We start from the raw sequence: 141,002 nt of genomic DNA on the forward strand, positions 1-141,002 counted from the left end.
CACAAATGTCCAGGACAGCATTGGTCATAATAGCAAAGTGATTTAATACAACAGATATAATTACTGATATGGTAACTCCATGAGGAAAGGGATTTTTGCCCATTTTGTTTACTACTGTATATTCTAAAACAGTAATTCAGCTTCTAAAACAGTACCTAGAGCATGGTAGGTAACTCCATAAGTATTCGTTAAATGAATATACAGCTGATAAGGAATGATCTTTGAAATATAGTTTTGATTAAAATAACACCAGGATGCTGAGTAATGCAACTAATATGTGTATATGTTTGTGTATGATGAATAGATGTCTCTGGGACATAGGGTGACCAACTATCCTAATTTGCCTGGGGCTGAGGGGTTTCCCAGGATGTGAGGCTTTCAGTGCTAAAGCTGGGAAAGTCCCAGGCAGAGCAGGATGAGTTGATTACCCTACTGGAAGGATTCCAGAGAATCTAGTACAAGTGGCTATTATCAGGAAGTGAAACTGAGGGCCTGGGGCCTAGGTTCTGGGCCTGGAGCAAGACTTACTTGTCATTCTCTTCCCTATCAAGTTCATGCATTACTTTTTAAGTAAAAAAATAAACAATGGTGTATTAGGTCCTGTGGGAGAATAGTTGAGATGAATTAGACATGACCTCAAATCAAGAAACCCTGAGTCCCCTCAACCTCAGGTCACATTTAAAATTTATTACTATGCTTATCTAAAGTAGGAAGAATTTACACCATTATGCATTTCTACATTTATTAATTTATGGGTAGATAATTTCATCCAGTTCTTCAAGATTGCCAAACTGGGGACTTCCCTGGTGGTGCAGTGGTTAAGAAACCGCCTGCCAATGCAGGGGACACAGGTTCGATCCCTGGTCCAGGAAGATCCCACATGGCGCGGAGCAACTCAGCCCGTGCGCCACAACTACTGAGCCTGCGCTCTAGAGCCCACGAGCCACAACTACTGAGCCCACGTGCCACAACTACTGAAGCCCGCGAACCCTAGAGCCTGTACTCCGCAACGAGAAGCCACCACAATGAGAAGACCCTGCACCGCAACGAAGAGTAGCCCCCGCTTGCCGCAACTAGAGAAAGCCCGTGCGCAGCGACGAAGACCCAAAAGTAAATAAAATTAAATCTTAAAAAAAAAAAAAAAAAAAGATTGCCAAACTGGTAAGAGAGCCAGGAGGAATTCCCATCTGCACCACTAGGGGGCGCAGGAGTATCTCACAGGCTCACCTGGCCTGGCTCAACTAGGTGATCATGGCTTCCCTTGTTCTTTACAGTTCCTTAAATGTTTACTGCCCCTACCTCTATGGCTTACTGTACTTAGCATGGAAGTAAAAAACAAAATGAAAAAAAAAAAGACTGGGGGAAAAAAAGGGACATAGTCTCAGATTGCAAGGAGTTTTAACATGAGTGACATTGGCATGTAAATATCTATTTAGGGACTTCCCTGGTAGCACGGTGGTTAAGAATCCACCTGCCAATGCAGGGGACATGGGTTCGAGCCTTGGTCCGGGAAGATCCCACATGCTGCGGAGCAACTAAGCCCGTGCGCCACAACTACTGGGCCTGCGCTCTAGAGCCCGCGTGCCACAACTACTGAAGCCTGTGCTCCTAGAACACGTGCTCTGCAACAAAAGAAGCCACTGAAATGAGAAGCCCGTGCACCACAACGAAGAGTAGCCCCCGCTCACCACAACTAGAGAAAGCCCGTGCACAGCAACGAAGACCCAACGCAGCCAAAAACAAATAAATAAGTAAATTAATAATAAATAAATAAATGTCTATTTAACCAATAACTTCTAGGTGTCAGGTATCCTGATAGGTGTTGGAATTATGGCAGAGAATGATTTGGATATAAACAGGGAAGACACGGGGGATGACCACGTAAAAAGGCTGCTTCCAGAAAATTGCAGTTCATCAGTCACTCTGCCAGCTCATTGCTTTTGCACAGCATTTTACAATTTGTATTATATCAAGGGTCAGCAAGATCCGATAAGAACTAAAACTGAAAAATGGATATTATGGTTGCTCCTGGTAATGTCTAATCTACTTTCTGTCCTTTGGTTGTTGTTTTTTTTTTTTTTTTTTGGCTGCGTTGGGTCTTTGTTGCTGTGCGCTGGCTTTCTCTAGTTGCGGCAAGCAGGGACTACTCTTCATTGTGGTGCGCAGGCTTATTGCGGTGGTTTCTCTTGTTGCAGAGCACGGGCTATAGGTGCACGGGCTTCAGTAATTGCAGCGCATGGGCTCAATAGTTGCGGCACATGGACTCTAGAGCGTGGGCTCAGTAGCTGTTGTGCATGGGCTTAGTTGCTCTGCAGCATGTGGGATCTTCCCAGACCAGGGATTGAACCCATGTCCCCTGCAATGGCAGGCAGACTCCCAACCACTGTGCCACCAGGGAAGTCCCTGTCTCTGAATTTGCCTATAATAGGCATTTCATGTAAATGCAATCACATAATATTTGTCCTTTTGTGACTGGCTTCTTTCACTTAGCATAATGTTTTCAAGGTTAATCCATGGTGTAGCATGTGTCTAAACTTCATTCCTTTTTATGGCTGAATAATATTCCATTGTGTGGATATACCATATTTTGTATATCCACTCATCTGTTGATGGACACTTGGGTTGTTTTCACCTTTTGGCTATTGTGAATAATACTGCTATGAATATTGGTGTACAATATTCTGCTCAAGTCCGTGTTTTCAATTATTTTGGGTATATACCTAGGACAAGAATTGCTAGGTCACATGGTAATTCTTTTTAACTTCTCAAGAACTACCAAACTGTTTTCCACAGCAGCTGCACCATTTTTCATTCCAACCAGCAAGGTACAACTTTTGCAGTTTCTCCACATCCTTGCCAACAGTTGTTATTATTCTTTTCTTTTTTTTTTAAATTATAGCCATCCTAGGGGCTTCCCTGGTGGCGCAGTGGTTGAGAGTCCGCCTGCCGATGCAGGGGACACGGGCTCGTGCCCCGGTCCGGGAAGATCCCACATGCCGCGGAGTGGCTGGGCCCGTGAGCCATGGCCGCTGAGCCTGCGCGTCCGGAGCCTGTGCTCCACCACGGGAGAGGCCGCAGCAGAGTGAGAGGCCCGCGTACCGCAAAAAAAATAAATAAATAAATAAATTATAGCCATCCTAGTAGGTGTGAAGTTGTATCTCATTGTGGTTTTGATTTGCATTCCCTAATGGCTAATGATGTTGAGTGTCTTTTCACGTGCTTATTGTCCATTTGTCTGTCTTCTTTGGAGAAATATCTATTCCAAATATCTATTCCAGTCTTTTGTCCATTTTAAAATTGGGTTATCTTTTTTTTTTTTGTCCACGCCCTGCATCATGTGGGATCTTAGTTCCCCAACCAGGGATCAAACCTGTGCCCCCTGCAGTGGAAGCTCGGAGTCTTAACCACTGGACCGCGAGGGAAGTCCCTAAATTGAGTTGTCTTTTTGTTGTTGAATTGTAGGAGTTCTTTTTTTCTTTTTAGGGGTTCTTTATATATTCTGGATATTGTAAATTCTACTCTTCTGAGCAGCATAAATGCAAGGTGCCCAGGATTGAGCAGAATGACATCAAGCACAACCACGTTGCCCAAACATCTGAGGCCTACTGTACACCCCAGCCTAGCAAGCCCCATGAGTCTGAGTCAAAAATAATCCTAGCTAGCTTGTGTTGAACTATCACTCCGCACTGGCACCTGTATTAGCTCATTCAATCCTTGGGGGTAGTTAGTTCTATTAACCCCATTTTGCTGATAAGGAAACTGAGGCCCAGCGAGGTAACTAGCTTGTCCAAAGTCACATATAGTTGGAAAGTGGCAGAACTGGGTTCTGAACTCAGGCCTTTTGGCTTCTTTTCACAAGTCCCATCATTCTTTTGGCACTTCCTTACTTTCCGGCTCAATAAGATGTGCCAGCCTCACATTGTAATTTCCCTGCCCCAGCTCGGACAATCAGTTGTTTCTCCAAGGCTTGGTTCACTTTAGTGGAGAATGGTATTTAGAAAGCAAGATATGGGTGGTCAGTGCTTATTGCTACAGCATGTCATTTCTTTCTTTCTTTCTTTTTTTCTTTTTTGCCGTACCGCGTGGCTTGTGGGATCTTAGCTCCCCAACCAGGGATGGAACCTGTGCCCCTGCAGTGGGACCAGGGAGTCCTAATCACTGGACCGCCAGGGAATTCCCCCCTCCCCCCCCTTTTTTTTCTAACAGTGGTGTCATTTCTCATAGGCTCACTCAGTAGACAGAACTAGGAACTATATCTACATATAGTGTTTATAATTGCAAAATTTCACTTAAAAATCTGGACTTTTAGCTCCTCTTCAGAAACCTGAATATCTGATCATGATCAGCTGGGAAATTGGCAACAATCAGCTGGAGGATGGTAGGGGTTCAATAATTTTCATTTTCTCACTCAAGTATTTATTTATTTATTTTATTTTATTTTATTTTATTTATTTTTTATTTTTTTTTAAAACTTTTTTTTTTTTCCCCAGCAGATGTTGGGGATAGGAGTTTATTATTATTATTATTATTTTTTTTTTTTTTTTGCTGTGTTGGGTCTTCGTTTCTGTGCGAGGGCTATCTCTAGTTGTGGCAAGCGGGGGCCACTCTTCATCGCGGTGCGCGGGCCTCTCACTATCACGGCCTCTCGTTGCGGAGCACTGGCTCCAGATGCGCAGGCTCAGTAGTTGTGGCTCACGGGCCTAGTTGCTCCGTGGCATGTGGGATTCTCCCAGACCAGGGCGCGAACTCGTGTCCCCTGCATTAGCAGGCAGATTCTCAACCACTGCGCCACCAGGGAAGCCCCCATTTTTTATTTTTTATTTTTATTTTTTGTGGTACGCGGGCTTCTCACTGCCGTGGCCTCTCCCGTTGCGGAGCACGGGCTCCGGACGCGCAGGCTCAGCGGCCATGGCGCACGGACCCAGCCGCTCCGCGGCATGTGGGATCTTCCCGGACCGGGGCACGAGCCCGTGTCCCCTGCATCGGCAGGCGGACTCTCCACCACTGCGCCACCAGGGAAGCCCGAAAGTATTTATTGAATGCCTACTGTGAGCCAGGTACTATGTTGTATTACATTACTACTAATTTCTGGTACTATATAGTACGAGATGATAGTGCTCTAGTACTAGTTATACCTATACCTTATATGCTTGTAGGCAGTTGAGTTTCAATTGCCAGTCCTTACTTTTTATTGCTTTCTTCCCTCCAGCTGGAAGGAAAGCTGGACATGCGTACATGTCCAAGTCACTCAAACCTCCTCATTGAGGCTGTCCCCAATTTGCCGTCTCAGATGTCACTTCTCCATCCTCTAAGCTCTCTATCCCTCTCATAACACTCGCCACCTTCGATCCTGAATCACTAGTTTTTAGTTCATCCTACTCCTAATTTATTAATGTTCTCTCTTTTTAAAAATAGTTATTTATTTTATTTGGCTGTGCCAGGTCTTAGTTGCAGCAGGCGGGCTCCTTAGTTGTGGCATGCAAACTCTTAGTTGCGGCATGCATGTGGGATCTAGTTCCCTGACCAGGGATTGAACCCGGGCCCCCTGCATTGGGACTGTGGAGACTTAACCACTGTGCCAGCAGGGAAGTCCCTTAATATTCTCTTTCTGATAAGGAGGCTGTATGCTCCTTGAGGGCAAGGACTGTATCTGTCTTGCTTATGTCTGTCTCTGCCCCTTAAATCGAACATCAATCCTGGCACATTGTAGGCATTCAATGAAAATTTCAGTTGGAAACAAATGTTCTCTAATGAGTGTGCTACTAGTAGTAGTGTAGTAGGGCAGGTAATAGTAATATAATTGTGAGCAAAACAGGTATACTAGTTTTGTCCTCACAGAGCTAACTGACTTCTAGGGGAGAAAGATATTAATAAAAATCATATAATATGTATTTGTAGAATGATGTAAAAAACATGATCTGTATTTGCATTATTGTCCACAGTTGGCTTAATACATATACATACATACATACGCACCCTTAGAAAATATATAGTATCAGTTGAAGTTTTGTTTTTCATTTCAGGGTATGTCTCTCTTTTTTCCTTCTAAAATATGTCTTGCAGAGTTATGTAGGTTTACATTATCCTTTTTAAGTGATACATAGTAGTCATTATACTGGGCTACACCATTCCCTTGATGGACATTTAGAATGTTTCTGGGTTTTGTTTTTGCATTACAAACAATGATGCAACAGGTCTCTTTGTGCACTTATGCTTTTTCTCTGGTAGATTACAAGAAATCAAATTGATGGGTCATAGGCTTGCTTTTTTTTTTCATTTTTTGCTCTACACGTCTGTGTCATTAGAATTCATGCATTACTTCTGTGATTTAAAAAAAACACTAAAAAATAGATAGAAGTAGGTAGATGGTTCATGTTGTTGGCTTTTAGAAAGTAGAGGTGCCTAATCATTGTTACATGACTGTTACATAATCTGCTAATCATTATGTAATAAAATCTGAAAAGGATGCTCCTGTGATTCCATGTCACCAAGCAGAGAACTCTCAGACCCCCAGCCCTGTCTAAAAGATGAGAAACATGGCTCCCTTCACAGACTTTGGTATTTTTCTGATATGAAATGTCACCGAGAATCAATGGCCAGGGTTTCCTACCGGTAAAGCCTTCTTTAAAATCTGTTTTCTTTTTTGCTGTCACAGAACCACAGAGCTGGAAGGGACTTATTAGCAGCCTCATGCAGTCTTATAACAGTTTCCAAAGGACAGTTCTGAGTTGTTGCAAAGGCAGAGGGTTTGGGTAGGACAGTTTTTCTCAGCTGGAATTCCTGTAAACACCATCACCTTACAGGTGATTAAGACAGAAGCTTAAACATGAGCTGATAACAGCTGAAGTATAGGAAGACCTTAAGTGATGCTCAGACAGCAACAGCTAAATATAGTAATTGCTGCTGTTTGAATAGCTGGTTGCTGGTTCTCCAAATGCTCTCCCATGTATTATGTCATTGACTCCTGAGACAAGACCCACTGACTTTACCTGGGGACCCCAAGGCTGAGAGAGAATCCTGCAATCAAGCAACACCTGTTGGGCACCTCCTGATCATGTACAGAGCTCACAGGAAACACAGAAATAAGAAGCTCCAGGGCTTCCCTGGTGGCGCAGTGGTTGAGAGTCCGCCTGCCGATGCAGGGGACACGGGTTCATGCCCCGGTCCGGGAAGATCCCACATGCTGCAGAGCAGCTAGGCCCGTGAGCCATGGCCACTGAGCCTGCGTGTCCGGAGCCTGTGCTCCGCAACGAGAGAGGCCACAACAGTGAGAGACCCGCGTACCGCAAAAAAAAAAAAGAAAAGAAAAACAAAGTGTATTTAGATTATTACTATAAGCCAACTACTGTAATAAGCTGTTTCCATACTCACTTCATTCTCACATGAATCTCAGGAGGCGGTATATTATTGCATTTTACGGGTGAAAAAGCTGAGGCTCAGAGAAGTTAAGTAACTAGCCTAAGGTCATGCAGCTGGTAAGTGGCAAAGGCAAAGCTGGAACCCTCACTAAACACAGCTTGTAACATCAACAGTCCTCTCAAGTCTGGATTCAGGCTCAAGTGATACTGGGCACCTCACTTGCTCTTTTTAAGCCTCTGGTATTTCCACCTGTAAAATGGGGGTGAGGGATCCAATTGTCAGCTTCTGGTCAGGCGCAGTCGGGAGCTCAGCTCGCAGATCATCTCGACAAGGGGAGGAGGAGGCCGCGGGTCGCTCAGTCTGAGATCGCAGCTCCGAGCTACCATCTCCAGACTACAGACCGGTTCCCATGACAACCCGGCCAGCCGCCATCCTGTGACTGAGGGCGTGCGTCACTTCCGGCCCGTTTATTTCCGGGTCCCAGTCCCAGCAGTGGCAGCGGGCCTTTAGGCCCCAAAGCGGGACTCCGCGGTCTCTCTGCTCACTCTTCTGCCTCCCGCTTCTTCCTCCGCCGCCGGCGAGCAACGGCTTCACCCCAGCCCAGGGCGTAGCCTCGGCCGGGCCTCCCTTTGGACCCGCCTCCGAGAGACGTCACTTCCTGGTTGAGTGTTTCCGGGTCGCCGCGGCCCCGGGCTACTGGTGTCTGTCCCCTGCAGCCGGCCGGAGCTGCGAGAGCCCAGCCGGGCCTGGCTCCGGCGGCGGCCGCGGCTCCTTCTTGCTCCCCTCGGCCGGGGCGTCCTCGGCGGCAGTGCCGGGGTGAGTGCGGGGCGGCCGCGGGCGGAAAAGGCCTCTGGGGCTTTCCCCGGCGGAGGGGGGGGGCCCGGTTCGGCGGGGCTCTGCCGGCCCGGGAGCGGGGTCCCTTTGCGGCCTGCGGGGGCGACGGGCGGGCCCGTCTTTTCGGCGCTCCGGGGGCCCATTTAATTCTCAGGATCCCCACTCCCCTAGAGTGGCTCAGGGCAGCTCAGGAGGAACACCCCCTCTACAGCGACTAACACGGCAGGAGCACACCCCGATTCCACCGTGAGGCAGTTACCGCGCAGTGGTCCCCAGCTCACGCTCTGGCGGCATACTGGGGTTTGTACTCACTGTGTGACCTTGGGCAAGTCACTTCGTCTCTGAGCCTCAGTTGCCTGGTCAGTTAAATGGGGAGTGAACCTGCCTATTAGGGCCGTGGTGGGGATGAAGTGAGATGCATGCGAAGCACAGTCTCTGGCATACAGCAGGCGTCCAGTAAATGATAGCTGCTGTTAATTCATTCACGGACCTGTGGGGAGGGCCCGAGTTTGGGACCAGGGTGTTTTTCACAACTGATGTCGCACTCAGAGGTTGTTGGAATTATCAAGCTGGGAATAGCAGTCGCCAGCTTCTGTCCCCTGCAGGGAGGGGAACCTCCTTGCTTCAGAGTCCCTCTGCGAGTCGCAGCTGCCACTGGGGAAGCCCAATTTCAGCATCGCTGAGGTTATTTTCAGAGGTTTGGAAACCCTCTCTCTGAATCTCTCTGGAACTGGGTTGGGGTGTGGGTACCCTTTGGCGCTTCACAGCCAGTGGAAGGTTGCCTAGGATGTGTCTCAGGGGCCGCGGGCTGGGGATGAATGCAGAGAAGTGGGGTGCGGAGGTGGAGGGGGTTGTTCTGCGCTCCCCTTGCTGCTGTTTGGAGGCCAGGGAAACTCTGAGCCGCTTGAAGCTAGACCAGGGATACATAAACCTGTGGACTGGGGCGATGCCGGGCCCAAAATAGCTTCTGTCTGTGCAGGGAGGGGGCGCCTTCAAATGCTGCTTGGGGAATGTTTCTGCTTGAATGGGCCAGCTGAGGTAAAGCCAAGCTCATGCTTTGCCATCCAGAATCATTTCAATTCCGTTTAGTGAGGTTTTAAACAGATATAGCTTTCCTTTGAGATGTTTAAAAAACAGTAATTAAAAAGCCACCACCTCCCTGACTGCAATCTCTCTCTCTTCATTGCTTTGCTTTTCAAAGGGGGCCCAGATGATGGGTGCAGGAAGTGCTGACTAGGCCTGTTGGCTCTGGGCACCCGTCTGATTCTGTTAGGGACGTTCACGGTGCCATTTTTTTTTTTCTTTCCGCCACACTGGCACGTCTTGGCGTTCCAATCCTTGGGTTGCTTGGAGAAATTAACGGCTTCTGTCACCGGGCTGTCTTGGTCTCCTGTAACCACGCTGTTTTTGCAGAGAGTGTGTTTTTTGTTGTTTTTGCAGAGTGCTAGGAATAAATTGCTGGCTCTATGCTCAGAAGAGACACCAGCTACAATGCAGCCTGTATTCTCAGGAATGAATTCAGGAGGGATGATGTCAGCTGCTCTACCACTGGCCCGGCTCTGGTCGCCTCTCCTCTTGGCCCTTGAGCTTACGTCATAAATAGATTTGTGGCTCTTCCAGCCCCATTCTATGTGAGAAGATGTGAATTTTGCTAATACAGGAATTTTTAGAACTCAACTCTGCTGGCCCTGCCATAGTGCGTTGAGCCCTGACTTAGTTGAGCCCTTTCAAGAAGAGCTGTCCAGCAGCAGGACAGCTTTGCCTAAAAGCAGCACAGCTCAGAGCTTGAGTCAGGGTTTTGGCCTCAGACCTAGGTTCAGATCTCAGAGCCACTTCTTCCTAGCCTTGTGACTTAGGGCAAGCGGCTTGGCCCCTCTGAGCCTCAGTTTTTTCTTTTTTTAACCCTGGGGTTGTCGTGTGGATTTCATTGATTTTCACGGAGCACTTAGCAAAGGGCCCTTATATACTAATCCCTTGGTGAATGGTACTAACGGTAACAATAAATGAGTGAGATAAATGAGAAAAAGCACAGGCTGCAGGGCGGGTCAACCCAAGTTCAGATTCCAGCTCTGACCCATTCATGCGGTGTTGGGCAGGTTGTTTAATGGCTGAGCCTTGGTTTTCTTCCTCGTAGACTTGTGAGGATTAAACTGGGTGATGCAGTTAAAGTGGAAAGCCCAATGCTTAGCACATAGTAGGACTTCAATAATTGTTAGTTTCATTCTCTCCTTGCCTTAATTATCTTTTACCATTCATTTTCTTTCACCTGTTTCCTCACCTACCTAGGTTGGTTCAAGATTTTTCTTAGATGGGTTTCCTATCCTTGACTTTGGGACTTTGAATACCAACTGGGCTATTTGGATCCCTTTTCCTTGTTTATCTGCCAGCCATAAACAAGGGTGTGGACTGTGGTGTGATTACAGAGCAGCAGATGCTGAGCTTGAGCGAGGCTGACTTTGTTTAAAAAAAAAAAATCAGTCTCTATTGGCTGAAGGCTGACTTCCTTGGAGAAAAATCACAGCAGTGTTTTGGAGACTTGATGTCCCTCTGTTTAAATTGTTCTCAGGTGTACTAAAAAACCATCCCTGGGGCCAGAGGCTGGATGAAAGCTTCTTTTGGATAAATAAAAAATGGTATATGTATATGGTTTTTTTTTAGCAAGGACAGTGATGTCTTCTCTCAGGTTGTAATACAATTTTATTTTTTAAGAGAACATACATGCTTTGATACTGGGCAGTAAGCCCTTTCAAGTAGAATTCAGGGCAGAGCTTTATCTTCTCAACTTCTGTTCCCTGCTGTCCCCTACACACGCCACATTCCCCCCACTGCACCCAGCCTAGGGCCTGGCATAGGGTAGGTGCTGCATACTTGTTGAGCTCAGGAATCATGGGGTGGTGGGAGGTACACAGGTTTCAAGTCATAAGGCCAGTGGAATCTGGGATCCACCTTTTCCTAACACTGAGCTATAGAGAGCACGTCATGTCATGGAGCCTCGGTTTCTTCTCGCTCCCGCTGGTCTCCCAGAATTCTGGGGAGAGCTAAATGAGAAAGTAAAGCATCATTTCGCCTGTTTTATCAAACACCTACTGTGTGCCAGGAGCTGTGTTAGGCATCATGGTGAACAAAACAGACACTGTCCTTGCCTTTGTGGAGCTTACTGGGTATTGGCGGGAGACAAAGAAAGGAAGCTAGTAAATGAATAAAGTTGGTAATTTCAAATGGTGATTACCCCAGGGTAACGCAATAATGAGGGCCAGGGCAAGTGGGATTTACTGAGCTGAGGTTGTCAGGGAGAGCCTCGGAGAGATGACATTTGAGCTGAGACCTGAATGATGAGAGTGAGCCAGCGACAGGAGGAATCAAAGGAAGAACATGCAGAAGGAACAACATGTGCAGAGGTCCTGAGGTAGGGACTTCCCTGGTGGTGCAGTGGTTGAGAATCCACTTGCCAATGCAGGGGACACGGGTTCGAGCCCTGGTCTGGGAAGATCCCACATGCCGCAGAGCAACTAAGCCCGTGCGCCACAACTACTGAGCCTGCGCTCTAGAGCCCGCGAGCCACAACTTCTGAGCCCACGTGCCACAACTACTGAAGCCCACGCGCCTAGAGCCCGAGCTCTGCAACAAGAGAAGCCACCGCGATGAGAAAACCGCACAACGCAATGAAGAGTAGCCCCCGCTCGCTGCAACTAGAGGAAGCTCACGCGCAGCAACGAAGACCCAACAACGAAGACCCAATGCAGCCAAAAATAAATGAATTAAAAAAAAAAAAGGGTTACCTGGCCTTTAAAAAAAAAAAGGGTCTTGAGGTAGAAATGGGCTTGATGTGTTTGAGGAGCAGACAGAAGGGTCCTTGTGGGTGGACCTTAAGAGGGAAGGGAAGGACTGCTCTGAGGACCACAGAGACGTTGGTCAGGAGGTAAAATTTGATCCCACATGGATTTGTTTGCCTTGTGTGCTCCTCAGGCCTATTTGTTCTATTTGTTCCTGAAGCCTTGGGCTTCCTTGGCAGGGCAGTGGGTGGGAGAAGGTGACCTCTCTGTGTCCCTAATTCTCCTGCATGTCTTACCCCTCACCCCACAGTTAAGACCCCTGGGTGTCTCCCCAAAACTGTGGAGAAGCCAGAGGAGTGGCTCATTGAGACATGGGTGATTTTATTGACTTCCTGATAGTTGCCAGGCTTGTAGGCCCTTAGAACTTCTGAGCTGAACTCAGATTTGCTAAAGGACTCCACAGGTCCGTCCCATCCCACTGCGGCTTCTTTTTGGTCCCTCATCATTTCCCACAGCCAGCAGGACCCCACCCTTCACTCAGGCAGCAGGTGTTTATGAAGCACATAACCTGCTCTGGCACTGTGACCCTTACTGAGTCATTTGGTCGCAATCCCTGCACCCATGAGCTTGTGGTCAGGAAAGGTAGGACAGGCAAGTGTGAAAATGCATGTCCACCCCCCAGTCAGAGATTTTTGCATCACTCTGATCTTACAAGCATCCTTGTAGCACCTTCAGACACCAGAACTGTCTGCTTGTGTGTATCAAGGGCTTACTTTGAACTGGCATTCTGAAGAGCTTTCTGTACTGATTGCATATAATCCTTCCACCAACTTTGGACGGTAAGTGCTATTATTAACCCCCTTTTTCAGATGAGAAAACTGAGGCCCAGGTTGAGTAGTTAGCCCAAGTAACCTAGAAAAGCAGATCCAGGGTTCACACCCAGGCAGTCCAGCTTTGCAATCTGTTTGTAACCCCGATGCTGTGTTGCCTCACCTGGCCTGGCAGGTCCCTCCATGAATCCAGATTTGCTCCCAGCATCGTTACACCAAGAATACTGATGGATCTGTACATGTTCTACTAACAAGTGGCCAAGGAGACAGCAAGAGTGTATAAATCCTGTGTGTCCCAGCTCAGAATGTCCTTTCCTCTCCCAACAGCGGACTGTAAAAGTCGGATATGGAATTCCCTGGCGGTCCATGGTTAGGATTCCACGCTTCCACTGCAGGGGGCATGGGTTCGATCCCTGGTCTGGGAATTAAGATCCCACATGTGGCGCGGCCCAAAAAAACAGACAAACAAAAAAACCAAAGACGGATAAAGGCACTCTCCAGGACTCAGCAGCCAAAGGGGTCTTTTTAAAAAAAATTGCACATATGATCGTGTCCCTCTCCCCCTTGCTTTGAACTGTTCAAGGGCTTCACTTGGCTCTTTGAATAAAATGTACAGCTCTTTGAGACCTTGGGGTCAGGATCCTGCTTATGCCGGCAGCTTCATCTCCTGTGACTCCCCTCCTCTCTCTGCTTCAGCCACACTAGCCTTCTTTGTGTTCACATGCCAGGCTCCTTCCCGCCTCAGGAAAGCGGGGTGTGGTGGTTAAGGGGACGGACTTGGGAGCCAGCCTGCCTGGGCTCTGATCTCAGCTCTGCTTCTCAATAGTCCTGTAACTTTGGGCAAGTTTCTTGATGTCTCCATGTCTCAGTTTTCACATTTGTAAAATGGGGATAACAACAGTGCCTATCTCCTAGAGTTGTTTAAGAAGACGGAATGAGTTAGTCCATGTAAGCACCTGGCATGTAGTAAGTGCTGATAGTGTTAGCTCAGGGCCTTCCTCCCTGTCGACGCCTCATCCTTTGGGTCTAACCGTCGCTTTCTCAGGGGCTTTTTAACCATCCCCCATCCCCTTGAAACCAGGTTAGGTGCCCCAATCATATTTTTCATTTGTGAGCTCAGCAAAGTCAAGGACCTTATCTGTCTTGTTTCCACGACAACATGGTGTACCTCTTCACTAAATGTGTTGAATGAGCAGAAAGGGCCAGGGGCTGGTGGTGCCCGGTGTAGCTCAGGACAGCTCTGTGTTTCGTTCGGCCTCAGCAGCTACAGGCTGGGACGCGGACCATTTCAAGGAGTGACGTGCTGCTTATTCTTCCTCTTGCAGAACACTCTGCTGGTCCAGGCAGGCGACATGCCAGTGCTTTTAGCGATGTCCCTGCCTCTGACTCAGAAGCCATGGAGGAGATAAGGTAGCCCCCGTCCCTGGATCGGATCGGATGGGGAAGCCCAGTTCAATGGATGCCAAATACAAGGATGACTTATTTCGGAAGTACGTGCAGTTCCATGAAGGCAAAGTGGACCCCACCCCCAGCAAGCAGCGGCCTGGCAGTGATGAGTCCCTGCGGGTGGCAGCCTCGACCCTGCTCAGCCTGCACAAGGTGGATCCCTTTTATAGATTCCGGCTGATCCAGTTCTATGAGGTGGTGGAGAGCTCCCTGCGCTCCCTGAGCTCCTCCAGTCTGCGGGCTCTGCACTGTGCCTTCAGTGTGCTCGAAACGGTGGGTGTCAACCTTTTCCTCTACCCGTGGAAGAAGGAATTCAGAAGCATCAAGGTAAGGTCTGGGGACGGGCTCTCCACACTGGTCTCCCTTCTCCCTTCTCGCCCCTTCCAGTGCATCCGGAGAGGGTTTGTGCCCATCTAATCAACATCCTTCCTCTGCTCGCGGGGCCCCCCGGGTTCCCCACTGCCTTTGAGATAACAACCAGAACTGCCCCCGTGGCTGCCCACCTGGCCCCTCTGCCTGGTGTCATCTCTTAACGGGCTCCCCACCCCTGGCAGCTCACATCGGAAACTGAGGTTGGAAAGGTGGGCAGTACCCGGTCGTGCAGGGCCTTGGAGCCCAGGGCAGAGGGCTGGAGTTTATTCTAAGGGGGCTGGGGAAGCAGGCAGTGCCGGGATCAGGTTTACATTGGAAAAGAATCCTCCTGGTTGCTGTACGGGAGAGAGATTGTAGAGGGGCAGGAGTCGGCTGGGGAGGCCATTAGGAGGCTGCTGCAGGTGTCCGCGCAAGCGGAGGAAAGCAGAGAGCAGGGAGAAGGATGAACTCGAGACAGAATTCTGAATCATTCCGAAGGCAGTGACGGCCCAGGAGAGTTTCCACCAAGTCAGGCTCAGCCTAACATACGCTTCAAACCTTTGCAGAAATGCCAGGAAGGAATATTCTCATTGCTCGTGGGTGTTGTGCCTCTAATCCGATCCCCTTTCTTCACCCATGTTTGCCCTGCTCTTCCTCAAGCAGAGCCACTGCACCCCATGTAGAAAGCTAGTGGCTTTGTTCCCTCCGCTGAAGAAAGGAGCGCTGTGTCACTTCCCTCAGACCCGTGCGCGGAGCTGTTGGGAAGCATTAGCCTCTGCCTTCCGCGGTGAGACGCTGCCGTGGAGATCACGCCCCCTTCCTCTCCCTGCGTGTTCCGGTTCAGGCTTGATGGGATGCGCTCTGATGGAGGCGCCGTTCGTTGTGTGCCTCAGAGAGAAAAACCCGCCTCTCTTTTTCTACCCCCTTCCTTCCCCTAGACCTACACGGGCCCCTTTGTTTATTACGTCAAGTCCACATTACTGGAAGAGGACATCCGAGCCATCCTGAATTACATGGGCTACGTGCCCGAGCTGGGGACTGCGTACAAGCTCAAAGAGCTGGTAGAGACCCTCCAAGTGAAGATGGTCTCCTTTGAACTCTTTCTGGCCAAGGTGGAGTGTGAACAGATGCTGGAAATCCACTCCCAAGTCAAGGACAAAGGCTACTCTGAGCTGGACGTGGTGAGCGAGCGCAAGAGCAGCGCGGAGGACGTGCGAGGCTGCTCAGATGCCCTGCGGCGGCGGGCCGAGGGCCGGGAGCACCTGACAACCTCCATGGCCCGCGTGGTGCTCCAGAAGTCGGCCAGCGAGCGGGCAGCCAAGGACTACTACAAGCCCCGTGTGACCAAGCCCTCAAGGTCGGTGGACACCTATGACAATTACTGGGAGAGCCGGAAGCCGCCCCTGAAGACCTCGTTGAGCCTGCGGAAGGAGCCTGTGGCATCAGACTTGGGGGACGACCTCAAGGACGAGATCATCCGCCCGTCGCCCTCGCTCCTGACCATGTCCAGCTCCCCCCACGGCAGCCCGGATGACCTGCCATCCTCCTCCCCCAACAATGGCCTTGGCTTGCTGCGTGGCACGTACTTCTCCGCTCAGGAGGATGTGGATCTGTACACAGACTCGGAGCCCAGGGCCACGTACCGGAGGCAGGATGCCCTGCGGCCAGATGTCTGGCTGGTCAGAAGTGACGCCCACCCCATCTACCACAAGCGCTCGCCCCCCGCCAAAGAGTCCGCCCTCTCCAAGTGCCAAAACTGCGGTCTGTCCTGCAGCTCCTCCCTCTGCCAGCACTGCGACAGCCTGCTCGCCTGCTCCCCGGCCTCCAAGCCCGGCGGCTTCCCCAGCAAGGCCTCCGCCCACGACAGCCTGGCCCACGGGTCATCTCTGCGGGAGAAGTACGCAGGCCAGACGCAGGGCCTCGACCGGCCGCCGCACCTCCACTCGAAATCGAAGCCCTCCCTTGCAGCCACCTCCCGCTGTGGCTTCTGTGACCGCCCGGGGGCCGCCAACACCTGCACCCAGTGTTCGAAAGCCTCCTGTGACGCCTGCCTCAGCACCTACCATTACGACCCCTGCTGCAAAAAGAGTGAGCTGCACAAGTTCATGCCCAACAACCAGCTGAGCTACAAGTCCGCCCCGTTCTCCCATCTCGTGTACAGATAGACTCGACCTCGCGCCTCCCTGCTACAAGGGCTACACCGCTGACCTTTCTGGTTTCATGGGGAAGAAATGTTAACGCGTTGATCTCAGAAGCAGAGGCCTGCGCTTCACCACGTGGTTGGGGGGTGTGGATTGTGTGTCCGGCTTCCCCACCTGGGAGTTCCCGTATCGACTCAGATATGTCAGCTGATGGCTGCTTTGCCACCTGCCAAGAGAGACGGGTGGCACTTGCATTCAGATTCATTTTTGCTAATCACTCCCTGGTCCGTTCTTTTGTTTTTGTCTCTCAAAGAGGATTTTTCTGTCTCTGGGACTCTTGCCATGCCGACTGCTCCCACGGCAAAGCCAACTTGGACTGGGAAGGACCCTCCAGGTCCCCTCCAAACGCCCACCTGGAGTGGTGAGCTAGAGGCCTGTTGGCTTGTGAAATGAGCCCTCCTGCCACACCGGGCCTCATCCACTGGCTCATCCCTCCACCACCCTTTCCCAAACACGAGGATCCCCGGCGGCAGCCCCCCCACCCAACTTCCCTGCCTCTCCACGTATTGAAGGTGACCTGAGTCCAGGATTCGCATAATGTCATCCTGTTGCCTTCACAGCTCAGTTCAGCCTTGGGGTTTGTGAAGTTGGCTCTAGCGCTCTGAAGGGTGGACCTTCCACACTGGGACTGACTTTTTCCCCCCTTCCTGTTGTTTGCACATGCCTCTCTTACTCTACTGTAAATAGATATTTTGAGATTTATTTTTAAATAAATATTCAACTTGCTGTGTGTTTCAAAGTGGTTAAAACATTAACGATGTAGCTATTTATAAAAATGCCCCGGGTTCTTTAGTCTTCCAAGGGAGGGGCTCATGCCCTTCCATCTTGTATCCTCCAGTCGCCACAGCCCGAGGGTAGAGTGGAGATTGTAGGGGCAGAGGAGGAACAGAGACGATGTCCCCTGAGTTGGTGGAGAGCCACTGTCTTCCCTACAATAAATTTCTAACACCTACCTCCAGTGTGCACTTAGGGGGGTTAGTCCGGGCCGAGAGGTCTGTGCGCCTGCAGACTGTGACAACCTAGTGACAATTCAGGAACCTCACCCTGTGGATCTCCAGCCTGGTCTTTGCCGCTTGCTGAGCGTGAACCTTGCACTCCAAACTTCTTGAGTCTCGATTCAGAAGGAAAATCGTTTGGGATTCCCACCACCCCTCTCTCTCAGTCCTCTTCTCTTCACCTGTTTCCAGGATTCCTCTGCAACATTTGTGACCTTTTTGCACTAAAAGTGGGCAGGAGCCGGCGTGCGCCCATCAGACAGATGTGTCCTGAGATTCTTAGCTGAGCCTCAGCGCTTCTAAACCCGAAGGCCTCTTAAACTCCTCATGTGAATTGCTGACCCCGGATTTCCTTTTGGGGTGCAGAGCAGGAGTGGGGCAAGAATTTGAAAATAAAACTGCTTCCTTGTGAACTAACAGTATACTTTAGCCATAAGTGTTTGTGATGTACAGAATGTTGTAGGAATTTACATGCAGTGGGTATTCTGATAGAAGGAGGTATTCAGCTCTTGAGCAAATTTAAATCTGGCTGAATCCTGGGGCCACTGTGAATTTGCTGATGTTCTTCCAACTTAGTTGTGTGATTTTAAGGTTTTCAAAATCTATGGCTCTTTTTCTATATATCTAGTAGATCACGTGTAGATAGATACTCAATGTGTATATAAAGCTGAATTTCAACCAACTTTATTACTAAGACCCTCCCATTCTGGGGCATTCATCTCTGATGTTCTTCCTTTTCACGTTTCAGAAGTGTCTGTGCCTGTCCCAGTCCTGAGTTTTCTAGTTTTCCATTTCCAGACTGCTCTAGCACTACACTAACTCTTTTAACCAACCGTGATGCCACGTAACTTACACAGCAGACAAAAATAGGAATAACTAACTTGTCCTGGAAGAGAAAGGCCAGTGTGTGTATCATCACGGAAATACTGTGTTCGTGGACTGGAATAGGAAATGCTATGACCATGCTCCTCCTCGTTGTGTATCTTATTGTATGAGGTTGCTGTGACTGAGATAAATACACGCTAATTTAAAAAAGCAGATGTTTTGCATTTGATTTCTACCAAGAGTTGAAATGTTGAGAGATGATTTAAAAAAATAAATAAAATAAATTGTCTTCCATTGTTAAATGAAGTGTTTGGGGTTTTATGTCCCTCCTCCCTGCTGCTTTGAAGTTTGGGTTGCTTGGGGTTTTTTGTTTTTTTTTTTAAATTTAACTTCAGGAAAAATTTATTTATTTATTTATTTATTTATTTATTTATTTATTTATTTATGGCTGTGTTGGGTCTTCGTTGCTGTGCGTGGGCTTTCTTTAGTTGCGGTGAGTGAGGGCTACTCTTTGCTGCAGTGCGCAGGCTTCTTGTTGCGGTGGCTTTTTTTGTTGCAGAGCACGGGCTCTAGAGCGCAGGCTCAGTAGTTGTGGCACACGGGCCTAGCTGCTCCGTGGCGTGTGGGATCTTCCCGGACCAAGGCTTGAACACGTGTCCCCTGCATTCTTAACCAGGCAGGTGGATTCTTAACCACAGCGCCACCAGGGAGGTCCGGTTGCTTGGTTTTTTTGGTGTTTTTTTGTTTGTTTTTGTTTTTTTTGCTCAAGCCATGTTTAGTTCTTTAGTGACAGGACTCACATTTTTTCCTCCATGAAACTGACAAATAATAACAGCCAGCATTTGAGTGCTTATACTGTGAGCCAGGCATTTTATACGCTGAGACTTTACGTTCGTCATCTCATATAATTGTCTCAATCCTCCTAGAAGATAACATAAATCCTGTTCTGATCCCCATCTAACCAGTGGGGAAACCAAGGTGTTCAGAGTTCAGCCATGTTTCCTAGGAGTGAGACTGCAGACTCCAGGAGAAGTGATTGTTGGTGCTGACTGACAGGAATTAAATAACATTGAAGGGCGTTGTGAAAAAAATTAATCCCGTTTAAAATTTTTTTGATCCGTTTAAATGCCCTAAGGAGGATCCTGGTCACTGTAATGCGAGTTTGTCTTTTAACAAAGAGAAAGCAGGAGTCAGGCTGAGAACCTCTGGCAGAATCTTAGGTTTTCAGTTACCTTCTATTTAGGGCAGGCCATACTACTTTTCCAATGATTGGGGATTACTTTAAAAATCAATTTAAGGTGTTTTTAAAAATGAAACTAATATGACATAACATTGTAAATCAACTCTACTTCAATAAAAATAAATAATAAATAAATAATGAAGGTTGACTTAAAAGCAAAATGTATTGCAAAAATCTTAAGAGTGGTATAAGAGCAGCTGTGGTTTGGGACATCCTGTCTTTATGCACTGGTGGGGTGTCTGTGCCACCATGCTGACCACTCTGCAGGGTTGGACCCCACGAAGCCACTCGGCTGTCGGGGAAGAGACTGAACGGTTTTCTCCATCTCATTCACTGGCTGAGCAAATATCTAGGCCTTGGACCAGACCAAGGCCCAGGTGCTGGGTTTGGTTTTAGTGACAGCATAGGAAATGGCACTGCCATCCTGGCTACCGGGAACAGCAGCTTCCTAGAGATGAACACCCAGCCTGGGAGAGCAAAGGAAGCCAGCCCTCACTCCTGGATCTAAAGCGGAGCAGAGATGCTGAGCAGATTGCTTAATTTGTATATGTAAATGACAAGCATATTTAAACATCCTCAGGCCCACCAGTTGTACAACATTAATATTAGCCTTGCTGCCAGCTCTGTACCCCACACGACATTGCCAATTGGACCCCAATCTCTGCTCACCCTTTCTCCCTTGGTAATAGAAGCCTTGAATTTTACACATCTAGCCATCCAGAATAAAGACTGCCTTTCCCAGCCTCTCCTGCAGCTGGGCATGGTCATACGGTTATGTCTGGTCCCTAGGATGGAAAGATACTGTGTGTGGCTTCTGAGACATGTCCTTCCAAGAAAGAAGCTTGTTCTTCCCACCCTGGCTGCTCTGGCTGGAATGGAGCAGCCATGTGAGACTCTGAGGCAGAGGCCAAGTGAAGGGGGGTGCAGTGAGTAGCTGGAAGAGGCTAGGTCCCTGATGCTTAGGAAGCCACCATCATACCTGGCCTGCCCCACCTACCTTCAGAGTTTTATATGCGAGAAGTAAACTTCTATCTTGCTTAAACCACATTTTTTCCATTTTCTCATTTTAGAAACCTTTTTATTTACAAAAGAAGTGAGACTACTCTAATGATGCCTCATGTACATCGAACGCAGGACTTCAACAGTTCAACGGTTCACAACTTCTGGCCAATCTGACTTTTTTCTGTACCTGTCCATCCACTTCCCCCACTCCTAAGTTTCTTAGAAGCAAATTCCAGACATCTGTTTCACTTGTGAACATTTCAGTACCTGTATCTAAAAGACAAGGACTTTTAAAACAATACCATGATCACATCTAAATTTTTATAACAGTTTCTTAATTGTAACAAATATCCAGTCACTGTTCACAGGTCCAGTCTCTTATAAGTGCATACTTTTAAAACTGTGTGTTTGCGTTGGGGCCCAAATAAGGTCTCACGTTGTTGCAGTGGATAGATCTTTAAATCACATTTATCCTAAAGGCTGTCCCTATAGAAGGACATTTTCCTCTTTCTCTTTTTTTCCCTTGAAATGTATTTGTTGAAGAAATCGGATTGTTTGTCCTTTAGTTTGCCACAGTCTAAATTTTGCTGATTGCAGCCCCTGCTGTTGTTTGTCATGTTCCTCTGTTCTCTCAACCTCCTGAAAATTGGCAGCTGGCTCTTCTTTTTTTTTCCAGTTTCTTACTGTTTGTTTGAACATGTTGTACAAAGTAGAAAAATAAACATTTCTTCTGCAGCTCCATAAATAAAGGGTGAGAGGAAATAACTTAAGGCCTGGTTGGGGCTTAGTGCATAAGTAAGGTCTGGGTCCAGGTTTTCAGATATGCAGGTCTCCACTGGCAACAATTCTCAGGTCCCTTAGGAGGAGGCGGAAGAGGTTGAATGTGACAGAGGCCTCGAGACAGCCTTGGGACTCCTCCTCTGTGGCCTCCTGGAGCCGGCACAGCCAGTGGTGGAGGCGGCCCGGGGCTGGGATTCTGCTGTGGGCCGAGCCAGGATGCAAGCCTGAGGCTCGGAGTGGATGTGACGCAGCGTGTGCAACGGCTGGTCCAGGATGACCCCTGAGGACGAGTCTGCCACAGCACCCAGGACCTTCAGCGTCAGGTCTAACTCCGCCTCCAAGGCCACAGGGTGCTCCCACACCTGCGGCTGCCTCAGGTCCTGGGCCCTGGGGAAGCGGTGAGAGCTGCAGCTCCAGTTTTCAGCGAGAACGACTCTTCTAAGGCCTCCTTGGCTTTCTTGAAGCCCTCCAGCTCCCTTGGCAACAGAGATTGGAACCGGCCCATGTGGCAGCCCTTCCCGGTTGTGGTGGGCTTGGATGTGGGGACAGGGCCTGCTCTGGCCAAGTCCAGCATCACAGTCACCAACACCAGGACCCAAGCTGCAGCCATGGCTAAATCCCAACTGCTTGTTTGGCCCCATAGCTCTGCTTTTAGCCAGGTTCACTGGGCAATCCCAGCTGATGTGTGTAAAGTGAAAAGGCAAATGGAAATAGGAATCTCCACGTTGATGGCAAAGGCACCAGTGTGGGGGTCCAGTCGCCAAACGAGGTGAGCCCGGACCTGTGCCAGGAAGGAAAGAGAGAACTGAAATTCAGTCACAGGAGAGAACTTTGCTTCTGAGAAGTCCCTGTGCCTGGAGAATCTCCAGGTTAGGACTCCCGGGGGCAGCCTTTAGCTCGCTGACTTTGGGGAGCCTCCGAATGAGGCTGAGGCAGGTGGAGGGATGGGAAACTGGCTCGAGGACTCTCACAGTGGGGTAGGGACCTGGCGGGTGTGGGTGAGGCTGCCTGAGTGGCAGAGAAGGGGCATCCCTTGAATGTGCAGAAGTTTTAAAGTTTGCTGTGGTCCCCTTTTCTACCTTTGCTTTTGTTACCTATGCTTTTGGTGTTACATCCAAGAAATTGTTGCCAAATCCAATGTCATGAAACTTCTCTCTGTTTTCTTCTAGGAGCTTTTTAGTTTTAGGTCTTACGTTTGAACCTTTACTCTGTTTTCAGTTTTGTGTATGGTGTAAGATAAGGGTCTAACTTCGTTCTTTTGCATTTGGATATCCAGTTTTCCCAGTACCATTTGAGGAGACTGTCCTTTCCCCATTGAGTGGTCTTGGCATCCTGTTGAAGATCTTTTGACTACGTACGTGAGGGTTTATTTCTGGCCTCTCTATTCTGTTCCATTGGACCATATGTCTATCTTTAAGCCAGTACCACACTATTTTGATTACTGTAGCTTTGTATGTAATGTGTGGGTTTTTTTAAATTTTTATTTATTTATTTATTTATTTTTGGCTGTGTTCGGTCTTCGTTTCTGTGCGAGGGCTTTCTCTGGTTGCGGCGAGCGGGGGCCACTCTTCATTGCGGTGCGCGGGCCTCTCACTGTCGCGGCCTCTCTTGTTGCAGAGCACAGGCTTCAGACGCGCAGGCTCAGTAGTTGTGGCTCATGGGCCTAGTTGCTCCGCGGCATGTGGGATCTTCCCAGACCAGGGCTCGAACCCGTGTCCCCTGCATTGGCAGGCAGATTCTCAACCACTGTGCCATCAGGCAAGCCCTGTATGTAATGTGTTTTGAAATCAGGAATTGTGAGGCCTCCAACGTCATTCTTCTTTTTCAAGATTGTTCTGGCTATTCGGGGTCCCTTGAGATCCCATATAAATTTTAGGATTTTTTTCCCATCTGTGCAAACATGCCATTGGGATTTTGATAGGGATTACATTGAATCAGTAGATTGCTTTGGGTAGTGTGGACATTTTAATGATATTCAGTCTTCTAACTCATGAGTACAGGATGTCTTGCCATTAATTTGTCTCTCCTTTAATTTCTTTCAGCAATGTTTTGTAGTTTTTGGTATACACGTCCTTTACCTCCTTGCTTAAGTTTACTCCTAAATATTTTATTCTTTTTGATGCTATTGTAAGTGGAACTGTTTTCGTAATTTTCTCTTCAGATTGTTCATTATTCATGTATAGAAATGCAACGGATTTTTGTGTATTGATTTTGTATCCTGCAACTTGGCTGAATTCATTTTTTAGTTCTAACAGGTGTGTGTATGTGTGTAATCTTTAGGGTTTTCTACATAAGATCATGTCATCTGAGAACAGATATAATTTCACTTCTTTCCAGTTTGGATGCTATTGATTGATTGATTGATTGATTTATGCTTAATTGCTCTGGCTAAGACTACCAGTACTATGTTTAATAGGAGAGGCAAGAGTGGGCATCATGGCCTCTTCTAAAGGAAAAAATCAGTCTTTCATCACTGAGTATGAAGTTAGCTGTGGTGTATGTGTTTTCATATGTGGCTTTTATTATGTTGAGACAGTTTCCTTCTATTCCTAGTTTGTTGAGTGTTTTTATCATGAAAGTATGTTGAATTTTGTAAAATGCTTTTCATGCATTAATTGAGATGATCTTGTAGTCTTTGTTCTTCATTCCATTAATGTGCTATATCACATGGTAGTTGGCTTTTGAGGCTTGCTCAGGTGTGGGTATGATTTTTTTTGTTGTTGTAAGAATACTTCATAGATGCTATCTTCTTTCATCATGAGGCACATGATGTTGAGTTCTCTCCCTTTGGGATATTAATAGCTGTTAAGGCTGTTACTCAGTACTTAGATCCATTATTTCATCAGAGCATGCAAAATGGAGATATTCCAATTCTAGTCTTCCTTGTTTGGCAACTGGAATACTTCTATAAAAAGAAACTTTTCTGTGGTGGTGTGACTCTATACCTGGGACAAAACTGCATGGAACTAAACACACACACACACACACACACACACACACACACAGGACAGCACGGAAAACTGGTGTAATCTGAACAAGGTCTATGGATTGTACCAATGTCAGTTTCCTGGTTGTGATACTGCTTTATAGTTGTGCAAGATGTTACCCCTGGGAGAAACATGGGCACATGGGACCTTTCTGTACTATTTTTGCAACTTCCTATAAATCTATGAATTAAAAAAAAAGTTAAAGACAAAGAAACTTCCCTCATCTACTATTTGACTACCAGTGATATAGTTTAAGAAAAGCAGGATAGGGACTTCCCTGGTGGTCCAGTGGTGAAGACTCTGTGCTTCCACTGCAGGGGGCACAGGTCCAATCCCTCATCGGGGAACTAAGATCCCGCATGCCGCACGTCCAAAAAAAAGGTGGGGGGATAGATGCTTACTTCTTTGCATTTATTTATGTATGTATGTATGTATGTATGTATGTATGTATTTATTTATTTATTTATGGCTGTGTTGGGTCTTTGCTGCTGCGCGCGCGGGCTTTCTCTAGTTGCGGTGAGCAGGGGCTACTCTTCGTTGCAGTGCGTGGGCTTCTCATTGCGGTGGCTTCTCTTGTTGGGGAGCACGGGCTCTAGGCACATGGGCTCAGTAGTTGTGACTCGCGGGCTCTAGAGCGCAGGCTCAGTAGTTGTGGTGCATGGGCTTATTTGCTCTGCAGCATGTTGGATCTTCCAGCACCAGGGCTTGAACCCGTGTCCCCTGCGTTGGCAGGCGCATTCTTAACCACTGTGCCACCAGGGAAGCCCTCTTTGCCTTTATTTTTACTTAGAATAATGAATTGATGCCTTAGAATTCCCCAGCAGTGACTGATTTTTTAAAAGTATATTATTATGAACTCATTGATTTCCGTATATTTTAAGTATTTCAATCCATTACATTATTACTGTTATTGATGCTCAAATTCCCGTCTTTGTTCAGTCAGAACCTCTTCAAGCTGGCTCCTGAGTCCTGACTTGACCCTGAAACTTCTGATTGCTTCCTCTCTGTTTGGTATGACAAGGGGCTCCATGTTCATCTTTGTACATTTCCTGCCCAACTCCTGGACTCAGACGTTTCTCCAAAGAGCCCTGGGTCCTTTTGCTGTGAAATGACATTTGGATACCAAAGTCCGAGAGCTAAGGGTGCTCACTGCCACTGGGTTGGTCACTGTTTCCAGGTCTTTTCAGTGAGCAGAGCTAGCAATAGGTTTATATCTCTAAGAACACAGACTACGTTGTAAGTTCATACTTAAACTTAAATTAAAATTCAGGACCACAGGATTTTTGCTCAACCTCATTTCTCTTTTATTCCCATGCTGAGGATCCTGGTTCTCAAGGGGTCCAGGGAAGCCACTACTAGTTCTGATTTTGTTGCCATAGCTAGACCTGATCCTGAAAGGAGGGAGTCACCTGGGACAACCCTTGGAGAGCATCTCAGTTACTCACCACAGAGCGGGGAGAAGGATTAAGGCTCAGAGAGCATGAGGAGCCTTTGCAAGTTTGCACATATGATTAACTCCTGGTTGCCCATGGCTCTGTTAGGAAATGAAACATCAGGGATACAAGTGAAGCTAGGGTAGGTGTCATGTGGTTCAAATGCAGTTCCTCACCTTCCTTCCCCTACCCCAGAGGAGCCCTGGATCCTGGGGTTGACTTTTCCAGCCTTTCTTCACACTCTGCTACACTTGGCTGCATCCCTAAGCACTACTGTTTCACAACATCATTTTGCCTGGTTTTATATTTATTTATTCATCTGCGGCTTTCTTTCTCCCCTCCTTTCAGTATTTTGAGATTTATCCATGTTGATATGTTATTCTAGTTTCATTCATTCATCCATCCATCCGTTCTTGCTGCTGTATACTATTCCTTACATTACCGCACCACTGTTTATCCATTCTCCTAGGGGGAAACAGCTCGTTTCCAATAATTTGCTATTACAAATATTCTTGTAGGTGTCTCCTGAGTATGCAGGACTATGTAAGAATTTCTATAGGGCAGTGTGGGCAAACTTTTTCTGTAAATGGTGATAGTGAATATTTTTGGCTTTGGGAGACAAGAGGCAAAATATATATATATATTTATTTATTATATATATTTATATATTATATAGATAATATAGAACAAAGAAAACAAACTTCCACACATTTTTTATTAAAACATTCAAAACTTTATTTATGGACATTAAACTTTGAATTTCATATAATTTTCACGTCATGAAATACTGTTCTTTTGACTTTTTTTTTCAACCATTTGAACACATTAAAATCCCAGGCTCGCTGGTGGTACAGAACAGGAGACAGGCTGGGCTTGGGCCTCAGGCAGTAGTTTGCCTCTCCTCGCTCTCTAGGGCTTAAACCGAGGAGAGGACTCGCTGGATTGAAGGGTCCCAGGCGTCTTTAACTTTACTAGGCACTGCCAGGTGCTCTTCAAAGTGATTCTATCAATTTAGACCCTCACCAGAGCATGATGAGACTTCCTATTTCCCTAGCGCTCTTTTTTTTCCTTCACTTTTTAAAAATCTTTTTAAAATTTATTTTTAAGTTCTTAAAAATTTTATTGAAATATAGTTGATTTGCAATGTTGTGTTGTCTGAGGTGTCCAGCAAAGTGATTCAGTTGTACATACATATATATATGTATATATATTTTAGATTCTTTTCCATTATAGATATACTGAAGATATTGAGTATAGTTCTGTGTGCTATACCGTAGGTTTTTGTTGGTTATGTGTTTTATATATAGTAGCATGTATATTTTACTCCCAGACTCCTAATTTATCACCCCCTTTCCCCTTTTTGGTAACCATAAGTTTGTTTTCTATGTCTGTGAGTCTATTTGTTTTGTAAATAAGTTCATTTGTATCATCCCTAGCCCTCTTGAAATCACATCAGATCTCTCCATTTAATGCATTGCTCCTCTAGTTCTGGTTTCATTTATAATCACATTTTGAAAAGTGAAGATAGCACACTGTATGTTCCTTATTATTGAATGAAAGTTCTTTTTAAAAAAATTTTATTTACTTTTTATACAGCAGGTTCTTATTAGTTATCCATTTTACACATATTAGTGTATATATGTCAATCCCCATCTCCCAATTCATCCCACCACCACCAACCCCCTGCCACTTTTCCCCCTTGGTGTCCATACGTTTGTTCTCTACATCTGTGTCTCTATTTCTGCCTTGCAAACCGGTTCGTCTGTACCATTTTTCTGGATTCCACATATCTGTGTTAATATATGATGTTTGTTTTTCTCTTTCTGACTTACTTCACTCCATATGACAGTCTCTAGATCCATCCACGTCTCTACAAATGACCCAGTTTCGTTCCTTTTTATGGCTAATATTCCATTGTATATATGTACCACATCTTCTTTATCCATTCATCTGTCGATGGGCATTTAGGTTGCTTCCATGACCTGGCTATTGTAAATAGTGCTGCAGTGAACATTGGGGTGCATGTGTCTTTTTGAATTATGGCTTTCTCTCGGTATATACCCAGTAGTGGGATTGCTGGGTCATATGGTAATTCTATTTTTAGTTTTTTAAGGAACCTCCATACTGTTCTCCATAGTGGCTGTATCAATTTACATTCCCACTAACAGTGCAAGAGAGTTCCCTTTTCTCCACACCCTATCCAGCATCTGTTGTTTGTAGATTTTCTGATGATGCCCATTATAACAGGTGTGAGGTGATACCTCATTGTAGTTTTCATTTGTATTTCTCTAATAATTAGTGATGTTGAGCAGCTTTTCACGTGCTCCTTGGCCATCTGTATGTCTTCTGTGGAGAAGTGTCTATTTAGGTCTTCTGCCCATTTTTTGATTGGGTTGTTTGTTTTTCTAATATTGAGCTGCATGAGCTGTTTATATATTTTGGAGATTAATCCTTTGCCATTGATTCATTCGCAAATATTTTCTCCCATTCTGAGGGTTGCCTTTTCATCTTGTTTGTAGTTTCCTTTGCTGTGCAAAAGCTTTGAAGTTTCATTGGGTCCCATTTGTTTATTTTTGTTTTTATTTCCATTACTCTAGGATCAAAAAAGATCTTGCTGTGATTTATGTCAAAGAGTGTTCTTCCTATGTTTTCCTCTAAGAGTTTTATAGTGTCTGGTCTTACATTTAGGTCTTTAATCCATTTTGAGTTTATTTTTGTGTGTGGTGTTAGGGTGTTTCATTCTTTTACATGTAGCTGTCCAGTTTTCCAGTACCACTTACTGAAGAGACTTGTCTTGTCTCTATTGTATATCCTTGCCTCCTTTGTCATAGATTAGTTGACCATAGGTGTGTGGGTTTATCTCTGGGCTTTCTATCCTGTTCCATTGATCTATATTTCTGTTTCTGTGCCAGTACCATATTGTCTTGATTACTGTAGCTTTGTAGTATAGTCTGAAGTCAGGGAGTCTGATTCCTCCAGCTCCATTTTTTCCCCTAAGATCGCTTTGGCTATTCGGGGTCTTTTGTGTCTCCATACAAATTTTAAGATTTTTTTGTTCTAGTTCTGTAAAAAATGCCATTGGTAATTTGATAGGGATTGCATTGAATCTGTAGATTGCTTTGGGTAGTATAGTCATTTTCACAATATTGATTCTTCCAATCCAACAACATGGTGTATCTCTCCATCTGTTTGTGTCATCTTTGATTTCTTTCATCAGTGTCTTATAGTTTTCTGAGTACAGGTCTTTTACCTCCTTAGGTAGGTTTATTTCTAGGTATTTTATTCTTTTTGTTGCAATGGTGAATGGAATTGTTCTCTTAATTTCTCTTTCTGCTCTTTCGTTGTTAATGTATAGGAATGCAAGAGATTTCTGTGCATTAATTTTGTATCCTGCAACTTTACCAAATTCATTGGTTAGCTCTAGTAGTTTTCTGGTGGCATCTTTAGGATTCTCTATGTATAGTATCATGTCATCTGCAAACAGTGACGGTTTTACTTCTTTTCCAATTTGTATTCCTTTTATTTTTCTTCTCTGATTGCCGTGGCTAGGACTTTCAAAACTATGTTGAATAATAGTGGAGAGAGTGGACATCCTTGTCTTGTTCCTCATCTTAGAGGAAATGGTTTGTTTTTCACCATTGAGAATGATGTTTGCTGTGGGTTTGTCATATATGGCCTTTATTATGTTGAGGTAGTTTCCCTGTATGCCCACTTTCTGGAGAGCTTTTATCATAAATGGGTGTTGAATTTTGTTAAAAGCTTTTTCTGCATCTATTGAGATGATCATATGGTTTTTATTCTTCAATTTGTTAATGTGGTGTATCACATTGATTGATTTGCGTACACTGAAGAATACTTGCATCCCTGGGATAAATCCCACTTGATCATGGTGTATGATCTTTTTAATGTGTTGTTGGATTCTGTTTGCGAGTATTTTGTTCAGGATTTTTCATCTATATTCATCAGTGATATTGGTCTGTAATTTTCTTTTTTTGTAGTATCTCTGTCTGGTTTTGGTATCAGGATGATGGTGGCCTCGTAGAATGAGTTTGGGAGTGTTCCTTCCTCTGCAATTTTTTGGAAGAGTTTGAGAAGGATGGGTGTTAGCTCTTCTCTAAATGTTTGATAGAATTCACCTGTGAAGCCATCTGGTCCTGGACTTTTGTTTGTTGGAAGATTTTTAATCACAGTTTCAATTTCATTACTTGTGATTGGTCTGTTCATATTTTGTTTCTTCCTGGTTCAGTCTTGGAAGGTTATACCTTCCTAAGAATTTGTCCATTTCTTCCAGGTTGTCCATTTAATTGGCATAGAGTTGCTTGTAGTAGTCTCTTAGGATGCTTTGTATTTCTGTGGTGTCCGTTGTAACTTCTCCTTTTTCATTTCTAATTTTATTGATTTGAGTCCGCTCCCTCTTTTTCTTGATGAGTCTGGCTCAAGGTTTATCAATTTGTTTATCTTCTCAAAGAACCAGCTTTTAGTTTTATTGATCTTTGCTATTGTTTTCTTTGTTTCTATTTCATTTATTTCTGCTCTGATCTTTATGATTTCTTTCCTTCTACTAACTTTGGGTTTTGTTTGTTCTTCTTTCTCTAGTTCCTTTAGGTGTAAGGTTAGTTTGTTTATTTGAGATTTTTCTTGTTTCTTGAGGTAGGATTGTATTCCTATAAACTTCCCTCTTAGAACTGCTTTTGCTGCATCCCACAGGTTTTAGATTGTTATGTTTTTGTTGTAATTTGTCTCTAGGTATTTTTCGATTTCCTCTTTGATTTCTTCAGTGATCTCTTGGTTATTTAGTAATGTATTATTTAGCTTCCATATGTTTGTATTTTTTATGGTTTTCTTCCCTGTGATTGATTTCTAATCTCATAGCATTGTGGTCAGAAAAGATGCTTGATATGATTTCAGTTTTTCTTAAATTTACCGAGGCTTGATTTGTGACTTAAGGTGTGATCTGTCCTGGAGAATGTTCCGTGTGCACTTGAGAAGAAAGTGTAATCTGCTGTTTTTGGATGGAATGTCCTATAAATATCAATGAAATCCATCTGGTCTATTGTGTCATTTAAAGCTTGTGTGTCCTTATTAATTATCTGTCTGGATGATCTGTCCTTTGGTGTATGTGAGGTGTTAAAGCCCCCCACTATTATTGTGTTACTGTCGATTTCCTCTTCTATAGCTGTTAGCAGCTGCCTTATGTATTGAGGTGCTCCTATGTTGGGTGCACATATATTTATAATTGTTATATCTTCTTCTTGGATTGATCCCTTGATCATTATGTAGTGTCCTTGTCTCTTGTAACATTCTTTATTTTAAAGTCTATTTTATCTGATATGAGTATTGCTTCTCCAGCTTTCTTTTGATTTCCGTTTGCATGGAATATCTTTTTCCATCCCCTCACTTTCAGTCTGTAAGTGTCCCTAGGTCTGAAGTGGGTCTCTTGTAGACAGCATATATATGGGTCTTGTTTTTGTATCCATTCAGCGAGCCTGTGTCTTTTGGTTGGAGCATTTAATCCATTCATGTTTAAGGTAATTATCGATATGTATGTTCCTATTGCCATTTTCTGAATTGTTATGGGTTTGTTTTTGTAGGTCCTTTTCTTCTCTTGTGTTTCCCACTTACAGAAGTTCCTTTAGCATTTGTTGTAGGGCTGATTTTGTGGTGCTGAATTCTCCTAGCTTTTGCTTGTCTGTAAAGCTTTTGATTTCTCCGTCGAATCTGAATGAGATCCTTGCTAGGTAGAATAATCTTGGTTGTAGGTTCTTCCCTTTCATCACTTTAAATATAGCGTGCCACTCCCTTCTGGCTTGTAGAGTTTCTGCTGAGAAATCAGCTGTTAACCTTATGGGAGTTCCCTTGTATGTTACTTGTCGTTTTTCCCTTGTTGCTTTCAATATTTTGTCTTTAATTTTTGTCAGTTTGATTACTGTGTGTCTCAGCATGTTTCTCCTTGGGTTTATCCTGCCTGGGACTCTCTGCGCTTCCTGGACTTGGGTGGCTATTTCCTTTCCCATGTTAGGGAAGTTTTCAACTATAATCTCTTCAAATATTTTCTCAGGTCCTTTCTCTCTCTCTTCTCCTTCTGGGACCCCTATAATGCGAATGGTGTGTTTAATGTTGTCCCAGAGGTCTCTTAGGCTGTCTTCATTTCTTTTCATTCTTTTTTCTTTATTCTGTTCCACGGCAGTGAATTCCACTATTCTGTCTTCCAGGTCACTTATCTGTCCTTCTGCTTCATTTATTCTGCTGTTGATTCCTTCTAGTGTATCTTTCATTTCAGTTATTGTATTGTTCATCTCTGTTTGTTCTTTAATTTTCTAGGTGTTTGTTCTTTAATTCTTCTAGGTGTTTGTTAAACGTTTCTTGCATCTTCTCGATCTTTGACTCCATTCTTTTTCCAAGGTCCTGGATCATCTTCACTATCATTATTCTGAATTCTTTTTCTGGAAGCTTGCCTATCTCCACTTCATTTAGTTGTTTTCTGGGGTTTTATCTTGTTCCTTCATCTGGTACACAGTCCCCTGCCTTTTCACTTTGTTTACCTTTCTGTGAATGTGGTTTTCGTTCCACAGGCTGCAGAATTGTAGTTCTTCTTGCTTCTGCTGTCTGCCCTGTGGTCTGAATAAAAGTTCTTTGTGAAAGAAACAAAATATCTTCAGATGAGATCTTAAAAATTACCCATTATCCTTCCACTCAGAGAGGACCAAAGTTCTCTCAAGCTTCATACCTGTCCTTCCAGATTTTTTCCTATATACACACACATCAATTTAATTTTTGGAGGCTGATGCTATATATGTTGTTTTGGAATCTGCGCGTCTGACTTCATGAAGTTCTTTCAGTTAGGATTATTTTTGTTGTAACATAAAACCCAACCCAAATAGCATCAGCAGCAAGAACACGTATTGTCTCCCGCAGTGAGCTCTGGAGGGAGGTCGGTTCCAGGACTGGTTAATTCACTGGTCCAACAGTGTTGTTAACAACTCAGGGCCTCTGTCTTTCTGCGCAGCAGGTTGGTGAGGCCTTCCCTTGTCTCAGAATTGCTGCAGCAGGTCCGAGAACTGCATCCTCACATAATGGGAGGAAAGGCCAGGCCATGGGAAGAGGGTGCTTCCCTTCTTTGAGTGACTGTTTGAGTGTGAGGAAACAGTCCTGGAAATTCCCTAAGATGTTGCTTCATTCTCCTGCCGGAATTGGGTCAGAGGCCCATTCCTCAGCATTCTCAGGCGAGGGGAGTGGAGTGACCATAAATGGCTTCATCTCCCCTCAGCTCCCCTGGGGGTCGAGTGGAGGTCATGGGGCCCTCAACTTTGTGTGTGACCCTCCCCTGCAGCCTTCTGGCCTCCAAGGAAAATACTTCTTCCCTGGTTTGCGCCTCTTCACCCTGAGTGCTTTTTCTAGACACTGAGAAGGTTGCAATGTGAATGAAAATACCCAGTCCCACGCAGGCTCTGCTCACCTTTACTACCAGGGTTCCATTTCGTCCAGGCTGACACTCTGCTCATTTCCCAGCCTCCCCTGCAGCCATCGGTGGCCTGGGCAGATTCTGTTTTATATTTGCCAGAGGCCCATCACTCCAGTGCCACCTGTCATCCCACCTGCACGGTTTCATTAGGGTGGAGGAATCCTTCTCTGAACCCAGGTCTCTGTCACAGGGGGAAGGGAGCTGAGGGCCATGTGCGCCTCCTACCAGCGCTGCTCCCTGACTGGGTTCCCTGCCTGATGCCAGCAGGCATTGGTTTGGGCGTGCAGTTGGCAGTCCAGGTAGAGGAAGGGTCCAGGATGTGATTTAATCTCCCCCCACCCTTCCTCCTTTGGCCTGGGGGTGGGGATGCATTGCAGGGTGGAGAGGAACTAAGAGCCCCGGTTCTGGCCTCCCTGTCAGGAGGCTCGTGCCTGGGGTCAGGACAGGTTCTTCTGCCTGGTTTTGTTTATATCACATGTATTTTTTGTTTGCACCTGTTACCGTAAGTAGCTTCAGATGCCTTCTGGAAGCACGAGAGAGTATAAACAAACGGAGCCTCCAGACTCCCCACAGATACTACCACCAGCTTCCATCTGACTCGCACGGCCGTGTGGGTTCAGAGCCTGGTTTCAGTCAAAGGCCTACCAGGGGCCAGTCTGCAACCCCAGCAGGGAGGAGGGCGGTTAGCCCAGCAAACCCCAGGGAGGACAAGTCCCTCGCACCTGTGAGGAAGCAGCTGTGGCTGGAGGCTGGGCCCGAGCTGAGCCCTCCTGCTTGGCCTCACGTCCTCCTCACTGAGGGACTGTGTGCTCAGGCCATTCAAGATGGCTGTCTCCTGCTCTCTGCACATCCCCTGCTCGACCAGCCCCTGCTTCCCTCACGTGACTATCCAATCCTCTTCATCATAGGGCTCAATTAGTTCCTGGTAACCGAGCCCACCTGACATCCATCCCCCCTATAAATGGCAGCCTCCTCCTCCCCGATGTGGTGAGGACTGCTGCCGTGTCCTGGTGTCCCGTCCGACGGCTGCTGCACGCCGTGGGGTTTCGCTCCAGGACCGTTTGTTAAGATCCCTCTGTCCAACAAACCGTTCATGTCTCTGTTGCTGTCTCTAGGCTCTTCCTCTGCTCTCAAGGCTGGGCAACTACAAGGCTTGTGGGCCCGCGGGGTCCAGCCCAACAGGGACAGAGGCAGGAACTGGGCCCCAAAGCCCGCACTCCAGCCCACTAAGCACTGCGTTCTGCCAGGCTTCCGGCCGCGAGGGCCGGGCAGGCGTGGACAGAGCGGAGTCTAGGGGGGCGCGGCCCAGCCTTTGCAAAGCCACGGAACACAAACACAGAAAGTGGGTCTGATTCAGCAGCATTCATTTTTATTTCTAAATAAGAATCCAGTGACATTACTGTTTTCCATCCATTTCTGAATTCTTTAAAGAGTCCAGTGAGACGAGGTAGAGGCTCCAGCAGAGCAGCTGCAGGTCCCTCCACCTCCGACCCACCTTCGCCTCCGCAACCCGCAGCCCCACCAAGAAGAGCAGCAAATCATTTCTCAGGCACCAGGACCTAACAGCTGCCTCTCACATCTTACTTGGGGGAGGACAAAAGAACAAGCCTGACCTTCCCAATAGTCCTTATGTCAAAAAGCTGCACTTAAAAAAATCCTTCATTTTTACAAAGAAAATTACTCAAAAGAATACAAGATTCTGATTAATCTTGAGAACAAATCAAGCTTTGCAGGAGCTGTACTGGAGAAAATGCTAAAGCCTTTGGTAGCCATGAACCCCAAGTCAGCCGAGCGAGTGAGGAGCCTTCCCCGGCCCATGGGCCTCCGCGGCTCCTCAGAGCAGTGCTGGGGCCTGGAGAAGTGGCTCTTCCGCGTGGCTGACCAGCTCCTTGGACAGGGGCCCATAGCGCCGACAGGTGACCTTTCTCTTGACCACCGAACTGCACAATCCCCATCGATCCCACGGCCACGGGGCCCGCAGCTGCGCTCCGAGCACTCAGCTCTCTCGCCCTGAAGCCAGGACACTCACGCAGGGCAGCTGGGAAAAGACCAGCTCCTGGGTAGGAAAAGCCACACATTTTTTTCCCTCTGGGATTAGGGACTGTGTCGGCTGGGGTGAGAAAGGGTGAAACGGGGTGGGGGAAATTAGAAAGTCTTCTTTCGTAACATGGGCAATGACGGTGGAAGTCCCTGAACATCTAACTCCATTTGTGTGAGAAATGACAGGAGACTAAGTGGAAGGGAGTGTGGCTGCTTATCCGAAGCCGTCACTCTGACTGTGGTGTTTTCATTTAAAACATATTGCCTGGGGCTTTGGAGACCGGGTTCCTGGTAGAACAACTGCTTAATGATTCTGGCTGCTCTAACAGGAACGTTTCAGATAATTTCCTACCCACCCACCACCCAGCAGGAGAATCACATGCCTGCATTTTGGAGGGAATGGGGAAGGAGCAAAGGATCTTTCCTCTTTTTTTGGCATTTGAAGTCCTAACTGACAGGCAATCATTGCTGTTGAGAGATTCCTCCTCCCACTAGAATCAGGGGTCAGTTCTAAGGCCAGAGCCACCCTAAGCCACGCCCACACCTTCCTGTACCTTCGATGGCCCGGACTTGGCTGAGGAGAAGCCGGTCACCACCCGGCCCCACTCTCACTCTCCCCACTGAAGCAGAAGAGGGATTCTGGCTGTGGCCTCCCTGCTGGGGACTTTGCCACGTGTGTGGACCCCCATGGGAGTGTGGACCTGAGACCCCGGAAGGCCACCTTAGACGAGGGCTTGAAGGAGAAGGCTCCCCACTCACCAGCCTTTCCACACTCCACTGCGCACAGAGGAGTCTGCAGGCAAATCAGGGCCTCCCTAGGCTGACTTGGGGTACTCAGGGGCTGCCAACATTCTGGGCCCCTGGCCTCATGTCAGCCGGGGCCCAGCCAGCATTCCCAGTGTGTGAAAAGAGGCAGCTGGCCAGGGGGAGAGGGTCTGCCCCTGGGCTGAGTGAGCACCAGACGATGGAACTGAGCCACCTTCCGCCTGGCTCTGTTCCGGCTCAGCCCGAACTTGGTCTCTGGGGACCTAGGAAAAGCCAGCTTCTTTTCCTGTGGGGCCTCACACTCCAAGCCTCTGAGCATGGTTATTCCCAGAGGTCCTACAACCACAGGGCTGCAGAACACGTGATGTATTCCAAGTCCAAAATTGTAGGGCCTGCTGCGGAGCGGCTGCTGGGGGAGCCTTGGGGTGGGGCCTTAGTGCTACAGGACGCCCCAGCTCCCCAAGACGGCATGTCTTCAGAGTTCACTGGCTAGCCAACCAGCTTCCCCAAAGGCACGCACTGACCTTACAGCCTTTACCTCCTCCTAAAGTATTACCTTCTCTCTGTGCTATACTTCTCCTGTCCCATGGCCTAGACCTAGAAGAAAACGTGTGTGAAGTTATAGTTATGCTGGATTTTTTTAATCTTCTAGGCATTTATTCCCCCAACAATAAAATTATTAGGAATGCTAAAGGTAGACAGCAGCAATTTTTGATTCTCAGGCAAAGACATCTGAAAAAAGTCCACCAGAAAAATCTCTCGATGGGCTTTGGCCTGTTCAAAGGTGAACAGACAGATGGCTGAGGCACACGGGGCGCCCTCCTCGGCGGGGGAATGCCCTCCCACGCTGCTAAGCCACTACTTGGCCAGCAGAGGGCAGGAGCAGCTCACGGGACGCCCAGGCTGGCGCTGCTCCAGGCCAGGCAAGACTCTCCCCCAGACACCTCCACACAGCCAAGCCTTGGGGACCTCGCCCTGCCCCCGCGTGCTTCTCTACTTACTGTCACTCTCAGGTCTCAGCTAAAAGTGGGAGGACAGGTGGGACCTGGTGACAAAGGGCAGTCTGAACTGAGACGATCCTGTTTTCATTATTTAATCTAAGAACTCACAGCCCCCCTAAATTTTTTTCCGGCAAGCTATTGAGTTTACAATGCAACTTACACCTTGGAGATCAGACTCTGAATTTCAGGGGGAAAAGTCAGTTACTTATGAATTGGAGAATGAGAGAACAATCTGGCCTCTGATCCCTGCCCCCTCCCCTTATGGACAAAGGTCCCCTCCCTTTGACCTCTTCTCTTTTCCACTAAAAAGAAATAGGAAATGACTGAGACTGGAATTATGCATGGCATTAATCTTCCAGTGGGGATATTAGGTCAAGTAAAGTAATCCTATTTGGCTCAAATTATGGGGTTATGGTGGGAGATTACAAAAAGAAATGATCATATTTTTGCTCTATCAAGTACAAATTTACTTTTCATGCATAAAAAGGAAGCCATGTGCCCTCCTGCCCGACTGGATTTACGCTTACACTTCTGGGGCAAGGATAGGGGTTAGGGCAGGGGTCTGGCCTCATGGGCTGGGTACATGCGTCCTGGAGGGTCCCGAGGTCAGTCCTTCCTCACTCACATCCAGAGCCACGCTGCCTGAGGCTGAGAAGATGGAAACATATTTGCTGCCAGCCCAAGGTCCATGCTGGCCCACTGTGTCCGAAACAGAACCAATGACATGCACAAGATGAATTAAACCATGCCAGAGGGTGCTGAGTCCCAAGGCTCCAGCTGAGACCCTGAGCCACATATGAAAACTGCCAGAGGCCTGTAGATGGGCACAAGCAAGCAGGTAAAGACTTGTTAAAGGGCTGGTGAAGGCGGTGGATGCGGGGAAGTCAGAAGCTCCATGTCCTCTGGACATGATTGGCAGCTCCTCCCCTTGAGGTGGCCCAGGGGCCCGGGACCATGGGGCCGGGGCAGGGGTGTGTGTGTGTGTGGTGTGTGTGTGTGTGTGTGCGCGTGGCCGGGGCATGTGTGTGTGTGTGTGTGGTGTGTGTGCGTGTGTGGCCGGGGCAGGGGTGTGTGTGTGGTGTGTGTGTGTGTGCGCGTGGCTGGGGCAGGTGTGTGTGTGTGTGGTGTGTGTGTGTGTGCGCACGTGCAAGCACTCTGTGAGCGAGTCCTGAGGTAGCAGTGGCTGCTCAGGGATTGCAGGTGAGACTCAGATGCAGCTGGCTGCCGGCCACTGGAGTCCTGGGGAGGGGTGGCAGAGGAGGAGCACGGGGACAAATGGGACCCAAGATGGTAGAGAACCGGGAGGGGAAAAAAAGATGCTGATGAGCAGTGAAGGTGCAGCAGGTAAACGGTGGGCGGAGCCCAGGAAAAGGGGCCTCTGAACAAACAAGGACCCCTGAGTCAGGAATCGAGGTCAGGGAAGGGACTGCTAGGCTCTCACCACTTTGTAAAAGTGCACGAATTTAAACTGAATTCAAAGACAGCAGCTGCTGGCCAGCATAAACCCTGAAGACTTTCCTCGGACCCCACAGAATAGGGTCGCTCACCCCCCAAAAACCCAGGGATACGGCTTCCAATGGGGCTCTAGAGAGGTGCCTGTGCCCTCGGGCTCGGTTCCAGTGTAAACCTTCACAGTATTCCCAGAGAACGGCAGTAGCTGCCTGCTGCCCAGGGAGACAGCCTGCGAGGCGCCTATCAGAGGTAAAGAGAAAAAGGTCACTCCGTTTCTCCTTCTCGGGGAGTGCAAGCGACGTCACGAAGCGGAGTGTGAGGTGTCCAAGGTGCCTGAGCCTGCCGCTGGCCGGCCCCTCGCCCTGCTGCTACGACACCGGTCCAGGGAAGGGCCCCTGTAACGAAGGCAGTGGCCAGGGATGGCGGCAACGGCGCACCACGCTCCCGGGACGCCCTGCACGGTGGGTCCATGGCGGGATTTCTCCTCTCAGGCACCTCGGCGTGACAGATGACTATTCCCCGGCTACAGAAGCAGAAGGAAACATTTACCTACAAAGGTGGTCCCCTCCAATCCGCGGGCTGGGAAGCCATCCTGAGGGCAGAGGCCCGGCCCAGCGAGGAGCGGGGAGAGGGGCTTCCGGGCAGCTGGCTGGCTCCAAAGGCCCGGGAGGTCCTGGGCTAAGACGACAGCGGCCTGTGCGTCACCCTACTTCCACCCGCCCCAAAGAACTGCCAAATGCACACGCCTCGGGGGCCCTTGCTGGGTGGCCGTCCTGGGAGCCGCGGGGAGGCTGGATGGCAGTGCTGCGGCCCCGGCTGCCCGGAAGCCACGCGTCCCGCTCGGTCACAGCAGCTCCTGCTCGTCGTCCTCGGAGCCGGAGGGGCCTTGGCGCACCTCTTCGTACCACTTGTTGGTGAGGGTTTTCATCTGGATGCGCCCGTGGTGGAGGTCCTGGGGCGGGAGACACAGCAAGCCCTTGTCAGCGGTCTGGCTCAGGGTCAGGGTTGAGGAAGGGAGGAGATGGGAGGCAGGGGGCACGGCCACAGCAATTTCAAAGTGTTAACTGACTAACCTCAAGCTGGGATCATTCTCTGTGGGGGAGGAGATAACGGGAGGTGTCACCCTGGAACAGGAGTAGGAGGCAGGATGGCATGATGTTAAAAAACCTGGCCTCTGGAATCAGACACACTTGGGCTCTGCTTCCAGCTTTGCCACGTACTGGCTGTGTGACCTCGGGGGCTTACTTCACCTCTCTGGGCCTCAGTCTCCCTGGCTATCAAGTGAGACAACCCGCTGCATCTACTGCATGGGTTGCTGGGAGAATGAAACGAAGCAATCATGAAAAACGTCTGGTGCAGTGCCAGGCTCACAGTAAGAACTCACGTGCTGACAGCGATCCTGACTGCTGAGGGAGGGAAAACGGGGCTCAGAACCAAAGCGGGGCAGCAGCCAGGAGAACCCCTCCCCTCCCCTGCACGGTACAGGATGACGGTTTCAGCAAAGCAGGCCCAAGCTGGTCCCTGAGTGTGTCACTCACTGTCAGGCCAGTGGTGCCTGGAGGGATGGAGCGAGAGCCCTGAGCCTTGGGCCACTGTCCGAGGCCCTGGCAGGTCTGAAATTCCTCAGCTCAGATTCAGTAGCCGATCAATGTCCCAAGTCAATCATCCAGGAAAACCAAACTGGGTTAACAAGTCTATTATTAAACTAGCACTAGAGACTTCCCTGGTGTCGCAGTGGTTAAGAATCCGCCTGTCAATGCAGGGGACACGGTTTGAGCCCTGGTCCGGGAAGATCCTACATGCCACAGAGGAACTAAGCCCATGTGCCACAACTACTGAGCCTGCTCTAGAGCCCGCGAGCCACAACTAGTGAGCCCACGTGTCACAACTACTGAAGCCCATGCGCCTAGAGCCCATGCTCCACAACAAGAGGAACCATGACAATAAGAAGCCCGCACACTGCAACGCAGAGTAGCCCCGGCTAGCCGCAACTAGAGGAAGCCCACGCGCAGCAACGAAGACCCAACGCAGCCAAAGATAAATGAATTAAATAAATAAATAAACAAACCAGCATTAAATATGGCAGCGAAGCAAAAACAGCAGATGCAGAGTGCCGCAAGCATATCCAGCCCGCGAGGCTGGGAAGGAGAGAACGCTGAGTGGGGAGAGGCCCCCACCCAACCCGGCACGTAGGTCTTCCCTGCCCACCCCGCTCTTGGCCACTGCAGGCCCTGAGGGAGGAAGGCAAGGGACCCCTGGCCTGCGTCCCACCTCCTGGGTCAGCCGCCGCGTGAAGAAGGGGTTCAGGTACTTGGCGTCCAGCCACAGGAAGCCTTTGAGGTCCTGACGCCTCACGTAGTGGGCTTCGTACTCCTCCTCCGTGAGCTCCGACAAGTGCTCCGACTCGATGGTGTTGCCCTGCGGCGGGTGGGGAAGGCAGCCGAAGGCTCGTCAGCTGACACCTGCCTGGAAGCCCGCACACCACCCAGCCTACCTCCTCGCAGCTCTTCACCCCGGCCCCCGGGTCCCCAACCCTAACGGTGGCAGCAAGAGGCCTCCTGGGAGCCTTAGGGAGGCGGGAAGGTGTGTAAGAAAACGATGGACATCCAGGAAAATCAGAATTGTGAAGAAGGTGGAAGCTCAGGGCTGGGGCTTGGTCTACTGTAAACTCTCCACGTGGCTGTCTGTGCGGCCAGGACTGGGAGCTCTTCTAGGCTGTCTCTTCACCAGTGAACTGAACGAGGGAGGCGGCTTTTGTCGTTTTTTGCCTGCAGAGGCCCACTCTGGGTACATTTGCTGGTCATGTGGATGCAGCAGGGAGGGATGTGGAGAGGGAGAGGGAGAGAGGGAAGGACCACCCACCCTCTGCAGGGGCGACCACAGGCAGTTTTGCACCGTCGCCCCCAAGCGCAGGTGTACCCCGGGTGTAGGAGGTGGGAGAGAGGGAGGGGCAGGGAGGACATTTCCCTGCCGTGGAGCAGTGCTTCTCAAACTCCGGCCGGCATCGGAACCACCCGGAGCTTGGGGAGCCACAAAATGCTGGGCCCACTAGGCCCACCTGCAGTTCCTGATTTAGCAGGTCTGGGAGGGGGCCCAAGAATGTGCATTTCTAACAAGCGCCCACCGATGCTGCTGGTCCAGGAACCCCACCTTGACGACCAGTGATGGAAAGTGGGGTGGTTAAGAGTCTGTGTGACCACAGCTGTGTAATTTGGTCTCTGTGTCAGTGCTCTCATCTGCAAAATGGGGATCATGAGACCATCTGCTTCCTGCAGGTTATCAGGGACAGTCCAAGGAGAACACAGGCACCACAGAAAACATGGCCTAAACAGCAGCTGCTCCCCCCGAGCACACATCCTGGTTCTACCAGAGCTGTGCTTGGCCAAGTGTGGCTGCACCTCTCGGCAACTCACCAGAAATGCAAATTCTTTGGGCGCCCACCCTAGACCTGTAAGACCCTGGAGCCCTCCACCAATCCTGACACCCACTAAAAGCTTTGAGAACCTATACTTGAGCTTTGGTTAAAAACAGACAAGAAGGCTGGTGGATGGGGGTGGGGGGAGAAGGGCTACGGAGAGTGAGGAAAGTTCTGTGAGCCAGCCCTGTCTGACGTCATCTGAAGGTTCTCCCAGCAGCACAACTCTGGCTGGAGAGGCCGCAGGCAGGGACTGGAGGCCAAGATCCACCCAGACTGGACTTTCCAGAGTCAGAGGTGGGCCACATCCCCTTTCCCCACCTCTGGTTGAGGATTTCTGTGCCTTCCAGGGCTGAGTAAAGTTACTGATGGCCTTGAACAAGGGAACTAGAAAAAGATGCATTTCTGCAAAAGCATGTGCGTGGAGCAGGGGGTGGTGCAGGTAGGCAGGACCGAGGCCAGGGCTCCGCAGCCAGGGCCCGAGGGAGCACAGGGCAGGAAAGGCACAGTCACTGTGACTCAGGGGAGGAGGGGTGGTGGCTTGGAGGAGGCAGAGGTGGGCAGGGGTCCGGGGGCCTTGGGCTCGCTGCAGCTGGCCCTGGGCACCTCCACCCCCAAATCATGCCCTTGCCTGTCCTCAGTGGAGGGCCCTCTCCCGTGACTCTCCAAGCCTCTGTGAGCACTTTCCCCTTCTCCAGCCCCAACAGGAGGCTTTTTAGTAGATGCTAGGGAATGATATGATTTTGTCATTTTGTGATTTTGAAACCCTCCTTCCAGCCCCGGCCTGATGGGGTGGTGTGGTTACTGGCAGGGCAGGAGCGTTCCTGGAAGCGTCTGCTAGGGGTCCACGTTCCCACGCCACTGCCTCCGTGGCTTCACGAGGCCGGCAGACAACCCACCCCAAAGAGCCACGCTTCAGACCCTGAGTCCAACCTCCTTGTCACTCTGGGAAGCTGGTGCGTGCGTGTGTGCATGTGCCGTGCGCCTATGCGTGCGTGCCCAGGGACGGATCATCCTCAGGTCGTGTCTCGTTTCCCCATCTTCTGGCGGCGAGTGGGGACGCACCCTCTGCCCCCGCCCGGCCGGCCGGCACTCACCATCTTCTCGGTCTTGCTGAGGTTGACGTCCTTCTTGTTCCTGCGGCGCGCCCTGGCGTCCTCGATGTCCGCGAGGCGGATGAGGGGCATGGTGCTGCCGCCCAGCAGCAGGATGGTGAAGAGCACGATGCTGATGGTGGTGGTGCCGATGAGCTGCCGCTTCTCCATGGGCTCCAGGTCCAGGTGCAGGCTCAGGGCGTAGGGGATGGCCCCCCGCAGGCCTGGGCGACAGTGAAGGGGGTAAGAGGCACGGGGGCAGGCAGGAGGGGGCAGCGGTTCTCGGGGGATCTGGGCCCAGCCCGGCACCACGGCCGCTCGACATTCTAACGCACCCACTGGAGAGTGCGAGCTCAGCCTGTGAGGCTCTGGGGTGTGAGAGAAGCAGGCGCAAGGAACGGAGGCTCACCTCCGCTCCCACTTCTCAGGGCGGCAGAGCGGAGCCGGTGAGGTGACCTGTCCGGGCTGTGAAGCGCCGGGCGTGTGCATGTTCAGGATTTATCAAGCCCAGCACTTATGTTTTAGAAACACGACAGCTGGTGCAGACCAGCCCTCCCTGTGCTACGTGCTCCGCGGGCACAACCTCATCTGATTGTCACAGGAAGCCCTGTAGAGCTGGTCCTGTTATTCTCACAGCGCACAGATGAGGCACCGAGACTGAGAATGAGGTGTCCTCCCAGGGCCACACGCTTTACTGGCAACGGCACAGAATGCCTTTTGCCCAACGCCCATTGTAGTGGAGATGCCACCCCCGCGGTGGCCAGCGGCTCAGGGGACTGCATCATGGCCTCTCCCTTACTTCCTGTTCTGGTTCCCTGGGAGGCTGCTGGCTGGACTGAGGGGTATGGACTGAGCTGGGAAATGGCACGTTCTCTCTAAAAAACTTCCGGGCTTGCCTGGTGCCATACAGGGGGGACAGGAGCTCCCAGAGCAGCAGGGAGGAGAGCCATCAAACGAGGAGTCGTGTGAGGGTGAGGGCCTGAAGGAGAAGGGAGGGCGGGCCGAGCACACAGTGACAGGATCTGACCCAGACGTGGAGGCCGGCGCATCACAGCGTGATGGGGGGCTGGCTGCTGCAGCCCAGACCCTATATGGGGACACAGCGGGGCAGAGGGAAGGGGGTGGAATTAAAAGAGACACGGGGAGCAGAAGCAACAGGTCACAGCAGCGAGGGGAAGGTGGGGTGACCAGGGAAGGGAAGGGCCTGGAGGATGCCCGGGTCCTAGGAGGCTTGCTGCGCGATGGTCTGGGCACGGGATCAGGAGTCTGGCTCCTGGGTCCACCCCCTGGCCCCCTGCTTTCCCTGGGGCCTCCCAGGCTGGCACGAGGAACTAGACACAGGGCCTGCCATGACGGTGGCCCGAGGATGAAATGCCTTGGCACAGAACAGCACGTGCACACAGGAAACACTTCGTAAGAGGGAGCCACATGTTACTGTCTCCTGTGGAAGGAAGCGGGGATGCTGGCAAACAAGCAGGTTGGGCAGGAAGGTAAGTTCCGTCCTAGACAATGAGATCGCAAGAGCTCCACAACATCCAAGGAGGGTTCAGACACTGGAGTCTGGATCCCAGAGGCAAGGCCCGGTCAGAGGAAACAGCTTTGGGAGGGTGGGAACCAGATGGAAGTTGAGGCCACAGGACAGGTGAGCTTGTGAGAGCGCAGGAGATGAAGCAGGTCTGAGGCTGACTCCTGAGGAAGCCAATATTTACTGAGGTGCCGGTAAAGGCAGATGGGGACCTGGACAGGAGCCTGAGGAGATCCCAAGGGAAAGGAGGGGAACCAGAGCGTGGCCTGGAGGCCAAGGGAAGAGGAGAAGAGGGTATCCTCCCAGTCAGGGGGCAGGTCGGTGGGAGGAAGGAGCCCCAAGCCGAGGAGGCGGGTGGGATGAGGGCTCACCGGTGCCCACCAGGGGAGGCTGGGGATGCTGCTGGTGACCTGGGCGAGGCCAAGTCCAGCCCTAGGACAGGAGGGGAGGAAGTGGAGAAAATGGGCAAGAAAAGCTCGCTCAAGAGGTCTGGCCACGATAGGAAGAGATGGGGAAGCAGCTGGAGGGGATGAGGAGCAGGGGTTTTGGCTGAAGTTGTTTTTTTGCGGGGAAAAGGAGAATCTTCAACTGTTGAATGATGGAGGAGCCAGTGAGACAGGGTGAGGATCCAGGAGAGAGGGAGGGAATCGATGGAGAGAGGCCTGGAGAGCCTGAGGACACCCGGAACCAAGAGCCCTCCCTGTTTAAAACCACCACCCGCTTCCCTGTAGAGGTCTCCCGCCACACCCCCAACCCCAAAGAGCTCACATACTTTGTAAAATGTCTGATACATTTCTTAGATTTTCTTTCAGATTTTCAAGACCTTGGATCAACTACTTTACGATTTTTTTCCCTCACTGGCAAAAAAGATTAAGAAAAAAAGTTTCTCTCACTGTACACACATATATACACACCTACCTACCTAGATCTGCCACACACACACCTATGTATATATTTTAAACAAGGTCTTTTGAAAAGGAAGAGAAATCTGCGAGAAATTTACAGATATGCTGTTGGACAGAAAACAGCTTACAGAGCATGTTGCTATACCCTGACCCACACAGAAATATTTTAATTATAATATTTAAACAAGAAAGCACAAAGAACTGGATGTATTGCTCCTAAGTAAATTTAAAGATGTCTACGGGTCCGGTTCTTTAGGAGTCAAAGATTTATGAAATCATTTCCATCCTTTAAAAAGTAGAGGAATATGGGATTGAACAGCAACTGAAATGGTCAACTAAACTATCAGAACTTAGTAACTGAATGAAAAAAAAAATCCAAATCTAACCTGTAGTATAAAAAAGTTTAAACTTTAACCTTTTTATTCTGAGCCCCTTGTTACTCCAGCCTAGAAAGCGCTCAGGCGGGAGGGGCGCCGTGCACACCTTGCCCCGGGCTACGCCGTCTGTCCGGGAAAGAGTGGAGGGAAGGAGGGCAAATCCTGGCTCTGCCTCCTGGGGCCCCTCGTCCCCAGCAAGTCCTTTACCCTTGAGCCTGAGCTTCCTCATCTGTAGAGCGGACACACACCACCCGCTTCCTGCGCTGTGGGGAGGGGTACCGCCTGCGAAGGGCCTCGCTCAGGGCCTGTGTTACAGCAGGCGCCCTTACGTGGGAGCACGTGCAACGTGGGGCTGATGAGGCACGCTCGTTTTGCAAGGGCTCCGGGGACAGGCAGTGCATTCTCCGCAGCGCCTGTGCCTTTATCACACACACCTTCCCTCCACCGTTCATTCAAGGTTGCGCTTACCGCTGAACCACATGATGAACATCATCTTTGGTGTGATTTTATGATCACGGAAGAAATTCAGGAGGTAGGAGAGAGGGAAAATGTTCACCGCTCTGCCAAACAGCACAAGCACCTGTTAACAGCAACAAACTAAGTCTTAACGTGGAAACCTCTGGTTCTTCAAGTTGAAGCTTGTTGAGGCTAACACAGACCTGGTAACACACCCATTATAAAGGCAGCATCCCCTTGTCATCAAAGACATGAACTCAGTGCTAGGCAGAGACCCAGGAGATGCCAGTTTCTATGTGTCTAGGAAAGGATTAAAGCTTTTTTTTTTTGCAGTACGCGGGCCTCTCCCGTTGTGGAGCACAGGCTCCGGATGCGCAGGCTCAGCGGCCATGGCTCACGGGCCTGGCCTAGCTGCTCCACGGCATGTGGGATCTTCCCGGACCGGGGCACGAGCCCGTGTCCCCTGCATCGGCAGGCGGACTCTCAACCACTGCGCCACCAGGGAAGCCCAGGATTAAAGCTTTGTATGTTACGTTTCCATTGTCAGAAAGAGAGGACTAACAAGGTACCAATGACAGCTTTAGTAATGCCAAGAGGCCGTGCTGAAGTACCCAGAGATTAATTTAAGGGTAATCTGGCTCCTCCAAATGTGCTCCACTGTGGGATGGGCCTGCACTCATCATTCCCAATGGGCTAGCTCTGGAGGAACAGACAAGGTATTCCTGCCTCTCCCATGGGGGCCCCACTCCTTGGGGAAAGGAGTGAAGACTGAAAAGCGCCTACCTATGTCCGTAGATGCTGCTCCCTGAGCAAGAGGAATGCACAGGGGGCTTCTAACAGGAGGTCACATACAACCTGTCTAGCCAGTTGCTTGCCATGGCTTTTGGTTCCTAGCCATCTCCCAAGGCATATCGATTTTAACAAAATATAGCTTTATGTAAAGTCTAAATCTTATCTAAGTGGCTTCTTAGAGCTACTTATTAATTTACTCCCATTTTCTTCATCTTGGTTCTCACCATAACTAACTTGAACAGAATAATATATATATATATATATATATATATATATATATATATATATATATACATTCTAAGGCTCTAAGTTTATTCTTTTAACCAGCATGAATTGAGTGTGCTTTGGACTGTTGTGCCTTGGAAGGTCAAGTTAATAATTACCCACAATCATCTAACATTTATATGCCAGACAATGCTCTAATCATTTTATATGCATTATCTTGTTCAATTTACATCCTTCCAAAGGTCTTACGAGATAGGTATTACTGTCTCTATTTTAGAGACAAGTAAACTGAGACAGTGAGAGGTTAAGTATTAAGTAACAGGTCCAAGCTGACCCAGGCAGGAAGCGGTGGAGCCAAGTCCCAGACCTGGCTCGGTCCCCAGAGCCCATGCCCTTGACCACTGAGTGAGTCTAAGGTAATCCATCTGAGTGGCACAGGCCGTCTCTAGGAGTGCCAGGGCCGGACTGACCAGCTGCTCAGGGGAAACTGAGTCACCACCCCAGGCATCGCCTCATTTTTCTTTCCCTCCCAGCTCATGGCTGAGATCGCCACTCCCGTTTCACCCACTGAAATCTAATCCTCCATTCCCACATGTGTGTTTCAGGGTTGACCAAATGTGGCCCCTCTCACCCAGTGACCACACTAAAGGCTACTATACTTTCTATAAAAGACTTTTGCTGCTGTTTTCTTGTCCTAAAACCTGAGTTTGGAGGACACATAACAGTGACAAAAGCAATGAGTTTGTGCCGACTAAGGTAGAAGCATCCAGACTGCAAGGAGAGACATCTTTTTCTTTAGGGTCCCTTATCTTCTCTGCCTCAGGTTCCCCATATGCCAAGTAGGTAGGCCTCACTGGTTTGCACATGGTAGGTGACAGTGATTTAAAAGAAACAGCCTGCCTTTCAATAGCTGTGTTTTGTTAAGTGGAGCTGGTAATAAAAGTTAAGATGAATTATGGTAACTCAACAAGGTGTGCTTTGTAAGTGCCTTAAATTAATAGAGGATCTAAAAAGACAACAAACAGATCAAATTAGGGACAGGAGTATAGATCAGCAGGAGGACCTATGGGGGATGAGTTCACACTGACGGGACAGAGACACAGGAGGGACACGGACGAGGGACCTGGGAACACCAGGCTAATGCCCAAGTGTTAGCCATTCCCGTCACTTTGATCAGATATGCCTGCGGGAGTTGGACCTTTCTTTTAAATGCTTAAACATTTATTTTTCTCCCATTCCATTCCCAAGATCTGATTTGAATGCAAATGATTAAACTTCTATTTTCCTTTTCTAAAGGTACATTTTAACTTGTCTCCTACTGCCACCACCCCTCTCTCGTCCAGTTACAACACTGTTTCCCAAATCTTCTCAATAAGAATCACCTGGGATGATTCCTCCAGATGAATCTCCAAAGGAGGTAAGGGCCTCGTAATCTTTACCTTGAACAAGTGTCCAAGGTCATGCTTATAAATGGACACATTTGAAGGAAACCACAGCAAGAATTAGGTATATTCATTATAATCATCCAGAAAAAGTAGAAAAGAAAAAGAAATCATCCCCAGTTCTACAACCACTGTGAACATTTGGCTGCATTTTCTTACATATTTTCTTTTTTCTATGCATGCTGTTTTTACATGGTTATGATCAATTACACATTCAATTCTGAAATCTGCTTTTGCTACCTAACGTTAAAAACTGGTAAATTTTTTTTCTTTTTTTTTTTTTTTATGGCTGTGCCATGCAGCCTGCAGGATCTTAGTTCCCTGCTGACCAGGGATCAAACCTGTGCCCCCTGCAGTGGAAGCTCGGAAGTCTTAACCACTGGACTGCCAGGGAAGTCCTGAAAAAAATGGTAATTTTTAAAGAAGCCTATAACAATTCAAGGCCAATTAAAATTAAAACCAAGCAAAAATTCTTTTCTAGGGATATTTATTTACTTAATTCCATCCCTTCCCATTTATTGTATGTTCATGAATTTTTAACAAAAAGAAACTTCAAACAGAAGGCTGTCTATGTAGCTGTTGACTTTGACCAGTTAACAGTTACATAAATGAATGCAGAATATGTGGTTATCGATCTACAAATAAGTAGTTAAATAAAAAACAAGGAAAATACTTACTATGCACCAGATGACAAAGGAAATTTCAAACTTGTGAGGGAAACTAAAAATGGACAGGCCAAGAAATGCAAACACACATGTTTCTGAAACAAACCAAAGAATGGATTATTCAGCCTCAACTATTTTCTTCCAATACAGCACGGGATTGTCATGCAAGCAAACATTCAGAAGTTAATCAGAATCCAGTATACCACTTTGCTTATTTTCTGGAAAATCCTGCGACCAGTACCTTGGCAAACTTGTCCCTTTGATTCTCTCATTCTTTTCTATCACATAAGCAACAAGTGCTTGCTATTCAGAATCTCCTAATTTAATAAGCCAGCTGTCAAGGACCCATGCAAATAAATACTCTCCCACCCGGGGACGATGATAAATATATGAATCTGTCCATTTGCCGAACACTGTGATTAGCAAGGATCCCAACTGCAGGAAAGTGGCAAAAATTCAGAGCAAATGACTGCAGACGCCATGTGACTAGTGTGAAAGGGCCCTTTGTTAACTTCCCTGCCAGAGGGGACAAAGCCAAATGACTGACTTCACATATTTAATGTTGCCACAAAGTTTAGAAGAAGGCTTACACCCTGCAGGATTTGCAGGAAGAAATACATTTCAACTCTTGGCTCCACTCCACAAGTCAAAGAGAGTCTGACATTTACTCTTGCTGTACAAGCAGTCATTTGTGTATCCTAAGAAAAAGCACCTTAGAAATTCCTAGCACTAGGCTCCCCGCTTAGACTGTGACATCCTCCAGAATAAACGTAGAGCCAGGGAGACAAAGACACTATTTTAAAAGTTGAGCATCATAAAACATCAAGGCTGTTTTAAAACATTTCAGCAATGTTTTTTTTCTTCAAATGTGTATCCTTTTAGAACAAGTCCACAAGCTGGGCAGTATACTTACCCTTCTCCTCCTTGAATGTTTTTCTTATCAAATATTTTTGTCATCTTTTGAAATCAGCTTATTTAGAACACATTCAGATCTATGTAATGCTTTTCCCTGGCAGCATGAATACTATTATGTGGATACATCATGGTTAATTTAATGAATCCTTGATGGATATGTAGACTGTTTCTATTTCTGATATTGAAAAAGCAACAACAAACATCCCTGTGCACAGACTAAATTCCTGATGGTAGAATCGCTGGGTCAAAGAGTATGTGCCTTTTAAATTCAGACTGATGCTGCAAATGACTCTCCAAAAAAGATGGCATCAATGTATATGCCCATCAACAGGGCCTATTTTCTATACGTTTGTGCCAGAAGTGGGGAATCACCAAACTTAAAATCTGATGGGTACAAAATAGAATTTGATGGATGTTTTGCTTTACATTTCCTTATGGTGAGAGAGTCTTTCGCCATGACTTTCTGAGAAGGGTGCTGTGGAAACAATACCCACTGGGCCAGGAAGAGACAGACCGCTTCCAGACTCACTTCTTAGCCATGAGACAGCGCTCAGATCATGTGACCTGAGACTCCCTGTCTGTGGAATGAAGTCTCTGCACAGCTTGCCCCCGACTCCCAGCACGTGACAGTGCGGAACTGGTGCTTCGAAATGAGACGGCCCACAGAAATGCCAGGGGAGGTGCTGATGGTGACAGGCAGAGCACAGCCACTTGGGGGCCGGTGTAAAGGGACAGTGTGAGAGTGGTTCCTTCACTCCCAGGTGTAAACTAGGGGCAGGTACATGATGGGTTCATCAGACTGTGATGCATAACTGAAACTGCTTAAGAGAAACGGTCATCACGGTGTGGCCCAGGCCAGCGATGACACCTCTAATTCAGGATTTGCCTGAGACACGTCCTTCAAGATGCTCTTGTGAACAAAGGATCCTGTGGACAAGTTTGGGAAATGCTGTCGCTCTGTCTCTCTCTTAGAAATTCACAATGCACGTTGGCGGAAAAGTCTCACAAGTTCAGAAACTTGTTCAACTCTATTTACCCCAGAATTTCCCAAACTGTTTTTTGAGTATGGAGTCTTTTTTCACTTAATTCTCATCAATATGGGTTCCAAGGAACACACTTTTTAGAAATGTCACTTTCATATATTGCAAATACATGAGTCTCAAATGTTCGTTATTAGCAGTTCTCATTATTTTTTGGTCTTAAAATTATAGGCATCGCAAGTTCCATTTGTTAGGTATTAGGCTTACTTTACGGAACGTGAAAGCCAGAGTAACAAACAGAAGATAAGGGAGTGCAGTGTCTGGCTCTGAGGAATTCTGCTTCCTCTTCTGTCAGGGAAGATCTCAACGGACTCCCGGAAGAGTCTGAGGAAGAACAAGTAGCTCTGGGTAGGCCCACGTGGGACCACACAGAGGCAGAACTCACCGCACAAGAAGGCCACAGTCCGGAGGGTTTGCTGCATGAGGATCTGGGTGACTGGGGACAGGTTATGGTGTGTGTAGTGAGACATCACGATGCCTGAGAACAGGATGGCCATAATGCCTAGAGAGGGACAAAGGGGCAAAGTGCACAGACATGAACAGAACAGAAAAGCACCTTCCACGTGATAGGCAACAACGCCTCACACTCCCTACAAGTCCCTGGAGCCTATAGTATTAGGTGTTTTAAGAAAAAGGATGGGAAAATAATACCCGAGGCCTCCCAGAGGCTGCAGAGAACTGCTAAGGGCCCGTCTCTCTGGCAGCTTCATTACTGGCTGGGTGACCTTGGGCCAAGTTTCTTCCCCTCACCAAGCCTCAGTTTTCTCAACTGTACAGTGGGACTAATAGTACCCATGCTCATGGAAACGTTAGGAGGGTAATGCAGGGAAGCCATGTAAAGTGCCCTTCACAAGACCAGGGCAGAACAGGTGTGAGCCGTCACTGTCATTCATGGATAGAAGAGGGGCAGGTGAACCACCCTTGGGGCGGAAAGGGAACATAAGAATCTGGGTATGGAGAATGGGTGGATTTTTATTTACTCTGTCATACTTTAATTTTGAATTTTCCCATAATTGCCATGCATTAACCTTATAATATGAAAAGAGAGATGTGTGATTTTAAAAAAAGCGATGTCTTTTCTTTAAAGGTCACCATGAGAGAGTCTACAACTTTTGTTGTGTACTCAGGATTTGAGTTTCAACTTTTGTCCACTGCCCCTAATCGCTGCTGAAGCCACTTCCATGGGTTTCCTCTCCGTGTCTCCCTGGCAAGGCAGCAGCAAAGAGGTCTTTATTTCGTGTAAGGAAGCTGAGATTTTTACAAAGCCATTAAACAAGCTGCCAAGATACATGAATTCCAAGTCAAACTTTATAAGCAAAAATTTAACTCACTTCTGCCATTTTGTAGAAACAGATTACTGGCTAACTTTCCATTTAAAAATGAGTGAAGCAAAGGAGAATGTCCTACTTGGGAGGGCAGGAAGCAAAGGAACTGGACAGGAAGTGCGCTCGGGGGACAGAAGTTTAGCTTTGACACCTGAAGGCTGGGTCTCTTCACAAGAAGACTCAAAAAGGGGCCCTGCTTCCAATTTCCCTCTCCCATTCCCAGAGCTAGTACAGGGCGTGGAAGAACGCCCTTGGTCTGCTGGCCCAGTGTTACCTGGCGTCCATTTAAGTGTTCCCACGTTCAAGTGACAATCCTCTCCTTGGTCCTGCCATAGGCAGAGCATGTCTGGCATACTAGCCTGACTTTTACACCCTAATCTTGAGTTGAGGAAATATATGCACAGGAGTCAAAGAGACGTCTTTATATCTGACTGTACATAAATGCAGTTTTTTTTTTTTCTTTTCGGTGCAGTAAAGTTTGTTTTGGCAGAAAACAAAATGACTGAAAAACACAGAATTGTGTTGGAGACATTTCAGCTGCTAAGCTTGCTGCATAAACAACACCTTACAAAACAGAGGAAAACCCTGCTCTTTCTGGTGCCCAACAGGTATTTGCTGGCCGGAGAGATAGCAGTAGCTGGAACGTGTTATCTCCTAGCCCTCTTGGGAAACAGCAAATTCCTCTGCTCTTTCATTTTTCCCAAAAAGGAGGCCAGACAGGGAAATTCCAGCAACGCTGCCTGCCCAAGAGCCACACCTGACGAGCCTGGAGAAGGGAAAGGAGAGGGCAGGAGCCTTCTTTACTTGCTACTTTAGAGCAGTGAGAAGACTCTGGAAGTCACGAGTTGACACCTGACGAGCCTGGAGAAGGGAAAGGAGAGGGCAGGAGCCTTCTTTACTTGCTACTTTAGAGCAGTGAGAAGACTCTGGAAGTCACGCAAGGCTAGATAAAACACACAATAACACCACCTCCGGCTGTCCCCTCAATGCATCTGCTCTTCTCAGTAAGCTCCTGCAGGCGACCACCCGAGAGCTTCTCCTTCCTGACTCTGCACCTAGACCACAGACGCCACAGGGAACGTGAGGTGAAGCAGAGGGAGAGACCAGAACCGTCGAGGCTGGGGGAGGAGCACGCGGCACAGCACACTTCAGTTCCTATGGACTTGCTCCTAAGCCTCTCTCTTCCTTCTGTGCAGTTCAGTGCTAGAGACGGCTCTGGCTTCTGGGCTCTCAAAGGGCTTTGTTTCGCCAGCCTGCTTCAGGAAGGGTTATCAATTCACTGCAAAGCTGAGGCTTTGGAGTTCTTACCCTGAGGGGAAGGTCAACCCCAGAGGAGCCTGAACCACTTAAGCTGTGAATCACACCCGCTTAAGTTGTGACAGGAGTGGCCTTCCGCCCACGTCGCCATTCTGCCCACAGAACGAGGTCGTCATAGCCCACGGGAGTCCCGGTATTAGACAGCCACTGCAGAAAGCCAAAGGTTCTGGAAAGTCAGCTCTGACAGTGAAACGTGGAACTTCCCGTGGGACTGAGCATCAGGAGAGGCCACTGCCAGAGCCCCAGCAAGCTCTCCTCCACAGGAAACAAGGAGACAGGCTCGACGCAGAAGGGGTCTGGCTGGCTGCTTTAGTCTGGTGCACTGTAGGCCAGGGGTTGGAAACCCAAACTCCTCAGGGGCCAGGCAATAAAAATAAAGATAAAAACAGTAAGTGGGTGAGTGGCACATGGGCAAAGAAGGCACAAGCCCATCTATAAAGGGCTGATGGCAGCCCTGTGGATGGGGGCCTAGTGCTGACCAGTCTTCCTTCTGGTTTTTGAGAAACTCCAGAAATCTGTTTCTTATGGGAAATCTTCCAACTTTCTTTTTTTTGGCCGTGCCGCACAGCTCGCTGGATCTTAGTTCGCTGACCAGGGATCGAACCCCGGGCCCCTGGCAGTGAAAGCAGCGAGCCCTAACCACTGGACCGCCAGGGAATTCCCAGAAATCTTCTGACCTTTAATGACAGCAACTAACTGAAGTGTTTAAACATTTTCTGTAGAGATAAACAAATCCCATTTGGGGGCTGAATTTGGACCACATAGAAATGGGCCCTCTGGACAACAAAAGAGTGACGAGCCAGCCATGACATTCATGCCAGTCTAGTCTGGGGTCGGGGGAACTCTCAAATCCCGGGGGCTAAAGGAAAGAGTCAGGGTCAGCAGTGGGTACAAAAGCCGCAGGGACAGCTCAAGTGTCTGCCCTACGTGCCCTCCCTAAGCCCAGGTGACTTTACCACCCAGACGACCCTCACCCACTGCAGCTGCCCCCGGCATAGGCTGCAAAGACACTGAAGGGGAAAGCGGTCCAGCAGGCTCACTCCTGGAGATAAAAGGTCTGGGGATTTAAAACATGCCCTGGAATGAAGAATCCTGATACATTTACTTCTTTCAGAAGGCAAATTCATTTAAGGAAGTAGACAGCAGTGCAGCAAACGGTCAGCCTCTGAAGGAAGGCAGGAAAAGAAGAGAGGGAGGGAGAAGGGAGGAAATCCATTTCTAGTCTCAGTTAAATCCATTGTTTCAAATGTAATTCAGGAATAAAGGGATTCAAATCCAAAAGGCAGGAGCTGAAAGGGTATTGTGTACAATTTCTATTGCACTGAACTTTACTGTGGGTAAAACACGATGTACTTCTTGAAGGATGAGTCAGGCGATAGTCAGTTTTCTTTGTTAATTACCCACTAAAGGAACATATTTTGCTATAAAAAATCTGAACTCAGAGGTAAAGAGTAAAACAAGACTCTCCATTCACACCACCTGCCCAGAGGTAACTACTATTAACAGTTCAACATGCAGATTGCCAGCTCTTTTACGATGCCATTATAAAGTTTATCTGTCTTTAAAAAAAGTAATAAACAGGGTCTTCCCTGGTGGCGCAGTGCAGGGGACACGGGTTTGAGCCCTGGTCCGGGATGCTGCAGAGAGACTGGGCCCGTGCGCCACAACTACGGAGCCTGTGCTCTAGAGCCCGCGAGCCACAACTGCTGAGGCCTGAGCGCCTAGAGCCCAAGCTCCGCAGCGAGGGAGGCCACCGCAATGAGGGGCCCGCACACCACAGCGAAGGGTAGCCCCCGCTTGCCCCAAGTAGAGAAAGCCGCGCGCGGCAGCGAAGACCCAATGCAGCCAAAAAAAGAAATAATATATTTTTAAAAAGTAATAAACAGTATCATATGACAGATATGATACGTATTACTGGCACAGTGATTTTTAAAAAGTCCTCCAACACTTGGCTTTGCGTGTGTACCAGAATGCCAACTCCTTCCCAGGCCTACAGAACCCTGCGGGACGGGGTCCCTGCCCCTCTGTTTCAGCCACGCTATCCTCCTGCTCTTCCCGGAGCAGGCCAAGCCCCCTCAGATCTATCTGGACTCTCGGCGCCTGCTGCTCCCGCTGCCAATCACTCCCTCCCCAGAGCCTCCAACGCTGGCTCCTTTTCACCACACAGGTCTTAGCCCCAGTGCCACCCCTTTGAGGACAGCTTCCTGACCCCCTACCTCATAAGGTCCCTGCCCCCGTGACACTCCATTACATTACTCTGATTTCTTTTTTTCACATCACTTCTTACTACCTGAAATTACCCTATGTGTTTGCTTACTTGCTTACTATCTTCTTTCTGCAGGCAGAAACCTGATCTTGTCTTGTTTATTACTGTACCTCTGAAACCAAGGAGCGTTCTCGGCACAGGGTAGTCATTAAATAAATATTTACTGAATGGATGAGTGAAAGGAGGTTTTTCTTTTTCTTTTTAAAATTTAATTAAATAAATAAATAAATTCATTTTTGGCTGCGTTGGGTCTTCATTGCTGCACGCGGGCTTCCTCTAGTTGCGGCGAGCGGGGGCTACTCTTCATTGTGGTGCACAGATTTCTCATTGCGGTGGCTTCTCTTGTTGCGGAGCACGGGCTCTAGGTGTGTGGGCTTCAGTAGTTGTGGCACGTGGGCTCAGCAGTTGTGGCTCACGGGCTCTAGAGCACAGGCTCAGTAGTTGTGGCGCACGGGCTTAGTTGCTCCGCGGCATGTGGGATCTTTCCGGATCAGGGATCAAACCCGTGTCCCCTGCATTGGCAGGCAGATTCTCAACCACTGCACCAGCAGGGAAGCCCCAGAGTGGCACTTTTATTGTGTCTACTTCATATGAGGAAGTGGAAGCTCAGAGTGGTTAAGTCTGCTCTCTGCAGTTACACAGCTAATGAGAGGTGGAGCTGGGATTCAAACCGAGTCTGTCCGGTGCCCTTAACCGCTGTGTTCTAGACACACAGATCTAGGTAAATTATTCTTAGCGAGAGCATCCTGTTTAGTGGTCCTGGTAACCACTTAGTCCTTTGTGACAGTCAGGAAAAGCAGAGCACAAAGAAGAAGGAGGGAACGGCACCAAAGTCACCTTTCCTGTTTGTACCCTTACGTTAACAGGGTGAGCCTCCCCCTCTCTGAAAACCTTGCGTGACAAACATCCCACCGGCAGAGTGTGGGCAGAGCGAGCCCGTCACCCAGAGGCAGACAAGTGTGTTCTTGGCTTGCACGTGCTCTTTTCGGCCCCATTAGCGTGCACGGCAGAGGTCCCCAAGGAAACGAAACCCCTACAAATAGAAAACACTGCCTCTCTGAAGAAAAGACAAGAAAAACACTCCCTGGTTTTAATCACAAATTTCAAATGGATGCATGAAATATATCTTTGCCAACAGGTACTCAGTGTTCATCTCAAAGGGGTGGGGAATGATCTAGAAAAACAGAGGTAAAAATAGCTAGGCTAGAGCCAAATGACTCACAGGTAGTGTTTATGTAAGTGCCAAAATTCAGGAAAGATAAGAGGGGGAACAGGATGGCAGATACTGGGATGAAATTATCCGAGAGAACTGGCTTGGGATTAAAAACAAACGAGACCCTGAGGTTTACAAAGTTCTCCAGCGAAAACGGCCAGAGTCCTCTCTGCCTCCTCCTTGGCAAGACCTGCTCACAGAGAACTCATGTGTGATGCCAGACAGTGACCTGAGGGACGGAGAATTCTGCTCAGCAGCAGAGGAGGAACAGAAAAAAATATTTCAAGAAACTGATAAAAACGTACTACATTTGATAAAAGCCATAGACTTACACAAACTATAAACCCACGAAGTTCAACAAATCCCAAGAGGAATATAAAGAGAACCACACCAAAGCACATCAAAATCAAACTGCCACATACCTGTCAAAATGGCTAGTTTTTAAAATTAAAATAAGTATTGATGAGGATGTGAAGCAGCTGAAACTCTCTCATACATTCTGATGGGAATGCAAATGGTCCAGTCACTCTGTAAAACACTTGGCAGTTTCTGATAAAGCAAAATACACACCTACCATAAGACCCGGCAACCTTACTTACTCCTAGGTATTTATCCAAGATAAATGAAAATACGCACATTAATAGCCAAAATCTGGAAAAGTCCAAATGTCCTTCAAAGGGTGAATGGAAAAAACAGCTCAGTAAGAATGTAAAACTACTGATACAGCAAAAATGTGGTGTCTCTCAAGAACATTATGAAAACTGAAAGAAACAAGTCACAAAAGACTAAAAACTACATGATTCCCTTTATATGACATTTATATTCTGGAAAAGGCAAAACTATAGAGGAAGAATGCAGGTCAGTGGGTGCCAGGGCCCAGGGATGGGCTAAGGGATTGACTGCCCTTGGCAGTCTGACCCCATCCTTTGACTGAAGGCCCTTCAGAGGGCTTGTTTTGAGAGACAGGCAACATTGGAAGAGATGTTTTGATCTCTGCTACAGGATGGGGGGGTAAGGAGAAAAGGTGACCGTGACAACACTGAGTTCCTGGATCCAGCCAGGTCTAAATCCAGATGTATCCCTAGAGAGCCAGTTAGTCCCCTTTACTGCTTAAGCTCTTCTGAGTTGTGACTGTCTCTTATGATTGAAAGTGACCCAGTCGACATAACCTTTCACCAGGCAGGACAACGGACCATCAACCCCAGCATTTCAACACTCTCCGTCACTTACCTGAGAGTGAGATTCCTTCTGCGAGCCCATATGGAAGATAAGCAAAAATGATCATCATGCCAAACTCCAAGGAAGGCGTCTTCCTCAAGTCAATATGCTTTAGCACGTAAATGACAATTGTCAAGGAAAAAGAATCAAAGGACACTTATGGGTGATCTAGAGAAGTCACAAAACTGCTGCCTTCCAAATAGAGAAGGTAAACAATGGATACAAAGATTTGGGAACATCTCAAGGTAAGAGGTGAAAATTTGTCATTATGGATTGTTTTCTTTGCAGGGAGACCCTTGTTTTAAGGAAGGGCACCTGACAAAACACTAAGAGATGTAAATTCCTGAGACAAACGGTAGGGGAAAACTAAAGTCACCCTAAGTCATTTCATTTGGAAATGCTGACTTGGAGGGCTGGGAGCCACCGGGGGGTGGGTGGGGGGCGGGCTGTGGGGAGCTGGGGCTGCAGACAGACTGAGGACAGCCCACACTGCCAGGCCCCTTCCAGGGCCGTGTCCCTCTTCCACTCCACTGACCACATCAGCTGAGGTCACTAATGGGGTTTCCAGAATCCTGGGGATCAATGCCCCATTGAAGGACCTTCTCTCCTATTCCTGGACATTTATAAACTCATGTTCCTGTGAAAGGAGAATCTTCCATGTATTCAAATGTTGTTCACATGCCTGTGCTGGGGCCCACAGCACTCATTTACTGGGGCTTCATTAAAGAAGATGCTCTCCCCACCCCTCCACTCTTTTATATTTTATATATTTATTTATTTATTTATTTTGTGGTACGTGGGCCTCTCAGTGTTGTGGCCTCTCCCGTTGCGGAGCACAGGCTCCGGACGTGCAGGTTCAGCGGCCATGGCTCACGGGCCCAGCCGCTCCGCGGCATGTGGGACCTTCCCGGACCGGGGCACGAACCTGTGTCCCCTGCATCGGCAGGCGGACTCTCAACCACCGTGCCACCAGGGAAGCCCCCCTCCGCTCTTTTAAATAAAGAGATAAGTACAGAGGAAACTACTGAACTAGAAACAGTATTCTTTTCCATTCCGTTTATTGATACAATATAAGAAGCTGTCAGCTGACTCAATAGCACCTTGAGACTTACGGACATAGGAACTGAAGGGAAAATTCAACAGGATGGCAGACAAACACGCCTGTATCAGGCAGAAGAGGCTTTCCTGGCCGGCCATCTGTGGAACAAACTGCTGGCGGAGGAGGGCCAGGTGGCCATCTCCCCAAGATGCATGCAGGCTTACGCTCACACAGAAATGGTCTGGTGCCTCTTCCTGTTTTAAACGTGACAAATTTTCTACAGCAATAAAGGTGTCAGGGGCCTTAACAAGTCTCTTGGCTTCTATGGCTGGAAAAGCTTATGGGTTGTGAAGCCACAAAATCAGTGTGAATAACTTAGATGGAGCTCACTTTCAAAGTCTCTTTTCTGGTTCTTCCAAATAAATACTTTCCGTGGCATAGAGATTTTCTCAATGTGACATTTGCAAAGGAAATTACTTTCCGATTTTCTTACTGTGAGACGTGAGACAGCAGAAGATGAAAGTCATCTCAGGGCAGTTATCTCGCTCTGGGGACTGCGAAGACCCCAAAGTCGGATCGGATAGTCAACAGGGTACGTGTGGTTTAAGCTTCGAAAAGCGATATCCTAAAGTTCACATGTTAAAGTTTAAAATCCTTGAGTGTAAATTAAAGTGTGCTTCAAACCAGAACTAAGCAGAAAAATCCTCCTTAAATACGACTGTAGACTAAAATTGGTCCCCTTAAGGAACTGGAGAAAATGACGAGAGACGGATGTAATTAGGAATAATCTTCTCAGCCACGTGTGTTCATCATATTAAAAGGATATTAATGCAGAGATTAAGCCAGTGAGAGTGCCGAGTGCTGCTGAGCCAAAGAACATTTTGAGGAAATAGCCAAGGGCTTGTAAAAATGTTTGCCACCCACTGACATCTGACATATTTTTTCTTGTTAAACCTTCAGCTGTGCTAGGAAATAAAAGAAAAAAAAAGAAAGAAGTTAAAATGTTATAGACAAAGTTATTAGAAATTAACTTAGAACTCAAAACTTATTTCTGGCTTATTCTCTCATTCATTCATTCATTCATTCATCATTCAACCCGTTAGTTAAACACTTATTTGTTCACCTAGTTTGTTCCAGGCACTGTGTTAGTTTCTGGGGGTTCAGAGATGAGAGCAGGTGCCTGCCCTTAGGGAACTCTATAGTCTAATGAGGGAGAAAAACAAGATGGAGGGCTTCCCTGGTGGTGCAGTGGTTAAGAATCCGCCTGCCAATGCAGAGGACACGGGTTTGAGCCCTGGTCCGGGAAGATCCCACATGCCGCAGAGCAACTAAGCCCGTGCGCCACAACTACTGAGCCTGTGCTCGAGAGCCCGTGAGTCACAACTACTGAGCCCATGTGCCGCAACTACTGAAACCCACGTGCCTAGAGCCCATGCTCTGCAACGAGAGAAGCCACTGCAATGAGAAGCCCGCGTACCGCAACGAAGGGTAGCCCCTGCTCACTGCAACTAGAGAAAGCCCACGCGCAGCAACGAAGACCCAACACAGCCAAAAAGAAAAAAAGAAAAAAAAAAAACAAGAAACTAGGACCATCTCAGGAAAGAGCAGACAGCTGTAGGAAATACACGGTGGGCATCTACCTCAGACACTGGTGGGGGTCAAGGAAGGTTCTTTATGACACATGGGCTGGGTTTCAATTTAGGATAAAGAAGAGTTAACCAGGTGAAGAAATGAGGGAATGCACCCAAGGCAGAGGGGAGAGCATGTGTGGAGGTAGGGAGCCCCAAAATACTAGCAGCGTATCTAGGAGCAGGAAGTTACACAGAGGACTGTGGACAGGACACAGGAACTGGCTGCTGGGGGAGGGGCTGGCGGGGAGGACAGCGGTAAGAGTAAGGAAAGAGCAGCAGGCAGGGCCAGGCCCTGTGAAAGGCTTTCCATGAACCAAGCTAAGGAGTTGGTGTTTCATCCTGAAGGCCCTGGGGAGTCACGGGGAGTGTTTTCAGTGCGGGGTGGGCGTGGGGGAGTGGGGATCCTGTGGGATAAAACCCGAAACTGCGGCTGTGGCATGAAGTCAGACTAGAACGGAGCCTCCTGAAGAAGAAACATCAGTGGGTAAGGCCCAGAGTGGGGATTTGGGAGGAGACATCAGGAGGAAGAATTGAAAGGACTTTCCTATCACTGCTACAGAGCAAAGAAAAATGTCAGCAGCCATTAAATTCAACTGTTGGTTTTATCCCCAAGGGTAAAACCATTATACCATTAAAAGAGTTATTCTCATTAAATATCCTCCTCCTGCTGAGTCCACCTTCTCTCAAATCCATCCACTTCTCTCCCTCCCTCCCCTACTATCCTCCAGCTCAGGGCTTCTGCCTCGCGGATCTCTCTCTATATACAACCTGCTCTTCCTAGGAGAACCCATTCTCTACTCAGGGGCCTGAAGGATCCCTTGAAAATGCACATCTGATCGAGTTACTGGCCTGTTCAAAGCCCCTCATCAGTCTCCTGCTGCTTGCAGGGGGAAGTTCAGTCTTCTGAGCCTGACGACTCCTCCCCACCACACCTCCCATCCCATCTCCTCCTCATTCGGGCTGGGCTCCACTGTCACTGACACCTCCGGGTAGGTCGTATGTCACTCTTCCTGGGCTCCAGCTGACTCTGGCTTGTTCTCAGAACCCAGCGTCAGTGACACTCCCTCAGGGACACCTGCCTTCACATAGGCCAGCCCATTTACAGGCTCTCCTGGTGCCTGACTTCTCCACAGCAGTGGAACTAGTGAATCATTCCATGAGGACCATGCCTGTGTCCACCTTGTTCACTGCCATATGTCCAGGGCCTAAGCAGAGCCCAGCACACAGAAGATACTCAACAAATTTTTGCTGAATCAGTAAATAAAACAAAGAATTGTCAATAGTAATGTTCAGCTTCATTAATTAGCATTTCATGAACTGGTATAATTTTAAAGCAGGATAATCTGTGACAAAAGGGTGGCTTGGTCAGATAACCTCAGCCTTTTGTGGTGATTTACAGCATAATATAACATAATAAAGGTTCTGAGAAGTCCTGCAAAAAAGAAAACCAACTTCTTTCACATAAAAGCCCAATAGCCCCATTCCCTTTCTTTCCCAGCAGATCCCATGTTAACATTTCACCTTGGGGAAAGCTGGGAACCAACAAGGTTCTTATTGGGAAAGTACTTTTGAAGGCTAAGATCACCTCTAGGTCCCAAATGGATCCGTGGGCCACAAGCATAGCATCCAGCCCCCACCTCATTTCATTACCACAGCTGGGACACTGGCTGGTGTCACTGCTTTCTTTTCATGCAAAGGAGACTGAGGCCTAAAGAAAGTGGCTAACTGGGTGAGGTCACACCAATGGTTAACAGCAGACCCAGGGCCGAGGCCAGTGGTTTCTGAACTCAAGATAAATGAAGGTAGAATTCAGACTCTTTCTAGCCTGGAAATGTTATGCATTTTATTTTTTCAGGTCATGTTTCTCACACCTTAAAGAATAAAAGACAATGTTGCTTCAGGATCCATTTCATGAGCTTTAGCTGCAGAGAACAAAAGGTTTCCTCTACCGCAATTATTGTAAGAATAGATTGTCATAGTAACAAATCAAAGCTAAAAATAATTTAATTAAGGTTAATGAAGAAACAGAAGATACTCAGCTTTCTGGCACTTATGAAAGTGAAAACATTAAAGAAGGGGTAATTCATTCACATATTCAGTTACAAAGATAAATGTATCATCATCAGATCACTTTGAAAAACAAGATGTGATTCTTCCTTGTAACCAAGGAAAGCTGACAACAGCTCCCCGCTACACTGCAAAAACAAGGCAGTCCTACCACATCCTCTTTCTCCCCCATCTCCCGCTTTCATCTGAAAATGCCTACGGACTCACAGGACAACCCATCTGAGTCAGAGACTTAGGTCAGTGACTCCTACCCCAGCCTGTGTACCGGTAAGTAGTGGAGGTGAAGGCTGGAAACCACATATGCATGTGGCCCACTGATTCAATTTTGGAAACTGTCATCATAGGTGAACTTGGCCTTCAAAAGCACTTTTCCAGGAAGAATGTATGGCTAGTTACAATGACTCCATCCTTTCTCATTTTAAAAAGAAAGTATCTCCTAACCTTTGGCCTTTTTGTGGCAAAGGACACCTGGGAAAGCTCAGAAAAGATCCTACTTCTGCCAGATGTAAGAAGAAAATAAATTAGAGACAAGGCAGTTGAGTTTAGCTCCTCATGTATAAGAATAACTCATGATGACACCTCCAATTTAGGCACAATTCCTTATCACAAATGTTCAAATGCACAACCAGGACACAAGAGAAAGGTAAAAACCAGAAAACTAAGATGCTTTCAAAGTAGATCTTAAGAAAAAATATCAGATTTTTTTAAAAGCTCTTACAGCATGATATATGATCATTTCCTAATGAAGTTATAGAAATTTTTGCCAAGAGAAACATGAAAAAGCCAACAGTAGGGAACTGGTCAAATAGATCACAGTAAATCCATAAATAGATCACAGTAAATCCATAGAAAGAATACTCTGCAACTAGTTAAATGATGTTATAAATATAAATGATGTTTATCAACTCCATTCAATGGAAAAGTTACAATACAGTATATACCCATCTAAATAAATGACATGTACCTTCTACCAAACTGTTAACTGTAATTATCTCTTGGGAGTTACAATGCTTGTATTTTTTTTCTTCTCTTTCTTTCTTTGGGAGTTTTCTAAATTTTATATGCAGAATATATGTATTATTTTAGAATATATACAAATGTTTTTGTTTTGTTTAAGGGTCTGCTGAGCACCTCTTTCAATTAAGCAACATTTGGTAAGTTCTTCCTGCAAAAGCAGGACAAAAACAGGACAAACAATAGCTGGGGGACAGGAGCAGCAGAGGAAAGGATCTCTCATTAACCGATGGCAGATGCCTTTCACATAGTATATGTAACCACTCAATCCTCAAATCCAATTCTAGGCTGAGGCATTATCACCCTCACTTTACTGTTGAGACACCTGTGGCTCAGAGAGGTTAAGGAGCTGACCCAGGGTGTCACACAGCTGAGTGGCCATCACTGGGACTTGAACCCAGGTCAGCCTGACCCCAAGACCTGGGCTCTTTCCACGATAAAATGTTCTTTTATTCCAACATAAGAATGCTGAATATAGTCTATAGTAAGGCTTTTAAGAAAACCACAGAGTGGTTATGCTTTGCAAGGAATCCCACAACAAAGGAAACAAGTCCAAAATCAAAATGGAAAAACTATTCTTTAACACAACACATAATGGCCCCTAAAATTCTCTTAGCTCATCTCTGATACATTGTCCAGGGCTCTTTTCTCCAACTCCTTTGACTGTCTGTACCTTCTTGTTTTTTGGTAAAACTGTCTGGGTCTCCTGTCCATACATGAACAACACAAACCTCAGAGTGCAAGAAAATAGCCCCGCATCCGACAAATGGATTTGAGATGAACTCAGACTCATTTGCTTTTCCCAATGACTTCTTGACATTTTATGGCTCATCTTTAACTTCTCAGATGCTATCAACAAGGGCAGTATACCAATGAACAACTGAAAAAGATCTGCAATTTCCAAAGTAGCTTTCACATAATAGCATCTTAAGGCAGGGTGCCCGTGAATATCACTACCGTACCTTAGAGCTGCGAAAAGGAAGGTGACGTGCACCAGCTCCCAAGTGGGAGAATAGGGCCTCTGTCACATGCTTTCATCTGGAACAATGCTGCCCAAATACTGATCCCTCAACTGGCTGCTCCATTATCATCTGGGGACTCACCCCAGACCTACTGAATCGGAAGCTCTCAGGGTGGCGCCTGGGAATGCTACATTTAATAAGCACCCCCGGTGATGCTGATGAGAAGCTGGGCTTTCTTTCTTTATTTAGGCCACACCCCATGGCATGTGGGATCGCAGTTCCCCAACCAGGGATCGAACCCACACCCCCTGCATTGGAAGCGTGGAGTCTTAACCACTGGACCTCCAGCGAAGTCCAAGCTGGGTTTAATTTACAAGCACTGCTAAAAGGTAGATCCTAAAAGGCAGATTCTCCTCTAATCACCCTGGACCTTGACAATATTCCTGGGGCACATCAAGGTTTGTCAGGCCAGAAAGATGGAGAAGCAGTGAACCAATCACCCAGAGGATAAGCAACTGTACACGCAGCTGCATGGAAATATCTGCCCCTCTGATACAAGGCCCTTTAGTTCCGTCACTTGAAGAAAGCACACTTACTTGGTCAGGACAATGGAGACTGCATCGTTGAGAATGCTCTCTCCAAAAACCAGCATGTTGAGCACCGGGTCCACATGAAGTGCATTGAAAATAGCAATAGTAGCCACTGGATCAACAGCAGAAATCAGGGAGCCAAATGCAAAACTGTCAAAGAGAAAAGGAAGGGGTAATTCTGTAACGCTTCACCCCTGGTCTACACAGTAGAACATTAAAGTCAGAGACTGTATTTAGTATAACATAACAGTACACACTGTAGCTGAAGGAACTACAGAAGATGGTGGGTTTTTCGCCACTTAAAATACCTGCTAATTGACACTGTGGGTGGAGAAGTGAAAGGCCCACTCTACAAGCTGTTGTTATGAATGGCCTGGTTTTCCACTGAGAATACCAGGATTTTATTTTGACCAATGACAGAGGGAAGACTTTTGCTTAAATACATGACAGCCATCCCAGCCTTCTTGGTCAGAGCAGTTGGAACCATGGTGGCCCAGAGGGCCTCCCCTAAATGGCCCATGTGCTCCTGGGTCTGACCTCTGCTTTGCCCCTTGCCACCAGGCCACTGGAGTGCCATCTGTGACTGACGCCAGACTCCACTCAGATCTGCAACATCTAGGAAAGTGCCAAAAGTCAGCAGCAACTCCAGCCTGCTTCAGGAGCTGCGCAGCCTGGGAGGCAGACAGCGACACCAGTGCTGCCTACCACCAGGCCAGCAGCTCTCACCCCAGTACCCACGAGGGTCTAACTACCTCCAACAAATGGGCATTAACTGCCTAAGATGTTTCAAGCACTAAGGCTTTTTTAAAAAAAAAAAACATTTTTTTATTTGTTTATTTATTTGGCTGTGTCGGGTCTTAGTTGTGGCATGCAGGCTCTTTCGTTGCAGCGCGCAGGCTCCAGAGCGTGCGGGCTCAGTAGTTGCGGTGAGGGCTTAGTTGCCCCACGGTGTGTGGGATCTCCATTCTCTGACCAGGGATCGAACCTGCGTCCCCTGCATTGGAAGGTGGATTCTTAACTACTGGACCACCAGGGAAGTCCCAAGGCTTATAATAATAGCAAATATTTATGTGGCACTTACCACGTGCCAGGCACTGTTCTGAGCACTTTACATATAGTAACTCAATAATCCACAAAGCAACCGTATGAAATGGTACTAGTATTGCTCTGATTACATAGGAGAAAACGGAGGGACAATGAGGTTAAGGAACTTGCCCAAGGTCAGACAGCTAAGAGGTGGCCAAGCCCGGATCCAAACACAGGCCATCTGGCTCAGAGTGGGTGCTCTTAGCCACTACACTGGATACAGCAATACCCGGAGGCCAAGGTCAACTTAGAAAAGGCGAACACAGGAAGTCAGGGTGATAAGAGAAAGAGTAACATGGCGGGGTGGTGTGGAGGCATGGGGGTGGGGCCCACTTAGATCGGGGGGTCAGGAAAGGCCTCTCTGAAGAAATGACGCTTATTTAAACGAGGGCCTACCTGACAAGAAGCAGATGGACAAGCCAAGACGTGGGGGCAGTGACCAGAGCAAGCTACCTCTGAGGTGGGGCAAGCTTGGCTGCCTGAGAAACGAAACAGTGAGGCTGGCAGCAGCGCCGTGAGGGCGAGTGGCTGGAAGTGCTGGAGTCTGGGAGGGAGGCGGGGCCAGGTCACCCCGTGGGGCCTTGGGGGCCGCCTAAGGAGTCAGGACGACTATTCTCGCAACCCATTTGTCTTCTTCCCCTTAGAGTTCTTGCAAGCCCTTGTCGGTTCCCTCAGGAGGCCTCGCCTGGCACTGCCTTCCTTCCAGCTCAGCAGAACGGTTAGGTCTGCCCCCTTCCGCAACCCAAGGAGCCACGAGGGGACAGCCTCGGGTCGAGACGTGAGCCAGAGCCCATCAGCCTGTTTCCCGCCCTCACCAAGCTTGCGGTCTGGGAGGGATGAGGAGCTACCTGGCCTGGGGACTGGAGCGTGCTCTGTCCACCGCATGTCACCATCAGCCTCCCACGATCATCTGGCTCCGGGCTCAGGGAGAGGAGTGCTGGTGGGAAGGGACGCGTGGCTACCCTGCCAGTTACAGTTCTCTTCATAAATCGATAATCTGGCACTCCGGTTTCCATGGTGGCGCCGAGTTCGGTTAATGTGAATTCATGCAGGAGAGCCTGCTCACTTCAAGGACGGCCTCAGCTCAGACTTCAGTTCCCAGACTTGCCCTGTCCTCACAGAGCTTGTCGCATGCATTATGGGCTGTGACTTCACCTGCCTCTCACCTCACTGTGAGCGCCCAGAGATATTTGGGGAAGGCAGGCAGGAGGGAGGGATCCAGGAGGGAAGAAAAGCTAACTCCACCGAACAGCTGCCAACCCGGGAGGCCATGATTTGTTGGCAGCTGGCCTTGAGGCCCTTGCTCTGCAACCCACAGAGATTCTTCTCTCCCCTCTCCTTCTTTTATTCCCACTCTCATCACCCACAGCGACATAACAGAGGCCTCGAAGGAAGAAGAACGTCTAAAAAGTACATCTTGGGGACTTTCCTGGTGGCCCATTGGTTAGGACTCTGCTCTTTCACTGCCAAGGCCTTGGTTCGATCCCTGGTCAGGGAACTGAGATCCCGCAAGCTGTGCGGTGAGGCCTAAATAAGTAAAAAAAAAAAAAAAAAGTGCATCCCAAAGCAGGGTGGGAGCCTGGGAGTGTGCAGCGGGTTGTGTGCTGGGCGGGTTGTGTGCTGGGCGACGACCCTGTGCGGCTCGTGGGGCCCTCCCTCCATCCCTCAGCAAGCGCACAGTGGACAGCACCCACAGCCCCAGTGGGTGTTACCAGTACTGGTAACAGCACTCCAATTTCCCTTTGTGGAGCCAGGCCTCCTCCACTCTCCATCCCTGTATTGCGTGGGGCTCTAGGAGTAGGCAGGGGACCCAAGCCTGGTCAGAGGTCCATCGCCAGGCATTTTACCAGGTCACCAGGAATTAGGTTGGCCCTTTTGGCGGGGACGGTGAAGGTGATCGTGAGCCGAAAGCCACTGTTGCTGCCATGTGGGGTGAGCGTGCCTGAGGATGACGTCGACCAGAGAATAGCTAAGACAGAGAGAGGAGAGGTTCCTGACATCACAGGCCCCCAGAGGCTGTCATGCAGGAAGCCATCACTCCGGGGACACTTCTGTTCTACGAGTCAACAAACTTCTTTTTTGCGAAAACGAGTTCGTGTTGGGTTTCAGTTGCACTGAAAGAGGCCTGACTGATGTTCTTTGTCATAGTTCCTGTGGCATCCTGAACTGAAAATCAAACAGCAGGAACCAGAAGACGGACTGATGAACGGACAGAGGGATGGAGAGATGGAAAGATCTGTGGTTAAAGCAAAATCCAGTGAAAACAGTGACTGTGGAATCTAGGTGGTCATGTGCGTGTCCACTGTACAGTGCTTCACCTTTTCTGTGTGTTTGAAATTTCCATAATAAAATGTTGGGGGAGAAGTGCTTTGCATAAATTATGTAACACATTTAGCTTTGGCTGAGACTCTAAATTGGGGCACAGTGTTTCCGACAGTGAACATGGAAAGTCAGAAATATGAACTGCCTGAATCATGGAGAGGTCTGAATATAAGCAGTCATTGAATCTTGCCCACAGCTGTTCCACTTCACACCTTATGACCCAGTCTTTTAAAAGGCCAGAAGCCAGAAGTTCAACTGAACAATGTGTTTTCTTTATTCCATCATCTCAAAAGACAGCAACGTCAACAAAACAAAAAGAAAATGGACTGGGGGACTTCCCTGGTGGCACAGTGGTTAAGAATCTGCCTGCCAACGCAGGGGACATGGGTTTGAGCCCTGATCCGGGAAGATCCCACATGCCGTGGAGCAACTAAGCCCCTGCACCACAACTACTGAGCCTGTGCTCTAGAGCCCATGAGCCACAACTACTGAGCACACGTGCCACAACTACTGAAGCCCGCACACCTAGAGCCCGTGCTCTGCAACGAGAGAAGCCACCGCAATGAGAAGCCCCGCTCGCCGCAACTAGAGAAAGCCTGTGTGTAGCAACGAAGACCCAACGCAGCCAAAAATAAATAAAATTTAAAAATTAAAAAAAAAAGAAAAAGAAAATGGACTGGCATGGTGAAATAATTTAGGGTGTATCTATGAGTGAATTAGCTCTCCAGAGGAAACACCAGTGAAGTAAAACCTCTGTGCAAAAAAGTTATTTTTATGTTTCCTACCGTGCAGAGGTCCATGGGCCTCATGTTTGACCTGCATGGTGTTTTGAAAAATGGATGAAGTTGGCAACATTTAAAACAGGAAAATTCCCTATTAAAATCCAGAAACTTGGCCTCTTTTGGGAAAAAAACCATGAAGTATCTGGCAATTCTGGGCCCATGTTCCCACGTGGTAATTAGCAGGTGGAGCTAAGAGGTGGCTGTCCCCTTCAGACGATGGGCTCTCTGGCTCACCACTGTCACCACCTCCAGACACACACCTGGCCAGCTCCCCTCTGTGAAGGGTTCTGCCAGGCCCTGCAGCTGTGTGGGTTTGCGACCGCTGGCTAATTTCCCCCAGAGCACCGCCCCCCATCTGTGGGACAGTCACTTTCTAACAGGAAAGGATGTGTCTGCCCACACAGAGAGAAACTCCGCCTGGTTCTTACTCTGCTTGTCTAAGGGCCGATTCTTTTATTCCTCTCTTCCTGAACATCCCAACCTCCGGTTCAATTCAATTTCACAAGGATTTATCAAGCGTTTTTTGTATCTCTAAGCAGTTGACCCCAAACAGGTTGAAGGACTGAATGCTGTGACATCTTCCTTTACATCCACTGGGTTTTGAGCATTTCTTTTCAGTTGCAAAATACCTACAGAATGCAGGGCATCAGTTCTGCTTGGCTTCATGCTCCTTATGGAACAGGGATGCAACTTTCGCTACTTTTTGTATAGCAAGACTATCTTACAACAAAGGCTTTGAAATGTATGTCCCTGGAGAGAAAATGAGATTGGACTTGATGTTATTAAAGGCTCATTTCTCACGAAAAGGGCTCCGAGAGATTCTAATCTCCAAGTTGCTGCTCAAGGCTGTAAACTCTGGCTGGCCCAGTGAAAGGGACCCCGGGGCTGAGCACTGGGTCCCACTTCCGAGCTCCCCAGCCAAGCCACAAGACAGAATCCAGTGCTCCCGGTAGAGAAACACAGAGCAAGGCTGCATACTCACTGCACTTCTGAGAGACGGGAAACAAGGTCACGCTGTGTGTGTGCACTTTTTTAGCACTAGATCTGGTAACTTCGGCTTCCTAGGTTGCTTCTTGCTAAGCCAATTATGGAAATTTCTGGATTGGGCTCCTAGACAGCAGCTCTGAGTGCCCAATGGAGTAGCTGCAGCCTGAGAAGGACACCCACAACAGAGCACCTGCTTCCCCCTCCCCATCCCCACCGCCCTGGGGGGAATCCCAGAGTAAAGATTCACACCTCACCCCCGACTCCATCCCCAATCTATCAAGAAGCCAACTTTTCATCATGGCATTATTTCAGCCTTAGAAATGAGTTGAAGATGATTCCTAATAATAAAAGGACAATGGTGCAGCGTGTGGTGTGTGTGAGGTGGCAGCTAACTAACCAAGAGTTATTCCCTTCAAAGCTGAACCTAATCATTTCCACCAGCAACCCTCTGACTGGAGAGCTTCAAAATTCCTCAATATAGTTTTGATTCACTTCAGAGACACAAATGAATTCAGAATAGATTCTACAGCAGAAATAGTCAGCAAGACGAAAAGACATAATAGAGAAGTACCACAGCCAGGAATCAATGTGGAGAAAACTTGGCCCCAGTCTGAAAAGTAGCCACATGGGTGTTACAGTATGAAAGGTTTACCTGTCTGTCATGTTGAGTTTAGAGATTACATCAGCCTGTAAAATAAAACACACAAACACACAGACACAAAAAAAAAACCCCTGGAGAACAGCCAAGAAGATTAAAATGTCCATTAGTGCTTTATTACAAACTAATAAGGACATTAATCTTCAGTCCCCAAACCACTTGAAAAATACAGAAAACTCCTAAGTTTTAGTTTAGGCACGCATTCAGTCATCATACAGAGGAAGTATGAAAATGAACACTAATATTTGCAAGCCACATTAACTAGTTTTCTTCTCTGGAGTTTGTTCCCGTTTGATGCTGGAAGCTGAGCAATGAAGAAGGTTGCATTGGGCTTTTACCGATAGCCATCAACAGCAGCAGACACATCTGACACATGTAAGAGAAATCTGCCAGTCACCCCAAGGCCTGAATCTCAAACTGCGTTTGCAGAACGAGGGCAGAGAGACTTTCTGCAACTGGACCATCTCGGAAGAGAACTGTGACGTGCATGGACGTGCATAATGCAAAGCTACAGATACTACCTTCCTAGGTAGGTCTGGTTTAAATTAATTCAAATGAATTTGAATTCAAAGCACAAAACACTCAATTGATGACACCGGGAATTGGTTGAGCAATGGTGGAAAATCCAGGGAAAATAATTCTACAGGACAGCTTAGAATTGAGTGAAGACATTCAGAATCAACTTTGATTTTTAAAAGGCAAATTTTTATTAAAGAAACAGTGTTTAACCTTGATTCAGTCTGACAACAGAATGGATACTGTTGTAATTTGAAGATCTTGATGGTATAGATTCTGCTTTATTTTTAGGTATTCCAACTTAAGACAGTATTGGTTTGCAAATAATATCAAATACTTTTGGGGATTATGGAAAAGATTCACTCAATTCCAGACACCAAAGCTTCTCGAGGACACTGAGAGACAACTTCAGCATGCCTTTACTGTGCCTTGTTTGAGTCTGGATTTCTTTGCAGGAGAGCATTTACCTTGACTGTAAAACCCCCATGAGGTGTCACTACCCCACTTCCCTGCATGAGCTCTAAGGATGTAAGGTTTTCAAAGTTTTTCAAAGATGTTTTCCTTACCTGACCCAGAAAGTAAATTCCTCCACCTACTACAAAAGCAGAAATTGCCGTACCAAAAACAGCAAATAGGGTGATGGAACCAATATTTTGAAAGAAGTTACCCTGTTTGAGAGAACAGAAATGAGAGGAATGATTAGAAAAGCTGATATGCTCAGTGAAGTCATGGACCCCACAGCTGGCCCTCCTCGCATGCTTGATTCTCTGTAAAGGGCACCATCACCCACCTTGGTTGGCAAGCTGGAAACCTGGGCATCTTCCCTCACCCCCACATGCAATGCAGGGCCAAGTCCTGTGGCTTTTGCGTTCCCCACGTCATTCACATCTCCCTGCTTCTCTCCATCCCCATCCCCACCGCCCTTGCCCAGATGCCATCATCTCTCCCCTGGACCACTGCGGTAGCTTCTAACAAGTCTCAACCATCCCTGGCCCTTGTCCTCTGCTCTCCAAGTGCTTCCAGAATGATCTCTGCAAAAGATAAATCTGACTGTGCTGCCTATATTCTGACCCCCACTTCCACTCAGAACGCAGTTAAAACCCAACCAAAGCCTGGATGGTTTGACCCCTCGAAGGCCTCTAACCTCTCCTTTGTTCTCTGGGCTCCAGTCACACTGGTAGCTTTTTGTTTTTCAAACACATCATGCTCCCTGGGCTTGGACCACTCTTCCTTCCCCTTCGCTTAGTGAACTTTAATCGTCCCAAGATCTCAGGACATTTTGACTCTTCCTGAGGGAAGCCTTCTCTGGTCCCTTACCCAAGTCAGATCCCAGTCTATGCTCTCAATGCACAGTGCCTCTCTCCTGGTAGCACTTGACATAGCTGAAGCGTTACGTTTATTTATGTAATTATTTGGTATCTGTCTTTCCCACTAGGCTGCAGGCTCAATGGGGGCAATGACCACATCTGCTTTTGTACCACACAGTCACTGGCATACTGCCTGTCAGATGCAAGATGCCCCATGAATGGGTACTGAAGGAATTAACTGTGTTTCATGTCTGATTAAAGTCCAAAGTTTATATAATTATAATTTTTCAATTAATTAAGAAAAGGTACATTACTACGAAGAATATCAAGATAACAGGTTACACTATCAGAAGCTCCTTTTTGTAGTCCACATCTTTTAAGCAGTTTTATTTCACTCTACTAGTATCATCAAATATGATAGATAAAATATATTCCCATCTATACAGCATTTAAGAGAAAATATTTGAGTCCAAGTAGTATGGTAACATCTTTCAAATTTCCACAAAATTTAAAAAATTAAGCTATTTATTAGAATCCTGTGGACTCTGTTTAGGAATAAGGCCAGGGTAACTTGATGGTCCATGATTGTGGGTCTGGACAAGGAAAACCATTTTTACGCTCAGAAATTGTCAAGCCATAGACAACAGGAACTGATACATTTTTTTGGGGGGGCCACGTCACGCAGCTTGTGGGATCTTAGCTCCCTGACCAGAGATTGAAACCCGGGCCCTCGGCAGTGAAAGTGCTGAGTCCTAACCACTGGACCACGAGGGAATTCCCAGGAACTGATACTTTAAAGCTCACTTCAGAAGACTGTCCTCAGCTCAGCACTGACAAACCACTAAGCCTATCTCCTTCAGGAAGTTTCTTTGCTTCATTTTTTGCAATTTTGACTTGGCTGACCATAATCCAACATTCAATTACTTTGTTTGGCATATCAATCTTTAGCACATAAAGAACTTTAACATAGCTCAAGGCAAACACAATGATTTGGTTTTTTCCTAAACAGAAGGTTTTCTTTGCAGAGAGCTGCTTAATTTTGTTATTTAAAAATAGATTACACTAAGTCTTGGTCTGTTTATAGGGATCTAATTCTGATATAACTTACGTAGTTGGCTAATATTAATCTGGATGTTGAAAAGTTACCCAAATTCAAGTTGCCCCACTATAAGAACTTCCCTTTGCTATATAAAGCAAATTTATCTGCTTCTCTCAGACATAATTAAAAAAATGTTCTATTCTTGGGCTTCCCTGGTGGTGCAGTGGTTAAGAATCCACCTGCCAATACAGGGAACATGGGTTCGAGCTCTGCTCTGGGAAGATTCCACATGCCGCGGAGCAACTAAGCCTGTGCACCACAACTACTGAGCCTGCGCTCTAGAGCCCGTGAGCCACAGCTACTGAGGCCCACGCGCCTAGAGCCCGTGCCCCGCAACAAGAGAAGCCACCGCAATGAGAAGCCCGCGCACCACAATGAAGAGTAGCCCCTGCTCGCCACAACTAGAGAAAGCCCGCGCACAGCAACGAAGACCCAATGCAGCCAAAAGTAAATAAATAAATAAATAAATTTATTTTTAAAAACGTTCTGTTCTTTATATTAATAATTTAAAGAACCAAATAGCTGCCTACCTAATGCGTACCAACTGAAGATAACTGTACTGAAATTTTTATTCCAAGTCCAAATTTACACCAGCAAATATAGCAATATTAAAATAAAGTCAACTTCCTATCTTCTTTGGGGGTGGGTAGGCAGTGGACAGAAGTCTCTGAATTCCCATTCCAACTCACACTAGTCCCTTTCACATAAACTGTCACAGTTTCTGCTGTAAAGCCATCTTCAAAAATTTCTTCTCTTAAAAAACTATTTTCCTCAAATTTTGAATAAGTTTATTTCCCCTCCCTCCAAAAAATTAGAAAATAAAAACTTTACATGTGCTAATATAATAACCAGTCTTATGTTTTTAAGTCAAAATCGAGTCATTTTTTGGGAGTTCCCTGGCAGTCCAGTGGTTAGGACTCTGTGCTCTCACTGCTGAGGGCCCAGGTTCAATCCCTGGTCGAGGAACTAAGATCCCACAAGCTGAGTGGCAGCCAAAGCGGGGGGGGGGGGAAATCAATCCATTTTCTTCAGCACTGTTTTGAAATATTTTCATAATCTGCTCAGTTCTTTCAAGATTTGTTCACAAAATTAAAGAGTGAGAGATACTGACCTTCAAATCCTTCTTGCTTGTTTTCTTTTTAACAATTATCTGATGTCAGTAATGGTTTATAAGATATGGGATTTTTTTTTTTTTTTTTGCGGCACGCGGGCCCCCCCACTGTTGTGGCCTCTCCCGTTGCGGAGCACAGGCTCCGGACACGCAGGCCCAGCGGCCATGGCTCACGGGCCCAGCCACTCCGCGGCACGTGGGTTCCTCCCAGACCACAGCACAAACCCGCGCCCCCTGCATCGGCAGGCGGACTCCCAACCACCGCGCCACCAGGGAAGCCCCAGGGATTTTTTTAAATATTAAATTTCCTTTTCACTTTTTCTTTTGATTAATGTACAATAAAATAATAACTTAAAAAAATCTGGCCTGAGCATCTTAGAATAATTTTGCTTTAATATCCAGGAGAAAAATTAAAAATTTAATTTGTATGTTTTTACTAAAACTCTCATAACAAATTTAACTCAAGTTTATTACGTTATTATTAATAATAACACTAGTCATGTTATAATAGATAATAACAAGAAGCACTACCAATTATTTAATGTGGTGAGTGATGCTTTGCATACATTCTTTCATCTAATGTAAATCTCAAAGCAACCTAGGAGGTAGGCTTTTGGGGATCTTTTTGTTCTCTGTTTTTAATTTATACTCTACTCAAAAGGAACCTATAGGGGGCAGCGCATGATTAGGCCTAGGTCTCTCTGGCTCTAAAGTCCAGGCTCTCTCCTCTCTCCAAAGATATGCCGAACCTTAGTCCTTCCGACCTTCAGTTTTTTAAAATCACATTTACAAAATAACTGTTGTATTACTAGTATTTTAAGTTGAATCACCTTTTTATTTTAAAACTTAAATACACTTATATTTAAAAAGAACTCATATGGACTTCCCTAGTGGCGCAGTGGTTTAGAATCCGCCTGCCAATGCAGGGGACACGGGTTCGAGCCCTGGTCTGGGAAGATTCCACATGCCACGGAGCAACTAAGCCCGTGTGCCACAACTACTGAGCCTGCGCTCTAGAGCCCGTGAGCCACAACTACTGAGCCCGCATGCCACAACTACTGAAGCTCACACACCTAGAGCCTGCGCTCCGCAACAAGAGAAGCCACCACAATGAGAAGCCGGCGCACCGCAATGAAGAGTAGCCCCGCTCGCCGCAACTAGAGAAAGCCCGCAGGCAGCAACGAAGACCCAACGCAGCCATACATACATACATACATACATACATACATAAGTAAATAAATAAATTTATTTAAAAAAAACAAGTTTGCTATACAAATTAAAAAAAAAAAAAGGAACTCATAGACAAGGAAAAGACTCAGGTATACACACAAACTGGCTTAAAAGTGAGAAGCAGAAAGAGCCCCACTGGAAGCTGGAAGGCAGAGACCAGAAATGCCAGAGCAAAGCAGAGAACTGAGCAGGGGCCAGTGATGCTGCTCTCCAGGGTCAGGAAGCCAAGAATGAGCGGAGCAACTGTGGGAGTAGGTGACTGGGCCAGAAGGAGGTGGAAGACTAGGGGGAAGGATGGGGCTCCAGTCTGGTGAGGAGAAGCAGGGCCAGGGAGAGGGTGGGAAGGAATGGAGACTGGGGCTTAAAGGGCATAATGCTGGGAGCTGCGGCCCAGGGCAGTGCCCTGAGAGGGGAGACACTGAAGGATGGATGGGCCCAAGGCAGGAGAAAGGCCCAATATGGTGACGTGAGAGAACCAGTAGGCCTGGGGCACCTGTCCCTGTCATCCCAGGACACAGTCTGTTCTCTTAACATGGGTCAGTCTGTGTCCAAGAGGAGTCAATGTAACACCTGTGTACCATCAAAATCACTTTGGCTATTTCTTTCTAGGAGAGTACCCCTCTATGGAAAACACTAGTAAGCCACACTGCCTGAAACCATGAAAGCAGCCCACTGACCATGTTTGCTCCCTCTACAAGTCAGGCATGACAGTCCAGCTTCTACCACACACGCCAGGGTGTTCACACAGAGCCACCACTGCTAAATTAACATGCGAGCTTTTAAGGAACTTGCCTTACAAACACACGGGGCCACCCGGACCAAAAGCACTCATGTGTGCCTGAGTCTTACCTTGTGTAATGAATATCCTGACTCAAATATAATAGGTGGAAGCAAAAGGAGGAAAAACATATTTGGACGAAACATTTCTTCCTCCTGTAAATATAAAATGGATATTTTCAGAGGCATGAAATCTGTGTAACTAAGAAATAAATCCATCAATGAAGAGCCAAAGTAACTGTTCTCTTAGAACCTGGCCCAGTGGAAAAATACATGCTTAAACCACCACCTGATAATAAAACCAAACAAAAGGAGTGACAAAAACAAACAAAAGGAGAGAAAAACAAATATACAAAAACCTCAAAACCTGCATTTAAAAATGTACGACAAATGATTTTAAAAGGTGACCAGCAAAATAAATAGCAGAATGAACCACTTTCAAACATACAGCGGTATGCTTTTTATTCTTTACTAAGGAAAGAAAACTAATTTTAATATAGAAAACATTTCAATTCAAATAGAACACTTTCAAAAACAAGTCCACAAATTGGATTCCTCCAGGAAAAAGGTTAACGGTAAGCCCTAAAACAATCCACTTAGAGGAAGAGTAAACCCTACTCATGTTTAGAATAGCCCTGCCTTTTCTCTGCATGTCTTAGACAACTATGCCATTTTCCTGAATCTGATGTGATGAAACAGTCCTCACCTGATGCCCTTGCAACCTGGGACATGGCTAAAAAGCGAGCCCCTTGCCATGCTTTCAGATTCAAATATTAAGTACCATTATGAAAGGTATTTTTAGAATATGGCCACCTTTGGGGGGAATGGAATAATAATTTCATCTTCTATAATAATACAGCTCTCTAGTTGTTGGTGGATTGGGGGAAAATACATACTGGTTCTCAAACCCAAAATGACTACAGGTAATACGCAGTCTATTTAATACTGCAAAATCAGGCCCTTTTCATATGAAAACTTCTATGTCACAATCTTGACAGTCTGACTTCTTGTCAAAATCCCTATTCAAAAGAATGATAAATGTATCCTTACAAATGTACGGCTGTTACCATAAAGACTAAAATAACATTCAAAAAAGGCTCAAAATAGAAGCAAATGATGACTTCTGAAAATGCCTTATTAAGTCTTAAAATAACTGCCTGTATCACAAGCTCATGACTCAGACTGGGGCCATGGGAAAAGAAATGGGCCGATCTCTGTGCTTTGTGGGGCAACCTATTCGCAGGATCTGTGCAGTTGGGCCACTGCAGAGACTCTGGGAGTTTCAGAAACAAAACCTCCTCTGGGAAAACGGAGAACCCACCTGCAGTGGGTTCACAGTGTCTTCTATTCCCAATTCATGTCCACCTGGAACCTCAAAAGGCGACCTGATTTGAAAATAGGGTCTTTGCAGATGGAATTAAGGGAAGAATCACAGCTGAGATCGTACTGGATTAGGGTGGGCCCTAAACACAATGACAGTGTCCTTAAAAGAGACAGAAAGGGACACACAGACACAGAGACGAAGGCACATGAGGACAGACTGAAGCAGAGACAGGAGGAGTTAGGCTGCCATCACCAAGGAATGCCTGGGACCACCTGAAGCCGGAAGAGATAGCAAAGGATTCTCCCCTAGGGCCTGGATTCGCTCCCTTGAGGGAGTGTGGCCCTGCCAACACCTTGATTTCAGACTTCTGGCCTCTAGAACTATGAGAGAACAAATCTCTGCTGTTTTAAGCCACCCACTTTGTGGTAATTCGTTACAGAAGCCACAGGAAATGCACACACCACCTTACAATGAATAGCGTTACAGAAAGATCCCAGATTCCTTTGGGCAGTATCTCCCCTAAAGTGATCTGATGTGGTTTTAGGTGGTACTTGAGCAATGTGTGTCGAATACCACTGACCCCACGGAATGAGAAAGTCAGCCCTTTTTGATTCTTCCTCAATCCCAATTAAGTCAGACGCGTCAGTTTGGTGCTACCGTGCTAAGCCTCTCTCCAATATGCTGATCCCCCTTCCTGACAAAGAGGACAGGCTTGACCTCAGAGGCTTCAGCAAGCAAATGTACCACTTTGTTTTTATCGTATTTATTTATAAAAACAATATTGGTTTCCCACTTAAAACAGTATTATAATGTTTCCTTTAAAATAAATGTATATAGTACACCAACGTTCATAGCAGCATTATTCACGACAGTCAAAAGGTGGAAACAACCCCAGGGCCCATCAACAGATGAATGGATAAACAAAGTGTCGGTATATACTGACCATGGAATATTATTCAGCCATAAAAAGGAAAGAAGTTATGACACAGGCTACAAAGTGGATGAACCTTAAAAACATCATGCTAGGGCTTCCCTGGTGGCGCAGTGGTTGAGGCACAGGTTCGTGCCCCGGTCCGGGAAGATCCCACATGCCGCGGAGTGGCCAGGCCCATGAGCCACGGCCGCTGAGCCTGCGAGTCCGGAGCCTGTGCTCCGCAGCAGGAGAGGCCACAACAGTGAGAGGCCACAACAGTGAGAGGCCTGCGTACCGCAAAAACAAAACAAAACAAAAACACATCATGCTAAGTACTGATAAAATAAGCCAGATAAAAAAGGACAAATATTGTATGATTCCACCCATTTGAGGTAAATTCATAAACACAGAAAGTAGAATAGGGGCTACTAAAAAAATAGAAAATACTAAGAAAAATAGAAAGTAGAAAACAAAGTAGGGAGAGAGGAATAGGGAATTGTTTAATGGGTAGAGTTTCCATCTGGGATGATGAAAAAATTCTGGAAATAGATAGTGGTGATGATTAAACAACATTGTAAATGTATTTAATGCCACTGAATTGTACACTTAAAAATGGCTAAAATGCTAAATTTTATGTTACGTATATTTTACCACAATAAAAGCTTTTAAAAAACTGTTATAAAGACTTATATACATTAAAAAGTTGACTTAAAGAAATTGACTTAAAGAAATATATTAAGCATATGACAATATAGGTAGAAGGCAGGCCCAGCAGGACAGTCTGGAAACAGACCTACATGGAAAGAAAACACCCAGCAATTTCACTGTTTTTCTTACCTCCCCTGTTCCCTGCAGCAACCAGTTTCCAAACAGATCCTACTTCCTGCTTTGGCTTCCACAAACACCTGCTCCTCCAGAAAGCCTGCCCAACTGTTTTAGCCTAAAAACCCCATCCTTTTCTGAGGTCAAGCACTGGTTGTCTAGATGGCACTTCAGGGCACTTAATTACATTCACCACCCAACTGTGGTTCACTCATCTATACTATTCAATATATTATTATTATTTAACTTGAAAACTAACATCTGTTGAAAAATAAATTTAATAATACTGAAGCATATAAAACTAAAAGTAAAAGATAACCTTTCCTCCTCCTGCTCGGAGAAGGGATCATACAGCATTCCCCAGGGCCGCAGCTGCACTCAGTGCCTCAGATCTCTGCTGTGGGGAATGTGGGCCTGGTGTTGAGAGAGCTTCTGCTTCTTCGAGAGAAGCTAGAAGTTCAAATTTTTATGTGAGGGCTTCCCTGGTGGCGCAGTGGTTAAGAATCCGCCTGCCAATGCAGGGGACACAGGCTTGAGCCCTGGTCCGGGAAGATCCCACATGCCTTGGGGCAACTAAGCCCGTGAGCCACAACTACTGAGCCCGCATGCCATAACTACTGAAGCCTGCGTGCCTAGAGCCCGTGCTCCACAACAAGAGAAGCCTGCTCACGACATTGAAGAGTAGCCCCCACTCACTGCAACTAGAGAAAGCCCGCGCGCAGGAACGAAGACCCAGTGCAGCCAAAAATATACATTAATTAATTTTAAAAAAAGATTACAAATTAAGCATTTTAAAATATTTTTTAAATCTATGTGAAATTTCTAGAATTTTGTATAGATTAATAACATTTAAAATAAAACTGGGGGCACAGTTCTTGAGGCGCTAACCTACTGTGTTCCCCCTTTGCCTGGCAAAGAAATAAAGCCACTCTTTCTTTCTCCTCCATGAAAAACAAAATAAAACAAAACAAAAAACTTAATGATTTTTTAAATTGTTTTAAAATCGATTCCAATTTTGATCAATTGATCTTAAATCAAACAAAATGTGTTAGCAGGCAGTATTTACACATCAGGCTCTATCTAGTCTAAGAGTTGAGAAAGGGTGTACTGTCAGTTGCTCCTGCCCTAGAATGAGCCACTGTGAGGGGGGTTAAACTGAACCAGTTGAGCTTCATACACAGCATGCACCAGTGGGGCCTGCCTAGAGCCTTCCCCAGCTGAGGGTAGCTCTAGAAATATTCCAAGCTCAATGTACATTTTGAGAATTCATTTAATACATAAAATATATCCTGAATATTATTTATAACAGCTTCAAATTGTGTTTTACGTCAGACCATGAGGCTTGTTTTACAAATTTTTTTTTTTAATTTACTTATTTCTTTATGTTTGGCTGCATTGGGTCTTCGTTGCCGTGTGTGGGCTTTGGGCTTTCTCTAGTTGTGGTGAACGGGGGCTACTCTTTGTTGCGGTGCGCGGGCTTCTCATTGTGGTGGGCTTCTCTTGTTGCGGAGCACAGGCTCTAGGTGCACAGGCTTCAGTGACTGTGGCTCGCAGGCTCTAGAGCACAGGCCCAGTAGTTGTCGTGCACGGGCTTAGTTGCTCCACGGCATGTGGGATCTTCCCGGACCAGGGCTCAAACCCATGTCCCCTGCACTGGCAGGCAGATTCTTAATGACTGCGCCACCAGGAAAGCCCTGTTTTGCAAATTTATACTCTACAGTTCCACAGGTAAATTAATCCTCACACCTAGGAGCTGCGTCCAAGTAGGAAGGGCTCAAATGTGACACATTTTAACCATACAATTCTTTTAATATTTTGAAATGGACCTTATTTCCCTCCACAAAACCAGTTCTGTTACACACTTGTTAAACTCCCTACTTGATATAAGATGCTCAAAGTTTAAGCTGAAACTTGAGTTTCAATTAGTCCTTGGACCTCACGCTCTAATGACCATTGTATGAACGTAAGGGTGGGAACATCCACAAGTGAGGACAGCATGGTGTGGCAGAGAAAATATAGAACACATAGGACCAGAGGGTCTGGACACAAGAGCCAACCCAACCGCTCTCTAGCTCTGTGATGTGAGACATGTCCCAACCTCTCAGAGGTCACTTTCTTCATCTGTAAAAACGGGGATAATACGTGGTCAATCTACCTCCATGGTTGTCATGAGGATGACAGAAGCTACAGTATATAAAGCATTCTGTAAGGTCTACAGTGCTGGGCAGATATGTCTCATTGGGCTCAGCTGTCAGAATGGAATTAGGAGCAATAAACATTGTTTAATGTTAAATGCTAATTAGAGCCTTGTATGCAGCAAGTTAGTCTAAGACTATAAAAATGCAAATAAATAACAAAACATGGCATTGAATGCTCCTACATTAATTTGAAACAGTGTGAGATTTATGCTTTTTCAAAAAACTCAGATGTAAAGATATCAACCCTAGGGCTTCCCTGGTGGTGCAGTGGTTGAGAGTCCGCCTGCCGATGCAGGGGACACGGGTTCGTGCCCCGGTTCGGGAAGATCCCACATGCCGCAGAGCGGCTGGGCCCGTAAGCCATGGCCGCTGAGCCTGCGCGTCTGGAGCCCATGCTCCGCAACGGGAGAGGTCACAACAGTGAGAAGCCCACGTAGCGCAAAAAAAAAAAAAAAAAAAAGATATCAACCCTAATCTACCAGAATGTTAAAAAATCAATGGGACAATATAAACTTCACTGACCGTCAAGGCATGATAAGTAAGCCACCATAATCAGTGTTACTAAACTTAAGAACCAATAAAAATTGTAAATATGTTTAAAAAAAAGAACAATTGGGTAAACCTACCTTCCAATTTGCCAGTTTTTTAAACTCTATAATTTTTATAACTGCTCCCATGAGAATACCTAGAAGAGAAAATGTAAAGTTTAACAAAAATTTAAGATATAAGAAAGATTACTCAGGTTTATTATTCTAAAGAAACTGATTATTATTACGTCTCTAAATGGCATCTATGAATTTCTGCAAGTTTTACGTCTGAAAACATTACGAATGGAAATTAGTGTGGAGTTTTATGAATCACGTGAGTTTCTCACTTGCATCTCAGGCAAACATACTATAAAGAAGTCTACAAAAATCTGGGGGTGGGGTGGGGGGAGGGGTGAAAAAACTTTACAAAACAAGACCTAGGGATAGTTTGCCTGGCATGGAAGATTTCAGCACCTGTCATTCTTGCTATATCCGCTCATTTTCGATTTGAAATGGCAGAAAGCTAAGTTTGTCCTGTACTACTTATTCCTACCGTTTTCAAAAAGGAATCCAAGATCACTTTCTCAGGCTCAGATGGTAGCTCTATGTAGAGTATTTAGTTAGAGTTAAAGCCCCAATGCTGAAAATAACCTAAAGTGAAAATTCTGTGAAATTCCTGGAACCAAACAGACCATCTAAGTTCAGGCATGTTTCCACAAAGCTGACAGGCTCATTACTCTCTCATAAAGAACCTACCAAAAATAATTCTCGAAGAAGCATCATGGGTACAATTTATGATTGCTCTGTTACTCACTAGATTAATGATTCTTAACCCTGTGGGCTCATCAGAATCATCATGGGAGCTTTTTATGAAATAAAGACACCTGAGCAGAACTTGGGATCTGCAAAATAACAAAAGACCACTATCACAGATGCTTAAAGATAAAGACTTCCCTTTCGGACTTCCCTGGTGGTGCAGTGGTTAAGAATCCACCTGCCAATGCAGGGGACACGGGTTCGATCCCTGGTCCGGGAAGATCCCACATGCCACGGAGCAGCTAAGCCCATGTGTCATAACTGCTGAGCCTGTGCTCTAGAGCCCACAAGCCACAACTACCGAAGCCCACGCACCTAGAGCCCATGCTCCGCAACAAGAGAAGCCACTGCAATGACAAGTCCGCTCACTGCAACGAAGAGTAGCCCCCGCTTGCTGCAACTAGAGAAAAGCCCACATGCAGCAGTGAAGACCCAATGCAGCCCAAAAAAAGACTTCCCTTACCCCTAGAGGGGAAGGAGCTTTTTCCCATCAACAACAGAAAGCTGAAGAAACACACCTTATTGGGTGGGGTGAGAAGAAAATACAAAAACACAGAGGTTTATTTGGAAAAGAAGCTGCACTAACACTAATTGTCATGGGGAAGGAGGGGTTTGAGGTGAAGAGACGATCAGTTAATTTTAACTTTATAAACCTCTGTACTATTTGTATTGTTATATATTAGTAAAAGATCAACAAAACTGTTTTGATAAAAAGGACATAAGACGAAATAGGTCTGAGCTATAAAGGGAATCAATGATCAATGACATTTTCTGAACAGGAATTGTACATTCACTTCCACGTGATTCTAACCCCTCTCTAGAGTCCCCCAGTTGCTTCCTTTTTCTTATATTTTTAAATTGTGTATATATTTTAAGGAGTTTTCATACAATTTTTTATTAACCAAACAGTTCTTGAATACTTTGTACAATGTTATAAATAAGACAAAAGTCCCTTTTGATGAAATCCCACCCCCACTAGTTCTCTCTCTCTCTGCCCCAAGGTAACCAAGCATCTTGGTAAGTCTGGGGAATATTCTACCAGACCCTTCTCTATGCTCTTACATATTTATATTTACCATACAGTACTAGGGGGTGTGTGTATGTAACACATGGTACACCTGTGTATATTTATATAAAATTTATGGTACTATAATGCACCTTTTTTTTCTTTTTTTTTTGGCTGCCCGGCACGTGGGATCTTAGTTCCGAGACCTGGGATGGAACCCGTGCCCCCTGCAATGGAAGCACACAGGACCGCCAGAGAAGTCCTATAGCAGGTAGTTTCTACTACCTGCTATTTTGCTCAGTGTTATGATCAGGGGTGACTACATATAGATCTGCCTCATTCCTTTTTAACAGCTCTACAGCACAGCATAAGGCTGCCACAGATTGAATAGACATTTCTCCAAAGAAGATATACAAATGGCCAATAACCACAAGAAAAGACACTCCACATCATTAGTCATTAGGGAAATGGAAATCAAAACCACAATGAGACACCAGTTCATACCCACTAGGATAGCTGTAACTTTTTTTAAATGGAAAAGAAGTGTTGGCAAGGATATAGAGAAACTGGAACCCTTAATACATCAATGGTGGAAAAGTAAAATGGCACAACTGCTGCAGAAAAGTTTGGCAATTCCTCAAAAAGTAAAACAGAGTTACCATATGACCCAGCAATTCTACACAAGAGAATAGAAAACCTATGTTCGTACAGAAACTTGTACATGGATGTTCATAACAGCATTATTAGCCCAAAGGGGGAAACAACGCAAATGTCCACCAACTGATGAATGGATCAACAAAATGTGGTCTATCCACACAATGGAATGTTATCCGGCAGTAAAAAAGAATGAAGTACTGACACATATTGCAATGTGGATGAATCTTGAAAACATGCTAAGTAAAAGAAGCCAGACACAAAAGACATCTTTTATGATCCATTGATATGAAATATTCAGAATTGGCAAATCTATAGATTGCCTTTGTCTCTATAGAGACAGAAATGGTTTCCCGGGGCTGGGGAGGAGAGTTTCAGGGATGATAGCTAAAGGGTATGGGGCTTCTTTTCGGGGTGATGAAATGTTCTAAAATTGTTGTCATGGTTGCCCAACTCTGTGAATATACTAAAACCCTGAACTGTACGTTTAAAACGAGTAACTTGCATGGTATGTGAATTATATCACAATAAAATGGTCACCCCCACCCCCACCCCCAAAAGGCCAGATCGTATGGTTCCATTCATATGAAATGTCCAGAACAGACAAATCTAGAGACAGGAGGTAGGTTAGTGGTTGCCAGCGGAAAGGGGAGGGGGAAAATGGGCAGTGACTGCTAATGTGCAGAGAGTATCTTTTTGAGGTGATAAAAATGTTCTGGAATTAAGACAGTGGTGATGGTTGCACAACCCTGTAAATATACTAAAAAGCACTGAATTCTACACTTTAAAATTATAAAGTTTATGTTATGTAAATTCTACTTTACTGTTTAAAAAATTTTATTGAAGTATAGTTGATTTTCGCTGTTATGTTAGTTTCAGATAAACATATATATATATATATTTTTTTTCAGATTATTTTCCCTTACAGATTATAAAATATTGAATATAGTTCCCTATGCTATATAGTAGGTCCCCATTGGTTATCTATTTTATATATAGTAGTGTGTATGTGTTAATCCCAACCTCCTAATTTATCCCTCCCCTCCATTTTAATTTTTTTTAAAGTCACTATCTTTTTAATGTTCCCCCAATGATGGCTGTCTCCAACTGTTTGCCATTAACAGCTGCAGTGAACATGCTTGTATGTGCCTCTTTGTGTAAGAGTATCTCCCTAGGGCAGATCCAGAGACAGTGAATGGCATGAGCATTTTTATCTCTGAAAACGTTGCCAAACTGTCCTCCAAAGTGGCTGTGCCGATTTACACCCCTTGCACCAAAGCATCCTCACCAACCCTGGAAAATCATCAGACTTTAACACTTCTGCCAGTATGAGGGGCAAGAAATTGTACTTTAAGGTTTTGATTTGCATTTATAGTCAATCTGCACTCAGTAATCATTCCTGATTACTAGGGAAGTTGGAACTTTTTTCATGATTTCAGATTTAATTTTTAAAGCTAGTGTTTTTCTGTGCTACTAAACCTCAACTTTCTTTTTCCTTTGTAAATGTACACCAAAAACTTTAATACTATGATCAATGCTTTTGTAATTAATACACATGAAGCAATTACATTTGAGAATCAGTGATTATTCTAATGCCTAAGCTTGTTTCCATATTATTATTAATGAGGCATTGGAAAGCTTTCTAAAATACAATATGATATTATTACTACTAGTACTATTATTACTATTACATGAGTAACCCTTCTGAAATGTCCTAGGACTGAACTATGGTACAACATTAAATTGGCAAACTCCTCCTTTACCTTTTGAGATTGAGGTTCAAAGTTAGGTCAAATCAACCTAGTGTCCAGGAGAAATTAATTTATACCATACAACCAGACACCCTGGAAATAATACCCTAGATACAATTTTGTATATTTCCTATCAGTAAAAAGAATTTGAGCATGCACCTTCAAGTTACAAATTTTTATTTTATTATTATAAAAAAAGTGCTACTATTGTATTTTAAAATAACACAGGGAATTGGCTGTCCAGTGGTTAGGATTCCACACTTCCACTGCCAAGGGCCCAGGTTCAATCCCTGGTTGGGGAACTAAGATCCCACAAGCTGTGCGGCACAGCCAAAAATTAATAAAATGAATAACACAAAAAACAGAGATTGTAAGGGAGATTCAAATTAAATAGAAACGTAAGTTCTAATATTTCCTTTTGCCTCCTATGGATCTTCATACACACACTTCATTATGGATGCCACTGGATTAACTCAAAGGATCAGGAGTAATTCATAATTATTTGCTGAGACCCTTCTCCCAGGATCTGTCAGGTTAAATTATTCTTACTCCTCAAGAGAATGCTCCAGGTAGGAAGGCTCAAGAGAGCCTCTTCTGACAGCTCAGGGCCAGCAAGTGACAGTGGACTGCTGGCTCCTGGGTGCCTTCTACCACCTCTGGACGATGAGACACAGGGAGACTGCACTACTGCTATGAACTGCTAACACGCTTCCCACTCCCAGGGTGCACTGCTGGTCTAGCATTATCGCTGTAAAATACGAGTATTCCTGAATATGAACAGTACAGGAAAGTGCCTAAAATGTATTAAGTATAACAATCAGGTTACAAAACAGTATGTAGAACATGATTCTAGCTCCCTTAAAACTATATGTATATACGTATATGCACACACATTTATTAATTTGCATTGTGTTAAAGAGAAACACACACACACACTGTGGTGCTAGGCACTGTGTTACTGTATACAATATACTTCATTTAAGCTCATTCTCGTGATTACCCTACAAGGTAATAAACCATAATAATATAAATGATAATATTAATAGCAGCAGCTAACAGTTATTGATTATTAGCAGGTAGGCATTATACTAAGTGATTTCTATGCATTGCCCTGTTTAATATCTGCAGTCCTATGAAGTGAAGGCTTTGTCACCTGCATTTTACAGGTAAGGAAACCGAGGCTAAGGACAAGCATCACTGAGCAGATCCGGAATTGTTTTAAAAATGAATTACTTTATTTTTTACTTGATTATGTAACAGATGCCTATGGTACACAATTTGAAAGGTATAAGAGAGTATGCAGTGAAAACTTAAGTCTCTGTCCCATTCTTGTTTTTTTCTCCTTCCCGTAGACCACCAACGTTACCAGTTTCTTGGTTATACTGTACATTTCTGCTGAGAGTGTCTGTACGTTTAAAATTATACACATGCATATGCATGTACATATAAAATTAATTTTAAAACAAATGGTAATACAGTATTTACACTATTCTGATTTTTTTTTTTAACTTACCACTACCTCTTAGAAACTATTCCATATCGACACATAAAGAGCTTCCTCACACTTTTTGTTTTGTTAGTGGCTGCAGTGTATTCCACGGTGCCATCCAATATGTCCCCTTGTAATGAGCGCTCAGGTGTTCTCCAGGCTTCTGCTATCACTGCCATTGCCATCTGAGTAAATACATCATTCCACATGTGTGAGCGTATCCACAGACAAAACTCCTGAAAGAGGGGCTGCTGGGTCAAGGGTACACGTATTTTTAATTTTGTAAAGAGCTCATCATCTGCCTTCTGTGGTAGATGCTGTGAGGCTCGCCCACTCCCCTTCACTGGGCCCATCTGTGTGAGCTGCTCTGAGTGTTGGCTGCTAAGTGCTCACGGCTGTCCCCTTCTCCAGAAAACTGCCCTTAGCCGCCGAGAGGCACCTCATCATGGAAGCTGTGCCCGCCCCACACCACCTCATAGCCAATGACTAACTGATGGGGGTCCAGGAGTCCCACCCCCTTGGTTTAAGGAGAGACAGACGCTGCTGGGCGTTCTTGCCCCATAGCCCTCCTACCGAGGCTAGGCCAGGCCTACCTGAGATCACACCCACCGTCTGGCTTTCTCCTTCCCTGGTCTTGCTGACTCCCTCCCTTACAGATTTGCTCTTGAAGAGCACCCCTCGATACATTACCTGTCCCCAAACCCCTGTCTCAGATTCTGCTTTTTGGGAGCCAACCTAAGACCACTGGTTCTAGGGGTGGAGTGGTCAAAGGAAGCAAACTTGAGGATGGGGTTCTGGAGTTGGACCACTCGGCAGCTTCTGGGCAAAGAGGATCCCAACACTGGAGGTAAAATACTGCTAGTCCCTCACCAGGGGTAGCTGTGCCATTGCTAAGACTTTCACTTCTGGCAGACTGGGTCAGCACACTGGTGGAGGAGGCAAGGGCTCATGCAGTATCTCTGGTGTTAAAGAGGTTATGACAGAAATAATAACTGTAAGAAAAGTGCAATTGTGGTTGTTGCTGAGTGCCACCGATGCTCTGAAAAAAGAAAACAAAAGGCCCAAACAATCACCAACTTTAAGCAAACGGTGAGAGCCAGAGGGCCTCCTTGGCAGCATTGAAACAGACCCTCATCTCCTGCAGCTGGAGGGCCTCTAGAGCTGAAGACTGGGCACAGGTCTTAACTGCAAGAGTGGCAGATCTTCAGAGAATGCTGAACTCAAGATGATAAATCTCCTATGCCTTCTCCTAGCAGGTCCCTGATAAGGAAGAAGTGGGGCTCAGACATGGGATAGGGGTGCCTAGGGAGATGCACATGAGCACCTTTAACCCTCAGGTTCCCGTGGACCTTCTAGGCCTGCAGAAGTGGTCCCTACCACCCCATTGGAATACAGAGCTCCCAGGTTATTTCAAGATTACACAGATGCCCCAAATGAGGCAAGTGCCTTAGGTTAACTACTGCTTCCTGCATAATATAGTCCCCAAGGACACAGACCATATGGACGTTCCACAGGACAATACACTGGTCCACTACTGACATCATGCTAATGTACTGCGACAAGCATGAAGTGGCGAGGAGACGTCTTGGTGAGACACGTATGCTTCAGAGGATAGAGTTTCAGGGGCCTGCCCATCTGGGAAGTATTCAGAGGTCAAGTGGTCTGAAGCACACCAAGACATTGCCTCCAAGTAAAGGGAAAGGTCTGCTCCTTCTACTGTAATAAAGAAGCACAGTGCTTGGTAGGCCTCCTCCAGGTTTTGGAGGCAATATATTCCACGCTTGAGAAAGCTATTCAACACTTCAACCCATTTATTGGATTTTGAGAGACGGATGGTTTTGAGTGAGGCCCAAAACAGTTAGCTGCAGTTCAAGCAGCTCTGCTGCTTTCGCCATACGACCTGGCGGACCCCATGGAACTGGAAGTATCTGGTAGGAAGGGAGGCCGGCAAGCCCCAACAGGAGGGTCGCTCAGCATAGATCCCTAGGGCTCTGGAGCAAGGTTGTGCCATTTGCAGAAGAGACACATACACCACTCAAAAAACTCCCAAGGGAAAAACACGAAAAAGCTCCTGGCATGCTACTGGGCCGTGGTACAGACAGAGCATCTGAGCATGGGACGTCAAGTGCCCAGGTGGCCAGAATCATCTTTCATAAGTTGGGTTGCCATAACAACCATCAGGCTAGGTGGGCCCAGAAGCAATCCATTTTAAGATGGAAGTGTTACATTAGCGATCAGACTTGTGCCAATCTAAAAGGCACAAGTATGCTTTACTTGTGGCCCAGACTTCTATGTCATCTTCAGCTGTTATAGCAACATCTCTCTCTCAGCTCAGCTCCTACATACGGCCTCATGGGGAGCTCTTTAAGACCAGCTGAGAGAGGAGAAAAAAAAAAAAAACCTACGCGTGGTTCATGAAACACTCGGCCAGCCTCTGATGTTGGCCACTTCAGTGTCTGTGCAATGGGCTCATGAGCACAGTAGCCATGATGGCAGACACAGAAGCTGTGCAGGGCCCCTACGGCATGAACTCCCTCTCACCAAGGCTGCTCTGTAGCCACTGTCACTGCTGAATGTATGACTGGAGAGCCACAGAGATCAACACTCATCACCTGGTGTGGTACCATCCCTTGAGAAGACCAGCCAGCTGCATGATGGCAACTCGATTACATCAGACCCCTTCCATCCTGGAAAGGGCAGCAATTCATTCTGACTAAGGCTGACACACATGCTAGTACCACCGTCCCAGGGCCCATAAGTGTCTGAGCCACCAAAGTGGGATACTGCATAACAATATGTCAACAACATGTCAAAACAAGAGACTCACTTTTTGGCAAAGGAGGTGCAGAAGTGGGCATGAGACATGGACACCACACGGTCCTATCCAGAAACTGCCAGCCAGCCAGAGTGGTAAATGGCCTCCTAAAAAATGGAGCTGAGGGGCTTCCCCGGTGGCGCAGTGGTTAAGAATCCTCCTGCCAATTCAGGGGACATGGGTTCGAGCCCTGGTCCGGGAAGATTCCACATGCCGCGGAGCAACTGAGCCCGCGCACCCTAGAACCCGTGCTCCGCAATAAGAGAAGCCACCGCAATGAGAAGCCTGCGCACCACAATGAAGAGCAGCCCCCGCTCGCCGCAACTAGAGAAAGCCCGCGCGCGGCAGTGAAGACCCAACGCAGCCAAAAATAAATAAGTAATAACAATTAAAAAAAAAAAAATGGAGCTGAGGCACCAGCTTGGAGGTGACATATTGTGAGGAATGGCGCACTCCTCCAGGGTGCGGTATACTCCTGAAACCAGTGGCCATTATAGGGTGGTACGTCCCCAACAGGCAAGCATGGGTACAGCACACAATGGGTACACCACTCACCATCACTCTCAGCGACTCACTTAAGAGTGGGGATTCCTGCTTGGAGGATTTCTGCTTCCTTAGCCTGAAACTTTAAGCTTGGTGGGTTGAAAAGAACCCGGCTCCCAGAAGGGGACATTTCCACCAGAGTTCACGTAGTAAGAGTTACCACAGCTGCCGCCTGGTCACTTTGGGCTCTTTGTGCCAACAGACCAGCAGGCCTAGAAACAGGCTACCAAGGCTACCACGTTGGCAGGGGTGACTAACCCTGATTACCATGAGGAGACAGCCCTGCTACTACATGACAGGGCAGAAAGGAATATAATTACTCATGTAACATGTTTTTAACCACAAATGATTTTTTGAAAATACTTTAAAATATCGTTAGCACATCTTGTTAGCTATAATCACAGAATCACTTATGCTATAATAAAGTGATTTGGAATTCCAGTGCTTGATGCTGCTGCCTATACTAAAATAGATCCTCCAAAGATAGTATTCTGAAAGACAGAAGACCTGCCAGGAAGATGAGAAGCAGGACCTCAGAGCTGTCTCTCCGTTTTCTGGGGAAATGCTGTTTATATATTTTGTTTTTAAGGTAGCTTACTTTTTCAGTGGAATGTTATTCCTTTCTGTTCTGTTGAGAACATTTATGTGGCGAAAGAGGAAATTTATAGAAAACAGCCCAGATGTAGCAAGTTTCCAAATGCAATCCTTTAACAACATTTCTTCCTTTAACGTTTAGACTACCTCACTATTCTGACATATCTAAAAGATTTAAGTATAAAATACAACTTTGGGCTTCCCTGGTGGCACAGTGGTTGGGGGTCCTCCTGCCGATGCAGGGGACACGGGTTCGTGCCCAGGTCCTTGAAGATCCCACATGCCGCAGAGCGGCTGGGCCCGTGAGCCATGGCCGCTGAGCCTGGGCGTCCGGAGCCTGTGCTCCGCAACGGGAGAGGCCACAACAGTGAGAGGCCCGCGTACGGCAAAAAAACAAAACTCTAAGATGAAAAAATGCTGAGCCAAGAGCAGATGACCATAAAACTAAGGCGAATCAGAGCAAGACTCCAGGCAAAAGCATGCACTATTACACACAGAGCACACATTTAGCTAATGGCAGCTAAAGAGCAACAAGATGTTCCAAGAATAAATTGTCATCTCTGAGCCATGTTTCCAGGAACACAGAGGCTGAAAGTCTGCGCTAGCACTCTTCCTTGGAATGTGACAGCCTGGAAAATCCTTAGAGTCTAATGTGATCATTTTGTCAGTGTGACAACCAATTTTGGCCTCTACCTCTGAGACAGCTATTCTAATGCCAACAAATGAATGCCTGTTTCTTCTCTAATAAAAATCAAAGTATCTGAGACTCAGGGAGAGTTACCCATGGGACAGCTCAAGCTGCATCACAATTGGACTCTCACAGTCTAAAAAGTCAGGAAAGCTGTTAGAGTTACAGTCAGGATTCTTGCTTTAAGTTTTCTCTAAAAAAACCGTTTTTAGAACTTAAGTACAATGAGAATATAATCACTATATATGCTTTTTTCCAGAATTACCTTCAGTCAACAACTCAGGAACTGAGTGATTTTTTTTTTGTCTTCCACTCAAAACCCCCACTGACAAAAAGAGCCCTACTCTTAAAAAAAAAAATTTCAATCCTTTAGTCAAAACAAGGAGTTAATATAACTAAAAGCACAAACATAGTTAAGCAGGTTATGACAAGGAAGCACATTTGTGTATTCCTACTTATTCAATGATTCAATCAAAGCCAGTTACAAGTTAAAATACGGTTTTTCTAACTATCAGCAGCATTCAGGCTAAACCCTGGCATTTGTAGTCAAATTCCATTCTTAACCCCATTCAGGCCTTTCCTCACTCTACGATAAAGTATGACTATGAAAAAAAAATTTATTCCTATTTTTGCCATATACAACAGAGGACAGTAGGCAGTACAACTATTTCATTTTCACTCCTTACCAATTTCAGCCCAAAATATATGAACAGTGAATCAGCACTATATGGCCAATAAAAATAAATATGTGAACTTTACTAATACATGGAAAGGATAGTAAACAGTGAAGAACACAAAAAATGATTGAAACTCAAACCAAGTCAAGTCATCTGATGGACACGTGTGTCTACACATGGTATGGAAGAGAAAGAAGCATGATAAAAAGAGCTGGTTGTCAATGAAAAGGATTTTTCTTCTTGATAGCTAAGTGTGAAAAAATATATATATACATTTTTAAAAGGCCCGAACTACAGAATTCCCTAAGTATAGAAAGTATCTGAAAGCTTTGAACAAGGGCCAAGGAAATAGCTTTAGAACTTCATGTTGATACTATGCTTTTATAAAGAATGAAAAAAGTCTCGATTCATTTGAAAATACAGTAAAATAGAAGAGCGGAAATGTGCTTTTTGAGTACAGATAGCCCTCTTCTATACCTACGATTTCTTAGGAACTCTGAGTGCTTAACACAAAAGGCCAACAGTATCTCTAAATGACTGTGGACTAAAAAGTAACTTCTGGTTAGAAAAAGTAGGCTAGGAAAACTTACCCCTGAAAGAATGAAAACCCCATTTTCTCTGGCAGCTTCATCTAGATTCTTTTTTGGCACAAAAGTTGGAAATTCTTGAAATGGTGGATATCTCAATATTTTGTTACACTTTGCTCCAGTAGGAGAAAAAAGTTTTCCTTCCATTTACATAGCTTTATGAAATACAGAACTACTTTGATAGCTGTGTCAGCATTTCTAAATTTTAACCAAATGTCCTCTAATATAACAAAAAGTCCTTTCTGGACCCCAGTACTCTCCCTAGAAGTGCTCTTAGTATTCCAATCACCTGAGTTAGCAAAGACGTGCTGAAAGCAAGACTGACTTTCCATCACCCACTCCCAAGCCCTAGCTGTATAGGCTACAGTTATTTGTGCAACATCAGCAAAGAAAGAAACCTTGTGGACGGACAGCCTTTGCTGACCCCCAGCGTCGCTCCACTCCATGTGCAGTTCTGGGGTGGCCATTTGGTCAGACTTCATCCTATAACTTCTGGTGGAAGCAGGGAGAAGAGGCGGCCACCTTTCCCAGCGTGACTGCTCCCGTAAGGACAGCAAGCCTGAAGCTGTCAAGTCTTACCATGCGGAGAGAGCCCGCCTGAGAGTGAAGCCAGAACAAAGGGAAGCACTGTTGAGAATGGAGAAAAACTGAGTCCAGGAGACTTGATCCAGCGAAGTCTGAAGCTGGCACCGCCTGTAGCTTTTTTGGTGCCCTGAGCCAATGGGTGTGCAACTCCACCCACACCAATATCTGTTTTCTTTGAATCATTCTGAATTGATTTTGTCCATTGAATGGAAAGAGTCCATTATCAGTTAAGATGTTTTCCTCTGCAAGTAAAAGAACACCTGACTAAAAATGGCTTCAACAATGGATGTTTATTATCTCATGTAACAGGCAGCTCTGAGATAGGTAGTTTCAGGGCTATCAATTCTACAAAACAACAGTGCAGTCAAGAATCTGGGCTTCCCATCTGTCCCCTTGGCAAGCCTCAGCATTCTGGCTTTTGTCTTTGAGCCACAGTGATTGCAAGATGGCTACCAGTGCTCCTGGCATCACATCCTCATACAACAGCATCAAAGGAAGGGGAAATTTCTCTTTTTATCGGAGAGGAAAAATGTTTCCCGAACTCCTCACCCCAGCACACTTCCCCTTGGTCCCACTGGCCAGACCTGGGTTCACACTGCCTGCTGCCCCCACCCCTTTGAAACAATGATCACGACGGCAAAAACCAATCTTGACCTGGAGGAGGGGCCCACCTTCCTCGAGCACACTGTGCCAAGACAGGGGGTCAAAGCGAGGGTTCTGTTTTCATGGAGGGGGAATGGCTCTTAGGTAGGCACACAACAATGTCGCTGTAAGTCCTTGTACAAGCACTGGTGTTCAGTGACCCGCAGTTACTGAAACATTCAAGAGACAGTGAGGAACCTGACATTCCAAACCAAATTACAAGAACCACCACTTAAATTTCCCTGTGCACAATACCTAAATACACACCAACTAGAGGTCTTATTCTTAAGAAACTATGTAAACTGACCACAAAACTGAAACTTCCTTGTGGTGGCTTTTTAAGTCTTTACTGAATGCCCCAGAATAATAGGTATTAGCTATATAGGTTATTTTCGAGGTGCCTGATATCAGGAAAGGAATGCTAACAACCTCCTCTTCTTAGAGCTCTAAGGCTCTTGTTAACTAAGTTTGTTAGAATCTGCCAGGATGTGTAGCTGAAGAGCCTGCTCAGTAGAGAGCAGGAACTCTGAGTAAAATTGATTTCTAACTCTTTACTGAAGATCAAAATTATCCAGTGGTACATCTTCCTTAAAATATGGCATCCCCTGGGGGTTACGGGACTTAAATGAGATGGCAATGTGAAAGCGCATAGGCCAGAACCCAGCACTTAGTACTGTGAAGTCCAGGGAAAATATAGGAGGGGTTGAAACAGAGTAGTAGGAATGCTGGTACTGGTAGGGGAAGGAGAATGAACAGAGTCTGATCCTTCATTTCTAAAGCTAGCCTAAACCGCTGCTATATTGCGAAAAATACTAAATACTATACTAAACCAGATCTAAGGCAAAGAAACTTAACTTATAAAGCACCAGTGGTGATAAGGAAAATTAAATATCATCAGTAGGCAAGTGGAAACTAGTAAAAGTAATTACAATATAATAAGCTGATGACAGCTTTGGCTGGCCTTAGTGAAACCCTATTTACTATCCCTTAAGCTTCCCCACCCACATCTTCATTTTAATACTTACTGAAAAGTAAGGTCCCTGCTTCATTAACCACTTCAATGAACTTACATGTGAGGTCAACTGTGATTACAGTGAATTCATACATTCTAAATAGAGGCTAACTACCTTAACAGTTAACTGCCACAGGAAACAAAAGAGGGAAATATAAGTGAGGTAGAATGCAATGCTCTCTGAAGACCTTAGATCTGACTGACATTAAAGTGAGCCACTCCTCCATCCTAGACCTTAAAGTGAGAGCCTCTTCCGGCTGTAAAATTCCGTGATTCTGTGCATTAACTGTCAATTATTCGCCTTAGTCCAGTGACAGCACAGCCTAGTAGCAGACCTTAGAATGAACAGTGTGAATGTTCATTTCCAAAGCTAACCTAAACCATCGCTACATTGGGAAAGAATTTCTAAATATACTAAACCAGACCTACAAGGCAAAGAAAACTTATAAAGCATATGTAATTTTATATATAAAGTTAACTTACAAAGCAGTGGTGAGAAGAAAAAAATAAATATCATTGGTAGGCAACGTGAAACCAGAAATAAAGTAACTACAATATAATAAACGGATAAAAGCCTTGGATGTGCCCTGAGGGTGGTTCTAGAAGTAGAAAGGCCTCTCCAGTTGGACAGAGGGGCTTCTATGTGACCTTTAGGAGGTCACCACCCCTCTCTGAGCCCCCAGGGTCCTCATCTGTAAAATGGGATCATAACACCCTCATGGCAGCTTGCAGTGACAATGAAATGAGCTCAGGTGTACAACACATCTCTTGTGGTTCCTAGCACTTTGGAGGCACTCAAAAAGTGGTATAGTGAGTGCTTTTGTTGTAGGATCACCAACAGCACTTACCTAAAGAGACAACAGCAACGCTCTCTGGCAGGAAATGTAATCTGTATCGGATCAGGAGATGCACCAATATGATGCAGATAGCTGTGGGAAAAAATAAGACATTGTTAAAACAGCCCAACTTTTTTTTTTTTAATTATTTTTTAACATCTTTATTGGAGTATAATTGCTTTACAACGGTGTGTTAGTTTCTGCTTTATAACAAAGTGAATCAGCTATATGTATACATACATCCCGTATCTCCTCCCTCTTGCGTTTCCCTCCCACCCTCCCTTCCCTATCCCACCCCTCTAGGTGGTCACGAAGCACCGAGCTGATCTCCCTATGCTATGCGGCTGCTTCCCACTAGCTATCTATTTTACATTTGGTAGTGTATATAAGTCCATGCCACTCTCTCACTTTGCCCCAGCTTACCCTTCCCCCTCCCCATGTCCTCAAGTCCGTTCTCTACGTCTGCGCCTTTATTCCTGTCCTGCCCCTAGAAAACAGCCCAACTTTGAATGATAAACACCACGTCCAAGGCAGGGGTTATTTCTAGGAGGCTGCCAGGGAAATGGACAACTGACAATGACACAGTAAACTTCAGCTGTATTTTCGATTTCTTATTTCTTAGACCAGGAGGTAGCTGCATGGTGTTCATTACATTTTCTCCGTATTTCTTTACATGCCTAAACTAGTTTGTTTTCCAGTTGTTGAAAGAGCAACAGACATCTACCTCTATTCTAAGCTGTAAACCTTATACAACCACTTAAAATTATTCAAATTTCCCTGAGAAATATTCTGAGAAATGATCCTCAATGGTGAGGAGGAACTTAATGAAATCAATCACCTTTATGCAACTAGAGCTGCAACAGAATATATGTTGACACAAAGTACCTTGCCACCACATGTTCGTTCTCTTTTAAAGCAGAAGGAAGTGACGGTGTTTTAAAAAAAACAGAACAAAGTTAATATTGGTTTGGTGATAAGAGCATCAGAGACCTGAAGATGGGGTGCTTGCTCCCCAGATGGGTACTGGGGCTCCCACCGGTTGAGGGCTTCCCATGAGCCAGGCACGGCACCGAGCACTTCCCAAATGCTGTCTCGTTCGACCCTCAACACCCCCTCTGAATGAGCTGTTATCACCACTACCTCCTTTGATTCAAGATAAAAGCCGAGGCTTAAGAGAGGTCCCACAGCTGGTAGGCGCCGCAGGGTTGAGCTTAATTCCAACCCTGTGCCCTTAATCCTGGGCACCCACCACCTCCCTCCCCTGCGGCCTTCATTCCTCAACCAGCAAGATAAGAATAACATCTGACTTTCCTCACAGGGGTGTTGTCATGAAAGAAAAGAAACAGAAAGATGTAAAACTATTTGAAAGGAATACATATTTCTGAACCAAAAAAAAAGAGCACACTTTTGCATAAATAACTCCTAAATGTAATTTCAAGACCCAAATGTTAGTGTGCATGTCTTTCTCTCTTACTAGGCACCTAGGTGGTATGCCATCTCATCAATCAAAGTATTACCTTGATAGTACTAAAAATAAATGTGTTGCCTTTTTTTTTTTTTTTTTTTTTTGTAAAAGGAAATGTTTAAACAATCTGCATGGCTGTGAACTGGCCACCCTCAGAGCCCACACTGACAAATTAGATTATCTTTAGTCCCACCAAGAAGCACCAGGTGGCCAGAGAAAGGAAACAGCTGTAAATACAGAAATTTTGTCCTCCTTTCATTCTGTGCTCTAAACTATCAATCTGTGGTGTTATTTTATTATAAATATTTAGCCTAGTTAGAAAAATCCTACATTAAATACTAACAGCAAGAAAGAAGTTCCAATGCATTAGTACACGTAACCAATGAGAACGCCCATTGCCTAAAAAGGCAGGCAGGTAAGCACATAAGTAGACAGAAAATTGATCTAAGGAGTGGAGTCAGTTTCTGCTCTTTCTTTGCACCAAGCTGGATGAAAAAAGTTTACAGTTTATTCTCATAAATCACACAACTATTTGCAGCTCTAAGAGCAAAAGAGAAAACTCTATCAATGGAGAGAACTACATGTAAGAATGATCAATGCCAGGGAATGGTCTTCAAGCTATAAAAAGAAGGAGATCTGCAAAGACAACCCATAGAATCGGAGAAAATATTTTTAAGTCATATGTCTGATAAAGGTCTAGTGTCCAGAGTATATAAAGAACTCTGACAACTCAACAACAAAAAGACAACACAATTTTAAAATGGGCAAAAGACTTAAACTGACATTTCTCTAAAGAGATGCAAATGGCCAATAAACACATGAAAAGATGCTCATCAGCATTAATCATTAGAAAAATGCAAATCAAAACCACAATGAGAAAAAAAAAATGAGATAAAACTTCACACCCACTCGATGGCTATAATTAACATAACAAGTGTTGACGAGGATGGAGAGAAACTGGAACCCTTGTGCATTGCTGGTGGGAATGTAAAATGGTGCAGCCTCTGTGGAAAAGTTTGGCAGTTCCTGAGAAAGTTACGCATAGAGTAACCACTTAACCCAGCAATTCCACTCCCAAGTATGTACCCAAGAGAAATAAAAACATATGCCCACATAAAAACCCGTACAAAAATGTTCATAGCAGCACTATGCACAATAGCCAAAAGGTGGAAACAACCCAAATGCCCATCAAGTGATGAATGGATAAACATAATGTGGAATATTATTCAGCCATAAAAAGGAAGGGAATTCTGACACATGCCACAACATGGATGAAGCTTGAAAACATTATGCCAGACATAAAAGGTCACATATTGTATGGTTCCAGTTGTAGGAGATATTCTGAGCAGGCAAATTCCTAGAGACAGCAGAAGAGTGTTCACCAGAGACTGAGGGGACGGAATGGGGAGGGACTGCTTTTAATAGGAACTGGGTTTCCTTTTGGGGTGATGAAAACGTTCTAGAACTAGATAATGGTGATGGTTGCCCAGTGCTGTGAATGTACTAAATGCCACTAAATTGTGCACTTTGAAATGGTAAATTTTATGTTATGTTTATTTTACCACATACACATCCTTTTTCTTAAAAAAAAGAATGAGGTAGATACAAAAAGACTAACATGGAAAGATCTCCAAGACATTCTGTGAGATGAAAAGGCAAGTTATAGGACCCCACTTATATTAAAACAAACTCCAAACTCTATGTGCCTGTTGGTGTGTATGTGCTTACGCATGTACACATGTATATATACACATACAAGTGCATGTTTTCAAGTACACTTGGGAAAAAACAGAGCAAGAAGGGACAAAAACTTCTGTGCCATATGGAGGGTATGAGTACAAGTTAATGTGTTTCCAATTTTTCATGCCTGAAGTTTTACTTACAGAAAATATATTGAAACATAGGCATGTCAATTTTAACAACTCCATTAAATTTAATGGCCCATAAAATGTGTCAAATGATGCTAATAGTTAACACTAAGTCAATAATAATGACTCACTGTTGTCTCTGTGGAGTCAAAGATCAGCAAGGGTTAAGTGTAAGTCAACTGATTTCAAGCTTCTAAAAGTCAAAAGTAACCAGAGTTTTGGCATCCTTTCCACACAGAAGTTACAATTTCATTTGACCTGACTAAAATAGTAAACAAAAGTGGTAAATCCATTCCAGGTTATGAGTTCCTGAAGTCTAGAATAATCTATGGACTATTTCCCTCAATTCACTAGTCTATATATTTAGTGAGCTGGCAAGTTACCTATTAACAGCCATTTTATTTTTCTTTATCAGATTTACGCTGTTTGGACACATAATCACAAATAAATATACAAGATACTTAATAATTTGTTGATATACAAGAACAGAGGAAAAAAATGCCTTCAAATTTACTTAGGAAGCATTCCACTCTTCTAATGCATGCTGACCTACACAAAAAAAGTGGAGATACCAACTCATCAACTGATTAGGTGAAAACTGAAACCATCTGACATCAGTATGACTCTAAAGTATAGGTTTATGATCTGTTTGAAGAGAAGACAATCCAACAGAAATACGCAGCACTACTAAATACAGTTCAGCCCTTTTTGGCCTCAATGAGGCCAAAAGTGGGCAGGATTTTGTCTGGATTAAAAAGCACATTATAAAAACCTGTTTTGTGATCTCAGCTAATCCTAGAAAGTTACTTTGAAAGCCTTATCTTTTTCACCCTCCTGTGAAAAAAGTGATTACAAAACAGAAGTCTTTTTCCCCAAGGCTTGCCTTTTATATTCCCTAACATATCATGCTGACAACAATGTAAATAGACTAATAATACTCTTTCAGGTTTAAGGATTCAGGTACTAAAGACCTCTTGATCAAGGGAAGAACTGCTTTTCTTCTTTGTATGCAACTACTGTAACAAAAGGAAAAAAAAAGAAAACAAAACAAGATTCTTCGATTGTTAAAGTAATCCCCTAGAAATAGAATTCAATTTCGCTGAAAGAGTAAAAAATTATTTGGGCATATCAAATCTAAATGGACATTGTACACTTGTGGTTTGTGTACTTTTTCAGTGTACAACTTAGAAGTTCTTTAAAAACTATGAAAGACAAGGATGAGTCCTGGGATTTTAAATAAAATTAGTATCTTATTAAAATTATTTAATTAACAGAGTCTGAATAGAAATGTGAAAGAAGTTACTCTTTTCCTCAAAAAAACAGTCCTAATAGCCATCTATTATGGCTATGGAAATACTCTGCACTTTTCCACTTTTTTGTACCTTCCTTTCTTCTGAAAAGATCTAATCAGAAATATGACTCAGTATCATTAAAGAGAAGCAGAAAATGTAAACGTTCCAACTTCACTCTTCAAACAAGAGTTTGCAGGGTCATATTTGAAGCTATTTCTTCCTTAGCTGACCCAAAGTTGTTGTGCAGTTTCAACTGGGTCTTCTGGTCTAGAACAGATGTCTACTGTCCATAGTCTCTGGGAGGCAGCCAAGTTATTGCCTTTTATCTAAACTTCCTGACCGATATCTGGCAACCTGGATATTAGCCTCTAGGCTCCCCCAAACCAGGTCTGTCAATAATTTAACCTCTCTGGGCCTAAATTTCTTCACCTGTTAAAGGCGGAAGTCGAATAAAATGAGATTTTCAGTTTGAGAGAGTGAATCTGTTTAAAGGAAAACATTATATAGGTAAATAACAGCACAGGTGGTACACAGATATGGCAAAAGTCATGACCATGGTTAATGGGAATGTTGGAGGTTAAGGAAAACAGTGTGCTAGGGCAAGGGTGTGTGATCTTTTACTCACAGCAAACCTCTTAACTAAGTAAAATTTTATGTGGAGGCCTAATGGGTACGAGGGACAAAATGTTGCTCTGGTCAGAAAGCTGGATGCTCTGCCATTTCACGCCCCACCCCACCCCCTGCTCCCACCGCCACCTACACAGAAACACACACAGACTCTCAGGAGCGGAGTCTGAAATACACTCAACTAGATGTTCAACGTTCTCTCTAGAGCAAAAATTCAATTCTTCCTTTCAAAGGATGTCTAAGATATATAAAGGGCTCTTCAGAATTGCTCAGCTCAATGATTTTATAAAGAAAAAGGAGTACCCTGTTATGATGTTATGAACGGACTGATCACTGACCCTCAGTGTTTGAAGTGAAAACCAAAAAGGAGGAAGACTTGACCAAGTCAACAGTGGTTGACACGGGGTTGACCATACAGACAGCACACACAGACACTCTCAATGCCAGATGATGGTGTCTCCGCACGCACTCACCGCGGGCCGCACTCACCGAGGACCAGGAGGCTGAAGAAGATGGTCATGCCGCTCGACTGCTCCTCCTGCTGAGCCTGCTGCCCTGTCTGCACCGGGAGGATGGGCTTGTCGGGGCTCGGGCGCACCAGTTTCGTAGTGATCGCCAGGGTGGTGTGAAGGGTGACATTGAAACCTTCATGAGTTGTATTGGGGAACCTGTTGGAGAACATAAAAAGCAGCTGAATTAGACAAAGGAAAAAGGGCCCCGAATTATCAACACACACACAAACCAGAGAACTTTGGCACGGAGCTTGATGGGATTCACAACCCTTGCAACCAAGAGACAGGCCTCGGAGAGAAACTGATTAGGAAGATTCCCGCCTGCTGCAGCACGAGGGTACCGGTGGCCTCAGGTACTCTGAACGCAAACACTTACAGGACAGGGACAAGGGGGAATCAGGACCGGTGTAGAATCAAAGGCTGCCTGCTCTTTGGCACTTAATGGGGGATTTAAAGGGAGGCAAACTGGAGTCTCATCATATTCCAAGGTCCAATATTATTTACTAAGTGCCTTATTTCTCCAGTTTACATTCTTTTCCTTGGATGGTATCTGCAAGTTGAAGAAGCCACTGAATTTGCCCAGTTGTTGATCTGGTCAGAATGCTCTACCCTACTTTACAAAAACCTTCTGAGTTCAAAAGGCCCAAATGTAATCCCCTCTGTAATCCCCTCCTCCACACTACTGTTGTGTCCCTCACACCATCTCCTCACACTGTGTTGGGATTGTAAACTAGCACGATATTGACATAATGATCATTGTAACTGTGGTTCTAACAGCTAATGTTTTTTGAGTACCGCTTCATTCCAGGAACCAGGTAACATACCAACTTTCATTTAATAGGCATAAGCCTGAGGTGGACACTACTACTTTCTCTTTTTTACCCATGAATAACAAGCTCAGAGAGGTTGCATAACTTGGCGAGTATCAGTCAGTGGCAGAATCAAGCTTTGAGTCCAAACTTTTAATCACTGAGTCAGACCACCTCTTTTGCTTTGTGCTGCTGAGGCCCAATTTAGTGTCTGGGACAGAGAAGATGCTCAATAAGTAATGTGACTAAATGAAATGACCACCAGGCCAAAAAGACATACATGAAAAGTTGTCAGGTGAGGAAGTCAAATTTCAACCATGGGTAACGGTTCCTTGTTCATTTTCACATACTCATTCCACAAACATAGATGGGGCACCTATAACACGCAACAGACTGTGCCTGGCAGGTATGTAGATGGACTAAGAGTGGTCCTTCCCCAGCAGCACCAGGAGGACAGAGGCACCTTCACCCCCTTTATCTCATCTTGTACAGTTGGCTCCCTTGCTCGCCACACTCCAGCCATCCTGCCGTTCTTTCTGTCCCTCAAAAAGGCACTAGGCTCTTTCTTGCTCCTGGCCTTTTGCACCTGTTGTTTCCTCTCCTATCCCTCCTTCTGGTCACTAAGGTTTCATGTGGCACGTCACCTCTTCCCGAGAAGCCTCCCACACACCAACACCATTCCGTTTCCTCCAGAGCACTGAAATCATCTCATCTATTTATGGTCCTCCTTTTCCACTAGAATGGAAGCTCCCTGAGAGCGGCTCCTGGTCGGCCTCCTTCACTACCATGTGACCAGGGCCTGAAACAGAGTAGATGGCCACCAGTTAACGAATAAATGAAACTCACTGAAGGAAACAGATGTGAAAAATAGTCATTACAATGGAGAAGGTGACTGGCTATGTAAGGGGTGAGGCTGGGGGACTTTCTGGAGGCGGCGAAGCGCTGCGTAATCAGCGGATGCGAAAACTAGGAAAGTGAAATTTGGCTTGCGGTTTCCGCAAGACGGCTTTCGAGACCTACGCTGGGCAGCCCATCCCTAGCCAGAGGGTCCAACCTCAAGGAGGCTGCACGGCCCAGGCCCGTCCCTCCAGCCCTCCTCGCAGGCGCCGGCATGGTCAGTCCTGGCCAACCAGCACAAGGAGCCCCGCCTTCTGGGGCCGGAGGGCGGCCTGAGGTGCTCGCAGTCACCCGATGGGGCCCAGCCCTGCCGCCTCCGCCGCCCCGGAAAAACCCACTCACTCCTCTTCCGCCATCTTCTCCCCAATCCTGCGGAGCCTCCGAGACCACCGAGCCGCGGGGCTAGCAGGGCCCGCTTTTGCTTCCGGCTTCCGCTGGAGGCGCGGAATGGGGGGCGGGGTCTCGGCTGCGCAAGGCGGCCCTTCTGTCCTTTCGTCTCTATGGCCCGAGGGTGGGAGGTCCTCCGGGAACTTTCCGAACATCTGTCTGGCCTGAGTCTTTTGACCCTCCGGCCCTACGAGATTCCGGTTTTTCCCTTCCACAGGGTAGGGACGTTTTTCTGGAAACTCCTGTGAGGTCACTGTGACTCACCCTGAAAGCAAGCTCTTTCTTCTCAGTGTCCAGGAATTCACCATGCTAAAATTGAGAAGGAAGCTTTTAGCGTAAGCTGTACAGAGGGACCCCAGGTGTATACTTCCGCAGTCTCAGTTTTCCCCAGCTGTGAAGAGGCCTAGCCACCTGGGTTTAGCAGAATCGTGCGGTATTCTGTCTGCAAACATTTATTGAGTTCTGACCATATGCCTATCGTTAAAATAGGTGATGATGATCTAGGGCTAGATCATTCATTAATTTGTTCATTGTCTCAACAAATACTCATTAGATGCCTATATGAGCTTAGCAGTGGTCTGTGGGGTTGGGGATACAGGAGGGAACAAGGTGAGTTTGGAGGGGTAGGAAGAACCCCATCGGGAGAGCTGGTACACTGTTATGAGGCCTTTGGGTTTGACACCACCTCTGTTGCTACCTCCCTTCCTGGTCCAAACCGTCGTATCTCAGCAGCTGTGATAGCTGCTTAAACCCTCTTTCGACTCTGCTATTGTTCTTTAAGCTTTTCCACACATCGGCCTCAGTGATCCTTTTGAACTGCAGTCACGCCGCTGCTCAAAATGTACACTGGCTTCCAATCTCAATCTGAGGGAAAAAAAACTTGGAGCATCTCCAAGACTGAACCCTGCCCCCTTACCCCCGTGAGGTCAATCCCCTCTTCTCCTCATGCACACTTTCCACGATGGTCACAGTCGCTTCCTCGGGGTACCTAAAACACACCAGGAACACTTCCACCCGTGTATTTGCTGAGCCCTTAGTCAAGGATACTCGGCTCCTAGGTAGCCCCTTGGCTTTCTCACTTTCGGGCTTTTTGTTTACCCTTTTTTTGTCCATTATACCTTCTCTGACCACCTTGGGTCTAAAACCCAAGCCCTCTTCCCTTCCCTCTGTTATTCCCCTCCAGAACACTGAACATATTAATAGTACGTTTTACTTATATATTCGTTTATTGTCCTTCTCTCCATGAGAATGTAAACTTCTGAATGCAGAAGTTTTGTTCTCTGTTTTATCTCTAGTGCCTGGAATAGTATCTGGCATATAGTGGGTACTCAAGAAAAAATGATCCTTGAATAAATAATCCATTTTGAGTTTATTTTTGTGTATGGTGTTAGGGAGTGTTCTAATTTCATTCTCAGAATAGGAGAAAATATTTGCAAATGTAGCAACCGACAAGGGATTAATCTCATGCAGCTCATGCAGCTCAATACCAAAAAAGCAAATAACCCAGATAAAAAATGGACAGAAGGGCTTCCCTGGTGGCGCAGGGGTTGAGAATCTGCCTGCCAAAGCAGGGGACACGGGTTTGAGCCCTGGTCTGGGAAGATCCCACATGCCGTGAAGCAACTAAGCCCGCGTGGCACAAACTACTGAAGCCCACGCGCCTAGAGCCCAAGCTCTGCAGCAAGAGAAGCCACCACAATGAGAGGCCCATGCACCGCAACCAAGAGTAGCCCCTGCTCGCGGCAACTGGAGAAAGCCCGTGGGCAGCAACGAAGACCCAATGCAGCCAAAAATAAACAAATAAAATAAAATAAATTTAAAAATGGACAGAAGATCTAAATAGACATTTCTCCAAAGATGACATGCAGATGGCCAAAAAGCACATGAAAATATGCTCAATATCACTAATTATTAGAGAATTGCAAATCAAAACTGCAATGAGGTATCGCCTCACATCAGTCAGAATGGCCATCATCAAAAAAATCTATAAACAGTAAATGCTGGAGAGGGTGTGGAAAAAAGGGAACTCTCCTACACTGTTGGTAGGAATGTAAATTAGCACAGCCACTGTGGAGAACAGTATGGAGGTTCCTTAAAAAACTAAAAATAGAACTACCCTATGACCCAGCAATCCCACTCCTGGGCCTATACCCAGAGAAAACCATATTTCAAAAAGATACATGCACCCCAATGTTCACTGAAGCACTGTCTACAGTGGCCAGGACATGGAAGCAACCTAAATGTCCATTGACAGAGGAATGCATAAAGAAGATGTGGTACATGTACACGATGGAATATTACTCAGCCGTAAAAAAGAACAAAATAATGCCATTTGCAGAAACATGATGGACCTAGAGACTGTCATACTGAGTGAAGTAAGTCAGACACAGAAAAACAAATATCATATGATATCGCTTATATGTAGAATCTTAAAAAATGGGTACAAATGTACTTATTTAGGGCTTCCCTGGTGGCGCAGTGGTTGAGAGTCTGCCTGCCGATGCAGGGGACACGGGTTCGTGCCCCGGTCCGGGAAGATCCCACATGCCACAGAGCGGCTGGGCCCGTGAGCCATGGCCGCTGAGCCTGCGCGTCTGGAGCCTGTGCTCCACAATGGGAGAGGCCACAACAGTGAGAGGCCCGTGTACTGCAAAAAAAAAAAAAAATGTACTTATTTACAAAACAGAAGTAGAGTCACAGATGAAGAGACAAACTTATGGTGACCAGGGGATAAGAGGGGGAGGGATAAATTGGGAGACTGGGATTGACATACACACGACTATATATAAAATAGATAACTAATAAGAACCTGCTGTATAGCACAGGGAACTCTACTCAATACTCTGTAATGGCCTATATGGGAAAAGAATCTTAAAAAAAAAAAGTGAATATATGTATATGTATAACTGATTCACTTTGCTGTACACCTGAAACTAACACAACATTGTAAAGCAACTATACTCCAATAAAAATTAAAAGAAAAAAGTTGTTAGTTAACTCCAGAAGTGTTAGGAAACAGCAGGGTTTTGAAAAGAGGAGTGCTGTGGAGACCTGGGGGCGGAGGCAAGGATGGAAGATCTCAGACCAGCTAAGAGGCCTTTGCAGTAATCTGGGTGAGAGCTGAAGGTACTTTGGATTAAGTTGATACCATGGGTATGGCAGGAATGGCTGGACTGTGGGTGGGTATTGAAGGCAGGGTTTGCTGATGGACTGAGGCCCTTAAAAGAAAGAGGGGAGTCAAGGATGATGTCAAGGTTTTGGCCCTTGAGGAGAAGAGCTCTGTCTGGCTCAAAGCCAGAGTCCTCTGCCCGGCCAAGACCTCTTAAGGCTGTTGTCAAAGCGAACTGAGAGAATGGGCTCTGTGGGTGTGGTGCTGGGCTATTGTTTCCTTAATTCCTTACATTTCTTTCAGGCAGAGATTATCATCAGTGGTAAACAGAAGCACAGAGAAGTCAAACCACTTGCCTGAAGTCACAGAGCTGGCAAATACTGAGTCTGGGATTCAGGTACAGAGTCTTTGGTTTTAACCAGTACCCCCTGTTGCTCCTCACTGCCTTCATTTCTCTGGCTCTAAAATGGGACTAATGGCCTACTTTCATCCATTAGCACAGAGCCTGGCAGGAATGAACTGGCCCATAAAGGACTGAGAACTGGGTTCTCTCTGAGCCACATTTATTAACTGAGAGCTTGAGACTGTCACTCTTCTTCCAGCCTCAGAAAACCCCACCTGGCTGGAGTCGGGCCCCCCTGGGCTGGAGGTAGGCTTCCTTGCATCGGGCCACAAGCTGTGGGCCAGTCAGGATGAAAGCAGGACCCTGAATTCATCGAGGGCTGCCCCGTTCTCCCTGCCATGCCACAGATCCTGCTATCAGGGCCAGATCTGGGCTTTGTGCCAGTCCTGGACCTGCTGCCAACAGGGGGGCCGTAGAACACCTGCTCTCAGGACTGTGAGCCAATCCCAGCCCTTCTCACCTATTCCTGGGATCGAATCTAAAATCCCCGGTCACTGTCCCCAGGAAGGCAAATAAAGTCTTTCAACATGCAGTTCCTGGGTTCATGTGCCATGCCAGGCTGAAAAGGGGCAGGCTCTGGTGCCAGGCAATTTTGGCTCTCTACCCCGACTCGGGACCTGTGAGCTCTGACCCTGGGACACCACAGCGCCCTCAGAGCCTCAGGGCCCCAACATAATTTTGACAGAGCCCCTCTTTGGAAGGCTGCTGTAAGATTAGAGAGAAAGCTTTTGCCTTGGTTCTCTGTTCTCTGCCCTCTTACCCCTAATCTTCCTCTTTCCTGCCATTCAGCTCTCAGTTTAAATGTCACCTCCTCAGGGAGGCCCTCCCTGACCACTCAGTCTAAAGCAGGTGTCAGCAAACTTTTTTTGTAAAGAGCCAGACAGTAAATATTTTAGGCTCTGTGGGCATTCCGATCTGTGGCAACAACTCAACTCTGCCATTGCAGTGGGAAAGCAGCCATCGAAGATTTAAATAGGCATGGCTGTGTTCCAGTAAAACTCTATGGATATTGAAGTTTGAATTTCCTATTATTTTCACGTGGCACACAGTGTTCTTTTTATTTATTTTTTCAACCATTTAAAAATGTAGAAACCATTCTTAGCTCACGGGCCATATGAAAACAGGTGGCAGTCTGGATCTGGCCTGCCGTGGGCTGCCAACCCCTGGTCTAGTCTTAAACGTCAGTGTTTCTGAGACACTTATAACTATCAGATATTTTTTCCCTTCTTCCCTCCCTCCTTCCTTTCCTTCCTTCCTGAGTTTATCATCCGTTTCCCCCTCTAGGATATAATCTCCTTGAAAGCAGGGAGCTTGTCTCCCTCTCTCTCCTTTCTTCTGTCCTTTATCTCTTCCAACATTTTTGAACACTTTGTACCAGACGTTATTCCAAGTGCATTATGCTCAGTAATTTATTTAATCCTTTTAATAACCCTGTGAGGTACACTGATTAGCCCAATTTCACACATGTGGAAACTTGAAATCTTTTTTTTTTTTTTTTTGCGGTACGCGGGCCTCTCACTATTGTGGCCTCTCTCGGGCTCCGGACACGCAGGCTCAGCGGCCATGGCTCATGGGCCCAGCCGCTACGCGGCATGTGGGATCTTCCCGGACCGGGGCACGAACCCGTGTCCCCTGAATTGGCAGGCGGACTCTCAACCACTGCGCCACCAGGGAAGCCCGGAAACTTGAAATCTTGAACATCATTCCGTTGTTCCCAGAGTTTAGAAAATGCTGAAGCTGTCAACAAAACAGAGGTACCAATGAAAACTTTTGAACAAATATGATATTTCATATTTTTTAAAAAAGGGAATCAAAGTGGTTACCATCAAGTGGTTATTAGTCAAGGTTCAATCAGAGAAGCAGAACCAATAGGAGATATTTATTAAGGGATTTATTGCAAGGAATTTTCCCAAAACAACACAGATTTTTTATAATTCTATAGGTTAGAAGTGTCATGGGGCTAAACTCAAGGTGTCAGCAGGGCTACATTCTTTTGGAGGCTCTAGGGGAGAATGTGTTTCCTTGCCTTTTCCAGCTTCTAGAGGCTGCCCACATTCCACAGCTTTTGGTCCCATCCTGTATCTTTAAAGCCAGCAATGGCATCACTGCAACCTCTGCTTTGATCATCACTTCATTTCTGACTCCGAATGTCCTGCCTTCTTTCCTTTATAAGGAGCATTGTGATGACCTTGAACCCACGCAGAAGGATCTCCCCATCTCCAGGTTAACTGATTAACAACATTAATTGCCCCTTGTCATGTGACATAATGTATTTACAGGGTCCAGGGATTAGCATGTGGACATCTTTGGGAGGTATTACTCTGCCCCCCATGCCATGGAAAAATAAGTTCTGTGTTGGCTTTCCCTGTATTTTTTGTTACCATTTAGCATGGTGTCATATTCATTTACACATGGGGGAGAGTTGGGAATAATTTTTTAAAGCCTGTTGACATTAGTGTTTTAATCTGGCCCTGGCCACTTAGCAGGTAATAGGCACTAGAATTACCAGGCATAAATGAAAACATTGGGCTTGTAGAATTCAGTGGAGTCAGGTGCAGTAGGTACTGCTGAGAGATTTTGTGAAAAAGTACAGATTCCAGTCCTATCACAGACCTACTGGAGCCCGGGCACGGGGCCTGGGAATCTGAATTTCTTCTTGGCTCTCCCCTACCCTTCGCAGACTCTGCTAGTGCCTGCGCATAACGTCTTGGAGGGTCTTATTGCTGCCTAAGGGCTTCCTCTCAGCACAGTACAAGCCAGCTGTGCTGGGGAGTTGACGCTGTCAGAGTACCCCTCAACCAGTAACTCGAAAGAGTTGGAGGGTACACACCCCCAATTCTTTGCCCCTTGCGTGGGGCAATTCTGCGGTCATATTCTAGTTTCCTGGAACCCCTCAGTGGGAGTAAGCTTCAGCTGCCCTCAGTGGTGACCCACTGGAACACACACACACACACAGCCAGCCCTCCTTCATATCCTTGGGTTCTGCCTCCTCGGATTCAACCAATTGCAGATCAAAACTATTTGACAAAAAATTCCGGAAAGTTTCAAAAAGCAAAACTTGAATTTGCTGTGCCCTGGCAACTATTTACATAGCATTTACATTATGTTATGTATTAAAGTAATCTACAGATGATTTAAAGTATACCAGAGGATATGCTTGGTTATATGCAGATGCTACACCATTTTATACAAGGGACTTGAGCCTCTATGGATTTTGGTATCTAGGAGGGGTCCTGGAACCAATCCCCCCAAGGATACCAAGGGAGGACTGTGTGTGTGTGTGTGTGTGTGTGTTACGTATTTATGCTTGGATGATATAAACATTCAGGAGTTTAACTTTGTTTTGAAAATCTGCTTTGAGCATATCTCATGAGTTTTCACCCATGATACTCTCATTGTAGTTTCTTCTTTGAGACAAGATTTACTTAGGGAGTGTTTTAGAATTTCCTACTTATTGAGTGTTAAATGTAACTTTTGTTATTCATTTCCAATTTTATTATATTTTTACTCAGTAGTATATACTAAACATTTTCTGCTTTTTGACTTCACAGAGACTTACTTCACTGTCTAATTCATAAACAATTCTTGTGACGTACACAGAGAATTGGAAACGTTTATTTTTTATTTTTAGAGTATAGTGATGTTTAGTAACTCATTATTTAAATTCTATAAACATTTAATTTGTTTTTTAGATTGTAGAAGGCTTTGAATACATAGGAAATGAAAGGATATCTTTGATAAACATTAACATTCTGTACAGTAGACAATGCCAAAAATAACTTTCTCCCTAATTATATTTTATTTATTTAGTTAGTTAGTTAGTTAGTTAGTTTTGGCTGCGTTGGGTCTTCGTTGCTGAGCGCAGGCTTTCTCTAGTTGTGGCGAGCAGGAGGCTACCCTTCGTTGTGGTGCACGGGCTTCTCATTGCAGTGGCTTCTCTTGTTGCAGAGCACGGGCTCTAGGCTCGCGAACTTCAGTAGTTGTGGCTCACGGGCTCTAGAGCTCAGGCTTAGTAGTTGTGGCACAGGGGCTTAGTTGCTCCGTGGCACGTGGGATCTTCCCAGACCAGGGCTCGAACCCGTGTCCCCTGCATTGGTAGGCGGATTCTTAACCACTGCGCCACCAGGGAAGTCCCCTAATTGTATTTTAATAAAAAATACATACTCTTAAAATACAGTTTATAAATGAAACTCTGAACAAGTTTACAATCATATTTTAATTGACGTGTAGTTGATATACAATATTGTGTTAGTTTCAGGTGTACAACAAAGTGATTCAGTTATGCATATTTTTTTCAGATTATTCTCCATTATAGGTCATTACAAGATATTGAATATATGGGCTTCCCAGGTGGCGCAGTGGTTGAGAGTCTGCCTGCCGATACAGGGGACATGGGTTCGTGCCCCCGTCTGGGAAGATCCCACATGCCGCAGAGCGGCTGGGCCCGTGAGCCATGGCCGCTGAGCCTGCGCGTCCGGAGCGTGTGCTCCGCAACGGGAGAGGCCACAACAGTGAGAGGCCCGCATACCGCAAAAAAAAAAAAAAGATATTGAATATAGTTCCCTGTGCTATACAATAAATCCTTGTCGCTTATCTATTTTATATATAGTGGTGTGTATCTGTTAATGCCACACTCCTAATATATCCCTCCCCCCCTTGCCCCTTTGGTAACCACAAGTTTGTTTTCTGTGTCTGTGAAGTTTACAATCATATTAATTTCCAAGTCCTGAAATTAAGACTGTTTATGTTCTCCCTATAGACTTTAAGTATATATATACTGAGATATAACTGACAAACAACATAACCTATACTGACTTCTCTGTCTTCCCTGTCTTAATTCTCCACTTCTGCATCTGGGCAAACTAAGACACTCCCTTCAAGAGTTTTTATGTCAATATCAAACAAACAAACAAACAAACAAGCCAATCCAAAAATGGGCAGAAGACCTAAATAGACATTTCTCCGAAGAAGATATACAGATTGCCAACAAACACATGAAAGAATGCTCAACACCACTAATCATTAGAGAAATGCAAATCAAAACTACAATGAGATATCACCTCACACCAGTCAGAATGGCCATCATCAAAAAATCTACTAACAATAAAGGCTGGAGAGGGTGTGGAGAAAAGGGAACCCTCTTGCACTGTTGGTGGGAATGTAAATTGATACAGCCACTATGGAGAACAGTATGGAGGTTCCTTAAAAAACTAAAAATAGAACTACCATATGACTCAGCAATCCCACTACTGGACATATACCCTGAGAAAACCATAATTCAAAAAGAGTCATGTACCACAATGTTCATTGCAGCTCTATTTACAATAGCCAGGACATGGAAGCAACCTAAGTGTCCATCGACAGATGAATGGATAAAGAAGATGTGGCACATATATACAGTGGAATATTACTCAGCCATAAAAAAAACCCTGAAATTGAGTTAGTTGTAGTGAGGTGGATGGACCTAGAGTCTGTCATACAGAGTGAAGTAAGTCAGAAAGAAAAACAAATACCATATGCTAACACCTATATATGGAATCTAAAAAAAAAATGGTCATGAAGAACGTAGGGGCAGGATGGGAATAAGACATAAACCTATTACAGAATGGACTTGAGGGCATGGGGAGGGGGAAGGGTAAGCTGGGATGAAGTGAGAGAGTGGCATGGACTTATATACACTACCAAACTAGATAGCTAGTGGGAAGCAGCCATAGCACAGGGAGATCAGCTTTGTGACCACCTAGAGGGGTGGGATAGGGAGGGTGGGAGGGAGACGCAAGAGGGAGGAGATATGGGGATATGTGTATATGTATAGCTGATTCACTTTGTTATAAAGCAGAAACTAACACACTGTTGTAAAGCAATTATACTCCAATAAAGATATTAAAAAATTTTTTAATTTTTTATGGTAGGGACTTCCCTGGCGGTCCAGTGATTAAGACTCCACACTTCCACTGTAGGGGGCATGGGTTCAATCCCTGGTCAGGGAACTGAGGTCCTGCATGCCATGCGGTGCGGCCAAAAAAAAAAATTTTTCTTTTTTTTTATGGTAAAAAAAATGTGTATGGTAATCACACTATCACACTTGGTAACAACTGCTGAGGATGATCCTGTTAAAAAAAATCACCTCCGTGCTTACCATGTGGCAGGCCCCATTCTTGGCACAGGGAATGGAGAGATGAGTTAGGCATGTACCCCTGGGGAAGGAGGAAGTGGGATTTCAGCAGATGTACAGAGCGTCATTTTAAGATTAGCCCATTGAGACTTTTGGGAAAACAGCCAACTAAATGCACACTTCTACTTTTGCTTTACCCCTTGGCTCCACTAGGTTAACAGTAAAGGGATTTATTATTGTTTTTAAAGGCATAAACCGTTAAGGACTGGAGAACGGGAGAGGAAACAAGAGTGAGAGCATTTTGAAGAACAGAAAGCAGATGGGTTAATCGGCAGAACTGAGAAAACCCAATCTTCCGGCAGCAGAGGGGAAAGTCAAAGCCAACCTGATTTATCCCCCAAAATCCCTCCCAAAGGCTCGGGAATTGGTGGTACCAATTCCTGAAAGTAAAATTGGGGATAGGAGTGGGCAGCAGAGAGGAGGATGTGAAATAAAGGAAATTCCCTAAAAGTCTGTTTGAGGAGCAGTCAGATTTGCAGATCCACCCAGCCCCCGCCCAGCTCTAGGTAACTGGCCACCTACCTCTGCAAAGGTCTGGAGGTTTATTTTTTGGAGACAGTAAAACAGAGTATCTGGGCTTGGGGACCCCAGCACATTTTCAGGCAGAGGTACTATATTGAAAACAGGAGGATTAAGTGAAATCTTGTATTTAGTTTCCTGGGACTGCTGTAACAAATTACCACAAACTGTGTGGCTTCAAACAATAGAAGCATATTCTTTCATAGTTCTGGAGGCCAGAAGGCTGAAATCAAAGTGTCAGCAGGGCCATCCTCCTTCCAGAGGCTCCGGGAGAGAATCCATCCCTTGTATCTTCCAGCTTTTGGTGTCTGTCGGCATTCCTTGGCTTGTGGACATATCTCTTTCTGCTCTGTTTTCACATTGTCTTCTCCTCCAAGCTTCTCATCCCCCACTGCCTCTCTCTTATAAAGACACTTTTTAAAAAAAATTATTTATTTATGGAGGGCTTTCTCTAGTTGTGGCAAGCGGGGACCACTCTTCATCGTGGTGCGGGGGCCTCTCACTATCGCGGCCTCTCTTGTTGCGAAGCACAGGCTCCAGACGCGCAGGCTCAGTAATTGTGGCTCACAGGCCCAGTTGCTCCGTGGCATGTGGGATCTTCCCAGACTAGGGCTTGAACCCGTGTCCCCTGCATTGGCAGGCAGATTCTCAACCACTGCGCCACCAGGGAAGCCCTAAGGACACTTTTGATGGCACTTAGGGCCCACCTGAATAATCCGGAACTATCTCCTCATCTCAAGAGCCTTAACTTAATCACAGCTACAAAGAACCTTTTTCACAAATGAGATACCATTCACAGGTTCCAGGAATTTAACATGGATATACTTTGGGGGGCTGTTTTGGGGCCTGCACGCTGAGATACCCTATTCCAGTCCTTTGCCACATCTGCAGGGCTGGCCCCATTGCTCACATCCAGGGGCCAGGCAAATTGTATGTAGTGGTCTTTCCCAGGCCATTGCATTCCAGGTAGGAGACTGGAAGAATCTTCTCCAGAAAATCTGGCTAGACTCAGAGGAATCACCTAAAGATATTTTAACATCCGGGGGTTCCCAACAAATGGCCCAGTTCAATGTCAACAGCCCACTTCCCAATATATATAATGATCAGCTTCTTGGTCCCCTACTCTTAAATAGGAGCAGAAAATCAAGAAATATCAGACATCTGAGTGTACCCTCTTAAATGAAAAATTGAGAACAAAGCAAATAGAGAAAAGTAACTAAAGAAAACAGACAATGCAGGAAGGAAAAAAAAAACTAAAAAAAAAACAAAAAAAATAAAAAACAACTTTTCAGAGAGTTACCCTGAAGCAAGAACAAGATGCTATTAAAAATAGGAATATTTTGAGAACAAAGAGGGCTTCTTGGAAATTAAAAGCAGAGATATTAAAAATTTAATAAAAGAGATGGAAGATAAATGTGAGAGTTTGTCTCAGAAAGTAGGACAAAAAGACAAAGATAGAAAATAGGAGAGAAAAGACAAGTTGTTTCAGGGACCGGTCTAAAAAATCCCACATTTGAAAAATAGGCATTTTATCGAGAAAGAAGAGAAACGGGGTGGGGTGGGGGAATCATCAATAAAATAATTCACAAAAATTTTCTAGAACTAAAGGCCATGTGTTTCCAGATTGAAAGTGTTTACTGAGTGCCCAGCATACTGGAGAAAAATAGGTCCATAGCAAGGCACATCACTGTGAAATTTTGAAATACCAAGAACAAATTTGCGAAGAGAAGGAGAAATAGGTCACTTCAAAGTATCAAGAGCTTGGGGCTTCCCTGGTGGCGCAGTGGTTAAGAGTCCACCTGCCGATGCAGGAGACACGGGTTCGTGCCCCGGTCCGGGAAGATCCCACATGCCGCGGAGCGGCTGGGCCCACGAGCCATGGCCGCTGAGCCTGCCGTCCGGAGCCTGTGCTCCGCAACGGGAGAGGCCACAACAGTGAGAGGTCTGCGTACGGCAAAAAAAAAAAAAAAAAAAAGTATCAAGAGCAGAATAACTTGGGACTTCTCCACCAAAATTCAGACATAAGAAGGTAGTGGATTAATGCCTTCAAAATTTGGGGGAAAATGATTTCCAACATAGAATTCTATACCCAGCCAAACAATCATCAAGGGAGCAGATAGAATAAAACCATTTTCAGATATGGGAAGTTGAAATGTTTCTACTTCCCACACACCCTTTCTCAGGGAGTTACTGGAGGCTGTACTTTTTGGCTACACCGAAAAGGGTGTGTGTGTTTGTGGTGAGACAAGGAAGAACAAGACACAGGACCCAGGAAACAGAAACATAGCACAGGGGAGAAGCAGATGGAATCCCCAGATGATGGTGAACGGACATCCTAGGATGACAGCTGTGCACCAGAGTGGGTAACAGGTTAGATTCCAGCAGATCTGAAGGTTCCAGGGAGATTTCTTTAAGAAGGTGAGCACATAGAGTTTCTGAGGCATTAGAAGGAGTGGAGAGGATACTTGCACCACTGGCAAAGAGTTTGGAGTTGAACTGATAACAAATACTGAGAAAATTAGGTCAGCTTGGGTGAGGTCAGAGAACAAGACAATAATCAACTTAAAAAAAAAACAAAAACTGGGACTTTCCTGGTGACGCAATGGTTAAGAATCTGCCTGCCAATGCAGGGGACACGGGTTCGAGCCCTGGTCTGGGAAGATCCCACATGTTGTGGAGCAACTAAGCCTGGGTGCCACAACTACTGAGCCTGCGCTCTAGAGCCCGCGCTCCACAACAAGTGAAGCCACCGCAATGAGAAGCCCGCGCACTGCAACGAAGAGTAGCCCCCACTCGCTGCAACTGGAGAAAGCCTGCGTGCAGCAGCAAAGACCCAACGCAGCCAAAAACAAAATAAATAAATAAACTAAAAAAACAAAACAAAACAAACAAAGAACAAAAAAACCAAAAAAGACTGTGGGGAAAAGCAAAAGGACATCATAGTTTACCATGGTGCTCAGTGGTGAATGTCACAATTATGTAATTAGTAAATATGGATCTCACCAAAATTACCATATACCTATCATGAGAGGATGGGGGAGTGGGAAGGGTATATACATATGTGCTGGGGCCAAGTGTAGGGAAGGAAAGAGAGCAGAACCCTCATATCCTAGAGAGGGAAAGCAGATTATTCTGAAAACTGAAAAATTTAGAAGTGGCAATCAATAGAAGCATGTTATTTAGAGCCATGGAATTAAATATAAAAAATTTAGCTTAAACTAGTCGAAGTCGTTGCCTTTGGGGAGGGGGAAATGGGAGGAAGAAGTGAAGTGGGGACTGCTGCTTCTAGAAAATTTGACCTTTCAAATCATGTGCATGTATAACCTTGATAAAATAAAATCTAAAACCAAAAAAAAAAAAAAAAAGGACAGGCATACCATATATTAAAATGTTGTTTTGATAATGGCTATCTCTGCATTGTGGACCATGGTTAATTTTCTCCCTTTTTCTTACTTGTCATTATTTTAATAACTTTTGTCTGCAAATAACATATGGCATGAGTGAGAAAAAAAATATTTTTAAAGGGAGAAAGAAGAAAACGTCTGCCCAGGGGCAGCCTGGAAACCAGTGTTTCCATCTGTTACCAGGTCTCAAAGTGGGGAGAGTGAAAAGCACACAAAGGTGAAGTGGGGTGGGCGGAGAAGGAAGAATTGACAGAGCTTGGTGACTCACAGAATAGGGAGGTGAGGCAGTGTCACAGAGAGAAATATCAAAGTAACCATGGCCTTGACTTCCTGTTTTTAAATAAATATGACAGGCTGGCATATTTCTAGTTTGTGAACAATGACTGAATGTTCCTAGTCACAGCACGGTGTCAAAGGGTGTTACTTATCAATACATTTTATGCTTCTACTTTTACTCACCTGCTATTTACTTTACATAGCAGTCCAAGTGATCCTTTTTTAGCATTCATCGGATCACATTACTCTTTTGCTCAAAACCATCCTCATTTTACTGTGAACAAAACCCAAAGTCCTCTTAGTTATCTACAGTGCCCAGTTTGGTCTGCCTCTTGCCCCTGCAGCGGTCTCTGACCTTCTCTTGTGCCTTTTCCTCTGCACCCCAACTCATTGAATGTGGCAAGCTCACCCCCAGCTCAGCACCTTTGCACATGCTGATCCTTCATCTCCCTTCCTCTAGATATTTATATAGCACCTCCTAGTCATAATTCAGCTTCCATCACAAATGTCACTTCCTCAGAGGGGCCTTCAGGAGCCACTCTGCCCACTTACCCCAGCCAGCTACTATCTCTTGCAACATTTTACTTTCTTGTCTTCAATGCGCGTATCACCATGTGAAATTATCCTGGTTTTCTCTTTTAAAAATTATTGTTGAGATATAGTTCATTTAACATAAAATTCAGCATTCAAAAGCATACAATTCAATGGCTTTTAATCTATTTATTATGTTGTACAACCATCACCACGGTCTGATTCCCAAACGTTTCCATCACCCCAACAAGAAACCCTGTACCTGTTAGCAGTCATTCTCCCCTGCCCCCATCCCTGGCAGTAGAAACCAACCCACTTTCTATCTCTATGGATTAACTATTCTGAACATTTCATATAAATAGAATCATAGACGTGGCCTTTTTGTGTTGGCTTCTTTCACTTATCATAATATTCTGTTTCTTATAAAAATTTGCTTCCTTATTATCTATCATCCCCTTTAGACCCTCAGAAGCTCTAATACCTAGAATAGTGCCAGTATAAGTCATTAAATATGGATTAAGCACCTATTATGTGTTATGTACACAGTAGCACAAAAAGTCCTCTCCAAGGAAACTCTCTCTAATCTTTTTTTTTTCCTAAGTAGTCTTCAAGTCTCCCCTCATGCATCCCCAAGGAGGGTGATGGGCCAAGACTTAGTAGGCTGGTTTGGGGAAGTTTCCCCCTTCTTGGCCCAGCAGACATGATCCAACTCTCTCCAGAAAAGGACACCTCACACCAGCACAGAGGCCCCAACCAAGACTGAAACAAAAGATAAGTCCCAACTGAGCACCAGTTACTAAGGGGTTTCCCTGTCCCTTTGGTTCTTATTCAAGACAAATCTGTGTGACAGTTAAGATATTCATCTTAAATAAAAAGTGGAAGGGACCATGGGACAAGGAATATGGGAAGGATCTAATTGCACAGAGAATAGCCTCCATGACCAACAAGCAAGGAAATCAGGACCTCAGTCCTACAACCACAAGGAACAGAATTCTGCCAACAACCTAAATGAGCCTGGAAGTGGATTCTTCCCAGAGCCTCCAGATAAGGATTTAGACAGGCTGCTGTCTAGACTTCAGCCTGTGAGACCCTGAGCATGGAACACAGCAGAGCCTACATGGACTTAGGACCTCAGAACTCTGAGCTGGATGTAGTTTAAAAGACAGAAAAAAAAAAAAAAAGATATTCACCTTGCTGCCTGCAGTCCGCCACTAAATGCAGGCTTGCTCTGGGGACCCCAGGGCTGGTTGGATCACTTGGGCCAGCTGGTAGACCGAGAGGCCCGTTAGAATAGGAGTTAAGAAACCAGATGCTGGAGTCAAATTTCCAGAGTCCAAACCCCAGCACTGCCACTTACTACCTCTGCCACCTGGGGCAAGTTACCCTCCCTGTGCCTCAGTTTCCCCAACATGCATTTCAGAGTATTATTTTTAGATTAAATGAACTAATATTCATGAAGTCTTAGAATGATGCCAGGTACATATTTAGATGTTTCTCAAATTAAAGTAACCCCTCCCCAGATAATATATGTATTCCTAATGGGGCAACTGCTTCCAAGTGATGCTGCACTCCTTTTTTTGCTTCTCCTGGGTTGGAAATACTGGTTGTTGTGACATCTAACCACAGTTTTGTTTTTTGTTTGTTTGTTTTTAACTTCATTTAAAGACCAAAAGGGTAATTCCTCTCTGTTTCCTAATAGGAGAAAAGTGGAAACACTCCAATTATTCATTAATGGAAGAGTAAATGCAGACACTGAAAATGACTCACATGTATGGATATTAACTTAGGAAAGGGCCTGTGCTCTGCCTTGGCGATGTAGTATAGTGGTTAAGGTCATGGACCTTGAAGGCAGACCACCTATGTCTGAATCCCAGCTTGACTACCTATGGCTGTGTGATGCTGGCTAAAACACTTAACCTCTCTGGGTCTCAGTTTCCCCATCTGTAAGGTAGGGTTAATAATAGTGCTTATCATATAGAACTATTGTTAGGATAAAATGAAGTAATGCACCGAGAGCGACTAGCGCAAGCATTGTAAGTATTCATCAAGCCTTAGCTGTGACTGTTTAATTTAAAAAAAAAAAAAAGCACAAATGGACTTTAGGATTTAAACATATTTCTATGCATTGAAAAAAATCTGAGATAATTTATAAACTGCTCTAAAATTATAACTGTTTTTCACTCTCTTCTTCATGCTTTTCTGTATTGTCTGAAAAAAATTTTTCATAATAATAAGCCAATAGTACTTTTGTAACCAGAAAAAAAAATTTTAAAGTTAATTCCAGTTGGGGGTGGGGGAATTAATAAACAACTCCACCCTCCACTGCAGAGGCAATCAATGAGTTATTTGCCTGTCCTTGCCTTTTGTGTTTGAGGACTGTTTTTCCTGGGAAATTCTTGCTAGAACACAAAGTTACCCTTGTTAGCTTAACTTCTCTCTCTGTGAGTCAGCCTGTTAAAGGCTGGGTGGGTTCTCCTTCCCCCTGCCTGACTTTGTTGCAGGGGAGGAGGTACTGACTCACGAAACCCCTGGTTCATCTGGCCATTTACTTCACTCACAGTCGTTCAACAGGGTTGGGAAACAAACATGGCCCATCCAATCAACAGAATTCCATGGTTCCTCTCGAATGTCGAGACAGATTCATATCTATTACCCTGGAAAGATGTTTGTGATCACTCCACTCAATGAAAATAAACTAACTACAGAATGATATTTATTCAACAAGTAGGTATTGAATTCTTAGCCACTCTGTTCAAGGCACTAGGGACACAGCAGTGGTGAGCAGAGAAAAACCCCTGCCCTGGTCGAGCAGAAATTCTGGAAGAAGAGAAAGAGAGCACAAGAAAACAAAGTTAATTTAGGTAATGAAAACTGCTATGATGCTGAAACAGGAGGGAAGGGGGCAAGGCACAACCTTTAAAAGAATAACATAGCCTGGGGACAGGACATAAATTGATTAGAATCAAACAGGTCCAAGATGGCAGATGAATCAACTTCCACTAGACCTTGAGCCTCAGTATATGCTCATTGCAACACATCAGCAAGCGAAATGATACACGCACAGGCGCCATGACAGTTCCAAGGCCGACCATAAAGGTCAAAAAGTGGGCAGTGACCCAATTCCTGGGAATCTCCACCCCCTTCCCCAAAATAGCTGGAATAATCCTCCCACTCATTAGCCTATGAAATTACCCACCCCTATAAAAACTGACAACCCCATACTCTGGTGCCACTCTCGCCTTCTGAGATGGCCCACACTCTGTCTGTGGAGTGTGTTTCTCTCTAAATAAACCCACTGCTTATCTATCACTTTGTCTCTCACTGAATTTTTTTCTGTGATGAGACATCAAGAACCTGAACTTCATTTAGTCCTGAAAAGAGGCGTGTGATCTCAATTAAAAGACCGTGGGTTTTGGCTGGGTTCGAGTCCCAGCGTGTGGGTTCAAGTCCCAATCTGAGGTCCACAGTTTTAATGCAAGAGAGTGGGAGGGGGGCAGAGCTACTTAGATGGGGTGGTCATGGAGGGCCTCTCTAAGGAGGTGGTGTTTGAACTGAAAACATACAGTGTGATTCCACTTTTGTAAAACATATTCCTCTATGTGTGTGTATATGTCTGTTTACTATAAGCATAGAGGAGAAGTCCAGAGAGATAATCAGAACATTTCCGCTTTTAACTCCAGATATTTCTGGAGTTCTATTCTATGCATTGGCCTGGGAAAAATTCTCAAGACACTAAGATGATTCAGGCAGGTATGGTCCTGCCCTCAGAGGACTATCTCCTTTTCTGATTCCCCACATCAGCCAAACTGGGCTGGACTCCAAACTCATCACTGCAAGTAACAGAACCTCAAACTAGTTTAAAGGAGAATTTATTGGCTCACATAAGGAAAAGTCCTGTGATATAATTGGTTCAGGCATGGCTGTATTCAGGAGCTCAAAAGTGTCAACAGGCCTGTGTCTCTCTTCATCTCCCATCTCTGCTTTCCCTTCTGTTGGCTTCACTCTCAGGCAGGCTCTTCCCATGAGGTGACCAAGACATCTTCAGCTTCTGTCCTCCCAGCTCAGCGATCCTAGGGAGAGAAGAGTACCCCTTCCCCTGGCGACACTAGCAGAGTACTAGAGCTGCCTGTCATTGGTTCACTTTGGATCACATGCTTTCCCTGAGCCAGTCACATTGGCTTGAGGGATGCAGGAATCCAGGTGAGGATAATGCATCTACTCCTGGAGCCAAAAGGGAGTCTCCTTCACCTGGACCACATCTACTGAGGAGGGGAAAGGACCACCCAAGCTGCTACTGGGAAGGCCAAAAAAAAAACAACAATGCATGATTAACTTTTTGCCACACAGTAATGACACGGGATAGGAACACTTACCATTTCCATTTTACAGAGTAGATTTGAAGCTTAGCAGCTTTCATAAGACCACACAGCTAAGAAGTGGAGGAACTGGTGTTTAATCGAAGTCTGTCTAATGCCAAAGCCCCCAAATGATGATCATGATGTTGATAATTATTGTAATAAGAACTACTATTGAGCACCTACGGAGTGCTAGGTTTTGCAAGCACGATCTCATTTCATTCCCCCTGCAACCCTTTGAGGCAGGTGTAGTGGACAGTTTTAGTTGACTCCTTGATATCCATTCCAGCTCAGCCACAGGCCTGGGACCCAATTAATGTAAGACAATCATGGGAATTGCATCCCCTTGCCAGAGATTGGTTTGGGAATGGGCATGTGACCCAAGTCTGGCCAATGAGAAGTGAGGAGACGTTCGCCAGAGGCTTCTTGGAAAGTTCTTCCTCACTTTCAGGAGAGGGTCTGGAAGTGACCCTCTTTTCCTACCGGACATGAAAGAGAATGCCTGTAGCCCTGATAGCTCTTGACAGTCATCCTACGATGACAAGGAGAACCAGCCTTAGGCAGAAACCAACAGTGTGGATGGAAGAACAGAGAGACGGAAAGAACCTGAGTCCCTGATGATATCATTAGGTTGCTAGAACTACCTCTGTCCTACAGTTGGCCTGACCTGGACATCCTGTGAGGGAAGCAGGATAGCCTGTTCTAGTTAAGCCAGTTTGTGTTTTATTGGCTCCTTTTTTCTAGCAAAAGGCATGCTAATGGACTTAGTATGGATTTTTAAATCTTTATTTCACGGATGGTGAAACTGAAGCTCAGAGAGATCAAGTGAGTTGCTCAAGGTCACACAGCGAGCCACGCTTTAATCCAAGGTTTGTCTGATTCCAGACTCACCTCACAGTGTGGTTTCCCCACAGTAGTAGCCGTCCTCCTGCTAGATATTTTTTGAGCACCATGACGCTGAATCCTCCTAACTACCCTGTGAAGTAAGTGCTTTTATTATCCCCATTTTGCAGATCAGAAACATTCACAAGGGAGGGGAGGTGGTTTAGCAGAGAGGCTTTCGGATCTGAGGCTTTCCTTTCAGGTTTATGATTCAGAGCCAAGGGCAGATAATAGTCAAGTGAAAGGGGATAGGAGTGGGATTGGGGAGTAAGGAAATCCTGAAGGTTGCAAAATGCTAGGATCTTATTTCAACCCTGCTGAAGTATTGAGCCAGGAGGATTGGGAAATAGAACCCCAGAAACTCATTTGTCCTCTCAGGATTGGCTCTTAATTAATTTTAAATTTGGGTTAAAAAATTTCATGTAGGGAATACATCACCATTTTAGAAAAAAATTGGAAATATAGGCACATAGTAAGATAACATAATTTTAAAATCTTACCAATACTCCAGCTGTATAATTGTTGACAATTCTGCTTAATCCCTTCATGCCTCTATTTCCTCTACATGGGGAGTCAGGAAAGCCGTTCTGAGGTGGTAGCATTTGAGCCAAGGCAAGAAGGATGAGGTGGAGCCAACACTGGAAGAGTGTTCCTGGCAGAGGGAATAGCATATGCAAAGGCCCTGAGGTGGGAGTGAAGTTGGCTGACTGAAGGGATGGGACGATGGCCAGTGGGGTTCATGAGAAACAAGGGAAGGGGGAGTTGAAGGAGATGAGGTCAGGGAGGTAGACTAGAGTCAGATCCCAAGAGGGGGAAATGGTTTTGGGGAGAGGGAGCTGCTCATGTGCCCAAAACACAGATGATCAGCCAGTAATCCAAGCAGAAGTTTTATTAATTCGCATCAGGCTTCTGAGAGGAAGGGCAGGTGAGAGACACTACCAGTTAGTCGGTACATTTTTACCAAGTATCAACTCTGTGCCAGGCCCTGCCTGGAGTTCTGGCTTCCAGGAACGTTTGCTTTGAAGATCAGAAATTCAGGGGCAGCCAAGTCTATAAAGAGTCATTTTTCCAAAGAGGACACCTGACTAGCCAACAAATGGATGGCAAGTGCCTCAAGGTCCCTCCAAAGCAGGCAATGCAGGTTAAGACATGTAGAGACATTTCACAGCTGTGGACTGGCAACAATTTGAAAATCAAAAACCAGCAAACTGTAGAGGAGTGGTTAACAGCTCAGGCTCTGGAACCAGCTTCCTCGGGTTGGTGCCATGCTCTGCCATTCCTAGCTGGGTGATTTGGGACTAGTTACTTCACCTCTCTGTGCCTCCATTTCTCTATCTGTCGAATGGGGATGAGAATTGTCTTTAACTCAAAGTTTCTTAGGAGGGTTACATGAGCTATTTCATGTTAAAGGTGCTTGGCACAGACTTAGCACCATATGTGATGGTGGTATTTTTATTGGTGAGGAAGTGGGAAACAGAAACTTTCACACACAGCAGTTCGGCATTTGAAAGGCATGCACCCTGTGACCAGCGATCCCACTTCCAGGTATTCACCGTAGAGAGGCTCTCACACCTGTAAGGATGGACAGCTTCACCCATAATAGGCCAAAAGTGGTATCGACAGTATAGGTGTCAGCGGGTGAGTGGATATAATAAACTGTGACATATCCCCATAAAGGAATATCAGTGAGCAGCAAAAATGAATAAACTAGATCTTAGGAGGTCGTAAAAATTTAATGTTGAATGAGAAAAGAAACTTTCAGAAGTAAACTCTTAGTATGATACCATTTATGTAAATATTAAAGTCGCAAAGCAACATTATATGTATAGTAATACCAGGGGTGAAATTGAAATATGACCTGGGCACCAACCGATCAGAGCAGAGGCTGACCGTGTGGGCCCCAGCGGGTGGTCCAGAAGTGGCTTCTCCATGCTCACTAGCACCTCCCAGCCTCCCCACCCCTGTTCCGTCCATTCTATTGCTTATTAGCTGTGTGATGTCAGGCAAGTTGATTAATCTCTCTGGGCATCAGCTTTTTCATCTGTAACATGGGAACAATAGTTGCAAAAGCTAATACATACACAGTTCCCCATGTGCCAAACCCTCATTATAATCCTCCTAGTAACCGTTTGTGGTGAATTCTATTATTACTCCCATTGTGTATAAATGGAAACTGAGGCATAGAGAGGCAGAGAAACTTATGGTCATGGTCTGCAGAACTTAACCTGTAGGATGATTGCAAATATATAGTAAATAATACATGTTAAGAGCTTAGGAAAAGGTTTAGCACTGAATAAGTGCTCAGTAAATATTAACAGTTATTTTTATGTCACCGCCCTGCTCAAGAGTCTTCAGTGGTTCACCATTGCCCTTAGGAGTCACTTTGAACTTCTCAACATGGGCTACAAGGTCATGGCCTTTCCCCTTCCCACCCCTCTATCTCATTCCCCTGTTTCCCCCTGATCTCTATTCTCCAGTCAACTTTCCTTCTCTCAATTCCACCCATACCCCTCCCCTTCCCTCCCACTGGGCCTTTGCACATCCTTTCCCTTGCCTGAAATGCTGTTTCCTCCTGCTCTTATTTTACCTGGATAGCCTCTAAACACCTTCACAGTCATATACAGTGACACCTCTTTCAGGAGACCCTGTAGGAATGAGTTAGGTCCTCCTGGTCTGTGTTCTCATAACTTTGAAAAAATGTCCCTTAAGTTATGCTTATCCCTCCTGGAATTAATTCTCTAGTGTTGGTCTCCCCCTCTCAACAGCGAGCTCTTGGAAAGCAGGGAACTCCTCTGGCTTTATCACTGTTGGTGGCCTGTGGCAGGCATTACAGACTGGCTCACTCAACACTTGTCCCAATCCCCTTGTAATGTGGCTTCTTGTACTGTAACAGCTAGAAAATGAAAACCTAGATTTCCCAGACTTCTTTGAAGCAGTAGTGATTCATGTGGTCCAGTTTCCCCTGGTAAGCCTTAGAGGCAAAAACAAGCTGTGGGGATGCCAAGTGGTAGAATCTTCTGGCAAACACAATGGTGGAGATATCTGGTCCTTCTAGGGAATAATAGTGGAGTTCTAGCTGCCAGCCCCTAGCTCCCTAAGTCCTGAGCAGGTGGCAGAGGCAGCAGAGATGTTTCTTTTGGAATAGTTCAGCAGTGAAGTTTTTTATTTCTCCTGGCTTTGATCCTCCTGGCTACAGTGGGGTTATTTAGCGTCTGTGGTACTGCCTAATACCTTTAATCAATCCCTTGTTCCTTAAGCTGGCTCTAGTTGATTCTGTTGTTTGCAATTTAAAATGCCTTGTGCATGTACTCAATAAATATCGGTTGAATGAATGAATGAATGATGACCTCTTAGGAACCTCCCTGTTCCCACTGCTTTTATTCCCAAGTGGTAACATCACAAGCCCTAGACGGTTACCTTTCTTTCAAAGGTCAGGGACAGGAAGATGACGTGGAATGTCTTATCACTGGCAGGCCTTGTAGATGAAAGAGAGTCCTAGGAAGGAACTGGGGCTGTCTCCTTGGGCTGCCAGGGGAGCTGGCTGGGGCCTCTGAATGACTGGGCTTGGAGAAAGGATGTTGTGTGAGGCAGAGGGAGTGGGCAGGGTGGGTCACCGAGCTGTCCCGGGGCCATCAGGGCAGGGGCTCTCTTATTGGGGCCCACCAGACGTCAGTGCATGTACTGCTTTTCAGCTGAAAAGCACGTTAGAAAAATATAGTTATGAGCCAAAGATTTTCTAGGAAAGCTTAAACTGCATGTCAGCCAGATCACTTTTGGCTGTGAGTGACAGAAAAACCGATCTTAGGAAATGCTTAGGTTGGGTTCCTGCAGAAGCAGATCTGAGACAAGGATTTGTGAGCGAGTAGTTCATTTGGGAGATGATTCTGGGAAGTGCTGATGGACGAAGTGGTAAGTGAGACAGGGAAGGGAAAGAAGCCAATATAAGGGGAGTCACTGAGCAGGTAGTCACTTTAGGCGGCTGAGGCTCAACCCCATCATGGGACTCTGGGACACAGAGTAGAACACAATTCAGAACTGCCCACTCAGTGGGCAAGGGAGTGGGGTATTTATCCACCGACTCCTGTCAGTCATTGGGGAGGGTGAACCGCCCCCCAGCATTCTCAGTCTGTTTGTACTAAATGCTCATGGGGGGCAAAACCCTCAGACAGAGAGCACAGGGGCTGGGAATTGGAGGCCATAAGGTCATTGAGCATCAAAACAATGATTGCCAAGGGGGTATGGGCAGAGGATCAACAACATCTGCTACAGTGACTTAAGCCAAAAAAAAAAAAAGAACATTTAGCTCATGGAGAATAACATGTGTCCCGGGATATGCTGGCTTCACGTACAGCTAAATTCAGGGACTCATAAGTTATCAGGACTCAGTCTCTCTCTTACTCTCTCAATAGTGGCCACCTTTGAGCTTCAGGCTCTCTTCATACTGGTCTAGCTCAGCAGAAAGTAAACAATGCTTTCCCAATGACTCCAGAAAAAACCTGAAGCTTGACTCATTGGTCCACCTGGGGCCCATGCCTATCCCTGAACCAGTCCCTGTGGGCAGAGGGATGAGGTATTGATTGCCTGCTTTAGGGCATTTGTACTCCCTTGGAGCCAAGGATGGAATTAGCCCCATCTGTTTCATATGGGCAGGGAGTAAGGAAGGGGGCTCCCAGGGAAATCGGGGTGCTGTTACCAGAGGATGGGCAATTGGATACCGAGTAGATAAAACCAAGAGGACAGATGTAGTCCAAGCTCTCCATGTGTAGATGAGAACCAGCACCCCAGATAGGGGAAGGGACTTGCCCAGGGTCATTCAGTTAGACAACAGCAACCTAGCTTCCTGTCTTAACCCAGCATCTTTCCACCAGGAGCCAGTGGCCTCTCAGTAAATCGGGTTGGCTTATCCAGTACAAACCCTTTATATCCTCCCATCCTAGCTTCTTCTCTCGATCCATGAGAGCCGTGTGTGACTCTAACACATATCTTCCTGCTTTTATTAAATAAATGTTTAATCCCTCATTTCCCAGGCAGAGAAACTGAGCGTTTTTAAAAAATGGTGTTAATTCAGGGGTTAGCAAGCTTTTTCTGTAAAGGGTCAAATAGTAAATCGTTTAGACTTTGTAGGCCACTTAAGTCCTCTGTTGCATATTCCTCTCCTCCTCCTCCTCCTCTTTTTTCTTCTCTACCTATTCCTTCTCATTTCTTCAGCTCTTTAAAAATCTTAAAACCATTTTCAGCTGCAAGGGCCAACAGGCCGCAGTTTGCCAATTCCCAGTATAATGAAAGAACATAAGACTTCGTGTCCCAGGGCTTCCCTGGTGGCGCAGTGGTTGAGAGTCCGCCTGCCGATGCAGGGGACACGGGTTCGTGCCCCGGTCTGGGAAGATCCCACATGCCGCGAAGCGGCTGGGCCCGTGAGCCATGGCCGCTGAGCCTGCGCGTCCGGAGCCTGTGCTCAGCAACAGGAGAGGCCACAACAGTGAGAGGCCCGCGTACCGCAAAAAAAAAAAAAAAAAAAAAAAAAAAAAGACTTGGTGTCCCAGAGGGTGGACTCTGGTGCTGATTTAGAGCAAATCCCTTCGGCTCTGAGCCTCAGCCCCTCAACCATGAAGGAGAGACCATACTCCCTCTCTCTTGATGCTGACCTAAGAAATAAAGATTATGAACATAAGGTACTATATATTAAAGTACAAACTAGAGACCCGAAATAACCATGGCTTAACAAGGGAAAAGTTGTTTCTGTAATTGAGATAAAATACACATAACACAAAATTCGCCATTTTAACCACTCAAAAATGTATACTTCAGTGAAGAGAGCAGTTTTTAATTTCTTTTTTAAATCTATCTTGGATCTGAGGGGGTATGAGTGCTCCAGGGCCAGGATGGCTCCATGGAGTGGGGGCCTAGGCTCCTACCTTGTTGCTCCTCCATCCCTAGAGAGGCATCCTTGTCCACATGGTCCAAGAAGGCTCCCCAACACCATGTCTGTCATTTCAGCCAGCTGGAAGGGAACAGTGAAGGGAAGAACATTGCCCATTCCGTGTGAAGGTCAGGACCCAGAAGTGGGTCCAGGGGATATGTAGCGGAGGAGCTTTCCATTAGCTACAGCTTAGTCGCATGATTCCACCTTGCTGCAAAGAAGCCTGGGATATGTGGTAAAGCTGTGGGAAGCTGTGTGTCCAGCTAAGAATCAGGTGTTCTCTTACTAGGAAAGAGAGGCAGGAACAGACATTGGGGGGAATCATTCATAACCTTTGCCCAAAGCATCTGGCTCAGAGAGGCTCTACAAAAGATAACTGCTATTGTGGTTGTCTCTTCTTTGAAAAACTCAGTAGGTGTATTTGAAAGATATACATAAATACTGGATACTGATATCACCCTGCATTGGATTTTGGAATCAATACAGTAAGGTTTAAGTCTCTATTTTCATGCCTTCCTAGGCTATGTGATCTCTCCAAATCCTGTTTTCATCAGTCAAGCAGGGATAAAGGCATATTATTCATGCAGGGGCTGGGAAAATCAATGAACATAAAGCTCGTGCACAATGTCCAGCGCAAAGGGGTTGCTCAGTAAAGGGTCATTTTATTGGTAAGAAATGTGTATGATAGGTAAGAACATGGGCTCAGAGATCAAACAGACCTGGGTTCAAATGTAGACTCTTCTACTTCCTAGCTGGGCAAACTATTTAACCTGGCTGTGCCTCAGTGCTCTCATCTGTGAAATGGGAGCGGTAACAGCTCCAGCACACTAGATGGGTTTCAGGCTCCAAGGAATTGCTGGCACATTGAAACCAGCAGCAAGGTGAGTTATTATTAGGTCCCCTTTCCCACTTTGAGCTTGTGGAGGAAGAGGCAGGGTCAAAAAGCTGTTGCTGCAAACCTAATGTTGTGCAAAGAAGTCACACGTGAAAGAATTAACGCTGTATTGTGCCAACACACAAAGTTCAAAACAGGTAAAAATAACCATTGGTGTTGGAAATCAGGGTAATGGTTACCATTCAGGGTGGTAATAGAGGCTGGAAGGAGGCTTCTAGGGGACTGGAAAAGTTCTGTTCCTTGGTCTGGGGGCTAGTTACCCTAGTGTGTTGCCTCTGTGAAAATGTATTGAGCTGTCACTTGTGTATGTGCACTTTTCTGTATGTATGTTACACTTCAATAAAAATTTCCCTCCAAAAAATAGTTGTAGTCTATTAGAAAGCCAGCAGTGGCAGAGGGGCCGAGAGGCACGGGTCGGGGCATCCTTCCTTGCCAGCCACTACAGTTTCTGTTTCAGCTCGAGGTACAGGCGTCAGCTTCCCCTCCAAATGCTCAGCTTGGCGTCTACCACTGGAGCCTCTGGTCACAAAGTTCCCCTTTCCCTGTGATGTGGCCTGATTACCACATCCGGGGCCAGTCTGGTGCCAGCCAGCCTGACTGCCCACGTTATCGGCTCCTGGACTGTGGGAGAGACTTGTTTAGACAGGGGAACTTCCATAAGTCACCGGAACAGCAGCCTCATTTCATTGATCTTACAGCTGGGATTAGTGCTGTTCAATCTTCATTTCATTAATCCAGACACTATGTATGTAGCTCTCGACAAGGTTTGTGGTTGGTACAAAGATGTTTCATTCATTCATACAATAAATATTAATTAAGCACCTACGAGGCACTGTGCTGGGTACTGGGGATGCCTCTGTGTAGAAAACAGACATGGTCTCTGTTTTCCTGGAGCTGACTTATTAGTGGAGGGAGATAGACAATAAATAAACAAATAAGTATATAGTATGTTAGATGGTGATGGATGCTATGGAGAGAAATTAAGCAGAGATGGAGACACAGAGTGTAAGACAAGTTTTGGGGGCGGGGTTTGCAATTTTTAACAGTGTTCAGGGAATGCCTCCCTGAGAAGGTGACATTTAAGCAAAGACTTGAAGAAGAAGAGGGAGTGGGCCAGGTGAGGATGTAAGGAAAGAATGTTCCAGCCAGAAAGGAGAGTAGGGAGCTGAGGTCAGAGAAATTGCAGGGAACCAGATCCCCTGCCTTGGAGGTCAGGGTAAGGATTTTGACTTTTACTCCAAGTGAGAAGGAAGCCATGGGGGGATTTGAGCAGAGAAGGGACATGATCTGATTCTACCATAATGTTGGCTGCTGTTTTGAGAGTAAGTTACTGAGAAAAAAGGTGAAAGCAAGGAGACCGGTGAGGAGGCTGCTGCAATAATCTGGGTGAGAGACGATAGTAACTTGGCCCGAGATGTATCAACAGAGGAGTATGGATTCTGGATGTATTTTGAAAGTAGTGCCAAAAAAATTGCAGAGGATTGGATGTAGGGGGCAGTGAGAGACAAAAAGGAATCCAAGATGGTGCTCACATTTTTGGCCTGAGCAAATAGGGGGATGAAGGAGACATTAACTAAAATGGTTAGAAACATGATGGGGCAGTTTGGGTGGGGAGAAAGTCAGGAGCTGGATTTGGGGCGTACCCATTTTGAGACGGTTGTCAGATCTCTAAGTGGATATGTGGCAGGAGCAGATGGAGATCTGGCCCTGAGGTTCAGGACGGAGGTCTGGGCTGAAGCCATCCATTCAGGGAAGTCAGTGCTTAGGCAGTATTTCAAGGCAGGAGATTAGATTGGAGAAGGTATCCAAGGACTAAGCTGTGGGGCACATCCAACACGATCAAGGTCAGAGAGACAGGGAGAAAACCAGCAAGGGAATTGAACAGGAGCAACCATCATTAAAATAAAATTGATTCACCATTATTAAAATAATAACTACCCTTGGAAAAGATTGTATCGAGGTGGAATGCACTCCAAGATAAGTTTTTACAAAAAAATAAACAAATCCAAAGTGCAGAAATGTATATACTTACATGAGTAAAAATATATACAGTATTTTAAAACCATCATAGATTGGTTTAGGCAAAAATCATCAATGAATGCTAATCTGAGGGCTTGGAGAAATTTATGAGGAACATAATATTTCGTTGGTCTTCACTCGTCCCCCCAGTAGATTCCTTATTAGTTTCAAGGAGAACTAGTATACCTTCACCAGGAAATCAAAATCGACATCACCAAGGAGGGGCAGGTGGACATCATGTTTCTCCAAATGTGATACCCTGAGAAAATACAACATCACTTAAGCCATATTTCAGCCAGGGATGCATAACTTAAATCACACTGGGGCAGACTGTCCTTTCCAAAGATGGTCACACCAATATGTGTCCCATCTCAAATACTTTTCTAATGAAGTGACATCAACATGTCTTGTCTAGAGGTGGAGTCCACGTTCCTTGGCCTTGATCCTGGGCAGAACATTGTAACTTCTTCAACTAACAGAATTCAGTGAAGGTGCCACTACATGACCTCCAAGCCTAGGTCATAAAAGGCAATATGGCTTCCTCCATTCTCTCTGGCTCTCACTTGGATGCTTGCCCTTCTGTCCTGGCCAGCATATTGTGAGGAAGCTCAGGGCACATGGAGAGGCCTGGTGTAGGTGTTCTAACCAACAGCCCCAGCTAAACCCCCAGCCAGCAGCCAGCATCAACTGCCAGATACAGGAATGAATGAGCCTTCAGATAATTCCAGCTCCTAACCTTTGAGTGTTCCAGCTGAGGGCCCAGATATAAGTCTTCTCTACTACCCCCTTTCTGAATTCCGGTCCTATCAGAATTTGGGGTAATCTGTTACACAGCAATGTTAAGAGAACAAATCTCAAGTGAGGAACATTCTGTGCAAAAACTGGCCTGCTTTCTTCAAAAGTGTTAATGTCATAAAAGACAAAGAAAAGCTAAGGAATCGTTCCAAATGAAAGAAAACTAAAGAGACATAATAACTAAATGCAAAACATGGTCTTGAACTGGATCCTGTACTTGAGGGGGAAAAAAAATGCTGTAAAGGATGTTACTGTAACAACTGACAAAATTGGAATATGGATGGTAGATTAAAGTATTATATTAAGGTAAATTTCGTGAATTTGGTAACCGTGCTTAGTTACACAAAATAATATCCTGTTCTTAGGAAAGATATGTTGAAATATTAAGGGGTACATGGAGCATGATGTTTGTAATCTATTCTCAAATGGTTTCAAAAAGTAAATATTAGGGGCTTCCCTGGTGGCGCAGTGGTTGAGAGTCTGCCTGCTGATGCAGAGGACACGGGTTCGTGCCCCGGTCTGGGAAGATCCCACATGCCGTGGAGCGGCTGGGCCCGCGAGCCATGGCCACTGAGCCTACACGTCCGGAGCCTGTGCTCCACAACGTGAGAGGCCACAACAGTGAGAGGCCTGCGTACTGCAAAAAAAAAAAAAAAAAAAAAAAAAAAATTGGTGAATCTGGGTAAAGGGCGTACTGGAATTCTCTGAATTATTCTTACAGCATTTCTATAAATTTGAAACTGTCTTGCAACCTATAATTGTGGTTGCGTCTGGGGTGGAAAAAGGAACATGGAGGAAGGAGCCCCACTTTTTCACCCTTCTGTAGTTTTTGGAAGTATTACCTGGTTAAATAAATAACTAAAAAATGAAAAGTAACTAAAGTTCATTTATTAGACACATGTTCTAGGCACTGTGTTACTACTTGCATGCTCCAGACCATTCTCATTTATTCCTCTCAACTATGCCCATTGCATAGAGGAGAAAACTTAGTCTCCAAGAAGGGAGGTGATTCACCCAAGGCAGAACTCAGAACCAGGAGTTAACCCAGGTCAGTCTCATCTCAGAGGCGTCAGTTTGGCAGAATCTTCATTGTTTAAAGGAAGAAAAAAAAAGCATCTGGCTCTTACTGTGTGGGTGTGGATTGTCCATTGTGAAGTTTAATAAGAGGTGTAGCCATTTGACCAATTAGTCATTCAACAAACATTTATTGAAAAATCTTTATTGGGCTCAAAGGCAGATTGACTATGATTTACGAGTACTGGGCGGTATTAGGAGTTCTAGAGTGTTCTGGGGTGAGTGAGGGGGAAGCCAGGGTACAATCGGGAAGTATTTCTGTGTAAACTGCCTAAAGAGATTCCAGAGGAAGGGGTCTTGACTCTCCAAGTATCCAATAATTTGAGGTGAGTTATTTTTTTTCCTTGTCAATAAATACTTTCTTACCTATTTCATATTTATAGTTTGTGTTCTTTTTCTAAAATTGCATGAACTTCAAAATCCATAACCACTAAGAATCAAAGAGGGACATCACAGTCTGGGAGAGTTGAGCAGTTACGACACAGTGGCAGGTGCACTGCTGGGGGAAGTAGAGGTACCGTAAGTAGCCCTGATCCAGTCACTCAGAAGTGCCAGGCTGTCCTTCCCACTTCCTCACAGTTGCCCCCAAACTCCTGTTTGACCAGCAATTAATATTTTTATCATCTACTTTCTTGCTGTCCCAAAAGTGACACGGGTAGCTGGCGATGGCTCTGTAGCATGAGTGTGATAGTGTCAGATAATATAATGAATACTTGTCTGCTAGGCACCCCCCAGTCTGAATTTACTGAATTCATCTCATTTAAGCCTCAGAACAGTCCTATGTGGGACACACTATTATTATCTCCATTTTACAGATGAAGACATTGAGGCATGGAAAGGTTAAGTACTTTGCCCAGGTCACAGTGGCATGTGGAGGAAACAGGAATCAAACTTGGGCAGTGTAGTGTTGCCCAGTACGGTGGGCATCTGCGGCTCATTCCCGCCCAGAATCCCAACTTTCCTTTGGGGATTCACCCACTTCCACTTTGGACCATGTGGTTTGGGTGAAGCTGACCATGCTCCTTGGCTCTGGGGTAGGTCATGTCATCGGTCCTGGCCCATCAAAGCTAGCCACAGTGGGCTTCCCTGGTGGCGCAGTGGTTGGGAGTCCACCTGCCAATGCAGGGGGCGCGGGTTTGTGCCCCGGTCTGGGAGGGTCCCACGTGCCGCGGAGCGGCTGGGCCCGTGAGCCATGGCCGCTGAGCCTGCGCGTCCGGAGCCTGTGCTCCGCAACAGGAGAGGCCACTACAGTGAGAGGCCTGTGTACCGCACACACAAAAAAAAGCTAGCCACGGTGATTAATTCAAAGTTGACCACAGCCAGGTCAATGGGAACCCTCCCTCAAACCTTTATTAAAACTAGGTGAAAAATGTACTCCCCAGGGTGGCGGGGATGGTAAGAGAGAAGCAGCCTAGAGCTACTGAGATCTTCTTTGTCACCTGCTTGAGAAGGAAGGCAATACAGGCAAATCTGAGCATGACAAAGCCCCACTGACATAGCTTGAGTCCTGGATCCAGCCATACCTGAAATGCCTGTGGGCTTTTCATTAAGTGAGCTAATATATTCTGTCCCCCTCCCCCCTTTTGTTGGCTCAGTTAAGCACATAGTAGGAGCAGATGTTCAAACAGCAGTTGTGGTTGCTGTCATAGTCACAGGTCCATCCCCTTACTTCTTTTTTAAAACTTTCTTTAACAGCTTTATTGAGATATAATTCACATACCACATAATTCACCCATTTAAGGTGTCCAGTTCAATGGTTTTAAATATATTCAGAGCCATGCTGCCATCTCCATAATTTTAGAATATTTTTATCACCCTAAAAAGAAATCTCCTATCCATTATTTGTCACTACCCTTTTCCCTCCAATCCCCCCACACCACCCCAGACCTAGGCAACCACTAATCTAACTTCTGTTTCTATACATTTGCCTATTCTGGACATTTCATATAAATGAAATCATATACTATGTGCTCCTTTGGGTCTTTCCCTTAGCACGTTTTCAGGGTTTACCCTTGCTGTAGCATGTGCCATTACTTTATTCCTTTTTATTGCTGAGTAAGATTCCCTTGTAAGGGTACATCACATTTTTTTAACATCTTTATTGGAGTATAATTGCTTTACAATGGTGTGTTAGTTGCTGCTGTATAACAAAATGAATCAGCTATACATATACATATATCCCCATATCTCTTCCCTCTTGCATCTCCCTCCCTCCCACCCTCCCAATCCCACCCCTCTAGGTGGTCACAAAGCACTGAGCTGATCTCCCTGTGCTACGCGGCTGCTTCCCACTAGCTATCTGTTTTACACTTGGTAGTGTATATGTGTCCATGCCACTCTCTCACTTCGTCCTAGCTTACCCTTCCCCCTCCCCGTGTCCTCAAGTCCATTCTCTAATAGGTCTGCGTCTTTATTCCTGTCCTGCCCCTAGGTTCTTCATGACCTTTTTTTTTTTTTAGATTCTATATATAGGGGTTAGCATATGGTATTCGTTTTTCTCTTTCTGACTTACTTCACTCTGTATGACAATCTCTAGGTCCATCCGTGTTGCTGCAAATGGCATTACTTCCTTCTTTTTATGTGTTTAACATTTTGAGGAACTGCGAAACTGTTTTTCAAAAGTGGCTGTACCATTTAACATTCCCGCCTGCAATGTATGAGCCGCCCTCCCCCGCCTTACTTTTGCTGTGTAACTCTGGCAAGTTGTTTCAATTCTCTGGGCCTCAGTTTTCCATATTTGAAATGGGGACACACCATTGTGAGGATTAAAAAGAGATCATGTATATGAGATTTAGGACAAATCTCTTAAGTTCTGGGCCTCAGCTCTCATCTGTAAAATGGGGATAGCAAAAGCATTTCCTTCATAGGGTTTTTCTGAGGAGGAAAGGAGACAGCTGCTAGAGAACAGGACACAATCAATAAAAGGTGGCTGTACCCTTAGTTAGAATGTGATTTCCTCTTTCCAGCTGAGGAAAACTCTCCTGCACATCTGTGTGCTATGCACCAGACTGTATATGTATCAACGCTCCCTTGATTTTCTTTCTTTTTTTCTTTTTAAATTAATTAATTAATTTGTTTGTTTGTTTTTATTTTTGGCTGCATTGGGTCTTCGTTGCTGTGCGTGGGCTTTCTCTAGTTGCAGTGAGCAGGGGCTACTCTTCGTTGCGGTGCACGGGCTTCTCATTGCGGTGGCTTCTCCTGTTGAGGAGCGCGGGCTCTAGGCATGCGGGCTTCAGTAGTTGTGGCGCCCGGGCTCTGTAGTTGTGGCGCATGGGCTTAGTTGCTCCGCGGCATGTGGGATCTTCCTGGGCCAGGGCTCGAACCCATGTCCCCTGCACTGGCAGGGGGATTCTTAACCACTGAGCCACCAGGGAAGCCCCTCCCTTGATTTTCAAGTTGGAATTCCTTTGCCTTGTGCAACCCTGGAAGATTTGTTGTCTAATCGTTGATAATCGGCTGACATTCAGGAACCCACAGAGTGTTTCAGTGGGGTGACATGATCTGCTGATGAATGACACATCCCCTTAGATATAGAAACTGCCAAGCCTGAAGCAGGAAAGTGTGAAAACCCCATGACTGAGTCATGATCCCTGGAGTGGGATGGGGGTGGGGAGGTGGGGGAAGGAGTGGGAGGGGCTGGAAAAAATCGCAGTTCTGTAAAGGCATCCGGCCTTTCTCTCTGATCTCATCTCTTCCTCTCCCTCCTCCTACAGTACCCATCAGTCAGAGCAAATCCCTCACATTTTCTGGAACAAGCAGTGCTCTCCAGACCTTCGTATATGCTGTTCCCTCTGCCAGGAGCACCCTTTCTGCTCCTTACCTCCCTGTCACCTATCATAGTCCAGTTCATCCTTGAGTTTTCAGATTAGAGGTCAACTTCTCCGGGAAGCTTTCTGCAGTGGGGATCTTTTATCTTGCCTATGCAACGTTTGTTTCCTCTGGATCAGAAAACAGCATCTCAATTTTCCTTTGGGGAGCTACTGCTTCCCCAGCTCTTATCCATGGGGTTCAGATATGGGCCCCTGGCTCCACGGGTGAGCCTGGCCAATGAGCATATCCCATTCCCCTGGCCACAGTGATTGGCTCCTGGATGGGCACGTCATTCCAGTGAGGCCAATGAGACTCACTGGAGTTTTGTTGGAATTGTTGGGAGAGAAGATCTCCC

General features: G+C 45.8%; 3 protein-coding genes across 6 annotated transcripts; 1 reads left to right on the forward strand and 2 right to left on the reverse strand.

Annotated features, from left to right (window-relative positions):
- Window positions 1-7,627: 7,627 nt before the first annotated feature.
- On the forward strand, window positions 7,628-17,520 carry SPATA2 (spermatogenesis associated 2). 2 transcript variants are annotated; one of them, XM_081257331.1, is made up of 4 exons: window positions 7,628-8,175; window positions 8,365-8,493; window positions 14,122-14,569; window positions 15,532-17,520. In XM_081257331.1, the coding sequence occupies exons 3-4, from the start codon at window positions 14,234-14,236 to the stop codon at window positions 16,756-16,758; spliced, it is 1,563 nt and encodes a 520-aa protein (XP_081113457.1). In that variant the 5' UTR covers window positions 7,628-8,175; window positions 8,365-8,493; window positions 14,122-14,233; the 3' UTR covers window positions 16,759-17,520. The 2 variants fall into 2 exon arrangements, with proteins under 2 accessions (XP_081113457.1, XP_081113456.1); XM_081257330.1 differs by lacking the exon at window positions 8,365-8,493.
- A 4,152-nt stretch (window positions 17,521-21,672) lies between these two features.
- LOC308628283 (interferon lambda-1-like) lies at window positions 21,673-22,246 on the reverse strand (the record flags this gene model as incomplete). The annotated part of the gene is given in 3 exon segments (XM_081255117.1): window positions 21,673-21,821; window positions 21,824-22,060; window positions 22,063-22,246. Coding segments are annotated over 3 exon segments (570 nt in total).
- A 15,156-nt stretch (window positions 22,247-37,402) lies between these two features.
- Window positions 37,403-106,522, reverse strand: SLC9A8 (solute carrier family 9 member A8). 3 transcript variants are annotated; one of them, XM_081257328.1, is made up of 16 exons: window positions 106,436-106,522; window positions 104,365-104,543; window positions 98,636-98,716; window positions 84,028-84,086; window positions 78,217-78,300; window positions 73,187-73,288; window positions 72,099-72,133; window positions 66,276-66,419; window positions 60,832-60,970; window positions 58,979-59,084; window positions 52,013-52,129; window positions 49,685-49,767; window positions 46,561-46,672; window positions 43,289-43,509; window positions 41,048-41,194; window positions 37,403-39,728 (listed from the first exon to the last, which is right to left on the reverse strand). In XM_081257328.1, exons 1-16 carry the CDS (start codon window positions 106,447-106,449, stop codon window positions 39,621-39,623), a joined length of 1,731 nt encoding a protein of 576 aa, XP_081113454.1. In that variant the 5' UTR covers window positions 106,450-106,522; the 3' UTR covers window positions 37,403-39,620. The 3 variants fall into 3 exon arrangements, with proteins under 3 accessions (XP_081113454.1, XP_081113453.1, XP_081113455.1); XM_081257327.1 differs by lacking the exon at window positions 106,436-106,522 and adding an exon at window positions 106,043-106,406; XM_081257329.1 differs by lacking the exons at window positions 41,048-41,194; window positions 106,436-106,522 and adding an exon at window positions 106,043-106,406.
- Between the last annotated feature and the right edge of the window lie 34,480 nt (window positions 106,523-141,002).

This window comes from Mesoplodon bidens, assembly GCF_964165515.1.
Source record: "Mesoplodon bidens genome assembly, chromosome: 15".
Taxonomy (NCBI): Eukaryota; Metazoa; Chordata; class Mammalia; order Artiodactyla; family Ziphiidae; genus Mesoplodon; species Mesoplodon bidens.

Bases quoted from the DNA above. Each gene is read 5' to 3' on its own strand.
- SPATA2 (XM_081257331.1), top strand. From the start codon at position 14,234: ATGGGGAAGCCCAGTTCAATGGATGCCAAATACAAGGATGACTTATTT. The intron at 14,570-15,531 runs GTAAGGTCTGGG...TCCTTCCCCTAG, and splicing joins AGGAATTCAGAAGCATCAAG to ACCTACACGGGCCCCTTTGT.
- SLC9A8 (XM_081257327.1), bottom strand. From the start codon at position 106,071: ATGACTATTTTTCACATCTGTTTCCTTCA. The intron at 98,717-104,364 runs GTGAGTGCGGCC...TTTTTCCCACAG, and splicing joins CTTCAGCCTCCTGGTCCTCG to CTATCTGCATCATATTGGTG. The intron at 49,768-52,012 runs GTGAGTTCTGCC...GGTTTGTTTCAG, and splicing joins GACTGTGGCCTTCTTGTGCG to AAACATGTGTGTTTGCATTT.